We start from the raw sequence: 126,119 nt of genomic DNA on the forward strand, positions 1-126,119 counted from the left end.
GTGATCCGCTGGTGTCATTCTGGATTATCGAAGGAAACTATTATAACTATATTCCATGGAATCACGAAAAGGCAACGTTACTAAGAAACCCCGAGCTTAATTTGGGTAAGAATAATAGAATCCCAACCATGATAGAAAATTAAACAATAAATCGTTTTTATAAGGAGAGGGCTTGTAAAGGCCTGACCTGCTGCCGAATTCCTATCGTCAGAACAAGAATTCCACAGACGTGGATGTGTCGCCTGCACAGCATCATAAAAATAGTTATTTACAGTTGAAAATATTGTTAATAAATAAGTGAAGTTAAGAAGTCCCAAAATTCTTGGTAAATTTATGGATTTTGACCAGTATCGAACCCATCCAAGATCTTACTGATATAAAGCAATATACCAAATTTGGTTGGAATCGGACAATAAATACTAAAGTTATCGAGCGGAAACCATGTTTTGACGATTTTAAAGTCCCGTAACTCTTGCAAATATTGACGGATTTTGACCAGTATCAAACCCATCTAAGATCTCATTAATATAAAGCAATATCACAAATTTGGTTGAAATCGGACAATAAATACTTCAGTTATTGCACGGAAACCGTTTCCCGGACGCCGACATAGTGATACCCAAGCGTCGCCCTTGCGTTGCTGGCGACACAAAATGAGAATAAATTATTAAGACAATCATTGAGATGTGCTTCCAGACTTTAAAATTAAGGCTAATTATTTGTCCCCTTACCAACAGTACTTGAAAAGACATCAAGCTGTACATCCCAATCAGTAGCGGTGAACAAAATACGAGTGTGGGTAAGATACTATTCAATTAGAAGCAGTATTTCCTCAAATATCGAAAGAATACATCAGCATAAAAAGTACACGTAACAATGTATGACATATTTTCCAAGTTTTATTCGAATGAGATAATAAAATACGATCCTTTTTTCATTTATCAACTTGAGAATGTTTTACACCTCTGGACACGATGCTTTTACTGCTTCGCATACTTAATTCGAAACTTCAGCAAGCTTATTCGGTCTTTATTGTTCTCTTACAAGTCTTTCATTGTAAAAAGTGTACTTTTGAGATCATTACACAAGATTAACAACTAAACCAGCGGATATTTCGTTAAACAGAATCACCATTACATCGCTATACATATCATGTTGTTAACAATGAAGTATTTGATGTTACCATGTAAATAACGTGTAATAGTGCATCTTAGATGTTCCTCGAGAGTAAATCCTACCAATCCTGGCTCTGTGTGAACATTTACTCTAATCTATACATTATCTTGATGGTGCACTTTAAATCTATACTATCATAAAGAATGTTTCCAGCTCGTGCTTTCCGTATTGCCGTCATTCGTGTTTGATATCTTTAATGCGCGTTTTATATCAAACCTACTTTTCTGTAATCCGATTGTTCCCCATAGAAATATGGATATTTGTGCTTCAGTTTCCAATAAAACATATTGTCTGAAATGGCTAACTTGTTCTCGTTTTATTATATATTCAATAATTCTATACCATGCCGGTATCTACAGACTGGCTTTATCTACACTTCACTTCATGTAAAGTTAAGTTTTACAAATACATTCATGTTTATTTGATATTGGTTTGGACATTGCTTTCAATTAGTGGCCCAAAATTGAAGACGTTTCCTTCAGCCTGGTTGGGTTAAATTGCTTAACAAATCAACTTCAACAGAATGGCCATTGCTTCAATCCAAAACAAGGAAGTTTTTGTTGAATTTGTAAAATACATATGAATTTGTTTCGTTGCATTGGCCAATAGATCCATAATTATTTACCATATCAAAACGCGATATCACAGTCTATAGCAGTGATTTTATTGCTAAAGACTTCAAACATGAGTACTATTCAGACTCACGACATGTTTGCTCCAAGTTTCTGTTATAGATACCTATAATTCGAACATAATGAGTTTAGCTCTTAAGAACATGCAGACTACATAATGTGTAGACAACAGTTCAATAAGCAGACCGTTAGCAATTAAAACAGTTGAAACTTCGAACATAAAAATGTACCCGAAAAAAATTGAATTTAATAGTATTTTCTCCCTCTACGTTAATTTCCTAAGTTTCAGATGTCTTCAATGTCGCTTGCAGTGATCAACACCACTGAAGTTCTACGACCAATTTTCTTTAGTAAAACCATTACTTCATGACCTGATCGGACAAATCCTGATGGACCGTATAAGAATTGTCCTCAATTTTTATGTATTTCATTGGATATATTCCTTGTATGTTATCCCACATCGTCAACTTCACATCGAAAGTGTATCTGTCATTTCTTCTTCATTTGTTTGTACACGAATTTCTTACTGTTGTGTTTCTGTGGTTTTTGGTAGCCAAAGCCTCCTCCTCCTCCCCTATGCGATTGCATCTTTTTGCTTTTACTACCGTATACTTCTGGGCAGGAGTTAAGGGAACTTTATTTATTCTTGCACTATGATCTCATTAATAAATAAACATCTTAAAATATTTTAGTAACTGTAGCTATTAATAGAATTTAAATCCAATTTTGTAATTTAAACATAACAGGGGATGAGTTGTATTTTAACTCTTTATCTTCACTTATGAAGTTTCTACGCTAAAATGGCTTTGCAAAATGAACAAATTCGTCGTCATTCTATGAACTCAACCAACATTAAGCAACAATTGAACAGAAAGTCACAAATTAAAACTATTTAGCACTCAACTAGGGTTTTAGGCATATATGGATGTTCAAATTATCAAACATAAAATGGTTTCAATCTACAAAAAAATTCAACATTGTTCAGGTTTTTGAAAAGGATACCCAAGTCCACAAATGGTGGCACTTTGAAGCCAAAGGACAATGCCGTATTCAGCAGGTCCAGACTGTTGACATCATAGATATTCTTCAACTGATGCGAGGCGAACGCTCTCACATAGGCCTTGTAGGCTTCCTTCGCTGACTTGTTCAGGAAATAGTTCTTCTCAATGAGTTTCTCCAGCTGAAATATACAGCAGTGTTAAATTTTGTTGTTAATCATTGTTAAAAACTGTTTCAGTCATTTCATCTAAACTTTATGTATTTGGATGATCTGTTTAATCCCTTTGCTATCATCTAACTCAATGTACATTTCCAAATAGAGAATCTGTTTCAATCCCGTAGCGCAAAATCCTTAAAATTGTTCTAGCAAGATCATCTAATTTTTTGTGCTACCGTGCTCCTTTAATTTAATGTACACTTCAATTTGATTGATTGAATTCGTTTTAATCGTTTCTATTAGGTTTTATGTGAGCAACTAGTGAGATCTAGTTCTTTATTTTACACAGCACAGACATGTGAAGGACAACAATCAAGAGAAACCTAATTACCCCTTCTTTATATCCACAAGAGAAATGAGAGAAAACGTTAGTATAGCTTAATTTGTAATGTTGATTGTGATGTAAACAGGTTTTAAAAGAAGTTCTCATTAAACGTAACAAACAGAATTGAAAACAACGATCAGAGTCAGAGAGAAGCTTAAAACTGATTTATGAAGGCAGGTGCTCAATTTGAATTATCAAATAGTCAGAGAGAAGCTTAAATCTATTTAAGAAGGCAGGTGCTAAATTTGAATTATAGGGTAAAATATTTGGTAACCGCATGGATTTGATTTTTCCACACGAGGTTTTAAAATCACATTGTCAATATTGCTCCATTTGAGTTTCATGTGAAATTCACATCAATTTTATGTGAAAAATTTCACATGAATTTCATGTGAATCAGAGCAAACATCACTTGAAGCATATTGACTGTGTATTCCGATTTCAAAATATGCGATTTAAATCTCTTCACAATCATCTAGTAACAATGTCCAAGGGAAGAATTCAATCACAATTACATAGGTTTCCAATAAATCGTACTTGCAGAGCAAGTGGTAAAACTATTTCTATTTGGCCTAGCATACAGCGTGATTTATTGGCACACTAGAAGCGGCACAGCCTCAAGCCTATATTTCTGTATAAAGATCATCATTACCAAACTAGACATTAACCAACACAAGTTACTCTGCAGACAAAACGTGCAGTAATTTGCTGGAGGTATACGTTTGGCCACAATATAAGTGTATGTAATCAAGAGTAATTGACTCTGGCCATAAAAGGTTTCCTAAAATCACCATCAATCTTGGAAGAAAGTTAGCTTTGTTGTATGAAGTGGATAAACCTCGATCTACGACCAGGCGTAACAACACTGGTACCAGAGATGTGTGTCCATTAAAGTAAGCTTATAATGGGCTGCTTTGCAGAAAGAGAAAAAATAAACCATCACACTGTTCATTAAAAGGTTGAAATTGATTGAGAGGTGCGATCCACTACAAGGCCAGTCCTAATGGACAAGCTTGTAGCAACGTTGGCTTAAACAGATGCAATATTTTGCAATGTAAAAAACGACATCACGCATTCAGATCCTTTTCTGTATAAGTTTTCTGAAATTAATTTATTTCTTTTCCCATAGCTTGTTTTTAATGTTAACTTAGGTTTGTCTCTGTCATTCAACTTGAGTAAGTTTGTCTAGACCAGACAGCTTTTAACCCTCGCCTTCATCAACCTTCTCATTGAAAATTCTTCCTTAAAAGTACGTCTGCAACAGTCTGTCACTTTAGAAAACATTGCAACCTGACAAGCCGAAATTATTCAATAAAACATGCTCGACATGTTTATACAAAAACCTTAATATTGAAATCTGTGTTTGTAGCAACAAGAAATATAACATATCCTTAGAGCAGTTACAGACATAACTGTATAAAGAGTAGCAAAGTTAATTACATAAATGTCCCCATCTCCTTAAGGAATCGGGACGAGGAAGATATGACAGACATGAGAAGTGCTATGTTTCTTCCTCCCATATTTCTTGGCGCAAAGGAATCAGATTTATCAAGTAGATACTTACCTGAGGCTGTATATTGGAAATCTTGCTCCAGGAAAACTCAAACTCATTCAGTGGTACCTTGGCATGTTTGAGGTAGCGGAGGAAGCCAAGCTCTTCTGGACGCAGAATGAGAAGGGCATGGCCGATTCCACCGTCTCCTCTTGCAGTCCGCCCGACTCTGTGGATATATTCCTGCAAAACAAAAACTGAAAATGTACCCTTTGTGACTAACTACTAATGAATACTTAATGACACTAAATTCAAATGGATTACTTGGTCAACAAATGTCACCAATCACCAAATACCAGTTTCTTTGATCGAAGATATATTCTCACCATATAATACCCAGTTTCTTTGATCAAAATGAAAAATACTTGAAGAGTCTATGTGGTTTTTTCTATATGGCGAGATAATTTTCATCAGTACTAACAATTTTTTGATAATTAGCATTATGCTTTATTTAATACTGCTTGAAACTATAGTTTGTTTTATTTTATCGAATTCATTTTCAATCTTGATATTCTTTATCTAACCTTACATGAATATTTGGTTTGATTTCGATCAAAGTGAATCTAATCTATAATCGTTTTGGTTTTACATCCAACAAACATATTTTTGTCTACTAGAATAATGCATTGCATTAACAAAGTATTAGTATTAAACACACAAAAGTAATAACAGTTCTCTGTAATTGTAAAAAGTCTTTAATGGACAATAACTTCTGTAGGTTCCTGCTCATCAAAATTCTTCAATGATGGGAATACAAAGCAATGTTACACATTTACTAGCAATCACTTTGTCACTGCTTGCAAACATCAAATCCTTACAATTACCGCTAAATGTTCCAAATTAGAGTGAAGAGTGAACGAGTGCATCACTGTATTGAGCACTCCCTGATCATCAGCTAGCAACCTGAATACCACATTCGCACGAACAACCTAACACTAACAATTGCACAGATTATCTAAACAGTATTTACCCACTCTAAGGTTTTGTATGTATCATGGTGTATGATTTTCTTTGTTTTCTATTACAAAAATTCAGACACGTACAAACGTAATTACATGACAAATTCGCTCTTTTTCTGTACACCTGTTGCATAGTACCATTTCGTATCATTTTCTATTTATGAATAACTTCTTAAGCAGATTTACTATCTAAGAATGCCAATGTTTTTGAATGTATATAATGAGGAAAAATGATCATATTGACGAGGATGATGCTTTAAGAGTTCCAAACAGTAAACTCTTGTGGCAATTTCACACCATCTCCCTATGAATCAACATGAACATCTTTCTCCTTATGTTATTGATACAGTGTTATTTTATTTTTCATTTGCATCTTTGATTTATTGAAGAAATTCGCTTTCAATATCAGTAAGTGAAAAGTACTTCCGTTGTGTAATGTTTTCAACATTTTCTAATTTTTCTATTTTTCAGTAGACTAATATATAACTTTCACGTGAATTGAAGCAGACGTTTCCTTCAACATTGTTGGTGATTGATGGCTTGATGTTAAGTCAATAGGGAAGTTACCATTGTATCAGTTAACTATTATCATCAACAGCTCTCATAAATAACAGACAAATGTATATTTTCTCGCAAGAACCTGTTATCAACTGGACAAATGTTGCTTTTGTCTTCGAAGTAGTAAAATGTGGAATCCTCTAGAGAGTTGGAAACCATATTGTATGGTAAAATGTCTTGTAGATTATACTGAAACAATACACTTAACACCTAAAAATGATAATATTTTTTTATGTTTCTGTCATAAGCGATGCTTCCATAACATGAATCAAGTGAATCACACTTAACAACAGTAAAATCAAGTGAAATTCTTTGTTGGCATTTTAAAAACAAAATACTGCTTGCAAAATTTCCAAACAGCATGTGTTCCCGCTGGTGCAATAACAGCATGAAGCAGTTTCAAAACGTGTGACCATTACCGTGTCTGTTTTAAATCGAAACATATTTAAGCACCACAAATGATTGTATACTGCACTCGAGCTGGTGGCTTTTGTCAGCTGATGGTTATGGCTCTGACACTGAACACATTCCAACTCAGACCGTAAAATGGATGTTAAAATCCTCCATCACACATGAAAACTGCTCATCCACAGGAAAAAACACTTCAACTTACAGAGTGAATTCAATATGTCAGCTAATACGAGAGGCAAAGTGTAGGGACCAATACTTAAATCTCGTCCTCACTTTTTTTTCCATTTTATTTTTCAGGGACTGGATTCTGGATTGATCATATGCTCTTATGCATTGAAACGTGTAATTTTCTACACTGCATCATGAAATATCTAGATGATAAATGACAATTGAAAACAAGTTATGACTCATACTTTGGTTTGATCTTGAACATGTGATCTTGCAGGGCTTTACTAAACCTACGGATGAAAATATTACGGAAATCCACGTGCAAATATATTTCCATCAGGTCAAATTATTACCATGAATATTTGACAAGCAACAAAAAGAAGCTCCTATTTCAGCCATACATATCATTGCTATACATCCATATCAGTGACATAATCATAATTCAAATGCAACTATTGCATATTGTCTCTTATTCTTCATAAAGGATATCTGTTTGGTGTCTTTGGCATCATCTATAACAAGAAGACGCAGCAGGAACATACATGTACAGCAGGCTTCAAAAATACATGTACAAAACACAATATGCAACTCATTTCATACATGAGAAGCAGTCCTTGAATGACCCTGGCTGTTAATAAAACGTAAGTTTAGCTAACCAGCTAATGCTAAGACATCTATCAATCCTCCAAAATTGTAAATAAGGCACTCACAAGATCACTAGTTTATGTGCAAGCTTAAATTAGAGTTTGCATGTTGAGTCACTATGGCCGACCTTTCTTTATACTGTGCCATTAGCCCCAGTCTCCCATGTCCCACCATTACATCCATCACTCTCTATTAAAAGCCTGGGGAATTTCACTTCTCAGACATCAAAAAAGGACAAATTTTAAAAAGCATGAAAAATGGATCCGGGAAGTTCTGTATGAGGTAATTTGCATTTGGGACATAATCTATTGATTTTCTCCATGTTTTGGTGTCTTTATGACAAAGAATTAAGATACTGCATGACCTCCAGTTGTATAACTAGTATCCAGTAATACTTCAGTTTATATCTGAGAAATGAGAAGTTGATTGGTCGTCTTATTTATGAGCACATGAATAACTTGATCAGTTATATTCTTGACAAGTAAGACAAAATCTTTCATCTTGAATGACTTAGTTGACCCACAGACTCAATATAAACATCTAAAACTCATCTTGAAGGACTTGTATGTATTTGTTTTCCTTTTTTGGCTTTAAGCTGTCAAATCATCTCTCTGTAGAAATCTGTAGTGATGATCTTTAATCTCTCTTTTTGTTTCTGAACATGTTTTCAAATTAATCTAGCAAAATACCAACAGTCTATCTTTCATTTACCCCCTTTTGTTCACAAATATTCACATGTCTTCATATTCATTAGTATTTACTGTATGATAAGGCGAGTGGGCTCTAAATTTCAATTAACAAGCAAAAGAGAATTACACTTAGGTGTCATCTAACAGGAGATTCATTCAACATGTAATCTTAGAATCCTTCCCGGATGTTACCAAATTTCAGCATTGGAACCTTAATTATTTCAGTATAGAATGGAACATGTTCAAAAGTAACAATTAGTTCACTTCACTGTTTCATCAGTTTGACAACAATGCCCATGCAATTGTTTGAACTGAATCATTTTCACAGCTATGATTTATAGCTATAGATCAACAGAGTTTTATACTTTCCTTCATTATATTTCCAAACAAAAATCATCTGAATAAGGAGAACAGCATTTTTCACTGGAGGCGAGAGAAGAAAATCACATTATCATAGGCTTGAAAATGCATGCATGCATGCACAAAACTGTAGGATTATTTGTAAAATTAAATCAACATTATATAAAAACATTAGCATAGAATACTGGATCAAAGATTTATGAGCGTAAACTACTTCTATAGTGGAATAAACTTATAAAATTATCAAGATTTAGAAGTAAAACCTGTTGAAACTTATTGATTTTCTAAATAAAAGATGCCCTCCAGGCCACATCTGTCAATCAAAAGATTAAAAATTTAGATTCCAAACATGAAAGGTTCTAAAATTTGTATGAGACAGCTAGTTCCTGTAACCTTGTCAACAACCCTGAGAAACATCAAACCAAGGACCGATCCATGTCTGCAACTCATTTTTAATACATAACAAAATTTGATTGCTGTATCAGGTAGCATTTCAATCCTTCTAACCTTATACATGCTAAACAGTCAAAAGGAATACAAAATGAATCGAATCTTCAAAATTAAATTCTATGACAGATTGCATGACTTAATGATTCACATCATTTCTCAAGTGAAATTTCAGCAAGTTCTGGTGTGACAAATTATGTGTTAGAAACACGTCATGTATTCCGCTGTGGCATGCTTTCTAACTGTTCCTCTCACAGAGAATAAATCAGTGTTAGCTCACGACACCAGAGAGAAAACTTACAGGGCTTGGCAAAATGTACATCATTATACCGCATCAAGGATGAAATATGGAAAGACAAGATGATAACCAACTAAACATCACCTACATGAAGTCAAGTGCAGATTTATTTCATAACCATAGTTTAATAGCATGCTATATCTCACATAGCAGGAAGGATTTGTTCATATTTGAATTCAATTTGAAAATTGGAAGAAACCTCATGACTATTATATTTTAATATTAGATATATATCAGTATCATATTCATACATTGTGATGAATAGATGTCTTGGCTTAAGTTTAAGCAAGGACAAATATTTTTGCTCATAATTCTAGTTTTTTGGATTGTTTTTTTAATAATTGAAGTGCCTGGTAGTGTACTTTTTTTGAAAAATTGAAGTACAATTTTAACATTCTATACACAAATATACAAGATATTGATCCTTTTTATGACCGTGGTAAAATGTTAAGCATTAGAAGCTTTACACAATGATAGTCAACAAGCACGAGAACCACAAATCTTATCCAATATGCTGTAGTTTCAAGAAAGAAACAAAAACTCAAATGATAAAATACAACATTGCTCACATGGGACAATTCTTCAAAACCCGTATTTTTTTCCAAACAAGACATGTAGTTATATATTCTGCAGAGAATGACAACTTCGGGTGACTCATTTGCTATCAATTTTTTTTTTAAACGGACACCATGTTATTGTAATTAAAAATGTCGCAGCATGTACTTACTAAGTCATTGCAACTCATCTGCTGCAATTTGCGAATTAAGAATCAGTAGAATTTTACTGAGCACCCTTAAATGTTATCAGTTGTTTGCATTACATGATGCTTTTTTACACAAGGAGGCTTTAAGTTTCAGTAAACAATGTTCCTATATTTTTGCCTTGTATTCGTTTGTCAAAATTTTGGTTGCCATGGTAACAATGTTACTATACACAGGTTTTTGTTTGGACAACTCCTCATAAACTACTGGATCAAATTCACTGAGACTTGACAGTAATATTTGGGACCACTTGTAATGCGCATGCAGGTAATCTTTTGTGAAAATTTTGGTTGCTATGGTAACCTGATCACTAATACACAGGTTTTTTTTTTTATTTGTCCAGACAACTCCTATCACTGCATTAATTTCAATGAGACTTGGTAGATGTAGTTACCATTGTGTTACCATGGTTACCCGGTCACTTCCCTTTATACAGGTTTTAAAATATGGAAATATAATCAATGGAGTTCGGCTTGTTTTTTTTTAAATTGTACATAGATGTTGTATACAACATTATATTACTTTCAAAACAAGTCAGACACCTCTAATAAAAGGCAGTAGTTCACTCAGCTCTGTGTGGTTGTAGTTTCAATAACATTAATTTTCACACCATAAATGAAATTGAGCTAAAGCATTTCAAGTCCAATAAAACATTGTGTCAGACTAAAACACAGACTTTATCGAATTAATACATTATCTTTAACAAGTGAAGAGCTCAGTGTGAAACTGTTGTCACTTGAGAAAGGTGATAACTGAACTACAGTATATGCAGCTATGGTTTTAATAATCATTTCTGGCTCATCAGATGCAATGCAGTCTCATTGTGGTAGAAAGTTGTCAGACACTGCATTGAATTAAATCACCCCTAAAGAACATTTGAACTCTTCTATTTCAAAAACTGACGCAGTCCATTTTGAAATTTCAGGGGTGAATAATCTAGTATGCATTGGACCTAGCTACCAATTCAATCAAATGTAGCAGCTAGTAGACATATCTTGATTCATCTGTAAAACCAAAATGGTTTTTGTAATTACTGACTGGATGTTTTCACCATGCAGAGCCCTTAATGGTGAATTGAAAACATTTTGTTGATTGTTGAGTTTGTATCATGTATGTGTCAAACACGTCCTATTAACAGCCTGTGTCTGTGAACAATGTGTCAGGTAAGAGGATGTCAAACTATTGGTCATAATAGGAAAAAACTTCACATTAAATAATCAATTTTCAAATATATATTGAACCTTATCAAAACTGTATATATATAAATGTAGCACCTCTCAAACACAAGGGGAGATAACTCCAAAACAATTACATGCAATCGCACAGCACCAGTACATACAACTTTTGTAAAACAAGGCAGGCTTCTCTAATAATAATCATAGATGAACATTTGCACCCTCCACAGATAACTCGTCATGACTGGCTCTCAAAGAGAACCTCCCTTTGATTGTAATATCTCTACATAAACATAATAGCTCTACATAAACATATAAAGCTGTATGTTGGCACCAAATGCTCACCAATAACATATATCTTATAACTTGTTAACCAGTGCAATATAAGACTGACTTTGTTTTCATTTCCAGTAAAAGACCTGCTTTGTTTACTGGCTAGTTTGCCTTATTGGAAGAACATGGAGCTAGTTGCTGCAGCCAAACATGAAACAATGTACCACTAATGAAAGTGCTATGTATCATGCTCATCTCTCTACATGATTCTGCCATATTTACAGTCGACTCACACTTTCCTGATGTTCCTTAAATGAAATATCTAATACCATACAGTGATGGTGTGTTGATTACACTTATCAGTCTTTTTATGTCCCATCCTTATCTCCTAAACATTATATTTTATTTGTGTACTCATAACATTTGGAAAACAAGCTGGATGATAGGTGTTTTTGACATAACCACTTTGTCTTCATTGTTTTTTTCAAGGAATTGTTTTCAATTTTGTTTGCCCTATAAGATAATGACATGTATACTGAACACATCATTCCAAAAGTGTATAATCACACACCAACAAATGCTTCCCATTAGCATTATGGTAAATAAATTACAAATGTCAGTAATGATGAAATATATCTTCTATGTATCATCTGGATTCACATTAGAAGCCTAAGGAACAACCAATCATCAATCAGCGACCAATCCCAGTTCAGTTTAACTATTTCCTCTACAAATCAAGGAACATGCTGCTTGATGTTTAATAATCTCCCTCCTGGCCAAAGTGTTGACACTTTCCCTTACTCTCAATTCAAGGTCTGTTCGCATAAAACGTCTTCAGGAATTAGATTTTCTAAATCATTATACTTGAAGTACTTTGCAGAGAAGGACAGAAATTTAAATGATACAGGAAACTTTTTCCCCATATTGTAGTGATCAGGAATTTAATATCACAATTTTATAATATACAAGGTATTAGCATTGGCAATGGGATTGTTTACTGATCCCAATCATGTAGGGAGAAAAATCACAGAAGAATTAACTAGTACTGCAATACGATGGAAATATGACAATAAAACAAAATAATAATAGAATAGACCAACCTTTGGGTCATCTGGAGGGTCATACTGGACAATCCAGTCCACACGAGGGATGTCAAGTCCTCGGGCAGCCACGTCTGTACATAACAAGATGGACTCTGTCGCGTTACAGAACTGGAAAAAGGTCTGGGTTCGCTTCTGTTGTTTTTGCTTACCCTGTAAAAACACAAGTACAAGATAAAATCATAGAATTATCTTTGTAAACTACAACTAATCAACTTCTCATCATCATCACTTTCATCTTAATATTTCAAATGATGATCAATTGTAGTTGGTATTGTTATCTTTCCTTTTTGTCTCGATAATTAAATGGAAATTGTAATTAAAACTACAGTACTTCAAATTTTGAAATTACATTGAAAGTACTTTTCAAAAGATGGTTAAATTGGTTTTAAAAGGTCAAGGTAATTGATAGACTAGCATTACATGTCACAAATGCTTTCTGTTCCTTCCCATTTCATGATGGTGGATGTGGGATCAACAACGTTTGTAGATAGTCAGTGTTACAATCCTTAAGTAGTCATTCCTGTATCATAATATCTTACAACCTTATGGCCAAAGCTTGTTTTCAACCTCAAATATCAAAGAGAATTATTTCAAATCAATGAAAGCTTTGTCTCCAGTGAAATGTGTAGGTGTCTTTAAGAATAATGTATTTATTGGGAGGGCTATTATTCTACAAGACATAAGAGTCCTCATGACCTCACAAACACACCATTATAAGATATATCCATTTATCTTCTTAAATATAATGATCCTTCATAATGAGTGATGTACAAATATCTATGATTTTCCTGAGTAAATCAGATGTCAAAGTGATCCTTAGTGTATGTAAAAACAAAACAAATCCATTAACTGTTATAAATGATAAAACAAATCATTTTACAGGGTATCATTATTCCAGGAAAATTCCTACTTATTGAAAGAGGAAGAACAGGTCCCAGTTTTGTTTAATACATATGATTATCACTTACGTTCATAGTATGACAACCTTTACATACAATGTATTTCTGTAAGGCACATTAGATGACAGCCTGTAGTATTTTTGAGATTGGTCTCCTTGTGATAGCAGAAACTGAAGCATATAGCTGAAAACTCTACATACCATTTTGTTTCAATTGTAACTACATGAAGGCGGCATGATTGTACTGCATTTTACCAGCAATAAGTAACCCCTCCCCTCCTTGGTATTATATAAGCCCCTCCCCTCTATCAAGTATTTTAGAACTAGGGTCATATCCAGCAACAAGCCACCTACCTATTTATCTATATTATGATCAAAGACATATATCTTTCTTAATTAACATATCAGACTAGTGAGTTTGTCTATATAATTACATATACATGTAGTATTAACATTTTCTGTATATCTATGTTAAATCCCCTCAGCCAAAGTTTACTTATTATGACCTAGGGGAGAATAACTGAGGAAAAGCAGCCCTTTATCACTGACAGGGAGTCTTTACACTGGTTAATAATATAACATTAAGTTAAAACTAACTCCTAAACTTATTACAGCTGGGTTAATTAAGAACCACCATTAGGTACGTGACCTCCAACATCTATGTTCAGGTCAAGGGGATATCCATCACAACATTATACTTATAACTAAATGTACATAACATAAAAAATCTATTCAAGTTAATCCTTAAATGTACATAACATTCATAGGCCTGCATGATATCATATACCCCACTCAGGCCAATTTAATCTGAGTGATGCTTCTGCATTCAGTGTCATATTAAGGCTAGACAAAACTAACTGTCAGGTTGTTTTTACATATTTTAGGCCAAGACAAGTAAAACATATTACAAATACCTCACCAATAGGCTTTAAGACAAGTAAACCAAAGTACCACACACTCTGATATAGCCAAGGACAGACCTATGGGACAACAAGATCTATATAAATGTAAAAGGTAAAATCAGATAAAAATTCTGGCGTTTACAGGATCACAGGGGCTTGACACATGCAGTCCTATAAAAAAAAATATATTGTGTGCTTGTAAATCACAGAATCCAACACTTACCTGTTGAGATAGAGATCCTGAGGTTAAATTTCAAAGTGGGCCAGAAATGTTTTAGAATCGAAGGCATCAAATACCTTAGAAGAATGTATCAGATGTCACAATTTGCTTCGGTTTTGAATGTTGGGTTTTTTTTTAACAATTGAAACACAGCTAATTCTATCAATGTGGTTTACAGACTGTTGGGAGGTCTGAATATTTCTCCATTAGTCACACTCAATCTAAATTGTCTATTATGGGAGTCAGATCTTTATGGTTTTTTCTATACTGTTATACAGGATGGCAAACTTTGGAAAAAAAAGGATACAAGATAATTGTAACATATTCATTTATATGCTTATCATTTAGTTTACAGCAAAACTTCAAACTATGTAAAGCATCTTAAGTGATCCCCACACACCTCCACGATTAAACAAAGTCACAAATCAAATGTAGGGCGGAGAACCCGGAGGTATTCACAAACAGTTTTTTATTTATTAAGATTGCCACCTAAAGCTTAGAATCACTGAATGCATGAAAATCTATATATATAAGTAGTTTAAAATGTTTTTTGATCAAAAGGCATACTCTTATGATTTGAAGTCCCTTGGACCCCAACCTTGATTACTCTGAGAAATTTAAAAACAATTGGTTTTTTTCCAGATCAAGTTTTAGAAAATTATGCCATGATGACTGTAACACTTAACTGCAGGCAAAAATATAATGACAATATAGATTTTTTTGGTTCTTGTTTTCATTCGAATATTGCTATCCTTAAATGAACAAGTTGGCTGTAGGATGCAATAGGATGTCACACCAAATCAACCAATCTTCAAATATTTCACTAACTAATTTTAAATCTTTAAAAAGTGGTCAAGGTCGCAGCCCATCACTGAGAAAGCGAACAACCTACACATCACTTTGTTCAAACAGCATCAGATCAAGGAGTGAACAACAAAAATATTGAGTGATGACGAAGAAAACTAAAAAGTTAACATGTGAGTTTTTCTCCGGTTTTGACGCTTGAAATGCAAGGCGTAAAACTGACAAAAAGAAATTTCTTTGACTTCAAATGACTGGAATCACTTTGAGTAAACAAACATGATGGTAATGTATTTTGCAGGTAAAGGCATAGTTTTTATCCAAAACTTCACAGTGATGTTGACTGATGTTTTCCTGTAAGTATTTACAATAATGGTTTCACACTTCCAACACCTCGTTAAGAAGATTTTCAGCAAAGTCATTAAGACAAGGTGGTCACACAAAGAACACGCCCTAATAACGAGCTGCTATATATATTTGTATTTTTCAGCGCTATTTCCAGACCTAGTAGACTATAATTTTATCAGCCTTACACTAAAGAGTACAGCACCTAGTGTGAAATCCTCCCACTGTCGTAAATAGAAAATGGCTCCACTCCAGGACAATCTGTTTCAGAATGTCTTTCGTGGCCAATAAAAAAAATTAACAACAATCGACTAATGCATTCGTTAGCAGCTTTCCTGTATTTCATTATAGTTGTTAATAAAGTTAGAAACTACTGCACAATGTAAAAGCTAATCTTTATTTAGAAAGTTACAAGACCAGTACGCGCGTAGCACTGTGCAATTAAGTGATATTATATTAGCGGCAATGTTCTGATGCTAGACTAGAGCTTACACACTTATATAATCTAATTCAGAAACATACAATTACTGTAAAATTAAATTCTATATCGTGTTGGCCTGCAGCAGCCCATATCTTGTGTGGTATCTCTCAGGTTACAACTGAGCTGACATAGCATAAGTAATAAGTGCCACAGCACTCCTCAGATTTAATGTACTATAATATAATTAGAGTTTCAGCACCATTGTAAAATATATTGTATATAGTAAAAGACCTAATTAAATGATTACATACATGTTTTATTTTCTCTTAGAACTTTATCTTAAAGTGAATTAAGGCGATGAATGTTTCGGCAATGTGAAGTAAAATCTCTTAATACAGTATGTATTTTCGCTTAATAGCCTATTTGTGTGTATTTTCACAGTATAAGATTAAAGTGAACAGTCGGGCAAGGATGGCTAAAGTGCAACATCTTAAAACAATACCAGGCATCAAATAGGAGTTTGAGAAATAAATCAATGGATTTTTTTACAACAATGACTTGTAGTGATATTATGACCTTATATCTATATCATAGTTCCAGCTTCATCTTTCCATTCACTCCTTGAGTGGATAAAGTATCTTGCATTCTTCCACTAACTCTCCATCTCTAGGTTGTCAGTGATTTCTTTTAGGTACATTTGGTAATTTACTTTCCCCTAGAGAAATTTTGCTGTATTTTCCCAATTATATGTAAATATTTTCCCAAATAAAGAAATATTCTCCAAAATATACATGGTTTAAGCAAGATGAAATGTAGTGTTTTCCCAATTCAAAAGGTACGGTTACACCTGAAATTACTGAGTATGAAAATCACAGGTTGTAAGTTTGTAATTAATCACAGGTTGTAAGTTTGTAATTAATCCACATGGGGCAGCTAGTTTCCAGGTACTGACTGTAATTTGATGGCTTTTGTAAGGCCTATTAAGGTCATTTTAATTTTTCCAGCTGCAAAACCTGGCACACCCTTATAATATATTAAATGACCCTAGATATTTTTTAACTTGATAGGGCTTGATACTGGTTATAAATATTTTTGACATGCATTGGTGTTTAACATACAATGGGCTATCTACATATTTAAGGTGCTTGCTAGTACACCATGTTAAATATATAAGTAACACAATCTATATTACACACCAATGCATGTCAAAAATATAATAACTATGGGTATTATTTATATCTACATTTTAGCAGATGGAAAATGAAGTTGATTTAGATACATATATAATACTATAACTGTCGCCAGAGTGGACGACTAACACCCACTACTGCACAAATTTAGTAATGTCTCCATAAACAGGGGAAATTATTTTAGCAAAATCAGTTAAGTAGCTTAGGAGCTCGCCTTTAAAGTTATGTCTATACAGACGGACAGACGGATGAACAGACGGACAGCCTGATTTGCGGAGGTTATAAGTTTGTAGATCGTTATAATTAGTTTGTTTAAATCGAGAACATCAACCAGTTGAGGGATGTAATTTGTAATATTATAACTATGAAGTCACAGCTATAGATAACTGACGTCAGAGAAGGACCCCATTCCTGTTGTACCAAAATAAGAATTTGGGCTCAGAGGATTACAGACAAAACAAGAATTACACGTAATTATAAGTATCGCCCGTACCACATTGTTGATTTATAACATAACTATCATGGAATATTTAAAAACAGAATGAAGGAAACGTGAAATGCAACATAATTATGTCCTACTACAGCACCTGAATCCTACAGGCTGAAATGAATCCTGCAACAATACATTCCATAGTCTGATTAAAAAATTTTAAAATTGAATTTAAATACATTTTTATACAGAATATTATTTATACAGATTTCATTCATGTGTTTTTTCTGAAATGAATATAAACCTGCAATAATTAGGTGTGTTGATGTGATAATGATGACCTTTAGCTATATTCCAGGATTAGTACAGTTTAGCATCCCTAAGTTTCACAGCCTCTGCATCCCGCTGCATGAAATGAATCCTGCAACAATTAGGTGTGTTGAGGTGATAATGACATCCTTCAGCTATGTTTAAAGTTTTGTTAGGATTGCACTTAAACTTTTTGAGACACATAGCTAAACGCAAAACTTTAAAGTGAAATGTTGACGACAACGCCACCACCGGCGGAGAAGTAACACCATAGTATTGTCTTTGCGACCTATTGTCGCAGGCGATATAATGAACCAAATCAAGTTTAGAACAAACAATTCTTTGACACATTACTTTTTGTCATCAGAGGGTACGAGTTTATTTCGGTCAACGTCATATCAAAGGTTAGAGGAAAGCCAGAGTACCCTTAGAAAAATAATTGAGCTATATATAATTTGTTCTTGATAACTGCCCCACATGGGATTCAAAGTGTGACCTATAAAGGCCATTATCCACAACTACATTTAAGCATTCCAGCGCTTCATGTTGGATTTGCCTCTGTCCAGTTGTCATTCATATTGGCTATGAATGCCAACTGAAAGACGTTCAATGCTTATATGTACATTTGGCTACAATTTTATGTTGAAATACCAAAGGATTTTGCATCTACAGTGAATTGATCATTCGTTATCGTCAAGGATGGAAAAGCCATTTGAACAGCTGTTTTCCGTGACCGCTGGCACCACAATTGTGACGGTACAATGATAATGATGTCATGATAAGCGCTTGAAGTTCATTGTCTATATGACTGCCAACTGCTTTTGGTAAGGTTACATAGTGGGATTGCAGTGAAAATATAAATATTTATCAATGTAAACATAGTAATTTGCTTCATACTGTTTATTTAAATGAGTCCAGCCAGGTACAAATCTGAGAAAAACACAAACTTCGGTTTTAACTTCATATATAACTGCAGTTTAATGACAAGCTAATTCATTTCATGTAAATAATGTACATGTATGTTACTTTTCCAAGAAGCACATCCTGGCTTTTTGTAACACCATCTCACAACACATTTGTTCTTCTGTAAAGTGTTTCAGCTCATGTCTCACATTCATGCCGTGAGTTTCACACTTCTAACAACCACTACATAAAAAAGCACTGAACAGTTTAGATTAATCACATAACCAAAGACAAATGTGCCAGAACAGTCTGTATAAAAGTCTATATCTACAACACTGAAGTATTCCTTAACGTGCCAAATTCATTATAATCAATTATTTGATAATACCAAAATGCATTAGGCAAAAGATAATAGAACAAATAAGTTCAGATATCATGAAAGTAGACAGTTTGTAAAAATGTGATTGTCAATAAGAATAATTCAGTTCTCTTCAACTACAGAACAAAACCTAATGCAAGAAAGATAACTGTCCTAGATATATGCATGAAAAGCAGACATAGAGTCCAAACTTGTTAAACTTTTTGTTGTTTTTAAACTTGTTAAACTTTTTGTTGTTTTTCTATGTCCTTAATTACATATAATTGGCAAAAGTATTTTCAAGACTTGCTGTATATGTTTATGGTGAAACAAAGAAAAACTACTAATGTTACCGGACAGCTGCCCCATATGTTCTAACACAACGTAGAGAGACCCAGGCTTGTTAGTTTGATGTCAGAAACCATTTTTGCTTTCTGTAATATCCATATATCTTATCTATAAGGACTTGAAATGTTATTAAGACACACCGTATTCGACCCAATAAGCATCCCCATCCATATAAGCGCCCCTCTCCTTTTTAGACTGCAATTTCACTTACTTTGAATTAAATGCAGACTGAAAATATGAAAACTTTTCTTACCAATTTCTTTTGCAAATTAATTCATGGCTTACTTTGTGGAAAAATATTATGAAAGGAAAGTCCAAAATTGTTTCCATTAAGCGCCCCCTGAGATGCTTAAATTATTTAAGAGCCCTGGGCGCTTATATGGTCGAATACAGTAGGTGCTCCCATCACCATATATCAAAGCAAATGGGATTGATGAAATGAACAAGGATAGAATGTGACAGGACGGAACATGCGTCACATCCAAAATATTAAAATTTAGAGTTACTATTTAAGATATAAGTATGGCAGTACTTACATGTATGCACATCACCGGCAGGTCAATATAGTTGAGAAGTTCATGATGAAATTTGACAGACATACAAGAGCTTAAAAACACCATGATCTTCTTCTTCCGATTCTTCTTCAGAAATGTGAAAAGTAGTAAAAATCTTTTGTCTGAAGGACACACCACATAACCCTGGAAAAAAAATAAAGTTCATTATTATTTAGAAATAAAATGCAAGCGAAAGAGACTTTTTATATTTTACAAAGACAGATAATAAGCTCAGGCATTTCAACAGTGACAAAAGTGTTATGGTTATTGAAGGGAAACAAATTATCGGTTTGTAATATTTAAATTACAAAATATTTGTCGACAGAGTAGCACATGTTGAAAATTTAGTACTAATTAGTTTCAATGCATTTTGCATTATTCAATATATGCAGGTATACCTTCAATGAAAATATATGCAAAATAGATTCTCAAACATTAAAGTTGTATTGCTGCTAATTTCACTGTAACGATATGTAACTTAAACATTTGATATTTAAACATTGACATGTAACTTGATGATTTAGCTCCCCAAAAGCACATGTCGGCCTATAAGAGAGCCGAAATCTAGGAATCATATATTCCTGGTTTTGAATAAAGCGCCTTCAATCACCGCCATGTTCAGTGACTTCGGGTTTTGTCGGATTCCTAATTGTATCACGTGACTGACGTTCGACACGACCTGCACGTGGTGAGCCAGGTAACTAGCGTAAGCACACATGTGTTTGTTTACGTTTTCCTTCTGGCCTATATGAGCAAATCATGCTAGTATATGTCCACAGATTGAGTATTTGAAACATCCAATTTACACATTACCGTAAAATGTTGTGTGTATCAAATATTGTAATGTGCGAGCATTATTTTCTTTGTAGATAGAGTCTGGTGAGTTCGACCACATATTTTGTTTATGAAAAATTGTTGATATTTTCTCTTGGTTTCACAACTCTCGTTTTACTTTGAGATTGTCGCGACGATGTTCGGAAGAGTTCGGAATGATTCGGCATCTTTCGAGCCTATTTTTCACGTGTACACGTTAAAAAGAATCTTTACTTTCATAATTAAAGATACTTCCAGTGCTGCAACTTTATAAAAAGTGGTAAAATTAGAAAGTTTAAACCTCAGGCAGACGGAGAAAAATATGTATAACACTTAAACAGTTTTCACTATGACCAAAAGAGCGAAAGTTATAGACCATACAACTTCAATGCATACTAGCTAAAAGTTTTACGCCCATTTTCTGGGCAAAAAAATGTGTAAAGAAAGCAAACCAAGATATCATATCGTGCACAAAGAGAGACAACTCTGCTAAAAACCGTTAAGACAATTTGAAAAGTTATAAAGGGAGACAACTTTGACACACCTACCTGTTCAAGTCCTTCCACTGTGGCTTTGTCTTTGCCGTCATCTACACCCACATACAACGGCTCCTTCTTTAATGAAACTCTTGCAAGATCTTCAATTTTCCGCGTTTGTGTAGCTGAAAACAGCATTGTCTGTCTTTTTTCTGCAAATGCAATTGTATAACTAGTAGTTTACACATGAAATGAAGGTGTGGCTATATGAAGAAAGGAATTATGTAAAGAAAAGCAGTTATATTTAAACAAAATTAAGTAGGAATTTAATTACCAAGAGACACTAACTATCCAATTTCTCATTACAAGGCCGCTACTACTTGACAGAAGCTATAGAAAGATTACCTGTATACTGTAAATCAACTTTCTTTTCCAATTTACTTTCGCAAATTTCACAATCCAAGTAAATTCACAAAAGTTTAAATCCACTAATTAATATCTACATCATTTATTTTGATTGATATTTAAATGTGTGAATTTTCCTCTTCGCGAATCAAACTTGTGTTCAAATGGAAATCACACAATTTAGTAGCCACAAAAGAAAGTTGGTGTACAGTATATGTGCAGACAATCTCCATCAACACTATTGCCTGTGTCACTTAACTTGGCTAAGAATCTATCGAAACAAGGTCTAATGGGCCCCAATCCCTCACCGGTTATCTGGTGATTGAATGCTGCCATCCCTACAGACAGTAAGATATTGCACTTACTTGGTAAGAGTTTGATGATCTGTTTCATTTCTTCTTCAAACCCAATATCTAAAATTCTGTCTGCTTCATCAATAATGAGACACTGCAGATTCTTGAACATGAAGTTAGGTGTGTTCTGTGAAAGACAAGATGATCAAATGAAAAAATACATAGTTTCTGTTAGAGGATGTAGAATAAATAAGATTTGTATTGCCTAATATAAGTCTTAAGTTTCTACAACAATTATAAAATGTTCCAACTTTAGTCATAAAAAACCCATTTTCTTTTCTACATATTAATTTCAACATTACATGGAGACCAGACATGTTTTCTAAAACATCTGTTTCAAGAATGAAGAATTAATAGTAACATTTTTTAAAATTTCATTTGAGAAAGAAAATGCACATTGATACATTCATCTGTGAACTGGGGTTATAAACTTAATGAAAATACAAATTGATAAGCAAATCAGTACATTTTAATCTGTTGTTTCCTAATGTTGGGGCTTTTATATTTACCGTCATCAAACAAATTTCTAGGAAAATCCATCTACATGAAAAAGGAAAATACAAATTATCATGGCTGCTTATTGGGAATTGTCACATCACTTTTCCAATGTATGGTTTAATTACTAAACAAATTGTACTTACCTGTAAATGATCCAGAAGACGTCCTGGTGTTGCGACGATCAGGTTAACTCCCCTGGAGAGCTTTTTTGCCTCCTCCGCCCGGTTGGTCCCTCCCATGATCAAGCCGTATGTATGGAAGTGATGCTTCAGTAATTCTTTTACAACTCCAAAGCTCTGCATACACAGCTCTCGAGTAGGGGAGATAACTATACAACCTGTACCTATAAAAACAGTTCAACAAAGATAAGGAATAAAAAAAGTATCTGTACTAATATAGTCAATCAAAAGGCAGATAATTGTACAGTATATCTAAAATAAGAGATACAGGTAACTATATAGCCAGAACATCAATTTTATACCAAAATTGTACTCATACTAAAAGCAAAGCATTCACTCAACTGGAAATATACACAGACTTTATCAAAGAGTAAAGGGGAGAAAATCATACAATTGCAACTATACAAAAAGTTTGTCAAAAGCACAAAAGGGAGATAATCAATACAAATTAGAGCTTTACCCAAGAATTCAACAATGATAATAAATGAGGAGACAATCTTACAATTGCAGCTCTATATATACTATATAACTAGAAATATGTCTGTTAGACATTAAGTGCTCGCTAAATACTTCCTAACCTTAATTTCCGCTATGAAATCATCCTCTGCAATAGGTGTACGTAGCACTTTCGCTCATTATCCTTGGGACTATTGCAAGGAGATGGTTTAAGCCCTTTGTGCATTGTAATAAATACTTTCCTTTACTTCATCAGAACTTTAAATGTGAAATTACTTTGAAGTTCTTTGTTACATAAAAGTGTGTTTATTATCATATTGATATTGATACAAAACACTTGTTTCGTTGTTCAAAATAGTCGTCCGCTAGAACACCGTCCAGTCTCTGTGCAGGTGGTGACTTACATGTGTCATGCTTGAACGCCTTTCTTGGGTATATTAGTTCTAGAGCTCAGAAACTCAGACTAATATTTTATAATGATTTTTTTCATTCTGTTTCTCTTATGCAAAGCTGTGCAATTTTATAAATATTAATTAGAACTGCAGCAAATGCACTCTATGGTCACAGGGTTTAGTAAGCAATAGTGCAATATACACCTGGGACCTAGGATGATGTGAAATAAATTAAATATGTGGCCGGTACTAAAAGTTATCTGTTTCGTCACTTTCTTTTATTGACTATATAAACCTGAATTGCATTGTATTGTTCTGGAAGTTTCCAAAGTCGATCAGATGCTTAGAATATCGTGACCGATACAAGAGTTTGTATGATACGCCGCTTGAAGTTTACACAAAACAAATGCGTTTAGCACTGTGTAATGTCACCGTTGTTAATTTCTAGTAGATTATCGCTGACATGTATATCTTAATATGTGTTTTTGAAAGTTTGGTGTCACTAAATCATGGCAAAATCTATTAAAAGGTATAAGACACTGACTTCCGGTATCGCGTGTGCAGTTGGAATCTGCGCAATGTGGATGTACACAGACTCTACATCCGACAAGGAAAATAATAGTATGAGTACACTCGCACTAAAAAGAGCAGTGGTGCTAATATTTCAGCAGCAAGACATTTGCAGAGGCATTGTAAAGTTGGCCTCTTGGCTCATACCATGGTAAACCTGCTCACTATTATAGACTTATAGATGTGTAATAGGCGTACCATTTCTGGGTAGAAAGCGAAGTTTGTTGAGAAGTTCCACAGCTGGGATGAGAAAGGCTAGCGTTTTACCACTACCCGTCTTTGCTGCTCCCATTAGATCTCTGTAACATGTATAAAATAATAGCATATTATAGAATAATCTATGGCTTTTTTGTGTTGGTAGATACCAATGTGATAATAAACAGAATGAATTAAATGTCAAGTAAGCCAGGATATCTCCATACAAAAAGATTTTTTGTACTTATTCTACTGCATATATGAATTTTTGGTCAAATTTCAAGTTTATTTGTATTAAATCATGTGGAAGGAATAAAGAATTGTTATTAGAAACACGCATCCTTAGTCTTTTATTTATGTTTTTCTCCATGTTATTTTTCTGTACCTGCCCTCCAGTAAATGAGGAATGGTCTGGGCCTGTATTTCTGTCATGTGTGTAAATCCCATATCTTGTATGCCTTTCATCGTCTGCTCCGACACCTTGCCCTCTAGAGACTTGAATGATGTGTCCGACAGGATACCAGCTCCTAAACCTGACCCAGGCACTGGAAGAAGATACAGAACATGTTTTGATTTTAGGATACCTGTGTCTATTCCGGCTGGCCTGAACAGAAATACACTTATAAGAAAACAATGCAGATTGCTTGGTCTAAGACACATTTTAACTCCTCTCCTTCTAAACAGACATGGGTAATGCAATACTCCGATCCCCTAACCAATTTCAAGGTGAGTAGTTCATTAGAGTTATGTCCCTTTCTTCACATTTCGAAGTATCATACATTAGTCTCTTATAAACACCAATATGCACAATATAGAATTTATAGTTACAGATCAATTTTTTGCTTACATTTAGATTCAACATCATTTCTTATTTCTGTCTCATCTCCACCATTTTCACTTGACTGATCATCCATCTCTTCACTATCATCTACACTATTATCAGCAACATCCTCCTCGTCATCACTATCATCTTCACTGTCAGACTCTCTAGGTTCATGTTTTAATTTCTTCGCAGGAACCTCTCCAGTATCTTTAAGTTTCCGCTTCTTTTTCTTTATTTTCTTTGTTGCTTCATCTGTTATTTCTGGGTGTGTGTCTTTGCTCTCTAAAAGATTTACAAAATTCAGAGAAAATAATTAGATAATTCAAAGTTGAGTGAATTTCTAGATGATATCAATTATTCATGACAGACACACTTCATTCCTTTCTTTTCTTTCATTTTTGATTGGTTGGTTTGTTAATTGGACTTAACATCCTAGTATTAAATAGCTATGGTCATTTAAGGACAACCTCGCAGTAGGCTAAGTTTGGTGTTTGTGAATATATCAATGTTGTAAAAGACTGGTAAATTTGTGTTGTGTCCCATTGTGATACAATGAAGTGGAACTCTTGCCTTTTTTATAGTGCTATCTCTTTGAAACATGCTTTTGGTTTTATTGTTTTAACGTCCTATTAACAGTCAGGATCATGTAAGGACGTGCCAGGTTTGTTGGTGAATGAAAGTCGGAGTACCCTGAGAAAAACCACTGACTAGCGGTCAGTACCTGGCAACTGCCCCACAAGGGATTCGAACCCGCATCCCAGAGGTGAAGGGCTTGGGAATCCCATGTGGGGCATGAAATATGCTGCCAAATACATGAACACCAATTTAAAGGTATACATACTTTCTATTTTTGTTTGAAAAGTGTTCTTCTTATAAGCAGGCCAAACATTGATGCGATGGTACTTCCAATATCTTACTTATTCAGAAAATGAATGCCAGGACAGTACATAAAACAGAGCATTATAAGCATTAAAGACAAATATTTTCAGTGTACATATGCTATATACTCTAGTAAAAAAAAAATCACTTACTTCCATTTACAACTTTCACTTTCCTCCTGTTCTTCTTTTGTTTCTGTTGAACTTGAGGGATATCTTCTGTGAGGTCTCCCGTATCTCCATCAATAGAATCTGTCTCCTCAACTGAATCTGCTATTGAGGGTACTAAAAGGAAATCATATTCATATACCTACACATGCCTGGAATCAAGGCAGAGCCAAAAAGACAATTAATTAAAGATATATAATTATAAAATCTCCTATATATGCTAGGAGACTCAGTGATTTCCTGCAATAATTTCAGGGGTCTGTACCTTTTCAATTGGGAAAAATTTACATTGTATTTTCTTGAAATGTTGGGAAGATACAGCAAAATTTCTCTAGGGAAAAGGCCCCAAATTTACCTAAAAAATCACTGAGGCTAGAATTTTTTTACTGTTAATTTGGTTGTATAAATTTCTGAGAATAGATTGCATGATTTCAAAATGAAATCTAGTATAAAATGGTCTGTGTCAATTTATTCATGTATTTGAATATAATCCTACTTTTCCTTTAAAGAAGTACACATAGCTACTTTGTTATCATGTGGGTATTACATTGTAATTTTCAAGAATAACTTAATTCAAAATAAAATAAAAATAAAAAAAATATTTGAAAGTTACTTTGATTTCATATATAAATATATGTATTTAAATAATAAAACAATAATAAAAGATTTGTTTCAATGTTCAGGGCTGGAATAGATAATGAATAAAAGCAATAGAATCTGATATACCTTTTGGTGTTTTCATTTTCTTTGCTTTCAACCTTTGTTTCTTTTTCAGCATTTTCATCTTCTTCATATCTGCAAGAAAAATAACAGGAAGCAAATTTCAGTTTAAATAGAAAACATAACATATATGTAATCAACACTCCAGTTCAAATGTTTACATGGGTGTAATACTCATTAAAAGTCAATTATCCCGGCCTAAAATAGTATTAACATGTATTAATTACTACAACAACATTTGTATTACCACATGCAATGCAATTATTGTGAGCTACATCCATAAATAAATTTAAATCAAAAGAAAGTTGGTAAAATCAGACGAATTCCAGTCATGTTCATACAGGAGTCTGCATCAACTCTAACTGCTATGTAACCTTAGTATCTTCAATACTCTTGGGGTTACTATCACTGTCATTATATCTACCAATGGAATATTTCATCTGTGGTCACACGCAGGGACTTCAGTTTTGCTAAGAAATATTCCAGAAGTGTCATGGATACAACACATAATGACATTGAACTGATAGTATTGGTAAGCCCTAGAGTATAAAAGAATGTCAGATGTTTCGCCCCAAAGTCGGTTAGCTCCTAGACGTTTCAACCCACTTGTGACAGTTGGCCCCCATCCCCAGCTAATTAAAATCGATGTTTCATAGATAGTCATCCCAAAAAAAGTACAGTAAAAGCCCATTATATCGCCACCTTCTCTTTTCCTTGATTTTGGCGATATATCGAGTTTGGCGTATATCAGATTTGTCGTTAAAATCTTAATTAGGCCTAAATATAGGTAGTTCTTTGGTGCCGTACTAAAACAGACTTAAATTTCTAGTCAGTCTGTGTACTGTACGGCCACTTCCTATTTTGTAATATGAATAGTTTCAAAATTAATGTAAATTTTGATAGTAGTCTTTCAATAAATATGTCAGCTTTATGTGTGTAAAATACGAAAACTGAACTCGTTTGTGTTACCAGGTGTCTTCGTTCACAACATTTTGTATTGCTTCCAAACACTCTTGAAAAAATTTCAAGAGATATTTTTCTTTTATATTGAATATATGCATTTATCATTGACTTAAAGATCCAAGTATTTAATCATAATTCTTTCACGACAACGTGTACAAAATGTTACTGCGCAGCTCGGACCTGCCGGTTGGTGATCATGACCCAGGACCTGGCCATGCCTTGTACCTGCGTATAGTGCGCACCCCCAACTTTTCACTTGATAAATTATGAAAAAAAGTGTGCACTATGCGCGCAAAAATACGGTAGTAAGTAAAACACTTTTACGAAAGTGAGTTTTATTCACCACAACTTGCGACAACTACCTGTAAAACAATAACAAAGGTGTACCCATATTGTTAATTGATTTCACAGTGTACACACGGTCGTACACGCGGCCATAGTGTGTGTACCTGATTACCTGTCAGTCGGCAGTTGAGCACCTTACGAAAACATGTGTCCCTATTAACAGAATTTGGCGATATTAATGAGGTCATTATAGTGTTATTTTAATCATTTAATCCGCGAATGCCATGGCGGATGGCGGTAGGCGGGTTAGGCGATATATCAGGTGTATTTGTGTGAAGGTAAATCCGTTCTGAATAAATTCATGGCGATAAGCAGGTTTGGCGGTAAAATGGGTGGCGATATAACGGGGTTTTACTGTATACAATGATAACTTTCACATTTGTTGCATTTCAATTTGGTTATCGAACTCACAGGGGGCCATTAATTCCTATCTTTTAAAGATAAGCCTCGATTCAGTTCTCTTTCCCACATATTGTACAGTTTTCAGTTTATCTACATAACATACATGTAGCTGGATATGGGTCACTGGTCTGTTCAAGTCATGCAAAACGCCATCTTGTCAATCAACTAAATATTATACACTGACTGATGCTTGTGGTGAGAGCTCACTAGCCAATGAGATTTCATGGGGGAGGAGACATATGCATCAAGTGCCTGTCAATTATACCTGACAGAGTGTTAATTAACTGATCAAAGGGACAACTATGGGAGCATGTCAACTGTGTTCTAAAAACCTCAGTAATACGAGAAGAAACAAGACAAGAATCTATTCTATATATTAATTGTATATGATTTTTTATTCATCTGATCGATTTGAAGCTTATTCATTTGTGGTACTTAATATTTGGTGCAAAGCGTCAGCGTTTTTAGGGCAAATTCTCTGGGGGCGAACCAACTTCTGGGCTGACCGACTTTTGGGGCTAAAGGTTTTGTACATAGTGTTAAATACGATCTCTCTCACTCAGATGATGCATGGTCACATCGACGACCGCGGGTTCAATTACTGGTTGGGGCCTAGACAGGTATTTTCCATGTCAATCTGGGTTTGTTTGGTTTTTTTTCTATGACAGTTCACGATCTGATCATGCATATTAGATGTATAGTTAATGATCTGTACGCTAAAATGATAGTACATATAACAATCTTTTGGTTGTAATCGACTGTTTAGATATATTGCAAGCAGTGTATTGATCATTTTCAATTGAATTTTATGATTATCCTCAGGTGATTGCCTTTGTGTAAAAACGCCGTTTTTGAGAATGTGGTAATTTTGAGATCGATCTTGAATGAAAAGTTGCCTAACCCTAGAATATGATAAGGTCTATTATTCTGCTATACCGTATCTCATATCATAGACAATATCAAGGGGAAATGTAAATAAAAGCAACATGTTACACCACGTGTTGAGGTTTTTAACTTACCGGAAGCCATGTTGGATTTTGAATACCAACAAGCAAACCAAAGTCGTTAAAACATCAAATCTGTTTGAAAAAAAAAGGTAGGAGTTTCATGACTAATCAATTACTATATGAAACGATTCGATTTGTTGAAAGTTGTTTCGTAACATATACTGTACAAATCTAATTTAGAAAAAAGGCTTTGCGACAATTAAACTTATCGCATGGACGCTTGACTATTACCTCCTTACAGTACACAACCAAACATTTTAAAGATCATGTACATTCCAACTGAAACATGGCCGACACAGGTTCGTTTCTAATGACGCTTCATCATTTCACTTATTTTGTTGTGCTATTGTTCTCTAAACTTTGGAAAATAATGTTTCCAAATATTCCGTTGCATTACAAATTTTAACATGTTTTTATTTGGAAGCTTTTTATTTCGATTTATTGTCATAAAAAGAAAAACCCATTGTTCAGTTATCAGCTTTCTGTTCTCCACAGTTCAGTTACAGACATGTGCGTGCATGTGGCTAATTATTAACGAATCTTACTAAACAACAGGATCACTAACAATATTTTTTCATGCATCTGATGTTGGCTTTAATTGACAATGCACGCATACCCATGTGTACATGTAACTGTATATCTTCACAGTCACATATTATCATGACATTATACATGTTTCATTGGCATTTTTTTTTCTATTTCAACACATACCCAATCGAATTAAAATAAGACTTGTAATTCCACTCCACTGCAAGTATTGAAGCCTAACGTAGAGCATCGTAATGGAATTGAATTACAACCTAAATTTGATCAGTGTCACCCTATGATAATTTTAATGTACATATATACCTATGTACGTCATGACTATAGATCAATATTAATGTAGAAGCAGATAATCAAATTCTGTCTGGTTTCCTTTCAGATGATGTTCCTCCATTGGAGGATATGTCAGAAATGCTACAACAAGTTGAGAGACTGAGAGAACAAACACAAAAGAAAAAAGTTCAACAGAATGGAACATCAGACCATAATAAACAGGTTCAGTATCAGTATTTGTCCTTGTTTGATTAAATCTATCGCTTAGAAATTAGTTCCATGTACCATATTTGACCCAATAAGCGCCCAGGGCATTTAAAAAATTGAAAACATAAAAAGATGCTGAACAAGATGAAATTATTGCAAACCTATACAGTTTTGATAGTTTTGGTCTGATGCCCTGGCAATTGAAATGAGGCATCAAAAAAAGGAGGGGCGCTTAATAGCCGCTTATAGGGATATGAGCGCTAATTGGCTCGAATACAGTACATATTTTTTATATGGATGAAAAATTCATTCTCTGTGACTGAAGTGGCTAAATTATTAAGGTGTTCCACCATTTTACCACTAGCTCTCCAGCTCTGAGTCACAATTCCACATTAAACCATGTAACGCAGTCACTATGTACTAATCATGGCTCAGTTATTTTCCTTGGCATACACCGACTCCTTCAACACTGCTAGTTTAAAGGAAATTAAGCAAAAAATACTTCTAAATAATAAACTCCCATTCTTTTGTTCATGTTGCTGTCCAAACATTATTTATTTTACACTCACGCAATGCATGGAATGAGGTTGTTCCTAGCAGATATTTTTTTTGTGACAGTTTTTGATACCTTTTACCCTCTATGATAGTTGCTTTTTATTAAACAAAAATTGTAATCAGCATTCTTGTTATCACAAATGATGCAAACTTTTTTCAACAGAACGGATCAATGGAAAAGGTATCAGAAAGTCACACAAAAACACACAGCAACAAAACAACAGCAGAGGTGAAAAAGAAGGAAGAAGTAGTCAAGCCCACACCCAAATCAGGGGGAGATAATAAAGGTGGATTCGGAGGAATGAAGAAAGGTTTTCTATTTGGAGGAAGTTCATCTAAGACAACAAAGACAAAGAGTGCAATTGCTAAAAAGGAAACAAAAACAGACTCTGATGATTTAACATTTATAAAAAAGAATGAAGAGGAGTCATCATCGCAGTTCAAGTTTTCTGAGGTAGAGAAAGCCATGAGTCAAACATCTAGTTTACTAGAAAACAAAGGTAAAAGATCTGATATACAAAGACAAAGATAGATTGTTTGTAGTTTTTTATTAGTGTTCACATATGTCTATTATTTTAGTTGTAAATGAAAATTGATGAAAGGATAATATATAGTCTTTTATATTCTGAATTACATACTAAACTTTGGTTATAACTTTATCGTACAATCCTGAAACTTTACACATATTTTCTTGAAATTGAAAAAGACGTCTACATATACACTGTATGTGCATGTAGTTCCTACTTTTAGATATGATACACAAACTTTCTTTAGATCCACATTGAATGTTAGCTAATCAATCTATTAAAACTGCCAATGGTTATAAATACAATGTCCATCACAATAGTCCTGAAGTAATTATGATGTCACAATGCTATGTATCCATAACGTCACAACTGTTACCAATTTGAACCACAAATGTGTACTTCAGGGTAGATAAAATTTGTAAAAGTCCTCCTGATGATGGCCGCCTAGCGGTCTAAACTTGTCGACCACATCAATATTCTGACCAAAATAAAGAAAAAAGAACACTTCTTGGATGTTGAGGATCCTTTATTTCTTGATTATATGTAATCCTGAAACTTAGAATAAAAGGAAAATAAACATGTTTGAAGTGAATGAATGAAATCACAAATAAAAAGAAAAATGAATGAAAGATAATCAGTGTAAAGGATAGAAAACAGGTATATACAGTGATTTTATTACTTGAATTTTATTAAAAAAAAAAAAAAAATCTTAAATAATATCCTGAATTAACTTAAAAACTATGTAGATGACAAATGAAATTATTAATGAAAGTATAATGTTTGCAGCCGGATATTCTATACAAGTCAAAGTGTATTAAAATCTGACGTTTTTCCTCCACAGACTGGGTTACAGATGAGTTGTTGGATAATGTACAGAAAAATGAACGTCTCACACGTTGACTTCAGGACCCCACATTTGCCCGGGCCCTGGCAGAATTTCAGACAAACCCTCAAGCTGCTGCTCTGAAATACCAGAACAATCCCGAATTTCAAGAGACTTTCAAAGACTTTTGTGGAATTATGGGTATGTAGATGTTGATCTGCATTTTCTTATTTTTACGTTTTTCCATTTTATAACTATGAGTTCATATAAAACTCTATATCAAATGCAAGGAACATACTTATCTAAAGACATCTTAGAGTTTCTAGTAACAGGGTGATGAGGGAGGGGCAGATCTGTAGGAATTTGTTGTGTCCAGAAGTCATTCCATCATCTGTGCATTGTTATTTTTCTAGTGTCAATCTTCTAATGTTCTTTGTTGGACCAAATTTGACTAGGCAGGATATTGTATACCAAAGGCAAGTCACTATCACCTTTATCAACAAAAACACTTGAAACCTCATTCTTAGTATATGGGTCCTAGCGGGATGCAGTATCTTTATTACAAAGTCAGGTCTCTGTGACCTATATTTTGATATTTGATGTATATGTACTATCGTGAAAAAACTTGTCTGGGCTTACTTCTTTACAACAAGGTGCTCAAACATGATGACTTTTAGTATGATCATATGAGTCCATCCTTAGAGGGAAATAAAATCTCAAGGTACATACATACAAGAAATAAAGACTTAATTACTAAAAAATGTTATTTACAGTTGCTATATTTGTGTTATTAATTTCAGGTGATCATTTTAATAAAATCAGTGAAGCATCACCCAGCACGCCAAACCCACCACCTAAGGTCCAGGAGGTTCATACCAAAGCCGCAGGGGGTGGGGCTGACCTGTCGGTCAGGAGTTCCACAAACCCCAACCAACCCACCGCTGAGGATGAAAGGAGAATGCAGGACATATTATCAAACCCTGAGACACGAGAGATTCTAATGGACCCTTGGATACAAAAGTTGTTTGAGAAAATGAGGAAAGATCCAATGGATGGACAAAGGTATTGTTTCATTTTGCATTTATGAAATTGCATCCTTCTTTGTTATTGTAAGATTATTTGAAGAGCATGCTTTAAAACCTTTTTGGCAGGAGAGAATGCAGGACATAATGTACCTAGCATGTTGGTGTTTGTTGTGTACTGACCATAACTCAATATGTTTTCTCCAGCTGAATGTTAAATGATCTTTTTCTGTTAATAATTCATAGGCAAAGCACACACAACCAAACCAGACTTTCCCATGCATCTGTTGTACTTAACTATGTGCTACAAATGACCATTATTTTTGTGACTCTTTGACGGGTATGAGATTGCTTCTGAGAAAATGAAGCTGATGACCAACGATGAGTTCAACGACAAGATTCTTTACACAGTATCATCAGTGACAGGGGTAGGGGAGGTGGTTCTAACATCAAAACCATAAGACAAGATCCTAACCTTTGTATCTCACTGTTTGTTGTCATATATAACTGACTATAAGAGAAAGAGATCAGGAATTGAAATTCTTACTTTCCTTATAAAGTTTCCAGAAGTTTTGATCATCACTTTCCATCTTTGTCACCATAAAGCTATAATGCTTGTTGAAATACATAGTTACTTAAATCAAATAAATGACACAACCATACATGTACAGGAGACTAACATATATGTAGTCTAGATGAAGGGAAGGGGAGACAAATGTGGCTATGTATGCTTAGGTTCTGGGGATGGAGCCTGATTGCATGATCCTCAGCAGAGTCAGGGTTGATTTGTCATCTGATCAGCATATATTGAGGCTGTAATTAAAGTTCAGGTATGTGCAGTATCCAACTGTATATTTTAAAACGTGTGACAAACTGTATACCACTCATCAGGGCTTGGGAAGGTTTCTTATTAGGGAATATTAAGAACAACATCTAGATACAGCGTGCTATAGCTATAACCGATTATATTTTGTGAAAATGACTTGCTGCAATCTACAGCCCTATTTCTACCGTCACTGTGGTTCCCACTTCTACTAATAGATATTACCAAACATAAGGATGTGCTGTATTCCAGTGAATGATGTGGAAAATAACAAATTACAGGGCCGTTTGTAAGAAAATGTAAGAAATGCTGAAAACATGTCCTCAAGTACATCTGTAGAAATTGTTCATATTGACTAGATTGGAACTACATTATATACCGATAGAATGGGTTGTTTTGACTCAGGGTATGTTGTACTGATTGTTATACTTTAACACAGTCTTTATCAGGTAATTGTGATTAGTTCTTTGTATTGTCACATGCAGGTACAATTTTTGTATATAGTCACGTGACAATAGGATAGAAATGCACACAAGTGGTCACTTCATCTCGTCTCTGTTCAAAGACGTCCATGGTTGACAGCAATAAGTTATTTTACCTAGAAAAAGACTCCTTCTGATGTTAGGATTATAATATGTGATAAGTTGTGACACATGCGACTGCAATGTTCATGGATCACGAGAAGTTAGATCTAGCTAGATGCTATTTCAGTCTGATATTTAGTAGTAGTCTATCTGTTCTCCTGTCATAGTCGTTGTGGTGTTCACACTAAATATTCATATATAGATCGCAACACATTGTTTTGCAATTGATATGTGCCATCTGAAATAATGGCAATGTCTAAGATTTATCACGCATATATACGTGAACAATGCTTCATATCTTGCTGGTGTGACTTGTGTTTCTTTTCTTGGCTTGGGGATGAAGCATATTTTGCAATTTTGGTGGCACTTGAATTTGTGGAAAAAACTTACACTCCGACTCGACTTTACTTTATGCATACCCCCTTCTTAGTTGCAATGTGGCTTGGGGATGAAGCATATTTTGCAATTTTGGTGGCACTTGAATTTGTGGAAAAAACTTACACTCCGACTCGACTTTACTTTATGCATACCCCCTTCTTAGTTGCAACTGTCAGGACTGTGCGATGCATTGAGATATACTACTTTCTCTGAGTTATCGGTATCTCCAATTAGGTTTCTCATATGATTCTTCATCATTGCCCCAGTATACATGTATCTAGTACAGGTTCCTCATTTGTCCATTTTTTCGGTGTTTCCTTGGTGGTACAAAGATTCTATGGCAGCCATTTAACCATCAATTGGCATCCATCTATTCTGGATATATACAATGATTGGTTGTATGTCGTGATGGCCGTTTGATATACAAGTTGGAATATTAATTGTAAACTAAATTTTGTTGATGAATCAAATGGTCCGATATGTCCGCTTGGTAAACAAGTTTACATTAATTAAAGTTGCCCTTTATTTCATTGACCATGACCCGACAAAAAATGTGGAGCTGTCTTTCGTCCTGTATAAACTTACCTACCATACATTGTATTGTTATATTGTATTATATGTATATGAAATTAAAAAAAAAGCTGCTGACAGATACTGAAACTGTTGCCTTCCTTCTAAGTGCATGTAGTTCATGTGGTTTATTGGAAACTAGTAACAATGACACAGTGGCTGATTTACCTGCGAGAGACCTGAATGCACTCGATGTAATATCTTACTGTGAAATCATTGAACATGAAAGTTAACATGTTCATTAGCATGAACTATAAGAAGAACTATGCAACTCCACATATATCGATCTCTAACGTTACCATCACAGCTTACTTGTAAACAATGTGGTTTTGATCTCTTAGCTTTTTGAAAAGTTAAACATTATGGTCGATGTCTATATGGCGATGCCTCGTCTTAAGATGTCTCTGGTTGTTAAGATGTCTCTGGTCGTTGGGGGATCTTTGATAACTCTCCTCGTATGACCCTAGCTGTTGGCGTCCCTGAACCCTGCTATCATATGACCTTGTTGTAGGACACTATATCGATATCTCTATAACGAATCAAGCGAAAATATGACATGGAGATTATTGGATTTTATATTGCACGTATCCGTGTAGTAAACAAGAATATCTCACCTGAGTGATATACATATATGTGTAGTCAGTTTTGTCAACAGGATATTTATGAAAGCTTGAAGTTTCTTTATTTACGAATTAGCTAAAGACTCTTAAACAACTACTCGTTTTATTAATGTTTTTTATCTCGGATGTTCCAGGGTATTCTCGTTAAATTGACGACGTTATAATTTGTGATTTGGATTGCGTAACTTTAAAATTAATTATTTTGGCTGGTTTTTTTTACAAATTTTACAAAGAAGCATTAGTTATGACACCTCACAGCTGTCTATCTCCATAACCACACGTGTTCGTGTTAATTTTCTTTAGCAAGCATGGGATAATACTGTAAAGTTTGAAAGACATTTGAGATTGCCTACAAAATACATTATGATTGATTATGTCAGAATTAAACAAGACTTTATGTCGAATTTTTCAGGTTTCTCCAGAAAGCCGATCACGACAAGCAGAAGAAAATCCAGAAGCTTGTTGATGCAGGGCTGCTTCAGTTCCAGAGATGATGAAGTAGGGATGATGACTGTGTAATTTGATTGCTGACGTTGACCAGTCATACATGTACTGATAATACGTATACTGGACCACAAACCTCCAGATATCAGTGTCGACAGAACCTCCCAATAACTCCCAATGGTAAACACGCATTGTTATAAACAGTAGCAATGTGTCGTGCCATCCATTATGTCGCTGTATTTCCCCAGATAGACCGCTAATGGATCGCTTATCGACAATACAATTACAATAACTACAAAACACACTGATCAAACTCTGTCTAGTTTCCTAGATATCCATTTCATACTATTTTTTATTTCCATAAATAATTAATCGTTTGCGATTTGAGTAAACAATATAATGTTTGTACATATTTACATTTTATGTTTAAATAATCATCATTTTCCAGTTTTCTAGACAATGAACTTCATATATATATTAATACATCAGATGTTTTAAATTTATCATTTTTGTTTTGTAAATTATTTATTCTAATTAATTCTCCCATGTACAGTTTATATTGGCAATTGTCTTGTCACGTCACGTTGACGAAAAATTCTATTTAGGAATTGAAAATGGCGGAGCAAAACAGATACCCCTCTTTTTCACATTTACACTTTAAATGTGACAAAGGTCTATTTTTCTTAATTACGTATTAAATCATTTCAAAAATGTATAGGAGTTCTGGAACCTGTGTCAACGTTTCCGATTTTTTAAGTCATGGTTTGCAAAATTGTTACTACATGTAAATTCGTTTATTAAATCTCAAATGAAATCAGCATTCATTTTAGATCCTATTTGTTGATTACAATAATCAATCGATAATTTCTTCCGTTTTGTGTAAAATGTTGTTATATACATGTATGTGAATTGTTTTACCAAAGGATTTACCAAATGATGTTTTATGTTATAATGTCGATTAAATCTGAAATATTTTCAGACAAAGTTTTATTGTTATCATTGTAAATGATATATACTGGTGTTCTATAACTATCAGCCGGATTAACATCACACTAGTACTACTGGACTGTGTAACATTACCAACAATATATTAACAATGTAATTAGACCACACGAAAGCTTGTAATTTACTCTATAGTCATATAATAAAGCAAGGATACCGCTGATGTTCAAGGGATTCATATAGCGCACGGGTAAATATATACGTCAAGTACAATCATAGCATTTGACCATTAAAATGTTTGATCCCTATATTTGTCCTTCCCTTCGCATGGTGCTGTCATAAAGAGAAAAATGTGTATCTATAAAGTGACTAAAACCTAGCACAATGAAATGACGCAAAACAGACAAATAACAACTACGCATGGAAAACCATTTCAAATCTACAATAAAAAAATAAGATTTGCTGATATAGATACATATTTTGGCTGTGATAAAATGTATACCATCTATTTTAGCTTTTCTGGCAATGTGTGGGCATAAAATGTCACTAGTACCCCAATCCAATTAAAAAACACTTTCAATTTTGCTCCACTACGATGCATTACAATACGCTCCAATAGAAGTATTGGAGCGAATTGCTCGTACAATGTACACGAACAAAACGCAATCACTATAAGATGAAGCTGAAAAGAAATTAAGGAATCGATCAAAACTCGTTGATTAATCATTATACGTGAGTATAGGTAATTTGAAAATACTGATTGATGAATGTCTATACACTTTAATTATATATACAGTCTTAAGAGTAGCATATCGCCTATTATTTTAACACTGTAATAATCTAAAGGAAGGCAATAAAAGAACAAAGAAAACAAGACATTATGACTACAACGTGGCACTACTCTGATTGGATATGATTCGTTGACCTGCGCATTGCAACATATCTTTGTTTCGCGAGTGGAATTAGGTAACAAAAACAAAAGTCAATAAAAACAACGACAGTGACCACAAAATATAACTGCAATACGACGATAAACTAGGTGGCAATGTGAGAACTTGTTATCGTCCACTTCTGATGGCGAACTATCGTTAGTATATATATGTATATGTATGGCACGCCCAGCATTGTCACTCTATATAACAGTTCTTCGTTTCATTATACCCATATGTCCTATTTAGTCCCCTATTTGCATTGTCCGCTGTGTAACGTTTCACATTGCGTCATTAAGCCGCTTTTGGTAGGAAGTGTTATTGACGTGTTTCGCTCAGCAATTGTTGATGCATTCTGTTAACCGACTTTCTTTCGCGACTATTCAATTTCGCGATTTTCCATTTCGAAACAAGTTTGCGATACAAGCATCGTGGATTTAGAAATTGTCCACAAATTACTATCAGACTCATTAATGTTCAAGTTAATTCACGGAGGTAAGCTTCCTCAACCTACTTGGATCGCGAAATTCGCAAAAGTAAATCGCACACGAAGGAAAGTAAATACGGACTATAAATAGTTTTAACCGAATTCTATCATCTAATATCGGTCACACAATTGTTTCTTTCAATGTCTTATCTTTCATCGTTTTTCCATTAATTTCGGCTTTGGGAATCGAATATCATTCTCCTTAGAAGAAATGACGAGTCTTGGTCTGTGTCTCCTCTTTTTAAAACGCCCATTATCAATAGAAAAACATCCGTCGGTCATTATACATTGTGTTCAACTAAATGGTTTATTTAATAGATGCATATTTCTTATGGCGTGTGTGTCAATTAAAGATGTTTTCTCGCCTGTTACTCCGGCTTTCTTCCACCTTATAAATATGACAGGTGCTAAATTATCATGGCTGGTTAAAACCTTTAACCACTGAAACCAATTCAAAATTTGATTCCTAAAACACCCTGTGGAAAAGGATGTTATAAAAAAGTTTTTAAAAAAAATGTTTTTAGGTATGTCGTTTATTATACGGTTCATTACCAAAAGGACCTAATTTAGTAAGTAAAAATTAATATCTGATGTTTAGAATGTTTACATTAAATTTTGATTTAATTCTCAAATCAGGAATCAGAACGACTACAACATCTATTAACCTGCAATATTTTGATTAGGCTTTGACTTAGTCGAGCTATGCTCATACAAGATTGAGAACACTGCAATATTGAAAATGACTTAATTAATCTCAAAGCTGTTTTTGTTCCTTTCAAATGCTGTTTAAACTTTGTTTGCGTTTAGTTTCATTTAAGTTTTGGTGGAAATTTTTGTTAATAACCCATTATTCTGATCCTAAGTATTTTGTCGAACTTTTAATATACGTCTGCTGCTGATATGACATCAAAAATGAGGGTGTTCTCAGATTTTTGCTCTACCGTAGCCATTGCAATGTTAATTTCACAGTAATAATCTTTATTTCTATGACCTATAGATTATCTGAGAAAAGTCAATTATTATCCGGACTCAATCTTACCCAGGGATTTTTTAAAATTGGGTGGCTGTTCCCTTTAGAGTTCGTACATGATCAATCCAAAACCTCTTACGTGTGTGTGTGTGCAAACGTTCTCATAATTTGATGTTAACAGCTACAAACAAATTGTATTTAATATACATCAAATGACTTCATGAAATTCCAAACGGCGAAGTTGTCGTCTGCGTCAGCCGTGTTTCATTCAAAAGCTCGTTTGTACAAAACAGAAGGAAGCTCGTTTCTGTGCAATTTGATGAGACGCCGTGAAACCTAGTTTGAAATAATGAAATTGTACCAGCATTCATTCATTTGACTGTTTTTGGTCACGATTTTTAACGGTTACAACAGAGTTCAATTAGAGAAAGAAAAACCGTACGGTCGTGACCGGATGTGATGGAACTGACTCTGTCTGATGTTGTTTCCAGCAACTTTATCCCTCTTAAGTATGAAGGATCGAGATGTCAGCTTCATTCGCCCAGGTAAAAATCACAGGTGATTCTTTCACCTGAGCATATAGAGCACCAATCAGTCTCCACCTATCACAAAAGCCTCTTCACTTCAATAACAGGTATGGCCAAGTAGAACCACACAGGTCTCGATCGATACTGATGCTATCACTTCACGTTTTCATACCGAAGGACATAGCTGAGTATTAAAGGGGATCTTTTCTACAAAATTTACATCGACAAGTCAGTTGACGTAACGCAGTTATAAAGGTATGTATTTGTACAAAAGTATCATTGCTTAACGATTTTACACTAATTAATCATACATGGACGTGTTCGAGAAAATCAATATTCATAAAATTACAATAGGAATTTATAGCGAAGTCTGTCTTATACTGGAAGACTGCTTTTTGTTTAAGATTACAAAATATGCTCTAAATTCGGCAACGCTTTAATTTTTATAACGACCATGATACTTAATCTTATCTGTGTGTTAGCAAACTGTTTCTTTCAAATACATAGTATACCGGTAGTGTGTTAAAGTTTGCCATTTCTATTTCATTTATAGGACGTCTACACCATATCTGTTTATTGGGAGCATTTAGTCTGTTTTGTTTCTACACATATACCTAAGTCAGTGGTCAATTTTTCTATCGATTTTACATTTTACTTTCGTATCAAAATATCAATTCTTTACTTATATACTGCAAACTAATTTATTTTCGATTTATTTGCACTATTTAGAGTTATATCGTGTAACTTTACTTAAAAGTGGTTTGAATGGTTTCGCAGTGATTCATTTCGTGGTTTCTTAACGAACTCAAAAATATAACCATCTCGAAAACAGCAGTGTTATAAAATAGCATTCAGTTGGAACACATTCTAAAAGCTACATATTTATTTGAATCTTTAAGAAATAATATCAGCTTTCCATCTTAATTAAGTGAAAATTGCGTTCTGTGATTCTAGATTTATATGTGATCATGTATAAATCTTTGTATGACTGTAAGGTAATTTATAATATTATGTATATTAAAATAGAAAAGGACGCGGTGTGACGAATTTTAAGATACAGATATCAATCTACATCGGTTATATATTCTGAATTTCCTAGGAACTTTGGTCAACCCGACAAAATCGAGTCAGTTGGCACTACTAAACACATTATCTGCAGCTTACTGTAAATAGGTGTATGCGACCAGTCGGGACGTGTAGTTTATGTTATCAGTATTCTTTATAAAAATGAAATACCTGTAACTGTCACTTGATAATAAGGTACACTGGTCAAAATATAGAGCGTATTCATCAAAAAACTTTAGGTAACCTATAGTCGTACGGGATGCTGGGTAATTCTTAAATTGGATATTGGCATTGAAATATCCGCAAGCAATGATAAAGAGATCTATACAATCATTCCTATTTAGTGAGCGTTTTTTTGACCGTCATCCCAACAGACATGAAGTTCATTCATCTTTAAATAACTTAATTTTGTTTGTAATGGCTTAAACATCGTCTTATCAGTTATCACACCATAGCGTAAACATGACGTTGTCTTTGTAACATCGCATCTGATTGGCTGAAACACTAGCTTATGTACATGTATATACAGGGTGTCCCAAAAAACATGTCCCGTCTTTGACAGGTAATATCTTTTGCAATACTAAACCGTTTTTGAAAATTCAAAATGCTTTTGAGAGTATAGTTATCATGATTTAACTTAATTTGGTACAAATAAACTGATTGCATCATTACTACTTGTGATGACGTCATAAATAGAAATTATGGTGTCATCTATGTTGTCACGATTCAGTAACTTTTCATCAGCATGAAGATTCAGGCTGAAATTATTGCACTCTACCATGCAACCAAAAAACCACCAACTTTAGTGAATATAATCATACAAAACAAACACATTCTTTGACTGAAAGTTTTCAATTTTCTGAAGAAATCGCTAATCAACACAAGTATTAAGAAAAATACATTTTGCCAGGTTGTTATATATCATTGTACAAAACAGATCGTACCTTTCTCATGGTAGAAACACTTTTTATAAAGCGTCAAACTCGGGACATGTTTTTTGGGGCGCCATGTTTATAGTGATATCTTAGAAAAAAAGGTCCCTGCATTGTATTGGAATTTTACTTTTACTTGATAAGTGAGATAGAATTATAAGGATTAACTTGAGCATATTTTATGATACATGTATAATACAAACCCGATTCAGCATAGTACATGTACATGTATACTGTCAACATAAACCTTTCTTTAGAGTGCTCTCTCGTTGTTTTGTTATATATCCATAACATAAAAATCTATTCAAGTTAATCCTTAATGGTATTCACTAAGGCACGTCAACAACATTTCTCTATTTAATAGAAATGAGTAAGCTTTAATAGGAAATTAAGTTGATTGAATAGGGAATAGATCTGTTGCGCTAGAACTTAATGTTCCACAATTGTCGCTGGATTCTATTCTAGTTTTGTGCATGTAAACAATTAATGTTAACGTCCTTATGTATTATTCATGGTATTACATCATTAATCAGCAAAACATGTGGCTGATCACTGTTTTTGTTATCAACAACGCGGAACGGTTTATTTTTGTAGAGTGGGAAAGCAAAACCAATGTGTAGCAGACGATAAGAGGTTGTTATTAAAATAACTCATTTTAATCCTGAAGTTCAACGCTTTATTTTTGGTACTGACCATTTGAGAGAATGCATCTATTTTCTGAAACCTCTGGGTTATTGTTCCTGACCATATGGTGTATCAATTACCGTCAAACTTCTTGGGTCCACAAAATGAACATCAATAATATGAAATGGTATTACAGAATGAAAACAATGTCATCTGGAGCCATTATAAAAAAGTCAATAATGATTATCTAGGTTGGGTAATACTTTTACACTGTACTTATGCTTATTGATTGTTAAGTAAGTGTTCGTGTCGTGCGCATTGTGGCTAACACATTCCAATGGTAAATGATATAAACACGTTATCGCGAAATGACGTCACTGCTTTTAGAAGTCAGATTTGTGTAGGCTAGCGCTGCAAAATGTTTTATAAGAAAACAACTCGGAAAATGTAAATCTTATTACTAATATACCTCTACAATTATGTAGAATATAAATATATCACTGTGACATGTTATAAGGTACAGTATTTAGATTGAGGTCAGGATGCGTTTTTATCGTTATTAAGCAATCACATGTACAGTTATGATACCATTTTTCTCTAATTTGATTTTGTACCTAACTGGATTTCCATACATTTAAACTTAGATCACAAACAATATTTGTTTGGTTACTTCAACATTTATTATATGAATTTATATACTATAAACCAATCTTCTTTCGCACCGGCTATTATATTTTGCGATATCTGTTTCAAAACAATTTCGCGAAGATAAACATTCGTGGATTTAAAAATTGTGCTATCAGACTCATTGTAAAACAGAAATCATAGCAAACAAAGTCAGTGTCGGCGATATTAACCACATCCCTGCCTGCGGAATCAATAGTAATAATGACTGTTTTATATAGATATCCAATAACGTGATATTTGTTGATGTCGTCTGCTCATTACGCATTGCATTACAGGTTACTATGTAGGGCAACCAACGTATAACACAATGTATGATAACGGATGAGGTAACAACTGCATAATCATACCTTTTTCAATAATAAGTCTGGGTCGGTTTCCAGACAGCTTGGCATATTTTCTATTACTTTGGTAATCCATGTGGTACTGGTACTTATTTTCACGTGCGAATTAATTTCCAAAAATTCTAGAACTGAGAGAAATCGCAAAAAAATAATCACCACTATCTTCCCAACAAATATAAACAATTTATTTTCAAAACGTTAATTCGAACCAAAGTATTCCCAGTACGTCAGAATTCTGGAAATGAAATCAAACCGACGTGAATATTATGTACATAATAAAAGCGCGAAAATATGGTTTGAAAATAGGTTTGTGTAGTATACTGTCTAGCGATCACTGAGACATTCCAGGAGAATATTCAAAAAGTAATGTTGGACGTGACGAACGATATATTATTGATTTGTATATACCTTTTCAAGACAGTGACATCTGCAAAGTCATGATCGACACGCTGTAAATAAATACCTGATAATTAGAAGAATACTGTCATTCCTACCTGCTAAAATGACCGTGATAACTGCAATTATCACCCTTTTGTGTTAGCATCCACTAGTACACGAGAAAGTAATTATAATTACAGCATATGCCAATTTTTTGTATTGGGATAGTCAAACAAGAGTTCACCACAATGCTTATCCTTTTGATATAAAAAGCACTGAATAAATCACAATAAACATCCACCTAATATCAGTTTAGTTTATCAATCATTTCCCCAAACCATTTCAAACTACAGTCGATACACACCATAAACTCCCCAGACTCCTGTATCTGTCAAATATTGCATAAAGGGCATGTTCACGTTTTAATGTTTCTATTGGGGCTATAAGACAAAAAAACTAAATTGGATTACGTCATGAAATTAATTCCTCCAAATGGATCATGGTTTTAAAGAATTCCCGATATATTGTTACCAGCACCCCACCTCTGGGTCGCGAGTTCGCATCCTATTTGGTACAAATACCAGGTACTGACCGTATGTCGGTGGTTTTTCTCAAGGAACTTTGACTTCCTTTCACTTGGCACGTCCTTAAGTGAGTTGATAAGACGTAAGACAAATCCAACCAAACCAATAACGTATCCAACAAGCCTTTCCAGTAATATAAATCGCATTTTGTTGTCTAGGAAAGGAATTATTTTAAAATAGATAATTATGACTAAAGGCAATCCCGAAGGCAATGAATAGAAAAAGATTACCTTTGTATGGTGCATCAATTCACAGAACTTAAGTTCACCAATACAGAATTATCTATAGGGGTAACACGATGAATGAACAAAGATAGTTATTTTCATATCATACATCCATGCTTTATTTATTATTTTCCGTTTTCATTTCTCTCAGAAAGTAACTTAAAACCAGGGATAGAATCTGAACCTTTTATTGTGTATTTTGCAAAGAAAACCGTCACTGTTTCTATGGTAACCATGAATGGTGATACTGCTCGTTTTCGTGTTAAATCAGCTTTGACTTTTCGTATTTACCTGAATGTAATCAGAACTAAAAAAAAACATTTTGTATAATTCTAAGCACCGATTAAATTTTGTTAATTCAATTTACACAATATATATTTATGGGTGTATTTTGATATTTGTACCGATGAAATTAGAACATAAAAAGTGGGTCTTAGCGTATTTAATAACAAGCTTAGTTAAGGAGTAGCCAATTAACTTACATTTCCGATATAGATATTTCATTAATTATTACAGTAAGGTAAACTGTATGACATAAATAAATAAATAAATTGAAAATACGGAAATCTAATTAAACTGCAACTTGAAAAATATAACATAAACAATGCGACACAATTAAATTGAAATTTATACTCTTACTATTAGTAATAAAATGAATATTAAAGAGAAATCACTTCATGTCTGTTGTTATGACTTATTTGCCCTCAATGAAAAGCTTATAAATGACATAATCTTTACTGCTATCGAAGTGTTGCGCGCAAGTATTTTAATCGGTAAACAGCTTACAACGCGACGGCACATCTATAGAGGTCTTAATAAGTGTAAAATGTTGTACTTACGTTCACAGATCGTTCTACAGCAATTTAAGTTCTGTAGTATTATTTCTGAAAATGACCAAAACTAGCGATGATAACAGAACTAAGAAAATAACTTTTATTAACAGTCATTTTTCTCTTTTCTGAAATATGTATACCAGGTACTCCAACAAACTCTTTTGTGTTTTTCAGTGAGCCCAAAAGACGTTTCCTTCACGCGCCCAATGGGTGAAGAAGTGTTTCCGATCTCCTTCTCTGTTACACTAACGTTGTTGATAGCAGCACAGTTTCTACTGGGACTTATACTTAACCTCGGAATAAGGATCAATTCTGTATCACAGCAAATTTTCCAGGTGAAGAGAGGTAATTTGTTTGTGAGGACTCTGGGCTGGATTGACACTGTAATATGCCTGACACTTATGCCTTGTACATTCGCGATCCTCATCATGTTCCCAAAAGTCAACATCATGCTCTGTGCCTTTCACGAGGGTGTTATTTCCATGTCGATTTCAGCAACAACAACATGTGTGTTATTCATATCTCTGGATCGTTATGGTGCCATTGTTACGCCTACAGTTCAGCGACTGACACATAAAAACTTTCATTTCGTGAACCTGTTGATTGGCGTGATGTCTATATTAGGATTCCTGTTACCTGTTATTTGCCTCTGTTTTGTCACTCCTACCGATTCTTTGACACAAATAATACCTTCTGGTGTGTTTTGTCGTGATCTTCTATTACGCGCAAGTTCTTTCTACATTTACGAAGTTTATTTTGTTGTCTTAGCTTCAATTTCTACAATTACAACTACAATAGCGTACGTGAAAATATACAACATTGCTAAAAGAAGGATGAAGGCAAGAGCATCAAATGTCAACAATAACGATAGCAGTAATACAAGCAACGCAAGACTTGTCAATAAAATTCAAGAAAGGAAAACAACATGGCTTACACTTGCGATAGTAAGCACGTTTTTCCTTTCCTGGGGGCCTTATATTCTTATTGCCATTATACAATTACTTGTTCACACCACTCTGCCGTTAGAGATGTCCAAAATGTGTCTTCTTTCTCTTGGGATGAGTTCAACTGTGTTGCATCCAATATTTTATACATTTCTCAATAAAAAGGAAAGTCGCCATGATCAGCTGAGAAGAATAATGATAGAAGCAGGTAGAAACAGATTACGCGAGCAGCAAGCGAAGGAGACAACTTCATCGGTTCACAATCTTGTACAAAGGTCCATTTCACAAAGTATCTCTATTGGGGTCGGTAATAAACATGACCTGGAAATCTTTACCACGTACCAGGAGCACAAAAAGAACAGTTCAAGGGACAATGAGACAGATGATGTGTTTAAAGAGAACCAGATTCATATAACTCCAAAACTTGTTTCTGGTCGAAATCGAGGCGACAGGCGGTCAATCAATCGTAATGATGGTGAAGCGTCTTTACCGGAAACGATTTCCACACGAATCTCGTTATCATCTCGTTCCTCCGTGACTCACGATTACACGGACTTACAGAGTTTTCCGAGTATTGACAATCAGTTACCATTATCTCGTACAAGATCACTGGACACAAATAAATGGTCTTCACGTATAACGGATTCGTTTACTGTGGAGTCTAATAAAGGAAATGCCTTACTGACTAGGAATAGCAGTCTAGGACACTATACAAACGCTGCATTTGAAAATTGAGTACAATCTAGTTATCAAAAAATATAATTCATCTTTTACTATTAAATCGATCCTGTTAATGATGAGACTATATATTGTTATGGTATGAGGATTATATCCACAAGTGGATCGGATCGAGTAGAATGGTATGAAATGTTAAGTTTATTATTTTAAATCAATCATGTACAAATCAACACCCATTATACTTAATATTCAAATGAATTCTTGAAAAATGTAGGAGGAGCATTTCAGGTAATCATTATTATACAATATGATTTTACGATTATTGCTTATATCTTATGGAATAATTCAGTAAAATATATTTTTGTATAAATGAACTTCACTGTTGCTTTCAACAATCTAATTTTGTATGCATGGGTAATGTGTAAAAGCTCATTTATGACTTTGATCAATAGATCTAATCCGTAAATACAATACAAACACACAATTTATTCACGTTGCTTACATATAATGTAATTCATAGTTTTACACATATTTAATAAAAAACAAAATTTTAAATGAAATTCGATTAAGCTTTTTTGCTATTATTTTGTTCAAATTACAAATATACCTTCGACAGGTTTTTATCTGACAATGCCGTCCTCTTACTGGGCAATAAAAGACAGATCACTGCACAGTAAATCCTTATTATTCCAAGGTTTGATTCATTATATATAGCGATAGAGTTCGACCTTTGACGAAGACAACTTGAACATCAGATACATTTAAGAGAAGTAGTTGGATGGAACATATTGGGGAGTATAAGGATAGACGTCATAACTTTATAAGATGATATATCCTTCCCGATGCAAGGTCAATGCTGTTCAGTGATTATTATGTGATATTTTTTTACTGAATTGTCACTTAAATTTCCTTTTCCAATGACGCAAAAACGCCTACTTGTCAGGAGCACCTAATTGCGTTTTACTGGCAACTTTTGTGGCGGCTTAAAACATTTTCTGCTTCATTTTGTGCCATCGAAACGATATCAATATGTAGAGAACGACATCATTTATTGCAGGGTTATCTGCCCTAGCGGGTAGGTATTGGTTGGGACGTCATGCGTTTGTGAGCATAACGCGATACTTCTTACATCTTGTAAGTTTTCTTATGTATCGTTTTCCTGTAAACTAATCTAGATTTACTTGTAAGTAGTCACGATTTGAATACGACGTCCACCGTTTTAAAAATAAATACAGGGACACAATGTATTAAGTAATCGCCATGACGTAATATTCTTTGACCCGAGGTCAACAGACGGCCAGTTTGTAAGCCGTTGATACATATGTAGAGGTGATTGCGGGGACCGCAATGAACCCTGGGAGAGATTGGAAAACGACGTAAGTTGTGCTCCCAAAATAATGACGTAACAATCGAAAGCTACCCGCAAGGGAGCTAACTATGTAATATGCAAAGACGGAGTAGGTAAGTTTAAGTTGTTTTTATTAAGGTTACGAAAGTTGAAAGTATTTTTATCATAATTTTTTAAATTGGTAGTTTCATTTTGTTTACATTGACTGTCTGCTAGCTTGATTCTAGATTGCTAGGTGACGTTAATAGAAAGGTGAAAGTGACCTCCCTGAGCTTCAATGTACAAACAGTAATATAATTTTAGGTAAATCTTTTACCAAATATAAATATATACTTGTTATGAATGCAGTTTAAAGGATTTCGAATTGTGAAAGAGCTATCTCCCCTGACCCGGCGATTGAACTCTTATCGATGTCATGTGTTTTGTTCTTATTGCTTATTGTGTGCATTGATTTACTGTACTGCAAAAATTAAAGCCTAACTGAATTACTGGCATAATATTGAGTTTATAACAAGAAAAACAATATTTGGTATAAAATACTTCGTTTCCGGTTTGCGAGAAAGTTTGTCAATTCTACATACATGTTTATATATGATTTACATAGATTAACGTTACCGAGACATCTCTATCACAAGAGTTCGATTCGTGAACGGGCCTTCAGTCTTCAGCCCGTTCGAGCTGCGCTCTCTACAATACTGTAAACATACTTATTTTGGAGCGGTACTTCAGGATGTACTCCTCTGAGAAGTCAAAATTTTCTTGCATTAAACTTTTTTTTCTCGTATAGATTTTTGGAAATAGGAGTTCATACCATTTAAATATTTATTATTTTTCATTATTTTAGAGTAAAAAATAAAAGTGCTCAAATTACTATTAAATGTAAAAATAAAGTGACAAAAGCGTATAATTTCACGCATTAATGCTCAATATTTTAATTACCACGAACCTAGTAAAGATTTACCGCAAAAATTAGCTCGATACCGCTAAAAATACTGGCGCAGTGATGATTTAAGTAAAAGCAATTTAAGCAAAAAATGGTAAAACTTTGACTCTATAATCAAAGCGACAAAAGGCACATTTTCAAAATGGCCGCTAAATGGGCCATTTCTTATAATCCCTGTATAAAAGAAATCTACTAAAAATATAAATATAATTTTGCATCTGGCAACTTGCTACAGATATTGATAAATTGTATTTGAAAATATCATAACTTCTTTAATCTTTGTCGAAACGAGACTTCAACGGGACTGAAACCTCAGAAGAATACATCCTTCAAGCTAAAATTTATCTTAACAGGAAGAGCGATGATAAATTCGTAACAGTTGATATGCATTTTCTTACAAAACATATTTAAGCGCCAAATCTCGGGCATGAAATTCGCTTAAATATCATTACGGTAGGCTGAGATATGAACATTTACAGTTGATATACTAGAAAAAGACGTATAACACAATACGATTCTCTTTCGTGTGTCTTGGGACGCATTTATGGCAACAAAATCTCAAATATCACAGGGATATAAAATGTTTTAGATCATCTAAAAAGTACATGTAAAAACAATTATCAATCTGGTGCGATTGAACTAAAAGCAAGCTGCACGTTGATGTATAGAAATAATACCTGGTTAAAATACATGACACATTCCAACACAATTGTCCAATATACATATATGTATAGCATTGGAGAAATAATGATTATATTAACATTATAATCAAATCTATAAACTGAACTGTATTGATAAATAGTAACAAATAGCATGTTAAGTCATCATATAGTAAAGTGTCAGTTAAGAAAATCAGTTACCTTAATGAATTATTTGATGAAGTGTGTAATGGAAATAACAGCCTTTAAAGTATCTCTAGCATACATTCAAAACATCTTATTTAATTCTAAAACAGTATAGCATGATATCGATCTGAATAACTATACAGATTTGTATTCTCTAGCTTAAATGTTACATTTTCCTTCTGTTATCACAAATTGACATTAATGATGAACGCAAAATGAGATGTCACCATTATACGTAGCGGTGCTGACTATTTTGTATTTTGTTCTAGAATTCCACTAACGTCATAACTTCAATCACGTTCTATTGTAATGGTGGGAATATCTGGTTCTTTTTGAGTAATTATATGTAATTGGGTATTTCAATACCTGAAACAGTAATACCTGTACAGTATGCATACGGGTGCATCCATTCATTTCCAAAATTTAGCTTAGACTGTCTCAAATGACAGCAATTGGTCGTATTCACCGGAAAATCATACTAATGTCAAACCTTAGAATGACATATAATTACAAATGGCAGCCATTTACACATCATATGTCATGTAGTCATATAATAACAATGCGCTGTAAACGTGGGCATTTTCGCGTGGGTTTATCAAAGTCTCATGCCTTTACTTCAGACAAACAAGAACAAGAATATATTTTGCAGTTCCAATACTTAATTACCACTGTGCATATTCGCAGAATATTGTAATGATTGACATCAACAGATTTTCCCATATTATGGAGATATAACGCCAAATCCGAGTGTACCCTAAATAAACAGCGAATCGGTTTATGATGAGAGTACACTAAGATATTTGTGTTATATCTCCATAACATTAAAAAATCTTTTCAAATAAATCCTTATAATTCTATTTACTGAAGTCATTGTCTTCAAAATTCAAAATTCCTATTTTGGAACTCTTCTTTCTATGAAATCATTAAGACGTTATCTCAGAAAATCAGAAGCGACGTTACAAATGGCGACATCATATATTTCCTTTATAGGCTGACAACGTAAATGTTTAAGCTTTTGATAGGTAGTCAAATTTTGCTTTCGTGTCAAAACAGGTGTTGATTGTTACGCTAAGTCAGCTTTCAAACTATTCGCAGCAAAAAGATGTTCAAGTTATACATCTTAAATAACGAAGTTATTTGTACATATTACGAAGTTATTTATACATCTTAAATAACGAAGTTATTGATACATCTTAAATAACGAAGTTATTCATAAGTAAAATTAATGTTTGCACTAGTTAAACATTTTATAGAATTGGAATATGTGAAAATGTCCATGCCGTGAATAATTCTACTTTAATAGTATCGCCAGTAGCCTTCTGATTCATACTATACATGGTGTACAATAGAAAAACCAAGAATTAAAGCATGACTTCCACTGATCTTAATACATGTATTTAAATACTGTGATATCAAAGAAAATACTTGACTAGACAATGAAATACTGTGCATTTTTATGATTACATAAGTATCAAAACGTGAGAAGATATGCTAACATTTCATATTTACTTAAAGGACTCGCTCACAATCAGACTCCTCCCACCATTTCTCCTTATACTGAGTATCCACCATATGCTATGTTCTGAGTTTATGCTTAAGTTCCCAATTTGATCATTCTATGAGATTAACAAAACAATTTTATCATTCTGTAAGATAAACAAACGTGGTAATGCTGGTGGAACAAGTAATATTTTCCACAAGATCTTATACATGTAATAAGCTTTATCTAAAAGTAAATTAACCTTAAAGTAAATCACTGCGAAAATCTCATTACAATAAGGCCAAAAAAATATGTCTGTTTAGGGTTACCCGACTGACCCTAAGTTTTTAACGCCGACCCTGTTTTTCCCCCCACTATTCTACAAAAAAAAACAAAAGTCGGGATTTCGATCTCAGACTCCGGTTCCGGCCATTATTTTAGAGTGAAAGACAAAATCCTCCCGACCTACCGATCCTATTTTTTCTGCCAATGTAACCCTAAACAGACATTTCTTGGACCTAAGTGATACCAGACTATCAGGAACTGGATTTATACTAAAAAAGGTTTAAAAACATTATTTAGGAGGCGGTTTGGTTGTTCTCTTTCCCACAGACCTAGAGGCGGGAAGTGCCTTTGCTCGCCCTCTTGCTCGCTCCGCTTTTTGCTAAACACAAACAATGATGGAATTTCATTTAAGTAAACAGCTAAGATAGCTGTTCAGAAGACAAAATGACATTCTAACACCGAAAATAAGACTCTATCTATCTATATATATATGCAGCTCTTTTATCATTCTTGGATTCGTCAGTTAGATTATGAAGAATAAGTGTTAATAATAACAAAGCAACAATGGAGAACGGAAAAGACTTATTCTCCTGTTTATGTATTTAAATCTAGTGAACTTTCGAATTATTTTAATGTATTTCAGTCAATATTGGCTATATAAAATAACATATAATATAAAGTATCTCATATCAAATGTAATATAAACATCTCGTAATTTGTTTCTTCTCCTCCAAAATTTGAGACAGAACTTACCCTTTCTTGATATCTTCGTTCAAAGTAGTCCATATCAGTTTCCCCTGGACGTCTCATGGCCGACATACGCTCGGCCAGATCAGCGTCCGTCTCGTCTGAACCTCCTGCCGCACCTCCTGAGTAACAAACCATGTTAACAACATGATGACAGATATCTCTTGTGTTGTCATTAACAGTCAAATATCATTATCTCGAAGTCGGTAAATCTTTGCAAAACTTATAATTATCCCGGTATCATTCAAATTAAGTAAGATAATTGTAAAGTTTGTTTGACACTAAAGAAATACTTCGACTAAAGCAAGGTTCGAGTTGTAGGAATTCGAATAGCCGAGTGTCCGTTATTTCTTATCTGTACCACTAACTAGATCAATCATCAAGTTAGTAAAATTGATTATACATTACCTGCTAGCGCTCTTTGCTTCATCTGATGATGTTTGATAGATTGGACATTTCCTCGTAAGAAGGGATGATCCGCTGCTGTTATAGGCTGGTCAAGGAACTCTAATGGTGGAGCACCTGTTTAAGCAAAAATAAACACAATACATCCAGCACAATATAAAGATTGAGTCAGATGTGGAGCAACCTCCTTAAGGTACCTTTACTCACAATGATTCTCATGAGTGTTTTATTGCTGGCTAAGTGGATGTGAGGTAAGTCGTTATCTATTTGTTCTTACCACTACCAGTAACCTTGGATGCTTAGTTCTGCTATCGATGTGACAGTTCCATTAGGATGCTGCAAAGTCTGGGCATCAAACTTATTTTAATGGAATACTAACTTAAAATACCTACAAGTAATATTGAGTAAGGATTGTCATCAACTCTAACTGAAACTTTACTCCATTCGATCATTCCTTTGTATATCCTTTCTATTCTCCGTTTCAGCTTTACGACAACAGTACCAGACGTTTCGTCTACTTTCATTATGGAAAAGAAAAAATCAGGTATATAGCAATGAATTATAAGAAACATATTGCAAAAACACACTAACGGTTCTAAAATGGTTCATTATTTTGTATTGAAGAAAACACTTTCGGATGGCCAACGCTATGTTGAAATTGGGTAAACCTTCAAAGAAACGTTTGTCATAACTATTAGAACGTTAACGAACCCTGTGTTTATCAACACGGGTTTGTTTCCATATGAAGCGACGTAAGTTGAAGAGAATATTGGAATAGGTATGTGGCGTAACATAGACAATTGAGTGCTTCAATTTCACCTACCATAATAGAGGGACAAATTAAGACCCCAACATTTAAATATCACGATGTTACTATTTTTAGAGCTACAAACTGAACATTCTAAATCATAAGTTTTCGATGCAAAGATTTCCATGTTTAAAAAAAGAGGACATCCCTTGTTTTGAAATGGCTAATAGGGTGTTAAAATTAAACAGCGTTGGAAAGATGGATTTTCTAGAGTAGTGAGAAGCATAGTGAAAAGTTATTAAAAGTATCAAATCATCAAAATTCCTGAATTTTTGTCTGTCGGAAACTGCGAAATCGAAATCATTTATTTACGTTGAATTAAGATTTCCCTCGACATACGGTACAGATTATGTCACCAATAGAAGGCTATTATAACACTTGACCTGTAATCACTTTGTAGTTTTTATTTCTATTGAGAATCTCAACACTTTCCAAATTGAATGAAAGTAATTTAACATTCTATACGAATGGTTTTGAACCAAGAAGTGCTTGTGTTATTGTTCCTTTGTCCTTGAAGATAAGATCTACATAATACAACGGGTAAAAATCTATGATCTGCATTAAAATATAGCTGCACTCTATTTAAAATTCCTTAATAGAATATCGACCCAAACAGGATAGTATTTGTAAATCGATTATTTAAAGAATGGGAATCAATAGTAATACCAAGGTGAACAACTCAGACCAGCAATGGAAAAAAGGGTTGTTTTTTTCAATAGTGTTTCAACATGAGAACTTCATCAACAAAACCAAACATAACAGAGTTTAAGGCTCGAGTGAACTGTCATTCACCCAATATGATATTAACATGACTAATATGTTTTTGGAATCTAAGCCATATAACTTTCACAATAACATGTTCCGGCCTCAGAAATAGAAGAGTTTATCAGCGGTTTAGGGATTTATGGGTAAACTGGTATAACATGAAATTACGACTGTGTATTTATTAACGTTAATGTTCTGATTTTTTTGTGATTGCACTAATGTGGTAACCATGACAATAATACCGAGAATGCACAATTTTGCACCAAAATCAGGAAAGATGTATATGACCTGCGCCTCTATGCATTCAGTTACCAATCTTTATATACCGGTGATTGATATTTGCAGAGCGCTGGACAGCACAAAACACTTTACAATCAGCTTTTCATACATATATATGTTTAATGATAATTTTTTTAATCCATGCAGTAATGTTCTTTGCATAGAACTGAAGTATACCAGATTTAACAATACTTCAAAAACATACATCTGCAATGATGGGAGTCACAAAATCTAATGCATGAAATCTTTATAATATAATGCAACTGTAGAATGTTTAGCAATAACACTCAAACCTTATCAATAACAGAAGGCAAGATCATCGTAAAACGTAATGCTATCCGAGAATTGAAGTTTAATGAACTCAAATGGAGTGAAAGTTGAAGTTGACAAAATAATTTAAATGAACCAGATATTTGAGTTACCTGAATAAAATTTTCAGTTTACAAGGTTAAAATGTACAAAAAGGCAGAACTTTCATATATTAAAACTGAATTACCTATATCTGAACTTGTGAATTTGACTCTTTGTAAATTTAAAACAATTTAAAAATAGTTAAAATGTACATGAAGACTGACCTGTCCCACTTGGGTCCAGTCTCATGTAGCCGTCCATTAGGGATGAGAAACCGGTCAGTCCACCCATGGCCTGGTAGGGGACACCATCCTGACCAACAGGATGACCTCTGGCTACTCTCTCTTCTTTGGTTTCTACTATCATGTGATGGGCATTGTATGGTTCTCCACAACCACAGGTGTAGGAACTTTTAAAGCCTGTACATTTACAGCCACCTACAATAACACCACAGTACATTAATAGCCACATACAATTTTACAAAACATATTTACAGCCACATACAGTAACACAACAACACTTTTATGCAAATATCATAACAAAACATATTTACAGCAATATAAAAAATACAACACATTTACAGCCATCTCCGCAATAATACAACACATTTACAGCCACAATATCACAAAACATTTACAGATACATAAAATTACACAACATGTTGACAGCAACATACAATAACACAACACATTGACAGCAACATATAATAACACAACACATTGACAGCCACATACAATAACACAACACATTTACAGTCACATTCATTACCACAACACATTTACAGCCACATTCATTACAACTACACATTTACAGTCACATACATTACCACAACACATTAACAGTCACTTTCATTACCACAACATATTTACTGCCACATTCAAAACCACAATACATTTACAGGCACATAAAATAACACAACACATTTACAGCACCATAAAATAACACAACACATTGACAGCCACGTACATTCCCACAACACATTTACAGTCACATACATTACCACAACACATTAACAGCAACTTACATAACCACAACATATTTAGAGCCACATTCAAAACCACAACATATTTACTTTCACATTCAAACAGCCACATACAACAACACAACACATTTACAGCACCATAAAATAACACAACACATTAACAGCCACCTTCAAAACCACAAAACATTTACAGTCACTTTCAAAACCACAGTTAACACATTTATAGCCCCTTACAATAACACAACACATTTACAGCCACCTTCAAGAACAACAAAACATTTACAGCCACATATTTATCACAACACATTTAGAGTCATCTTCAAAACCACAAAACATTTAAAGTTTTACAGCCACATACATTACCATAACACATCTATATCCACATACAGTAACACAACAACAAGCATACCAGAATAACAAATATGGGAGCAGTTTTTCATAAAATTACTGTACAGAATAAGCCATATATCAATTTGCAAAAAACATCAATAAAGAAAAATACACAGTTTTCATATTTGCAGTCTACATTTAATTTTTTGTAAGTTCCTAGAAATGGGGGCGTGCTTATAGAGATGGGAACGGTTATTGGGTTGAAATCAAATAAACCTATCAAGGTTTTAATATTTACAAACTATCCTCCCCTTCTTTTCCATCCCATAATTTTTGTATGAAGGTAGTTTGTAGCTTGCCTCACCTGTTTTACACTTGTACCTGTTTTTATACCTGATTAAGTGTTTTGTAGCTTGCCTCACCTGTTTTACACTTGTACAGGTGTTTTGCAGCATACTTCACCCATTTTATACATATGTGACTGTTTTGTAGCTTGTCACACCTGTTTTACACCTGTGCAAGTGTTTTGTAGCTTGTAATACCTGTTTTACACCTGTACAAGTGTTTTGTAGCTTGCCTCACCTGTTATTATACCTGATTAAGTGTTTTGTAGCTTGCCTCACCTGATTTACACTTGTACGGGTGTTTTGCAGCATCCTTCACCCATTTCATACATATGTGACTGTTTTGTAGCTTGTAACACCTGTTTTACACCTGTGCAAGTGTTTTAAAGCTTGTCTCACCTGTTTTACTCCTGTATGAGTGTTTTGTGGTTTGCCTCAAATGTTTTACACTTGTACGGGTGTTTTGCAGCATGCTTCACCCATTTTATACATATGTGACTGTTTTGTAGCTTGTAACACCTGTTTTACACCTGTGCAAATGTTTTAAAGCTTGTCTCACCTGTTTTACTCCTGTATGAGTGTTTTGTGGCTTGCCTCACCTGTTTTACACTTGTATGGATGTTTTGTAGCTTGTCACACCTGTTTTACACCTGTGCAAGTGTTTTGTAGCTTGCCTCATCTGTTTTACACTTGAATGGGTGTTTTGTAGCTTGTCTCACCTGTTTTACTCCTGTATGAGTGTTTTGTAGCTTGCCTCAACTGTTTTACTCCTGTATGAGTGTTTTGTGGCATGCCTAATCTGTTTTACACTTGTATGGGTGTTTTGTAGCTTGTCTCACCTGTTTTACTCTTGAATGAGTGTTTTGTGGCATGCCTCACCTGTTCTACACTTGTACAGGTGTTTTGCAGCTTGTCACACCTGTTTTACACATGTACAAGTGTTTTGTAGCTTGCCTCACCTGTTTTACTCCTGTATAAGTGTTTTGTGGCATACCTCATCTGTTTTACACTTGTACAGGTGTTTTGTAGCTTGTCTCACCTGTTTTACACCTGATTAAGTGTTTTGTAGCTTGCCTCACCTGTTTTACACTTGTACGGGTGTTTTGCAGCATCCTTCACCCATTTTATACATATGTGACTGTTTTGTAGCTTGTAACACCTGTTTTACACCTGTGCAAGTGTTTTAAAGCTTGTCTCACCTGTTTTACTCCTGTATGAGTGTTTTCTGGCTTGCCTCAAATGTTTTACACTTGTACGGGTGTTTTTCAGCATGCTTCACCCATTTTATACATATGTGACTGTTTTGTAGCTTGTTATACCTGTTTTACACCTGTGCAAATGTTTTAAAACTTGTCTCATCTGTTTTACTCCTGTATGAGTGTTTTGTGGCTTGCCTCAGCTGTTTAACACTTGTATGGATGTTTTGTAGCTTGTCACACCTGTTTTACACCTGTGCAAGTGTTTTGTAGCTTGCCTCATCTGTTTTACACTTGAATGGGTGTTTTGTAGCTTGTCTCACCTGTTTTACTCCTGTATGAGTGTTTTGTAGCTTGCCTCAACTGTTTTACTCCTGTATGAGTGTTTTGTGGCATGCCTAATCTGTTTTACACTTGTATGGGTGTTTTGTAGCTTGTCTCACCTGTTTTACTCTTGAATGAGTGTTTTGTGGCATGCCTCACCTGTTCTACACTTGTACAGGTGTTTTGCAGCTTGTCACACCTGTTTTACACATGTACAAGTGTTTTGTAGCTTGCCTCACCTGTTTTACTCCTGTATGAGTGTTTTGTGGCATACCTCATCTGTTTTACACTTGTACAGGTGTTTTGTAGCTTGCCTCACCTGTTTTACTCCTGTATGAGTGTTTTGTGGCATACCTCATCTGTTTTACACTTGTACAGGTGTTTTGTAGCTTGTCTCACCTGTTTTACACCTGTACAAGTGTTTTGTAGCTTGCCTCACCTGTTTTTACTCCTGTATGAGTGTTTTGTGACATGCTTCACCTGTTTTACACTTGTACAGGTGCTTTGTAGCTTGTCTCACCTGTTTTACACTTGTATGGGTGTTTTGTAGCATGATCATCTGAGAAGTGTTTACAGGTACACCTAAGAGCCATACTGCCATTGCGAGGCACATAATGGTAGGAAACACAGCCACATCCCTTCACCTTACAGGGCAACAGTATTGGCCGATCATCTGGTATCTTCTCAAAATCTGTCTTGTGACTAGAGTATCTAAAAACAAAAGTTGAAATTTTAAAATTTTATTATCTATCTATTATATATGAGTTCCATTTCTTAAAATTGCATTTAATTCACACATATGAATCATCAAACAGTATATTTTCAAAACTGAATTTTCTTTGATTGACAATGAAAGGTATTTTATTAAAAATATGATATTTTGACTTACTTATGTGTACAAAAACAACTTGTTTCTGGTCCCACCAGTTTACAGTCCATCCCACTGGGTGCAGCCCATGCTGTGAATATTCTGTTCTTTAACCGCTGTAAAGACAACAAATCAGAAATTATAATAGCATAACAGAAAAATATAGATAGATTAATTCAATTGAAAAATATCATTCAGCTAAGGCATAAAATGAGGTGATTTTAGTAAAAATAAATCTTGTACTCAATATACAAATTTTACTGTTACTTTATCCTTACCATTGGCAGAACTTTTTTCTTGTAAGCTTCATACTGATCTGGTGTAAACATAACACCACCGTCATCATCTCCGACAATCCTGGAATGTGGTAAAGCAATTTTAAGCTAATATTTTATACAACTCTGTAGTAATAACATTGTAACAGGAACGAGACTGGCCCAGTTTGTTAATAACTACAAACTACACCCAGCTCCCTACCTGTGTGTTTCAACCCAGGTTCGTAGGGTTTTGCTTGATTTTTGCCGGTGAAGGAAAACGAGACAAATACTTTTAACATGTAACAATATTTGATTTATAACGACATATTACATATTACATATTAATCAATGTATTACACAAGACGTAGGGCCCAACAAAGACGAGACTTACACATATATTTACAAAATATCCCCTGACAACCCCTCCATACCCCACCTACAACCCTACCATCCTAAACCTATAACCCACCTCTATTTAAAACCTGTTTGGTCCAGGAACTCAATCCTTCATTACACCGCAATGAAATGGACAGAACACCTCTATATATACCCGACTATAACAATACATGCACGATCAACCAATACGAAGACGGAACACAACACACGCACTCTTACAGCTAGCACAGGACCATGACACGATATATATTCCCATGAAACACAAACTATTTACAAGCCCTGCTACAACATGTAAACAGTGTAGACTAGCTACATACATGTAAGTATTTTGTACATGTATACATTGTACAGTGTATATGTAGCTACAATGTACACAGTAGATGTATTCTACATTGTATATGTCTATGTTTATTTTATTTTATTTACAGGACATCAACCTTAATATGTGGTAAAACGTACAGTAATAGAAAAGGATATAATAAATCGGTACAGTGTTTGTACATGTAAAATATTAGGTACAGATTGTGTACTCTACTACCACAGTACATGTACAATTAACAGCAAATTTTACTCAACCGTACCGTTTATATTCCAGGTAAGCATCAACTGAAGCTCCAGCATTTCCTCCGAATTTCAAATGATACTGTCTGTCTGCCATCTCTGATTGTTCAATGTGGCAAAGTAAAGTTATAGATGAAATAGGTCCGTCACTTGGCGTCAGTCTGTCAGTGCCAGTGTTAACGTTACATGTGTATCACGAAATGAAAGAAAATGTGCAACAAAGATCTTTCATTTTGTTCTGTGTTGTGATGATATAAGTTATGGCTAAGCTCACACAAAGAAACACTTATTCGCCAATGGAAAAAAAAATACCACTGTCACCACAGAACACTTTCTTAGATTGACGATCCCGCTTGCACAGCAGAGCTAGCAACATGTAAACAGGAAATGTAAGGGGGGCAACTCTAATTTCACTTAGCGGCGCGCAGATGGTTTGTTACTTCCTGGACTTTTTTATTATCTAAAAACCATCTTAATAACAAATGAATAAATGACTGGGCTGATTAAATTTATTTTTTTTTATCTGAGTTTATAATATTGTTTTATCTTATCCAGAGATTCAAAAGCAAATCTCTGTCTTATCTTATTAATAAATTTTATTACTACCATCCTCTGGACATTAATTAATATTTTAACATGAAAACATTAAAACAAACGTGAACGATTTCATAAACGGTAAACTATAGCTTTGTTAGCAGTAATAATAACTGTAAAAGAAGTCATGTGATATCCATGCACAAATTAAAAAACTAAACTACAATGTAAGTGCGTAAGCATCATGTATAAATATATGAAATAAAAAAAATGGCTAGAATATCATTATTCCTTTTATTAATAATACGGCCCAAAATGAGATACAATAGATCAATATATTGCTTGCATGATTTGGACGCAAATCATTTACTCAGAGCGGTGTATGAAATTGTTTGAAACGTTTTTGTTGCGTCAATCCAAATATGAAAAATTTGCTGAAAATTACCATTTTTGAGCTTAAAATCTTGTTTTTTTTCATTTCTTAGGTACAAATCGCAACATACATGTATATTGGATTATTTGGTCCTGATATGTATTTGCTGTTCTATTGTGGTCATTATAATGAAACCTCATTTGTCTACTTCAGTTGAAAAATGTCAATGTCATGACTATTTTTCATTTTTTAGTGAAATTCGAGATGGTGGTCATTTCGATGACGTCATAATTAACCGGAACTTATACAATGTTAACATTGTTGTTTTTGTTGTTATTTAAGGAATGATTTTTATTTTTTGTTGTTTACTGGTGTGTAAACTGCATTTTTTGGACAGATATTTTAAATGACGCGCGTCAGCGCGTCATGTTGAAATATTTGTACAAAAAATGCAGTTTACACACCAGTAAACAACAAAAAATTAAAAACATTCCTTATATTTACATTTCGACCGACCATTTCATTTAAATTTAGTGTTCCGGTGAAATAAAGTTTCGTTTTTTCAACGTTATACGATTGATGGAACAGCTGAGTAATTGATGGAATCGCGAAACAGCTGGCTCCAATTTGGCGGGAAAATGTGTCAAGCTCCGGGAGTAAATAAAATATAGTTCCACAATAACTTTATCGTTTTAAATCTATTTATTCCATATGATTTCATTTTTTTATATTTTTTTAATATTAACACAATGCTTTCCATTGCATTCAAACTGATGTTGATATCGAACCTATGGCATGGCATATATTTAGGCCTAACCGGATGCGCATTCACATAAGGTCGGAAGTCAGTGTTTCGGTTTGTGTTCTTGCGCAGCAGCTCCTCTGCGTTTACGCAAGTGTAAACGATTGCTCGGTTAGTAAGGTTATATAGGAAAGTGAAAACGGAAATACATTGTTGTTTTTGTTGTTATTGTTGTTTAAACTGATTTATAAGTGGACGAAAAGCTGATTAGAAATAATAATTTGCCGTTGGAAAACATTTTTGCTGCGTCAAGCAAAACATGAAAAAGTTACTAAAAAAATACCATTTTTGAGCTTAAAATCCCATTTTTTCATTTCCTGCGTAAAAATCACTACATATATTGGATAATTTGGTCCTGGTATGTATTTGTTGGTCTATTGTGGTCATTTTGATACCTCATTTGTGTACTCGGTTAAAAAATGTCAATGTTAGGACTATTTTTCATTTTTTAGTGAAATTCGCGATGGCGGCCATCTTGATGACGTCATAACCGGAAGTTCATCCAAACTTATGCAGAGAGTGGTTGGATAATATCAGGAATGAATTATTTAGGTTAGGGCTAGGATATTTATGGAAAGCTGTTCATATTGACTCTTTTAATGAGAGTACTGAACATAATTAAAATTCGAATGGTTGATAATTTTTGACTTTATTGTTTCGAATTTATCAATTCGTCACCTAAGTGTTCTTTATACAAATAGATCTAATAGTTTTTTAGAAAAAAAAAAATAGCGGTCTTGCACGTGTTGGGTGTATCTGTACTATGTATATGTGTCTAGATCTGTGTGCTAAATATCCATGTTATTGTATAACATAGATTTGTTGCACTGTATATATTCATGCACCTTTTCTGATGAACCAAGAGGTTCAAAGAAGATGCAATGTCTTTCGTGGTTTCTGCGTTCACAACTGATTCTGGCTAACCGTTCCAGACATTACCAATCACATTCATCTTCCCTGTTTTGGTGGATATTGGTGTCTTATTTTATCATCTTTACATTTGCTATAACTGCTGATTTATATTTCATTAGATTTAGACTTCTGTGTGATGTTGCATAAATTTGTATTGTAGATGAAATGTTTTTTGGTATATGATATACAATTAATGAATAATTATTCTTATACATGTATCTCGTCGATACTTTTTTCTCTTGAAACAGTTTATAATACATGTAAAGCAAGGTTTTAAGTTAACTCTCCATATTAGGTCAATGCTTGTTTGACTTTAAAACGATGGCACATTATAATATTTTCTTGCATTTACAAATGATGTATGGACAGTTAACTTAAAGTGTAATTAAAGCCGTCTACACCCGGCTTGATTGGCCTTCCCGTGTATTTGCCCTGACGCAGATGTATATTTACGTACGTTTGTCTGTTTCCTTCGTTGGTGGGTAGATCGGCGGTCCCTAATATGGCTAGATGACCTCTCATAGGATACACCCACCAGCGATTGTTTCCTTGAGGACCCCTTTTTGATGTGGTATGAGTGATTAGTCGGTGACGAGTTTGAGAAATGATGGATGATGCTGAATCGGTGAGTGAACTGGAGAGAGGGGAGTAATGGAATGGAATGGACCAGAGAGAGAGAGAATGTCTGATGATGAGAGTTAAAATAGATAGAGAAGGAATAGAAAAAGCAGTCGCACGATGTGTCATGCGTAGACTATTTAAAAAAAATATCGCTGTATATATCATCACTGTTGCTGGATATTGTACAACATGTACTTGTGTTATGATCATTTATTTCATTACAAATGGTTATGCTAAGACACGATGTAAATTATCCGCCTAAAAATTGTACAAAATAACTGTATTTCACAACTGCTGATATAGCTAACCGATATCAACTTTATCTTATTATATCTAAAAGGTTGTTTTTTTTTTTTTTTTTTTTACAGTACAAATATTTTATTCCCCCCAGCTAAGTATGATGTGTATATACATTTGTGGCATTGTAACAAATGTATATACACATCGGTAATTTGGTGAGAGCTGCCAGGGTTGGGGTGCCCTGGGGTCAACTCCCCGAACAATAATGTCCTCGCACAGGAGGGCTCTCGCACAGCATGCATCAATTCATCAATTTAAACAATAAATATAATTTTAGAGCCATTATAGTTAAAGGGAAAAAAGGAAAAAACTTTTTAAGAAAATTACTTGTGTATTGAGTATTCTGTTCACATTAAGATGTGGAATTTAATTGTTTTGGGTGGAGTGAATAAAACATTTGTATATACAAACAAAATCTAGCACAAAAAGACACACATACACACACACACATATATAAAGAATTATAGACAATACACAAACAAAACAAAAAAGATTCAAATCATACATATTTAAGTACTACAACATAAAAACATCATACAAACATAGATTGGCATATTTCAAGAACTATTCAAAAATATATTTCCAATTGATCCATATTTGATCAAATTTCTCAATACATCCATTTTTAATTGACAGCTTTTTTTCAACATCATATTTTGTTAACAAAAACTCACTCAAACCTTGCATATTTATGTTTTGTTTTTTTCTTGATACAGAAAAAATATAAAACTTCATATAAAGAATAATAAAATTGAGAGGTATTGAAAAAAATTCAGTCTCACCAAACAGAATTGTTTCTAATTTAAATTCCACCACATTATTAGTTTTTTCATATATTTTTCTTTTCATACCTTGCCATATTTCAAAAGATTTTTGACAATACCAAAAAACATGTTCTATGGTTTCAACTTCTGTATTACAGATATTACATATATTATTTTCAGAAATATTTATAATTTTTAAGTAATTATTCAAAGGGAGTATACGGTGCTGTAATCTATACTGGAACCATTGTATTGATGTATCTTTGGTAATTAGAAAAAGTATTTTATATTTGTTTTTCCAGTGTATGTTTCTAAAGACAGCTTGTTGCTTCCATTTCTGCTCTGATGTTATCAAACCTTTATTTTTTTCAATTAAACAAAGATACATGTCTTTACATCCCTTAATACTTTTAAATAAAATATGAATATGGCTAGGTATGAATGGTCTATCTAGTTTATTTAACATACTAAGGTTTAAATTTAGATTCTTACATATTTTCTTGATACAACTGCATATACTTCGATAAAGCAAAAAAATTTCTGATTCTATACCGAATCTTTGTTTGAAATCATTAAAAGAAAGAAAATTATTCTCTTGGTCTAATAAATCACAAACATTTCGAACACTCTTATCAAACCATTTTTTGTTAAAAAAGGATTTATTATCAATGCAAAAATAGGGTTGTACCATAAAGGAAGTCTTAAAAATTCTGAAGAAGTTTTCACCTGTACTGCTTCAGATACCCTAACCCATGCCTGGAAAACATGCATCCAAAATGTATTATTTGTTTTATGGTTTTTGATAAAATCAGTTCCTAAATCAGATACATATGATATTGGGAAGTGTTGCGATTGTTTCCTTGAGGACCCCTTTTTGATGTGGTATGAGTGATTAGTCGGTGACGAGTTTGAGAAATGATGGATGATGCTGAATCGGTGAGTGAACTGGAGAGAGGGGAGTAATGGAATGGAATGGACCAGAGTGAGAGAGAGAGAATGTCTGATGATGAGAGTTAAAATAGATAGAGAAGGAATAGAAAAAGCAGTCGCACGATGTGTCATGCGTAGACTATTTAAAAAAAAATATCGCTGTATAAATCATCACTGTTGCTGGATATTGTACAACATGTACTTGTGTTATGATCATTTATTTCATTACAAATGGTTATGCTAAGACACGATGTAAATTATCCGCCTAAAAATTGTACAAAATAACTGTATTTCACAACTGCTGATATAGCTAACCGATATCAACTTTATCTTATTATATCTAAAAGTTGATTTGTATTACAATAGAGATATTGGAAACAAATTAACATTAATAGTCTAGTACTTACCTACAAAACGATTTACTTATAAAGAGTAAACATATATATGATAACAGGGACCTTGAATACTAAATATTAATAACCTAGATGTACTAACAATATTGATAACGCGTAGATAGATAATCTGGTGGATAATATTTATATTTGGTATAGGTCATTGTATGTAATATTTATCTGTCAGCATACCAGCGAGACAACTCAGGTAGCCTTCAGTGACATTGATCTGTTTGACCTGTCTGATAATTATTTTATCGGTCTGATAGATACCTTATCGCCGGAGATTTCCGCTGATATATTTTTCTTTATTTTGTCCCAAAACGAGAGATATTTTTTGGCGATTTTAACAATGTCATGCGAAATCAAAAACACAGCGAGTGTTCAAGCATAGTTATCATAATTACTCTACGTAAACTGAGGAGGGACGATACTGAATGCCGATATATACATATCATCGCCCGTGTACTTGTATGATCACAGACGAATTTTCAGACAGTTTTTGTGGAAATCAGCATTGAAGTATGCGCTGGCAGAAATTGGTCAGCATCCAAGGCAGTCAGCGAAGCAGAGAGCCGATTGCGACACAAAGACATCGTGGGGACAATCGCTGTAGGGAGACAGGGCCTTGGAGCAGCTAAAACCACTCTCTGGAAGAAAGCAGATGTCGCAGAGAGGCAAACATTGGAACAGAAGGAGATAAGAAGTGGTGAAAAAGACAGACTAAAGCAGTGGAACTGGGCGTTCAGGGGGCCTGGACAAGGTGGGACACAGAACCACGTGTACTGTCATGGACAGAAATCTGGGAGTATCCGCAATTCCAACTGCAATTTCTCCTCCGTTCTGTGTATAATGTACTATCAACACCAGCAAATCTCCATAGATGGGACCTTGCAGAAACACCAGACTGCACTCTGTGTGGACAGAGAGGAACTCTGCAACATATCCTCACCTCCTGTAATGTGGTCTTAGCACAGGGAATATATACATGGCGCCACAACGAAGTCCTAAGGGAGCTGGCAGATATTTTAGAGAAAGAACGCAAGAACACTAGGTCCAATCAACCAAGGCCCATTCATACACAGATTAGGTTTGTGAGGGAGGGGAAAAGAAGAACGTCAAGATCAGAGAAATCAACCTGAATCATCAGCCAGCCAGGGGACTGGAGATTGGCTGTAGATCTCAACCAAAGTTTCCGGATGTTGTTCCCACCAACCTCAGACCGGATATGGTTCTTTGGTCACCAGGATCATTGAGCTTACAGTCCCATGGGAGGAAAGGTGTAGTGAAGCACACGAAAGAAAGAGGACAAAGTATGAGGCACTGCTGCTGAAACGTAGGGAACGGGGCTGGCAGACATAAAGCTACCATGTCGAGGTTGATTGCAGAGGCTTCCCTGCACAGTCTGTGTGGAGAATACTATCTGCACTAGGGTGGGCGGGTAGGACTAGAAGGGCAGCAGTGCAGAGGATGGCCAAGACAGCAGAACGAGCTTCATGCTGGGTGTGGATGAGGAAAGACACCAGTAGCTGGACACCCACCACCGACGCGCAGTGACTGATCACCACTGTGGACCCACCATCCTGAGAGTGTACCGAGTAAGGGGTCGAAACACTCGATAAGGGATGGCCTCGACTGTGTATAGGTAATTGACCTACTTACTCATTTTAGTGAAGACATATTTACAGGTTTTGCAGCAAATGATACATTTCACATTCAATTTATTAAGCTGATCATCCTTTAAAAAATTGTATCACCCAAACAAGTGAACAATAACAATAAATGTACACAGAGTCATAGTGTAAGCCAATTTATTTTCACGTCGATTTAATTCCACGATAGGAACCTCTTTGGTTCCACTTACAATTGTACCTTGTATTTGAAATCTTTTCACGACAATTTAATTTCACGATAGGAATCTTTTGGTTCCACTTTACCTTGTATTTGAAACATTTTCACGACGATTTATTTGCGCGTCGATTTATTTTCACTATAGGACCTCTCTTTGGTTCCACTTTACCTTGTATTTGAAACCGTTTTGCATCGATTTATTTTCGTGATATCTTATATCGCCCGTGAAATACGGCGATTTTCACGGCGATTATCCAAATGTCTATACTTCTACATAACATCAGCTATATCCATTTGAAACATTTTCGCAGATAATTATTTTTCAGCATTGCCCGCGGAATACGTGAACATTAATCGTATGTGAAAATAAGTGGGTCTACATTATTGTGCTCTTCGATCTAAGTTTATTCCTCAGTGCATCTTGATCTTGCTAAAATCAACCAATATGACGATATTTCTTGAAATTTTACCTTAAAAAGTCAAAAGTTATAGAAAATATGACAGTAACAAAAACAATGCAACAAATTTATTACCAACGTGATACATGATATGTCATATCACTAAATTATCACAATCAAAATAAAAATGAAACGCGAATAGATCGACTGAATTGCAAAAAATTATTACCTAAACTAATAACAGCAGGTTGCACTGTTTTTTACATATAATTCATGCTGTTAACATTTTGATGATTATACAGCTGACAATATTATCTCATATATTTTATCTTATCAATTATTATGGTAACATCAAGGGTTTTGGGCAATCCGACCTTATACCAAACACTGTGAAGCATTGTCGTAGCATTAAAATAACTATTATCAACTAATTAAATTTAGATAATCAAAAAATAATTGAAAGGGGTAAATGATATGACTATTTGGAAACTAAAGATGAGCAATAGTGTCAGTTACCATACACCAGGGAAGAATCGACCGTGGTAGTTGAATGGAATCGTGGTTGGTAGGTAAGCTTTGTTGATCAATGTCATTGTTTTTGGATCCACGACTCCAATATAAGACAACCCACGATCACCGTCCAGAATTACCATCAGAAGCACGCCATCATCTTCCTCTTTTGCCACTTCCGGTGGCGCAGGCACAAAAAACGCTTCCGTCGGGTAATGGTGCGGGATCTGAAACATCTTTGTCTCAGTTTTCCCACAGACGTCCTTCTTTACGATTCCGGTGTGACTAAAACCTTTCCCATTCCAGTTGAATACGACGCCATATACATAACAGTAAGGTTTGGATCTGTAGTTTTCATTGAATGTTGGAATCTCCATATTCAGGGCATCAGGGAAATCGTAGTGCGTGATATTTTTTGTATTCATGTCTATGGTGTACCGTCTTAATTTTGAAACCAAGGACATGTTCATTCTTTCTGTCGCATTGAGTATGGATTGAAAGTCGAATTTTTTGAAAAAGTATGGATCTGGTTGAACAGGTATGTCGACTGTAAGTATGTTGTTTACTTCATACGCATTGGCGTGGTGTAGAGCGAAAACTGTTTCCGTCTCAAAGGTTTCCATTTTTCCCGTTGGAATGTTTACAACGAAAACTTTGGCTTTCTCGTCATTGTTCCATTCCACGCCAGCCGCGGCATATCCGTTTTTCGCCATGGTCATAAAATTTTGGTAATAAGGATGAGCGATGAAAACAACATGGTTTTCTGTTACAGCAAAGGAATGCATGTAAGGAACGGAGTCCAAACGCCATTCAGCTATGACTTCGTGGTCCTCGGCGCCCTTCGTGCGGATCACTGTTATTTTATCTTTGATGACCCCAGGAATCATCCCAGTTCCTGCAAGGTAGTCGATGTACGCCCCTGGATTACCGTATTCCGGGATTGGATGAGCAGACGACAACAAACTTACGACGTCATCTGTTTTTGGATGGTTCCCTGTAGGAATCTTGGGGTCGATTAATCTAACCGTATCAAGGGTTGGAAGGTCGATTTGATAAGACTTCCATAAGTCTGTCACGGCAACAAAGGTGTTGGAATAGTTGTAAAAGTTCACATTCATGTTATCCATGGCATTGAACATGGCCGCCACTTTCTGTTCGTCATCATAAGGAGGCACGGTGACTCCAAAATTCAGGTATGGAGCGATGTCGTTTATCTCCACTGATGTTTTGTAGAAGGAAGACTGGATAAACTTTGTGGTAAATAGACACGAGCCATCACCGGGGAATTTCCAGCTCATTAGCTTGGCGTAACCGTCCAGCGCCTGTGTGAATTTCCTGTTCCCCATCTCAAACTGTCCGGGACCGTTCCGTACCTAAAAGCAGAATTATTTCATTATCTATACATTTAAGTTAAAAAAAAAAAAAAAAAAAAAAGGATCCCCAACAACTTCAATGTATCAACATTAATGCATATGCTATGAAGAATAATCCGATAAAAATTTTCCGCTTTTTATTCTTCAAGAATGAAAGTAATTATGGCGTCAAGTATTTATCTTCTGTCATGGAATGAACTTTGCGGTGTAATGCATAGCTAATATTTCTGCTTATCAATGATATATATTGCTGCATCAGTCTTTGCTATATCTATCAAACATTAGCAAGTGTATTGACTCTTGAGAGACATAACGAGAATCAGTGTTGGTACATAAATTGAGAGTAACTACAGAGTAAATTTCAATGCTTTACAGTATTTGATTTGTAGTGACGTAAAACGAATGTGCATAGTTGATAATGAACAAAGGAGGGAGGGAGAGAGCACAGCGTTCATGCAGAGCAAGCGTCGCTTTCGCTACCAGCTATATTGATCTACGGGAAACATAAACCGTTTAATTTCCACGGCTCAACTTTAAATGGTTGATTTACAAGTTACAAAGTAAGTTAAATAAAATTAAGGCATTATTTGCATTTTGATGAACAAATCATAATCACAAAAATTAAAGAAAAAAAAAGTTAAAAAATCATATCACAAACGTAATATACCATGTCTACACTGTCATACAAATGGCCTTGGATAATTTAGTTTATATATCTTTCTGTTTGATGACGATAAAATTGCTGCATAAACATTATTAGTAATAATGTATGTTTTGATAGCCTAAACCATATACTGGTTATCATTTCGTCATAACAGATAGTAGTTTATCAAAATTATTAAATCGTGGACACTAGAGACTGAAACACGTGAGAGTAATCTGAAATGAGATCACGTGTAGTTTTTGACATTTGTTATCTTAAACAAGTAGGCGTTTTAACCCCGTATTTGGATATCTGATAATTAGAGGATGTACCAGACTTTGGTTTTGAAGGAACACATATTGTGTCATTGTGTCAGTATTAAGTACATTAATTATCTTTCTAACGTGTAGAACATTTAGTAATGAAATTAAGAACATTAGAAATAGATACTTTATGAATTAATGAATGTGTACTTCGATATAAAATACAAGGAAGTAATAGATGAAATTTTATTGAGAAAACAAAATGTAACAAAAACGACATAAATATTGCATGTTTTGTATTTTCCTATAGCTGACAATAACTAAAGTATGCCAAAATCTTACACAGCAAAGCCGGAAATCCTCTTTGTTGTTGTTTCATGTCGTAAGTAAATGTATCGATCGAAATGTAAAACTTAGGATTTTGTTAGGTTTTTTTTAAATGTCTGAATACCACATCCTACCGAAATTGAACTATTAACATGGATATAAATACTCATATAAATCTGATATATGTCGTGGAATATCAATATCAATGTCTAGTTAAATGACAGAAATAGCTACAAAAAATCATGCACCCTCACACTTCGCATGTCGTTACACATGGATTTCCAAATATATCTATTAATCATAATAAAATATTTCATTATTTACCCAGTTTTAGTTTAGATTTTATTTTTGCTTAATGGTATTATTCTAAATATAGCACCATACCAGTTCTGCTTGTACATGTAATATACTTTTTAAAACAAGAGAAGAATATTTTAAAATTTCAAACAACTTTTTTTTTTCGTGGCGACTTAATATCGCATTTTTACACATAACGACTATTCCAAGACGATGAATTTCGTGATCGAGACCTCTTTTGTCTCCACTTTATATGTAATTGAAATTTCTTATCGCTTGTGAAATACGCGAAAGTTAATCGTAGACGAAAGAAGGAAGGATAACAGTAGATAAATACCCGTTTTATATGTTTGGTTTGTTTCAGCTCTTTGCCATGGCTTCACATAAAAGTATATATGGCGCGTTAAAAATATTGCGTTTTTTTTTTAAATTATTCTAATTCAAGTCATATTATGTTTTTTAATATTTATATAACAGCACATATATAGTATATATATATAGAAAAAAATCACTTATATACAGAAATATCAAATGATTTGAAGATAATATATACTCTAATAGAAAATACAAAACTTAATCAGGCTTGCAATTATGACAGGAAAATACCCGGGAATTTCCTATCCAACTGTAAATATATAGTAATCGGCTGCAATATATACTCCTCAAATACTGAAAATACTAAAGAAAATAAAAGTTAATCAGGCTTGCAATTATGACAGGAAAATACCCGGGAATTTCCTATCAAATGTTGCAACTGATATAGTATATATACTCTAATAGAAAATACAAAAGTTAATCAGGCGTGCAATTATGACAGGAAAATACCCGGGAATTTCCTATCAAATGTTGCAACTGATATAGTATATATACTCTAATAGAAAATACAAAAGTTAATCAGGCGTGCAATTATGACAGGAAAATACCCGGGAATTTCCTATCAAAATGTTGCAAATACGTATATAGCAAGTCACACTTTTACAAGGATATTTAAGACTAACGATATTAAAAAAAACTTTTTAAATGCATTGCAATTTATCAATTGAGGTTCGTTGTGTGAAAATGGAAAGTGAGTTACGGGTGAAAAGTTAATATATAATAATACAAATTTTATTAATTTAATTTATACATTGATATATAAATATTTGTATATAATATATATACAAATATTTCTTCTGGCGACACCTACAATGCACAGAAAACATTCAGTAAGTACACGCCCCCGTTTCAGGGGCGTCTGAGAGTATTCTCTACTTATCGATGCTGTCGCTTTTTTGTAGTTTATGCAAACTAATGTCTGTTAAATGTCGTCATAATGAATTATATAATTCTAAATAAAACACTTTTAGTTTGAAAATTAAAATCTGTTGATGATGATGAACATTGTTGAACATCGAATGACTCGACCATGTTCTAAATTTTCCCCTTGCTGTCAGATTCACTTTGTTATCAGGGATCTCCATTCACATATGATACTTCCAGATAAGCAAATTTACGAGTCCTATTTTTATACATTTTGAAATATGCATTTTTAAAACTGTGTAGATTCTATAAGGTGCAATGATAGAACGTTCGTTTAGGCTCTTAAAACATAACGGAACTTTAAATGGTTATATCTTTAATGTCAGCTATCAAATATGCTTTTCATTCATATTGATATAATTTAACAAATTGCGCTCAATGAAATATGGATAAAACATATAATATTTTCATAACCTAAGGTAAAAATGAATCAACATAAATTGAATGAACTTAATATAAATATTTTATTTTCATAGTTTGTAATCTGAGGTGAATATTTTATTTCAATATCCTGTGTTTTAAGACTCTTTCATACGTGGATATGAAGGATAGGGATATTCTACCCGAGGGTCATAAAATGTTGTAAAACCCAAGGCTTGAGGGTTTTACAACATTTTGTGACCCTCGGGTAGAATATCCCTATCCTTCATATCCACGTATGAAAGAGTAGTTTTCTCTCATACCTCGAAGTTTTATTACTTATTTTTACTTCAGTACATGTACTTTGATTTTCCGACATTTTGAAATCAATTCGGAAAAAACGCGACGACAAGTCAATTCTCCATACATGAAAATTGCAGGATATTTTTCAACGCAAATCCCATGGTTAGTATCTTTAAAGTAAATCCCGTATTGTTTCTGAAAAAAATGTTAAAATTCTACCTTAAAAATAGTGATTTTGTTGACGCTGTGACGTTACGAGGCTTTATTGCATGGGTAGCCATGCAATACTGCCTCAGGCAACATGAGTCTATCATGTAGATAGAATACAGTGAATCTATTACAATCAGAATCACTCAACAAGATTATTTCATAGAAAATTAATTTATACCTTTTTGTACTCTACTTTTCTTTCATTACAACGTAGGTGTTTTAGTAGAAAAAATAGACGCGAGTACTGAAACCCTCGTTTTGAAGATGGTCAGGATATATATTTTGTCAATTAAACACCAACTAACAAGGGACGAGGTGTTATTCACACATATTCTTTATCGATCAAATTATATTTTAAGTAGATGTAAAAGGTGAAAAAAATCATATGAGCATATTATATAATCAGTACATTAATACATATGACTTATTTACCAGAGTTCCATATATCCAGTTGGGTAGCGGTTTTTCAAATTTGATTGGATAATCTTCATAGGTGTCCTTATTTGTTGTCCACCAATGTTGGAAACCAGGAGCATCATCATCATCACCAGGAGCACTGCTAGCTGTCTGTACTGTCGCCAGCATCAGCAGCAGAAAGGATAGAGACATCATCTTTTTATTTGCTTGTCACGGTAAGTATGCTACATCAGTTGGTATCACACGATCTTACGTAATGATGACATTATATAGGTATTTTAACCCATGTGCATGCGCAGATAATGTATTAATCATTCTGTATTGTCGTGATCCTAAATCAACTAAAAGAAGTTGAACAAGTGACAAAGCTATATTTAGATATTGATTCACAATCATTGTCCTTATATTGGGTCATCGTGAAATGTAATTTGTTTTATTGTTTATAATGCCCTGAAAGTTATGTTCAGATTGAGATATTATGGATACTATGTCCTATATCCATCCCCTCCAAATTTCTATTGGAGGTTAAATGTTCTTCTAGGGTTTTGGACCAAAGAGTTTTATTCCCCTTTTCCAAATAATTGATTTTATGAATCCAAACACCATTTATGTGATAAATTTAAGATGATTCTCAATTTCGTAGCAACTTGATCAAATGATCAATTATCATTTTCTTCTTTTGTGATACGGAATTAAACTTTTGTGCTTAAATGTTTATTGTGTGTCCATTGTTATCACCCTATATCTTTTATGTGATTGTCTATAGTTTAAACCTTTATCCGTCTGACAGGACAACTTTCAGTGATAAAACAAAGATAGCTAATTATTCCGGATAAACTGGTTATGTTCTTGCAGTACCTTTTACATGAATTTCCAAACTAAAATAAAAAATTATATATACCCGCAAATAAAACAGCAAACTCTTATCTATGATTAAGTTAAAACCACATAACGTACTGTTAGAAATTGATAAAATCTGCGAATATTTTCCCCGCCAAATTAGTTTCAATTAATGATGAAGTTTGCTGCACGCACAAATAAATATATGTACATCTTTGGTGGAATGATGCAATATATTATTCTCCAAAAAATGTGTTCTATATTTAATGACGAAGACAGAAATGATTGTATGGAGTAACTATTGTACGCTTATACCACTTGTACTCTGTATTTGTATATTACGGAGTTATCTGCTCTTACGGATAGGCACTGACTGTTACATCATTTTATGGGTGCATCGTCATATTTTGTTTGAGAGAAAACGAGATAATTTATGTTCAAAAGTAATGACGTCACAATTGATACCTTCCCACAAGTGTGATCACACTGTAATGTGAAGTTTTGAACCGCATCTTAAAGTAATTACACTAGTTTGTAATGTTTTAAATGCTTTGTAAACACCGACATTTGTATATGTCATGAACTATATGTACGAAAGAAATATACCAAGATATCATCCGTTTAAACTTGGACTTATGACCGTCACATCAAAACGTTATCATTACAGTGACGTCACTCTGACCTGGACCTCTTTATTGGTCAGCAGCCGGTCAATGAGTCGACAACATTTTATTATCACATTGCTCGTAATTGTTTAAACGAATTTACTGATAATGCTTAACATACATATATTAATCGCCATGTAAATAGGCATGACGACGGCAAAATAAAGATAAAAATACGAAACGCTATCGACTGCTGTCACATCGCGTCTTGACTGCAATACAATGATTGTTTAAATCTTTGCATTGTTTTAAATGAAGTAATCGTTATTACAATATAAGACAGACTTGGTTCCATTGAAGTATTCGTTACGCTATTTAACAATTTTAACTATAACTCGTTTCATACATTTAAATGACTTTGTCTCCTGGATAATTAACCAGGAAATTTATTATTTGATGCAACTAGTATCTAAAGAGATACCAAAAGTTCCTTATCGGAGGAAACATGGTATTTGTTACATGAGGTATAATGTAGATATCAGCCCTTATCATAGAAAGCACAATTTCGTTTCAAAACGAAACCAATGAGCAGCAACATGCTGTAGACCGGTGATTTTCTTCAGTATACATTCTTCTATCTATACTCGATCGAGACTTCAAATCAAATCGAACATAAAATTTAATTTAAATAACAGAGTTTAACTTAATTTAAAACAGAGCTATGGCCACTTCTTTGTAAATCAGAACGGTTCAATAAATGTCTTATGTGTTTTCACATGGTTTTTATTTACTACAATTTAAAAAATAGCAATTTTGTAATAACATCTCATTACAAAAAAAAACAAAAAAAAACAAAAAATAGACTGGCGAGGGAAAGAAGATAATTCATTTGATATAATAGAGTAAAATGCTATAACGCATTTGACTAAAATACAAAGGATGATTTCCTATGAAATACATAAGTAATACACATTTATTTTCTTTCAGTGATATATAGGCGAGGATCAAAACTTTGCACATAAACCCACATACATTTAGATATAAATACACTTTTCCAAATCTACACTTTTCCATAATCTCAGTGTAATTTGCAGATCAACATTTGTAATTTGCAGTTTACCACAAACCAGGGAAAAATCGACCGTGGTAGTTGAATGGAATCGTGGTTGGAAGGTAAGCTTTGTTTATCAGTGTCATTGATTTTGGATCCACGACTCCAATATAAGACAACCCACGATCACCGTCCAGAATTACCATCAGAAGCACGCCATCGTCTTCTTCTTTTGCCACTTCCGGTGGCGCAGGCACAAACCACGCTTCCGTCGGGTAATGGTGCGGGATCTGAAACATCTTTGTCTCAGTTTTCCCACAGACGTCCTTCTTTACGATTCCTGTGTGACTAAAACCTTTTCCATTCCAGTTGAATACGACGCCATATACATAACAGTAAGGTTTGGATCTGTAGTTTTCATTGAATGTTGGAAGCTCCATATTCCGGGCATCTGGAAAATCATAGTGCATGATATTTTTAGCATTCATGTCTATTGTGTAACGTCTTAATTTAGAAATCAGTGTCATGTTCATCCTTTCTGTAGCGTTGAGTACAGAGGGAAAGTTTAATTTTTTGAAAAAGTATGGATCTGGTTGAACAGGTATGTCGACTGTAAGTATGTTGTTTACTTCATACGCATTGGCATGGTGTAGAGCGAAAACTGTTTCAGTCTCAAAGGTTTCAATTTTACCAGTAGGAATATTGACAACGTAAACCTTTGCCTTCTCCTCTTCTCTCCATTCCATTCCTGCTGCAGCGTATCCGTTTTTCGCCATGGTCATAAAATTTTGGTAATAAGGATGAGCGATGAAAACAACGTGGTTTTCTGTTACAGCAAAAGTATGCATGTAAGGGGCGGAGTCCAAACGCCATTCAGCTATGACTTCGTGGTCCTCGGCGCCCTTCGTACGAATCACTGTTATTTTATCCTGAATAACACCTGGAACCATTCCAGCACCTCCAAGGTAATCGATATATGCTCCCGTATTGCCATATTCCTGAATTGGATGAGCAGATGACATCAGACTTATGACGTCATCTGTTTTTGAATGGTTCCCTGTAGGAATCTTAGGATTGATTAACCTAATCGTATCAAGGGTTGGAAGGTCGATTTGATAAGACTTCCATAAGTCTGTTACGGCAACAAAAGTGTTGGAATAGTTGTAAAAGTTCACATTCATGTTGTCCATGGCATTGAACATGGCCGCCACTTTCTGTTCGTCATCATAAGGAGGCACGGTGACTCCAAAATTCAGGTATGGAGCGATGTCGTTTGTCTCCACTGATGTTTTGTAGAAGGAAGACTGGATAAACTTTGTGGTAAATAGACACGAGCCATCACCGGGAAACTTCCAGCTCATTAGCTTGGCGTAACCGTCCAGCGCCTGTGTGAAGTTTCTGTTCCCCATCTCAAACTGTCCGGGACCATTTTTGACCTGAGAAAAAATGTTTCTTGTCAGATATCATTTTTAAGTGAAAATCATCCTACATAAAATTATATGATGTAGCCATTTAACCCTGACGATGAAATTGTACCGAACTCTAATCCATGGCAAATGATGGGTAAAATTTGATTTTCATATTTGAAGGTTAAATTACAAGATGTTTGACCTGCTATTACGAGATTATGAGTATACTCTACTTGAGTATATATTATATTATAGTTATTTTTCTAATTACAGATTTATGTAATCATCCCATTAAATATGAAATGACTTTGTCGTTTGTAATCTTGTGTTTTACAACGACTGCAATATTTCTTCGAAAAGTTCCTCTGGTAATTTGAAATTTCAAGAAAGTACATTTTATACCTTGAATTTTAAAACTATCTTATATAATTGTCTTAAATATAGAATATATTTTTAGTTTACTATATACACATTTAAGAGATATTCTGATTATATCCCACAAATAATAAATAAACCCGTCGGTTTAGACAAAACATCTTCAATAATTAAAATACTTTGTTGGGTTGCCATTGGCCTTTCCTGGTTTTTCATGAAATTAATTGAATTTTACCCTGTAAAAAGTCGACGACCAAAAGGGTATAGCTAGATTGTGTTATCAATTATGGTTTCGAATAAGAGGGAATTTTAATATTCATTGATTTATTTTACTGACAAAAAATGGTTATCAAGATATTTTGAATTTAAATACTTTTTTACTAGTTGGACACAATTTTAGGTGTTTAAGAGCTCCAAATGCAAATAATAGTTCATCAGAATGTAAGCGACAGAATCACATACATAACGTGATACAAACAGAAACACAATTCTGTATCAGACAGATATAGAACAATGAAATACGTGTCATCTGATAACATACCTTTAATCATGTCAATAGATATATACACATCAATAGCCGTATCCTTAACATTGATTATACCAAGGTTATTAGGTCAGATTTGAATATTAACCGTACCGCAGGTCATTTTCGCGGCACATAAGGGACCTGTTACAGCTGTCATTGAAGTTTGCCCACAAACCAATTAAACAAAACCTATGTGCATGTTGTAGTACTATGACAGAGAACCTGTAAGATACCTTTAAAATATTCAAAAGACCACAGGGGCCTGTTCTAGGTAGGATTTAATGCTGCCCTCCCAAGGTGTACATCAGGGTTCCTTTTTAAAAAAAGATAAAACTGTTTGAAGTTGTATTTTCAGAATCTTCAAGCATATTATACAATTTTGCATATTATACAATTTTGCTCGGAATTTGTAATTAAATAGAAAACCAATATTATTTATTTTCAAACATATCCATGATTACATCACTGAAGTTCATCTAATGTTCAAAACAATTTGTATTGATAGATACAGTGAAATAGCAGCATATGGGTGCTTCAATCAGAAAATGTAAGGGAATTATGTGGGGGATTTTCCGAATTTTTATCCCAAGTGCTCCCCCACTTCCGGTTAATGCACATCTTCACTTTTTTGAATTATGAAAACTACACTATAGTACGTAACATAGTGAAAGTTTCGAAAATATCGCAAGCCGGGAAGTTTGTCATTTCAAGGTCAAAAATTTTTTTTGGTCAATTTCTACAAATGATCAATATTGTTTATGATAAAAACAGAACAATCAACTTGGGAATATATCTATGTATCTTTTTTTATTCGTTTTGGGGATCAATTAAGGAAAATTTAAGACTAGAATTTATAGAAAATGATTAGATATTAATTACCATAGACGGTTGATTTTTAGTATAAAGAGATATACATTTTGAGTTTTTAATTGAACACTCATTTCGGGTTCATGAACTATCCTTTTTACGCAATTAGGCATTTAGACATGCAATTTTAGCTGTTAATTATTTTTTCAAAAAATAGTGGAAGAATGGTAGATACATTCACCTCTTAGCTACCAAGGAAGAGCATCGGAAAAGACTGTTGTGAAATTCATCGACAGAAGATACTGTAAACCAACTTTTTTTCGCGTACGTTTTACTTTAGCGAATTTCACGATCTAAGTAAACTCGCGAAAATTTATCTCCGCGAATCGATATCTTCATCATTATATATTAATAATAATATTCATTTAAGTTTTAAATTCTTAAATTTTATTCTTCGCGAATTTGAAATGGAAATCGGGAAACTTAATAGTCGCGAAAGAAAGTTTTTTGCAGTAAGTCTTTATTTCTGATTTAAAGTAACACTTTTAAATAATGTTTCTCCGTACCAAATACTGAGCACATTTCAAATGTCATAGATGACACTGTTATCGCTGTCTGATAGTACACGACTGTGAGTCTACAGATTGATATCTCAAAAGAATTACACCACCAAATCAAATTGTGAGTACAGTTATGAAAAAGTTTTAAAGATGCTACACCGCCGACAGAGCATAAACGATACTCATCATGAACAATAATTGGTGTCTAATCGTGCATATACATGTGTAATTAACACAAAAATTGTATAAAATAATTGATTTTGCTTTTGTTGCATACGCAATCAGTACTTCATTCCATATAGGACATAGTGCCACGGATTTTTTTCGGGACGCAGTTTTAATATTTTAATCTTGAAGTAAAACTAGAAGCTCAAACTGTCAAATGGTGGTAATATATGCAAAGTAACTTTTGCAACTAAAGAAAAATACTAGTTCGTCTGCTTTTATTTTTGACAGAAAAAAAATTACCACTTATCAGTGGTGTATAATCTTCAAGGAAATTAATTTGCCACGCTTAAACTAATAATGTTTGTTTCGATGAACGCTTGAACAGTCATCCTTCAAAAGTGCTTTGCCAATTAATGTTTTTATTTTTAAGAGTTTTCCAAAAGATGTCATCAAATGTGTCAAATTAATTTAATGTTCTTTATTTAAATACATTAGCTTTAGGAAATAAATATATGCAAATGAAATTTCTGAGAGGAAATAACCAGCTGAATATATTTCTTAATTTCTATGAAAATATACAAACTAAAAACAAAATTAACAATTTATCATCCATTTATCATTATACTTAGTTCTATTTCATAACGCACACAGATATAATATATTTATTCAAATTTCATACTTCCGTAGACTAACTTTTATGGAAATCTACATATCAAATTCGTTCAAATAAGTGTTTCATATCAAACGCTTGTTTCGTTGAAAACAAGAAAGCAATTTGAAAATTAAAAATAAAATTTAAAATCTTTACCAGTGTTCCGTAAATCCAAGACGGCAAGGGCTTTTCAAATTTTATTGGATAATCTTCATAAATCTCCTTATTTGTAGTCCACCAATGTTCAAATCCCGGGGCATCGTCATCACCTGGAGCTCCGCTGGCCAGCAGGACTGCCCCCAGCATCAGCATGAGAGAGGAGGAACCCAACATCTTTGGTCTGTGGTCACAATATTTACTGCAAGATGAGCGTTCGCGACGGGCTATTTTTATTATCTTTAGAAGAGCTCGTCACATGCGCACTCACCGCAATTTGTGATTTATCATTGAAGTAAATGCTATAAATACCGTTAGACGTATACGTGCAGATATGATAAAATCGAAGATCTTGTATGTAACATAGGTTTAACTATAGCGTTGTATTGAGAATCTAACAAATAGTAGCCCTTTGGTGTTTTTTTATCTATTACAGAAAATCTTAACATATCTCACGTGCTCGATAATAAGATCTTTTCGAAAATAAAACACACACACACACACACACACACACAAAACCCACAAAAACACACACACACACACACACACACAAAACCCACAAAAATAGTGATCATGTATTTGTTACTTTATTAGGAAGAGTATTTCGAAAATACTCGAATAACAAACGACAATAAAGAATTTGGGACCAGACAGTGAAAATATTTAAATAAGTCTCTTTACATGTACAGTACTTGAAGCGAAGTAAATGATTTGCATTTTATATTGTGAATATAGTCCATAAATAAGTTTTTTCCTCTTTATTACAACAAACTTCCTATTTTTATCCATTGTGATGCTGCAACACTTATACAACTATTGTGTTTGTAGCATATGGATGTAAAAAGATTTTCGATAGCCATTCAATCACACTAAAGCAAAACATTAATAAAGATGTGATTCTTCATATCACTTCAACTGTCCTAGGAGAGGACTTATATATGCTTTGCATGTTGCCCAATCCTATTGATAATTATCAATAAAGTCATTGAAATGAAATTTCTTTAATTAAGTGAAATAATGAATAACCGATTTTCGCAGGGAATATGTTTTCGCGATTTCGCGAGACATGCTTTGATCGAGATTTGTTTCGTGAAGTTTTATAAAATGGTTGATTAATATATACCTTTAGAGTCAGATCGCAAAAACATAAAACCGATAAAATTTCATTTTTTGCGTTTTTAATTCAAATTGCGCCAAATTTGAGCCATGAAAACAATCGGCTAGATCTATATGGTATTTTTCGCTTGAAAACTCACCACCATTTTGTGAAAACAAAGAGTAGTTTAGTATTCAGGACATCATGAAAACAATCGGCTAGATTGATATGGTATTTTTTGTTTGAAACTCAATACCATTTTGTGAAAACAAAGACTCGTATAGTATTTAGGACATTTAAAATTTTATTTTGATTTCATATGAATTTTGGAACTTACTGTAAGCATACTTATTTTTTACAACATCAATGCAGATTTTAACGATACGTTCAATATCGAACTGAATTAAGCTGTCGCAAAATATATATAAATACATAAAAGAATATATTGTATAATATTATGTTTATTTGCCTTTGTTATGTAGTCATTGAAGTTATTATTTTATTCTTCTTTCAATCAATGTCTAATATTCAGCCGTGTCTCTATTCAAATACAATGTCAATATCGTATCCGGCCAGTCTGTCTTTGTAGACACGGTCAAACAGTTCACTTTGTGCAGGGGTGAACCATCGCTTCCAGTCACCTATTTCACCTGAATTTGTAAATTAAAACATCAATGTGCTTAATGAATCATGCCAACACAAAAAAATAAACCTTATCTAGACCTTGGATTGATATATGATACACAGGTTATCAAAACTTACAAATACTGATACTAAAATTAAATTTTTATCAAGATACAAAATTCGGTTAACGGCCAAACAACATGTGATGAATGCTTAGAAAATAAACTTTAAAATGTATGTCTCTCACAATAATAACGAAGTCATTAGTATCATTTTCTAATTTCTTTCTTGGGTGGAAATATGTAAGGATGAAGACCAAGACCTATGGGTAAAGCCCACGTCATCACTGCATACTGCAGAGTTGCTTATATTCGCGTGTCCTTTTTTTTCTTGAAATTGAATACCTCAAAAAATGATCAAAATCAGTATATAGTTTCGGGAATCGAACAGTTGTCTTCTTTGTGAAAGGCAAACATTATCACTACTCGAAGCCCTGCGTCAAATTATTTATTTCGCACATCATCTCGAATCATCGTATTACCATTGCTAGTCAACCTTATACGCATGTCAAAGGTATATATATATTGCATATTTGAACTGAGCGCATCTAGTGTTGTCATGCTATTCCTCATCCTCAATACTCCAGTGGTTACTTTTACTGTCGTTATATATTCATTTCTGGTCTATCTCAGAATAAACTGAATACAGTTAAGAAGAAAAAAACTGTCCAACCACATGCTTGCATAGACTTCTTTTGAAGGAGAGCTATTCCAAAGCCGCGTAGTCAACCACAGTACCATTATTTAATTATTTCGATACAGCAAAGGACCAAATTACATGTATCTTCTGTTGCCTTCACCTTTATGTGGCTATGCCATATTCCACGGGTGTTTCATACCGACAGTGATAGTAGCCCTTGGAGTATCTATGATCACTGTACCACATTCCTTAAAAACATATGTCGTCAGTACAAGCCAATTTTCACACCATGAGGATAATTCTTGGTATGTATTTTTCACCGTTAAATATTCATCATCTGTTTTATCTATCGTACCTTGAACTCTTGATTGTTTAACTGTACATATCTGTATGCTTAGTTTTTTTATTCAAGATGTTGACCGCATTTATGCTATTTCGTATCACATCACATGTACCAACTTACCTTTTCTGTAGATCGGCAAGATACCATCTTTGACGATATCCTTATATAATCCAATAGGCTTTGATTCTGTTTCGTGGCGCATTTTCATTGTACTGAACCTCATATTAGCCATAACAGTTTTGCAGAACTTCTCATCTCTAGGAACTTCAAGAAACTGAACGAGTCTTTCCAGGGTTGGAAGGGTGTTCTACAAAAAGGAAATTTATCATTTATTAAAATTCTCTAAATTTCGTTTCATATTTTATAGTTGCCTCGTGCTCGTATTTGGATTTCAAAAGCTGATTGTATGAAATATAAAACAAATACTTTAAACCTTTAGAAAGTTACTAGGAAGAGTTTCATCGGACAATAACATAATCGCAAAAATGTCACTCATATCAAAATAGTAATTTAATATACTTATGTATACTTTAATAATGATAATTTTTCGCGATGAAAGGGAAAATCGCGATTTTTATAAACGCAAAAATTATCTGCTACGCGATATTTTATTAGATTTTTTATGCATATTCGTTCAAGATAAATAACTGGATTCTTAAAAAAATTCAACAACTGAACTTACTCGTTTTAAATCTTCATAGAAAAGTGTGTGACTTTTCATCATGGGGTATATCCTCTTAATATCTAGCCACTGTTTGATTGCTCCGAACCAGTTCCCAAAGAAAACTACAACATAAGCGCAAGATGGTACATGTGAGAAAGCTTGTTATAAATCTATATTAATTTCATGTTATAATTCGTGTGCGGATTACGATTGATATTTACAAAAAATGAGACAAACGACTACAAGAGGGGCGGGCCCAATAGGTGAAATAGAGGTAATTCCTATAAATCGCTACTTGTCCTAGAGTTTTGCATGGATTGTAACCAAATTTGGCCACAAAACATCCTTGGGAGAAGGGGAACAGAACTTGTATAAATTTTGCCTCTAACCCGCTGGGTGCAGGAGAGGCGGGACCCAATAGGGAAATTAGAGGTAAATATTAAAATTCCTTCAGAAAAGAACCAGTGAACCTGTATTTAGAACATTACTTGGCATTACAAACCAGGTGAGCGATACAGGCCCTATGGGCCTCTTGTTACAATTTCGGAAAGTTTTAACCCCCCCCCCCCTTCTTTTTTATCTTTATTTTTCTCTATTTGAAAAGAGAACAGCTATGTTTATTGGAATGGTCATTTTTAGAGTCCCCAGTTACAATGTATATGTTAATTGAATATGGAGTACTAATTATTATGATGTTATGACCATTCCATTATTTTGTATGTGTTAATTGATAACTTTCATGTGATTTTTACACCTATAACATGGTTTAGTTTTAATAAACCGTCATCTTATATAAGATGTTATCATCTCTATAAGATGGCCATTTTCAATTCACACATTTGTGTCGAGTTTTATGTTGAGCATGCATAAAATAAAATATATATCGCTCGGGGCCTCAAGTTCGGGAAGGCACGAAATTCGTGATGTTACATAGTCACATACAGTGTGGTAACACAGCTCATGCATCAATGCTTTTGCGTCGCAATTATAGCTATCTGTTGACAACCAAAGTCAAGGTCGCTTGTTGAAGAGTGATCCCAGACCTATGTTATCATAAAATATGTTTGAGTTTTCCATGATTGTTACATGATTTTTCTAAAAGCTGTCAATGAACAGTAAGTGTTTTTTCATATACAATGTACATGTATGATTTATGTTCAAATGTATCTCAAATGGCAGGCATTAGTGCCATAAAAAGCTCTAAATAAATTGTGATTTTAGTAAATTATGCCGATTTTATTTAAATACTATATTGTTTCATCTAAATCCATCCGATGTCGGGTTTCAAAAGCTTAATGACGTCATCTTCCGGGTTCACGAACTTGAAGCTGTGTCAAGGCCGACATTTTGTTTCTTAGTAAACATATCGTCTGCTCTCAGAAGAAAACAAAGATGTCAACTAACAGTTCACACAATTTTAAAATGTGTAAAGAGCACATCGGACATATATAATGTTTTCTACGTTTCTGAAGTATTAAAATCGCCTTTTATAACTGTTATATACACGACTTCCGGGGCCCGATGATATATTGTTAGCAAACACGCTTACAACAAGCTGACATAGAGAACCAATCAGTTTTGTATATAGCTATTTAGTTTTGTTGTAATTTTATACAGATGGTGTTAAGACTCCACTTTTTGTCTGTACATTATTTTAATATATTTAAACGATAGATCATGTTGGGATTATAGTCCATGATATTTCACGTGATTTAAATCAAGTAACAAAATAGAAATACAAATGTATATAATAAGGTACTTTTGTATGTTCACTTACATTCCTCCTTCAAGTAAAAGCGTAGAAAGCCATCAAAACTTCCTGTGAATCCAACGTTTTTCATTACACTCAGATAACAATAGTAAGAAACAGCGACGTCTTTCGGATTCCGGACTATGTTCACAACCATACCAACGCCATTTTTGATGTCTTTCGGGAACATATCTACGGGGAGATGAGTTGCCAATAGTCTTGGAGATGGCAAATTATTTATCACATCCATGTCGCTATATGCCAGATGTGTTGTTGTTCCAGCATATGTGAAATCCCCGGTTATAAGCATGTGTAGTATATTGTGCAGCCAATGCGTTCCTGGTAGAGGATATTTTAAAACAATAAACCAATATTAATGAGATGATGCCGATAATGAATTTCAATTAAGAATATTACCATCAACAACTAAAACTAATAACAAAGTTCTAAAAATGTCAATAACAATAAAAATTGCGTGAATGTATATAAAAACAATTGATCAATTATAAACTTCATAATTAAAGATAAAAATAGACTTTTAAGGTAAAATAATAGTGTTAGGTTTGTAATATATGATACTATATTAAACTATACACAATTATACACACATTTGTTTAAATTCTACCGTAATTACATTTTGTTGGAGATATAGTAATATTAATTTTAGCAAAACAAAGACTTTTTGAAATACTTAATGAAAATACCATGTAATAATATGGGACTCTGACATACCATTGGAATCATCGGAACTGATGACATGAAAATAGTAACTTCAAAAGATTAGATCCCCCTGAAGACATACCTATTTGTGATATGACGGTAGTATGTCAAATCAATATATAAATAAAAACATGCGGGTCATACCAGATTTTGGGTAGGTATACAATAACACATCATTCTGTCGACATTTCAGCTTGGCACAGTTGGCTACCAGATCGCGGGGGTTGCCCACAACATGGGGAGGAAACGAGCAGCCATTGTACAGAGAGTACTGCAAACAGTTGCCTTCTTCGTCTTTTATTTCAACCTTCTCAACTACATCCATTGTTTCCGTTTTAATAACCTGAAGACATAGAAAACTGCGCTTCTAAGTTTTTCGTGTGGAAGATAATTTTGAAGTTGAATCTACAGAGTTATGACTATTTCATCTAGATCAAAAACGTTCAAAAATCACTATTAACTGATTGACAAATCTTTCTTATTTGTTTTTTTGGCATTTGATGTCATTAGTATTGACGTATGTCGGCAAAAATGACAACAATTATAAATTGAAAGTATATATCGATAAAGTTGGAAATTGAAAATATTATAAATTTAAATGCTATTGATAGTTCATTTGTCCTCGAGGACAGATCATTGTGTTCCTTGTTTATATATAGCAATTAATATTAAAGGGAATTTTTCATGATTGTCATGCGGTAATGTAGTCTCATAAACGTTAATCGTCTTAAAATGCATATATTAAAGTGCAAAAATAGTTTGTACAAGAAAAGCAAAGTTTTGGGTATCCAAAAGGAATGGAATCTTACACTCCACATCGCGTCAGATTTTGATCAACAAATATTATCATTCAAATGAAATCATTTAATGTCTAATAATTACCTGTTGGAATTAGTAGTCTTCATAAATCCAAAACGGGCTTTCCGGGAGATTCATATAAACACCCTTTCACTATGAACGCATTTTTGGTTGAAACGACATATAATGTTAAGATATGAGAGAGAATGTTATCGAATTTCGAGTGACATACTTGAAGTTGGGCAATGGAGTGGGAAATGGGCTTTGAGGTCAAAAGTTCAACTACAAAAGTACCTTTATCAAATATGACCAATTTCATTGATACTGCTTATACATGTCAAGCATAAAAAAGTTTGAGTATCGGGCTATCGGGTTCAGATCACTGTCAGACCTGCTTCAATCAAAAATCATAGTCAGCACTCTGACTGTTTCATTGTGTTAAGGATGCTGTTAATTTTGAAAGGTCTGATTTCGAAGCTGTGAGACCAATATCCTTTATCCTCTGATGTATATGATTAACTTATAGTATCTGAATAGCTTGGTAATTCCAGCAGTGGCCACGTTTTGCTTCAGTGATACTATGTATGCCTATTCTTTGTTCAATATTTCTCTATCGTCTATCGTCCTTTTATTTATAAGCCTTTAGCCGATGAACATCAGAAGTCTACCCGACCATATATAAACCGAGGGAAAAAGTGATCTGTGCACAGATCGGCATTCAAACTATGTTCATAAAAATGATAAATTCATTTTTATACATATAACACATGTCTCTTCATTGGAAAGGTATCAAAAGGTGATTTATTATATTTCTATGTTCAGTTTTTAATTATATATCAATAGCACTGTTATGTACATTTTCTGATATATAAAATTATCTGATGAAAGAAAATAATATGTATGTAAAGACCTTCTTCCAAATCACATCCGTGCTGGGGTCGCTAATCATTTCCGGAGTTTAAACAGGAAAGGATATCTATATAACTAGACAATAGAGGGACGGAATAGTCTGGATCAATTTGGTCCTCAAAGCAGATTTCCCCACCTTATTATTGCCTGGTCATTTACACCGTATTTGGACTACTGAACTCAGAAGAAATGAGTGCATTTACATATAAAGCAAGAAGTTGATTGTGTGAGTGTAGAATAATGTCTAATTTACATTGTTATCGTTCGTACGCTTTTCGTTTTATTTAAAACAATATGAACCATCAAACGATAGTCAGATGTAACTGTATTAGACAAGCAAATTGAAAGCAACGATTTGATATATTTAACCTTATCGGTGATGGCTGTCCAATTTTCAGAGTTAAGACACTCATGCGTGAAGTGAATAATAAGAAAAAGATATCGTTACGAATGATTGCACTCGCTAGGGGTAGCAGGGTTAGAGCAATGATTTATAAATCTTTAAACTGAAGACAAAATATTTGTGACCATTTTTTCATTCTGTTAGTACATGTATTAATTTCAAACTAATTAAATTGTTTTGTAACCATTAGAAATATATCATGTATTTTTCACAAACAGTTTGAAGCACAAGAAAGTAGATTTAAAATAGTTCACCTTTCTCTTGTTCATCGTTTGATCGAATATTTAACATGTACATGTGCTTGTCATAAGCATGTCGGTAAGAAGAAATGGGAAGCATCAGAACTCAACGTGGTTTTGACGACAAGCATTGGCTTTGTGAAATGACATCAACGAAAGTTAATCGGTCATCATAGACTAGTACAGTTTCCACATGCTCTCCATCTCTGGATCGCGAGTTCAAATTCCAAGTGTGACAGTAACCAGTTACTAAACGCTAGTCGGTGATTTTCTCATGGTACTCCGGCTTTCCTCTCATTTAAATATGGCACATCCTTAAATGACCATGGCTTTAAACTAAACTAAGCGAATCAAATAATAAACTTATTTGATTAAAATAATAATTGTTTATATGTCATTGATGTTATCATTTCAGAAGAATGTGAATTTGATATCAAGATTTTCAAGTGTTAATTACATAACATCACATTATTTGAGCTTCTGACCAAAATATATAAGGATTTTCATAGACATTCAGATAGATACTTAATGTAATAATGTTCAAATATTACATATTTCATCGACATTATACAAATTGTTTGAATCATTTTAAACATTGTAATAAAATTCAAACACGAATATATGAAGTTATTATCATTTTACTTTTATAACATTTGATTTTGGAAATTAGGAATTTTAAAAAAACTTTTTTTATCATTATTATTTATTTAGGATTAGTATTATTGTTTATTAACGTATTCTAGTGTTGTTTCATTCGTAAACTAAATCCAGGTCATATTTAGCGAGTCTTTCTTTGTAGACACGGTCAAACAGTTCGCTTTGTGCTGGGGTGAACCATCGTTTCCAGTCGCCTATTTCCCCTGTAGATAACAAATAAGACACAGCATAGCCTTGGATTGCAAATGTTTGCCAAATCGTTGTTATTTGATAACTAATAGCAATCTACAAGAGTATACAAACTTATAATGGATTATTATCAAATGTAAAAAGAAATATATATAAATAAAAATTTTGTACAAAGCATCTTGAAATAGCACAATAATGATTGAACTATGTGTTCCGGAAGGAATAGTATGTGGGATCCTTATTATGCATTACGACTGATAAAGGTCAGACGATAAAAGTTAAAGGGTCAAAAGACAAATAAACTGGGACATTGATAGCATCCATGATCTTGCTGCATCATTATAAATTTAGGTCGTAAGGTTATATAGTTGGGTGATAAAAACTGTGACCCATTAACACTTAACCATGCCACTTTTATCCGTCCAAAACGAATTTCAAAATATAAAACCCTATCATCACATCTATAACGAACATGATTACAACGAATCCATAGTATTTATTAGGGATTTAAAATATTTGTATAACGAACTATGTTTAGATACTAGTAATTTCATTGTTCCTCAAATGTTTTGTTATAAACAAGCGTGTCTAAGTGTGTCCCATATCTGACATCATAGACACGTATTAGTGTGTCCCATATCTGACATCATGGACACGTCTTAGTGTGTCCTATATCTGACACAATAGACACGTCTTAGTATGTCCTATATCTGACACCATGGACGGGTCTTAGTTCGTCCTATATCTGACTTCATGGACAGGTCTTAATGTGTCCCATATCTGACACCATGGACAGGTCTTAGTGTATCATATATCTGACATCATGGACAGGTCTCAGCGTGTCCCATATCTGTAACCATGGATATGTCATAATCGGTCCCATATCTGACACCATGGACACGTCATAATGGGTCCCATATCTGACACCATGGATACGTCTTAGGGGGGGCCATATATGGCAAAATGAATACGCCTTAGTGTGTCCCATATCGGACACAATGGATACGTCTTAGTGTGTCTTATATCTGACACTGCGGACACGTGAATACATCTTATTCATACTATTTATCCTAACATTTATATGTAAACCAACCTTTCCTATAGATAGGAAGGACGCCATCTTTGACAACATCTTTAAATTGTTCGTTGTGTTTTGATTCGGTTTCGTGATGACGTTTCATTGTAGCGAAGCCCGTATTGTCGATAACAGATTTGCAGAAATCCTCATCTCTTGGAATTTCAAGAAAGTTGACAACCCTTTTCAGGTTTGGTAGTGTATTCTATGATTAAAAATTAAAAACAAAAGGCTACAATAGCAAGTTCCTCATTAAAAGTGTAGGCAGAAACATTGTGCTATCTTATACAGTAAAACCTGCCTTATCGACCAACTCTGTATGAAGACCATGGCATTTCTAGCGTATCTAACGACCAATTTCAACACAAATCAATCTGTGTATAAGACCAACTGACTATAACGACCATTTTCCTCTATCCTTTAGGTAATCTTAATAGACAGGTTTGAGTGTATTTGGAATATTTTGGTTTGACACCATCATTTTTAATCCAATCAAGAGTGATTATAGGCGAACGAAGTATTTAAGAAAAAGTCTTTTTAATACAAAATTGTTTGCATTTTCAGGATGCTTATGATATTTTCTAGTATGATTTGCTTCAAAATTAGAACATTGGTTGATTAAAAAAACATTGGTAAATAGCAACTAATACATACTCTTTTAAGGTCTTCATAATACAGAGTAAATATTTTCATCTTTGGGTAGGTCTTTCCAATATCTAACCACTGTTTCAAGGCTCCATACCAATTACCGAAGAAAACTGGAAGATAAATCATGAAATTTACAGTTTGCACTCTCATGGGCTCGATAACCATGCTTTCTAGTTTTATCATTATGAGTGTATAATGATAGTACAACACGTATGCTGATTCTATTGTTACGGGAATAGTCGCTGACGTAGCATTGTGGGACTTTTGTTGGAAATATGTGAATGACTTGATTGCAATCAGATGTTCAATCGAATTCATTGACAAATACGGGAGAGAAACAATATGGAAACATGTATTTTAATTTAAAAAAACTGTCGCTAGAAAAAAATATTCATTTACGTGAAAAACTGTAAATATAAGTGCTCTATTATCATTATACCCTCATAACCTCAACAAAATACAAACATATTCCTTAAAGATGCTCCACCGCCGACATATCCTAAATAATACTCATCATTTGAACAACAAGTGGTGTTTAATCGTGTATACATATGTCTAATTAACACAAAAATTATATAAGCTAATTCCTTTTGCTTTTGGTGCATGCGCAGTCAGATAATCATTCTATATAGAACATAGTGCCATTGAATTGTTTCGGGATGCAATTATTTTTTCTAATATTTTTATCTTGAAGTAAAATTAGAAGCTCAAACTTTTCAATGGTGGTATTAAATGGTGTAAAGTAAGTAACTTTTGTAACTGAAGAAACACACCAAATCGTCTGCTCCTGTTTTTGATAGTGAAAAAATACCATTCGTCAGAGGTAGAGCATCTTTAATCATACGTTGACGTAATGCATTCTTTCCTATATAACTAATTTTTGCAATTTTGTATCTAAACTTTCAACTTATTCGAAGCACTTCAATATTATAACCTATGATTATAAACAAAAATGTTGTAATACCACAAATAATCACCTAATCAATATATAATATGTACCATGGTTCATTTGTCATATGCATGGTATTTATTCAATAGTCACCGAGAGGTGGAATATCCACATTAAATCTTTAGAGCAAGATCTTTACAAAGTCTACAGTTTCATGTAAGTTAAACGTAATCATTTATTTTATCAGTTTAAGAATACAATGTTATTTGCATATTTCAATTGTATCCACCCCCATCTATATACGCCATTATAAAGACAATTAGCATATAATGATCGGCATATCACAAAAAAAGATTGATAAATAAGGGAAATATTTGTTATTTACACTCTTCCTTCAAGTAAAAGCGTAGAAAGCTGTCGAATGTTCCGGTGAAGCCGACGCCTTTCATACTGCTTAGAAAACAGTAGTAAGAAACGGCGACGTCTTTCGGATTCCGGACTATGTTAACAACCTTTCCAATACCGTTCTTTATGTCATCAGGGAACAGATCTACTTCGAGATGTGTTGCAATAAGTCTTGGGGACGGCATGTTGTCAATCACGTCTATTTTGGCGAATTCCAGATACGAAGCTGTACCGGCGTATGCGAAGTTCCCGGTGATAAACATGTTGAGTATATTGTGCATCCAATGTGTTCCTGAAAATTTTAAACCGACATAACGACAAAGCTTAAAAGTAAGGTGATCTTAACTAAGCCGTTAAAGTTGTATTACGTTTATAGTCTCATTCCCGCTTGCGGGTTACAGTCTGACCTTCTAGGTGGGTTTCGATAGATTCCACATTATTTTGTGATCGAAACTTATGTGGTTTTCTCTTAAAAGCATGGCGTTATGCTCACAAATTTATGAAATCACAATGGATATGTAGTTACCTTAAAAGGTAGATAACTGTATTATGCAAACACATGCATTACATAGACATAAATGATTGAAAGATGCGTAAAACATTACAAAAAACTCATTGATAAACTTTTAAAAGCATACCTTTTATGAATTGTTCACAAACTATTCAGAAAAACTCAATTTCCTGACAATAAAACGTTGTACCTTATATCTAAAAATAATCAAGATTTTGTCTAGGAAACGGAATATTATATGAATTAGAGGTTTTATAATCTTGTATGGAATTCATTCGATAAATATAAAAATGTCGCATCATTGCTCGTCATCTTTAAAGACATATCTTTAAAAAAAATATAGCACGTAATGTCCAATAAGTGACAGAAACAAAACATTTTTGTTGTGTTTTGAATTGGCAGAAAATTTGTCCTTGATGATTCAAGTAAAAATTTGTTTTTGTTTTCAAAGTCGTCACAAAAGTAAATCCATCAAGTTGTGAAAAATTTTAATAAGCTTTTATAAGACTATGTTATGCATTCGAATTCATACATTTTATAAACACGAATAATTAGCCATAGTCAGAAGCTTTCAAAAAGAAAAAAAATATAAACAAATAATCATCATAAGAACATGAGGGTCATACCGGATTTGGGGTAGGTGTACAACAATACATCATCCTGTCGACATTTCAGCTTGGCACAGTTGGCTACCAGATCCCGGACGTTGCCCACCACATGGGGAGGAAAAGAGCAGCCTTTGTAGAGTGAATAATCCATGGTGTTACCTTCCTCATCTCTTATATCTACCTTCTCAATTACGTCCATTGTTGTCGATAATCTGAAGAGACGAGATTACCTTATCCAGTTATTGTTAGATATACTTAAGTAATTGAAAAATGGTAGAAAAAGAAAAGGGCTGCGTATATATCTCTTAACATTCTTAGACACATTAGATAAGTATTCTTGTGTTCTTCTGAATTGGGTATCTAACTCTAACTGTTGTGTTAATCAAACGGCTGCTTTAAAAACTATACACTCATACCGTTTCATTAACTATAACGCTTTAACATATATCGTTATTAAGATCATTCGAAAATCTGACCACAAAGTAATGAGAGCATTTCAATCTCTGACACTTTCATTGGTAAGTTTGTTGTATAATTTGTCTTTTTTAACATCGTGTGTATAATGTGTATAATTGATTGAGACATTCGCCAGTATATGATGTTTGAAAGTTCACAATTTACTTGATGATATGCATTATCAGTGTTTTACCACCAATAGAATTGATTAATATATGCCAAATGTTATGATGAAGCAATATGGTGAAACAAGAGACCCAAAGGCTTTAACAGTCAAATGAGTTCTGATACACAATATCAACAATTGATACTCAAAAAAATCTGTTCTTCCTTTATTAACCATTATATAGTAAACTTGACCCAAGCGGAAAATCTCGAACACATCAGAGGCATAAAACCCACAATTGTCCTAAAGGGCCTTAAGACTATTAAAGGGACAGTTCAGTCTAAGAGTACATTAAAACTTATTAACACATATTTCGGAAACAAACCAGTTCTAATGGAAATTAGATAAGTTGGTTTTACTGTGATATGCCAGAAAAGCCCACTGTAGTCAATTGTATGTGAAATGTTCAATCGCCATTACACATAGCCTTGTATGCCGAACCCTGACCCTTGCCTGTGTAATAAAGAATTTTTTGTCTAGAACTACTCAAAACGCTCTTACAGTTGTGTTAACATTATTAGATGCATGTTCTTGTCTAAAAATAATTTCATCAACTCCTCAGTGGCTATGTATTGCATTTGTTTAACGTGCGTGACTTTGACTCGGGTAAGGGTACAGCGTACATGTTGTACCTGCTTAATCGTATTGATCAACGATTTGGAATTTCAATGGTATTAATCAAAATACTTAACAATGTTGTGGAATTTGTCACTATTTCTTGTCATATGTTTCATAAGGAATGTAGAACAATACATTTATGTCATATTTTGCTTCGTGGTTATGTAACGAATTAGCCTCACTGAATTGTCCCTTCAAATTGTTCAAAAAGACTTTTGATTCAACCACATCTGTGAAATGATACGAAGAGTTTTGACTACTTTGCCCCATTTTGGCGCTGCCCTTTTTTTCCTTGGTGTTCTTTCAGGAAAAATGTTTAAATTCTAACAACGTTCCACTTATTTCCTGTGGAAATCAAACAAATTATGTTCAAAAACTTGTTTCCTTTACATAAACTATAGTAACCCTTATCCTTCTCCCCAGAGAAGCGTCTGAAACTGTAGGAATTATGAAAAGCATTTTCGTAAAGAGTCTGTGGACTGGTTTTTTCCGCCACATCTGTGAGTTGAGAAGAGTTTAATACTTTCGCATAAGAAATCGAGAAAATGTGAATTGGTGAGAGTAGGATCATCCTCGATACTCCAGGGTTTACTAAAACTGACGTTATATCCACACATGGACTATAGCTATCACATAGTAAAACTGAAGGCAGCTCATGAGAAAAAAAATCTGAACCAATCACAGGCCCGCAATTAGTTCCCATGAAGACTACAGAGAGAGAGAGAGACGCCCAATTTCTAAGCCACACATTCAACCACAATATACTGTTATACGGTTCTTTTAATATACATCAAAGGACTAGATTACCTCCAGTTGTACTATGAGAACGTCAGTTATGATAACCCCTGGAGTAGGATATATTAATGGAAAAGTTCGATCTCTAGCGTTACACTGATGACGTCATAAATGTTCAGCAATCCTCAAAAAACTACATTCAAATACTTTCTTAACTGAAATATAAATACTTTCACCCTAGCTATTCATTTTACATATTTTCGTCCAAAAATCTATGTTAAATCAGACTAATACAATATTTCAGACTAATACAATGTTATCTTGTTATAATAGTAGACGTTACGCCATTGATCATGACAAATATTTGTTTGGCGTTGACATTTGATAACATGCCATGACTTACCAGTCCTTGACTGACCCGGGCCCGATATTACTGACGCGTGACCTTGGTCAAATATAGCCTTATTGTTCTTCTGACCGCTAACGACCTATGTCCACTCCAAGTTACAGCAGTGACGTACACTTAATCGGATTCGGAGCACGAACACCGCACGCAAGAAATGTGTTGTTGAAATGAATCTGCTGATTATCTCCGTGCATACAAAATGGCGATGCATCATACCCCCTCGCGTGATATTTTTAACCTATACCTTACGTACCAAGATAAGAATGAGTAGATAGAGAGAGAAAATCAATATATGTGTTGTCGTAAAAATGCCTTTTTACGGGGTCAAGACACATCATAAGAAAAATTACACATTGGCTTTATACCAATCCGAATAAAATCGAAATGAAAAATATCCCATCAATGTTGCTTGGAGATAACGGTGTAGAAAGAAAATAAACAATATAACATTTTGTTATATCCCTATAAAATAGTTTCTATATAAACTCTATTGACAAAAATGCCAATAAATGAACTGTTCTGTCGAGCGGTCCAAAGAACTGTTAAAATCGACTGTTCAAATGTGCTGTTGGACCGAGGTGATGTCACAATGGGGTATAACAAAACAGTTGTCAACTGAGTTTTCGGGCAACAGATGATTTGTTGGACCCTCACACAAACTGTTGCCCTCGGCCTTCGGCCTTGGGCAACAGTTTGTCTTCGGGTCCAACAAATCATCTGTTGCCCTCAACCCCAGTCAACAACTGTATAGTAGTAAGTGTTAATGATAAAATATAAGGAGAGCAGACAATATCTACGTTCGATAAGTAATTTTTGACTGAATAAATATTAGGATTTTTAATTCTTATTTTTAAAAAAAGTAAATTTCAAAACATTTTCATCTATTCCGTGTTATTTGATAATACAATAATTAGATAATAGAATTGACCCCAGGGACATGTATATGAAAGATCATGAGCTATCACAAACACTTTACCCACGTGAAAGTATATAACTTCATAGAATTAGAAATTCAGAAGCAACACAAAAAGGAAGAACGTTTCCCCAGCCACATATGATACAAGGAAAATGAAGTCGGCTGTAGATGTTTAAGTTTAAAGTTAAATACTTCTAAGATCTGGAGCATTTTATTGAGTGAGATATTTAACATTGTTCATCGCATTAAGTAAATATGGCTTCGCTATTTGTAACGGTTAGATACTGATTTATTGGCTGATATAGCTACGGATAACATAGTTAAAGTTGTCCCTCGAGATTCAGTTACCACGGATTAGATTGACATTATTACGATAAAGAAAAGAGTGTTGAATTTCATGCAAAAATCAAACAGTGCTCTCATCATTAACTGCTTTACGTTTTATTACAAATTAATTTAGAGTTTTTTGCTATATCTCCATACCATAAATGTCTATAAATGGACTAATGTAACACTTCTAGTATACAATTGTTTTTGTAAAAGAATTCATATATTTTAAAGATGCAATTGACAAAATTTCGAATTAAAATTATTTTCTTTTTTATTTGATTGTTTCAACATTAATGATATTTTGGTTTTGTTTCAGAGAAAATTATATAAAATACAATGTTCTTTCAATAATTTATTTTTGTTCTAAACAATAATTAATAGGGACAAAATAAAAAAAAAAACATTTAAAACCTTAATGATAAAAATCACAAATAACAAACAAACAAACAAAAAAGCTTTATATGGAGACAAATCCAATACGGGAAAAAGAAATACCTTACATGATATAAAATCAATCTGACTAAGCGTTATACTAAAAATAATAGCTGATACTACCTTCATGTAAGTGGATAAAATGTATGACCTGACACGGCCTACATACATAGACAGTGCAGGACTGTATACCTAACCGAGAGTGTCCTTGGCCCATGTTGGCCTATCTTATGTTATCTCATGCTACTATGAACTCACTGCACTGTAAATAACAATGGATATTGTTACAGTGGCCGATGACGAGGGGAATACCTTGGAATACAAGAAATACAAGGAACATGTTTTTCCGAAACTTGTTAGAGGAAATGTGCAAGACCAGCTGGCTCAAGTAGCACAACTCCAATGCAGAGCAGACGACATTTTACTATGCACATATCCAAAGACAGGTACAGTCGGTAAACATGGGTATGTCCAAGTAGATAACATACCGTGTAGATGGCCATTTTTGTGGGAAGAAATGTTCGCGGGACATATACGGTTGCGAAAATATTATCGGATAAGTGTTGACAAACTGGTGAAATATATGTACTGTGCCTTTAAAGGCAGATCGGGAAGTTTAAAAAGCGCTAAACACTAATTTATTTTTACCCGTAAAAGTAATCGGTGATACGTTTTAACAAGATAAGTTATCTTGACTGTAATAACATTATCTAACGCAATGTGATCCTTCTGATAATATTCCAGAGCAGCGAGTTGACTGAAGGCGTGACCAGTATCTCTTTGTAGAGATAACCATACATATATCAGAAATGAAATGAACTATTGAACTTCAACGTGATCATCGTTATCAAAACAGTCGTCTGCCCCAATATTTTTTTTTTTTTTTTTTTTAATAAACAATCATTTACGTTATCATTATAGATCGTTTTAAATTGTAAATTCTTATTTGTCTGTCATGTTCTGTCAATAATTTTAGCAAAACTAGAGGAGGGGGATTGGAGGATGTTGTTTTGTTGGTATGGGTAAAATCAACATGTGGCCAGTACTGTGGTGCAACTGCCGACAAAATGCTGATTTTTTTTCAGACAATATTGTTTTATTTTAAATGTTCAAATAAAGGTAATTTTAACATCGATCGCCAGGGGTTACTATCACTTCTGTTACACGGCCGACATTGATAGTAAATCCTGGAATCTTCTATTTCACTTCTTTCTAACTGACTGTTGAGCATTGCGATGTGTTGTTAAGTGTCCTTGGCGACATGCATCAGTGAGGTAGCACTATAACATTGACAAGAGTCCCATTTTTACTGAGAGACACAACGCGAATATACCACTGTCTCGTTAGGTCCAATCAACCAACCAACATCCTATCTTCCTGTTACTATCTCGTTAGGTCCAATCAACCAACCAACATCCTATCTTCCTGTTACTATCTCGTTAGGTCCAATCAACCAACCAACATCCTATCTTCCTGTTACTATCTCGTTAGGTCCAATCAACCAACCAACATCCTATCTTCCTGTTATACCACTGTCTCGTTAGGTCTAATCAACCAACCAACATCCTATCTTCCTGTTTATACCACTGTCTCGTTAGGTCCAATCAACCAACAAACATCCTATCTTCCTGTTTTACCACTGTCTCGTTAGGTCCAATCAACCAACCAACATCCTATCTTCCTGTTATACCACTGTCTCGTTAGGTCTAATCAACCAACCAACATCCTATCTTCCTGTTATACCACTGTCTCGTTAGGTCCAATCAACCAACCAACATCCTATCTTCCTGTTATACCACTGTCTCGTTAGGTCTAATCAACCAACCAACATCCTATCTTCCTGTTATACCACTGTCTCGTTAGGTCTAATCAACCAACCAACATCCTATCTTCCTCTTATACCACTGTCTCGTTAGGTCTAATCAACCAACCAACATCGTTAGGTCCAATCAACCAACCAACATCCTATCTTCCTGTTATACCACTGTCTCGTTAGGTCTAATCAACCAACCAACATCCTATCTTCCTGTTATACCACTGTCTCGTTAGGTCTAATCAACCAACCAACATCCTATCTTCCTGTTATACCACTGTCTCGTTAGGTCTAATCAACCAACCAACATCGTTAGGTCCAATCAACCAACCAACATCCTATCTTCCTGTTTATACCACTGTCTCGTTAGGTCTAATCAACCAACCAACATCCTATCTTCCTGTTATACCACTGTCTCGTTAGGTCCAATCAACCAACCAACATCCTATCTTCCTGTTATACCACTGTCTCGTTAGGTCTAATCAACCAACCAACATCCTATCTTCCTGTTATACCACTGTCTCGTTAGGTCTAATCAACCAACCAACATCCTATCTTCCTGTTATACCACTGTCTCGTTAGGTCCAATCAACCAACCAACATCCTATCTTCCTGTTACTATCTCGTTAGGTCCAATCAACCAACCAACATCCTATCTTCCTGTTACTATCTCGTTAGGTCCAATCAACCAACCAACATCCTATCTTCCTGTTACTATCTCGTTAGGTCCAATCAACCAACCAACATCCTATCTTCCTGTTTACCACTGTCTCGTTAGGTCTAATCAACCAACCAACATCCTATCTTCCTGTTATACCACTGTCTCGTTAGGTCCAATTAACCAACCAACATCCTATCTTCCTGTTTTACCACTGTCTCGTTAGGTCCAATCAACCAACCCACATCCTATCTTCCTGTTATACCACTGTCTCGTTAGGTCTAATCAACCAACCAACATCCTATCTTCCTGTTATACCACTGTCTCGTTAGGTCCAATCAACCAACCAACATCCTATCTTCCTGTTATACCACTGTCTCGTTAGGTCTAATCAACCAACCAACATCCTATCTTCCTGTTATACCACTGTCTCGTTAGGTCTAATCAACCAACCAACATCGTTAGGTCCAATCAACCAACCAACATCCTATCTTCCTGTTATACCACTGTCTCGTTAGGTCTAATCAACCAACCAACATCCTATCTTCCTGTTATACCACTGTCTCGTTAGGTCTAATCAACCAACCAACATCCTATCTTCCTGTTACTATCTCGTTAGGTCCAATCAACCAACCAACATCCTATCTTCCTGTTACTATCTCGTTAGGTCCAATCAACCAACCAACATCCTATCTTCCTGTTACTATCTCGTTAGGTCCAATCAACCAACCAACATCCTATCTTCCTGTTTACCACTGTCTCGTTAGGTCTAATCAACCAACCAACATCCTATCTTCCTGTTATACCACTGTCTCGTTAGGTCCAATCAACCAACCAACATCCTATCTTCCTGTTACTATCTCGTTAGGTCCAATCAACCAACCAACATCCTATCTTCCTGTTACTATCTCGTTAGGTCCAATCAACCAACCAACATCCTATCTTCCTGTTACTATCTCTTTAGGTCCAATCAACCAACCAACATCCTATCTTCCTGTTACTACATAATTGATTCTGGTAATTACACTACGTATCGTAAATCCTTTCCAAAGTTACAACGACATAGTACTAGTTTTTGTTATGCCGAAATATTTACATCATCGTGTAAGAAAGCATGAAATGATAAACATTTATCTATCAAAATGCCAACAATGTCTTTCAATCCAATGGCGGTGTATCTGTAAGGTTTTGAATTCGGAATGGAGACGCTTCAATTCCTAATAATGTATACATTTTAATAGTTCTAATGTTGAAGTCATTTCTTCAACAATTACAATATAATAGTCTTTTTTAAAATAATTTCGTATTGTCCAATATATGGCTGTGTTCGGCCACATTTAATCTTTTCTCTGCAGGGTTACACTGGACTTATAACATCGTCCACATGTTAGTATCTGGATCAGCTACCTACCTGGGCAGTCCAAGATACCTAGAATTTGATGACATCGCCAACATCGACAGTATGCCACCACGGAGGGTGTTCGCCACGCATTTCGAGGTGTGCCACTTACCAGAAGCTATGAAGTGTGGAACAGGAAAGATAATTAATGTCCTCCGTAACCCCAAAGATGTCGCTGTCTCCTACTTCTGTTTCTTGACGTCACTGAACAGTCCTGTATACTCTGGCAATTTCAACGGATTTCTAAAGTTCTTCCTCAATGAAGATTGTGAGTTCAAAATAATGTCAGCAATTAAATGATTTCGGGAAGATTTTTCTGCTGCAATGGTGATTTCTATGGACTTCATTTCTATATAGCAAACATTAAGAGTTAAAAAGCATTAAAATCAAGAGTTTTGAATGACTATCAATTATTGGAAGACGTGCTTCGTGATTAATATAATTATCATCAAAAGGTTATCTTTAATTATTATCTAGACAGAAAAATTCATTTACAGTGCTTGCCTCTAATTATCAAAAGCAAAAATATATTAAAAGGACTCTAGGATGGAACAGCCGATAATTGCGGTCTAAATGTTATCTTAATTTCAAGGTATTTAATTATATTATTCGTGTTTTGGTACAATTCTATCCTATGATATTTCTTTTTCATTTTCTTATAATGCCTATTTGTTTGTATCTCGATAGTTCTCTTTGGAAATTGGTTCGGTGCGCTAAAACAATGGCTGGATATAAGGAAGACATACCCAGATATGAAGACACTTACTCTACACTATGAGGATATGAAAAGAGCAAGTAACTACAAACCCACACACACCCCTATTTTACACTAGACACAGGCAAAGTATGTAGCCAAGGACACTCGTGCATTACCTTCAGTTTGATATTACTATATGGTAGATACAAACGCCCTGCAATAAATTACAGCACTTGGTCATTGTTTTTAAATATCAGTGAAAACATACAGAAGCACAAAGAAAACTATTGGACTAATGAACTGCCAGTCATTAAATTAAGGTAAAACACACACAATATCCCTGAAGAAATCTTAAACACGAAGTTACTAATTATAAAAGATCTTGCAACAGGCACATACTTTGCCAATAAAATAAACTGATTGCTCCAAAAACAAATTATTTAAACATTGGTGATTACCAAGAGTGACTTAATTCCTTACCATAAACAGTTCGACAAACTTAAACTGTGTAGTCCTTATTTGGATGCCAGCTTGCAATTTAATTTATCGCTCATAAATGTCTTATAATATATTAATTTACCATATTATTGTCTTTCAGAACAAGCTGCAAAATATCTACACATTAGCAAATTTCCTCGAAATTCCTACAGGTGAAGACTTTCTTCGACAAGTGGAACTCAATGTTGAATTTTCGAAAATGAAAATCGACCACGAACATGGACCTGCGGGATCCGACACATTTGTGAACATTTCCAATCGTGGAGTACTCCCAATCTATCGTAAAGGTTTGTACATATTCAACACGATATCCATCGACTGATAATGGCAAATGATAAAATTTTACATCAAGATCGTAAAATATGTTGATCCACTCTTATTGCTAAAGAAATAAAGTGCTGATAATGGGAAGCAGTTTATATTTTGTAATAATAAAAACAATCATATATGAGATATGCAAATCATAATTGATTTAATCGGCGGACAATGTTGTTTATATTCTCAATTGAATAGTACATTTGACAAAACGTTCCATATATATACATGTATATGATATTATAAGTTGACAAATGACGTTTAACAATATTGTATTATGAAAACACACGTGCTTATTGTACTGTTCCATTATAATGTTTACGTTTTTACTGAGACTTGTGTGTTTTAATGGACTGATTTATTCTATAATTGATCTATTAATTGATACACATGTGTTTGAATTGGTTTTCCATCACCAGGAGATATTGGAGATTGGAAGAATTGGTTCACTCAAGCCCAAAGTGAGGAATTTGATCGCGTGTATCAGCAAAGAATGGCTGGCTATGACATAGATTTTATATACGAATAGATGTGCATCATATAAGCAACTGCAGTGTCAATTATATAAGCAACTGCAGTGTCACAATTCCTTGTAAATATCTAACTGGTTGAAAGTTGCTACAAGAGAATTAATTCGCTGTCGTATGAAGGAAGAAGGATAACTCTTACATCGTGTTGCTGTTCCTTTATATCGCGTTTGAGGACTATAGAGTATCTATAAAATTTCATCTTGTTTCTTGTACTAATTATTTTCTGATACATTTACATTCCCAATCACTTAACTATGCAGTATATCCAATTCTTAATTCTTAGAAATCTATAAATTGACATATTTATGTAAATGATATAAAATAACCCCTTCAATATATTTCAAAACTTGTTTCCTTTTTATTTGTACCATATACAGATGTAAATATCGCCTAAAAGGTTTATTATTTTGTCAACGACCACACATATGGAATTTTTTCGCATGAACATAAGTACATGTGACGGACAATGTGTGTGTAACGATACCAGAGTCAAGTGATTATATATATACAGCAAACATCAGGACATCCTCAAAGTAATACACATGATGTCATGCACGTGAGTATTACATAATGATTACACGTCGTTGATGGTGTAATCAAATGTTTTGTGGTCGAGTCATTGACACTGTATGTACTGTATGTTTTAAACTATAGGAATATCTTTAACAGGTGTTGTACCTACCTTGCATAAGTAATGGGCGTAAGACAAATGCTGGAATGGAGTTTTTAGACAGAGAATTAATGGTTAAGGTATTCATTGCCACACAATAAATACATTTATCAGGAAACAAAAAGTCTTCCTTGTCATGTTTGCATTAAATTATCTAATGTTTACGTTTCATAATGAATCCCTGTAACTTCATAAATGATTAAATGTTTAATACAGATGTATTCTATGAAGTGGGGAATAATTTACAGATTTCCGTTTTGTGGTAAAGATATGAAACGTTTCATAGTGACCAACGATACTCGTTATATTGCAGGAGAAAAAGATTAATTTAATTTCATTTCAAAATATTTTATTAAATCATTCAATTTAATAGGGATTTCATTTAAATTTTGCAATTCCACATATAGATAAAAAGTGCACCATAGAACTTAAATGACAACAATGATAACAAACAGATAACTCATTGCATTCTACTTGTAAACAATATATCTTTTCAGTCAAAATACCTTAACGTTTAGCCCTGCAGGTAGGACGTTAGAATTGTATCTGCTGCCCCTATTGCATGATCGTAAAAGGCGACTAGATTTTTAAAAATATTTTCTTTCTTCCCGACTTACTTTCTCCTTCCTAACGTCTCCCCTTACGCGTCTCACTTTTGGTTTTCAGTTGAGCGTTCGCCCTTGTGAGGAAAGCTTTGGGTTCTGTCCTCTGGCCGAGACACACCATAGTTTATAAAAGTGGTAGTTTCTGCTCCTGCTTAGCGCTCAGCATACAGAGTGGGGCGACAGGTTGACCCGTTGTCAGTATAATGTGACCGGTTGGGGTGTGTTGTTTGGTGTCTTCGGCAGCATGCTTCAGTGATATAGCACTATTAAAAAGGCAACAGTATTCCATTATGCAAGAAGACACAACACGAACATACCGCAGTCTCCCAAAACACGCACCTCGCACTACATACACGCTACACACCGCATACATGCATATGTAAGGACGGCCTTACATGACCCTGGCTGTTAATAGGACGTTTATTAATCAAATAAACAAACAAAAAAACCTTTATAACATTTATATTTAATTTTTAACTTAAGTCAAAATATTTTACCTCACACAACTGCCAACGTCATTTTAAGTTTCAATAGTGGCGTCATAGACAGTAGTGTATAACAATATAATGTTAGATATATTTACATTTACAAATGGAATAAAAGAGATATGCGTGACGGACGCTTTTCACGCACGATACCTCTGAGGTTAGACCTTAGAAAGACAAATAAATAAAAGTATGCACAAAACATTAAGCAATAGCTTGGCTATTCTTCATATATCATGTACCACACAATGGTTTATCACAGATAGAAGCAGGAGGGAATGCAAACAAATTATGGAATTCAAAGAAACAAAAAAAAATCTGATAAACTGTATGACAAACACAAGCATTCATGAAAAACATAAAATACATACACACATACATATATCGAAGTCTCCTCACATACACATACACGTATGTCCACAAACTCGTGGGTGTATCGTCATACGTTCTTGACAATTTCTTCTCAATACATATACGTCAGCCTAGTGTTGTCTATTAGGTTTCACATTACACACATATACTGTATACATATATAAGTATAATCAAGTGACAAGTACAGCCGCACTTCTAGATCAACGTCTAAGGCAAAAAGTCAATGAATGGTTGACATTTAAAGCGACAATATACATTATATTTAAGGTTTAATTTGAATAGATTTTTATGGGATAAAAATATAACACAAACATCTGAGTAGTGGTTATGTGATGAGAATGCACTCAGAATTTTGAGTTATTTCTCAATAGCATAAAACACATATTCAAATGATTCCTTATAATTCAATTTACTAAAGATTATCTCTTTAAAATTCAAAATTCATTTTTGAAATTTTTTTTCTATGGAACACGTTGTCATCTCAGCCTGTCAGAAGCGATGATTCAAACGGCAACGCCATTTCTTTTCCTTTACGGGCTAATAAAGTTTTTAAGCCAATGACAAGGAAAGTTATATTATTATGTGATTTCTAATATAAAAATCATTTTATTTTTTTTACTATTAAAATCGGGTATTAAAAGAGTGTGATTACGGAAGTAAGTAATATTTTCTCATCTTTCGTCCTTTACTTATTTTTGCCACACAAAACATTTTTTTTTTTGACCTAGGCCAATTGATCGTAGAACAAACCTGACATCATTTCAGCTCTTTCATCGATGCTAGAGAAAACTATTATTATAATCAACACAGGCAGGCGTCTGGGAAAAACATAAATGCACTGATAAATAATCGAATCGGTAAATCTGGCAGAAAACACACAGAATGTTGCTGTTTTTACACCACATACCACGTCACAGGATCAAAAATATGCGCTCAGCCGCGAAAGAGTGTTTAATAATTTTAGAAAAGGGATATAACGTTATGTTTCGTGAATCGACTTGGTCTCGTGTTAAAACTGAAATTCGTGATCTAATCTCCAGTATGATTCATGAAAATGGACATTGTATCCCATAACTGTATCTTGATATTCCATCTTATATAACTTATAGACTACAAATATATAACACACACACACACACACACACACACAAATGTACTGCAGATCAACTTATTTTCGCGTTCAATTTCATGTGGCTCTCCGGGAAGTATAAGTCGCGAAAACTAATCACCACGATAATATTTCACAGCCGTGAAAAAGGCAGTAGACATAAAAATGTAAAAGTCACCACAGAGAAAATAAGCTGGTTTTATCATCGTACACCACAGGCCCATCGTGATTTAATTAAAACCTGAGAGGTCCTTATCCGATATCTCCACATCATCACATGATATTACTTGGCAAGCACTACTCCCAAAGAGAATATCACATCTTCCTGTGTCGACGATTTCTTTAGAAAATGTGAGAACTTGTGCTTTAAGAAACACAAGTCGGTTGTATGCGTGAACCATGAATTCATTCATATCCAATTGTTTTGCCAGATCGTGAGCGAGGTCAGCACATTCGAATGCCTTTGTCATGTTCTCTGACCGGAAATAATAGTCCGAGCTAGCTAGGTGATAGTGCATGTTTAAAACTTTCCTAGATGTAACATCGGAACCGGCTACCTGCAGCAAGTACTTCCCCGATGATTCTATTTCACTTGGATCTGGCCGCAAGATATCCATAGCAAGTCCGTTTTCGCCGCATTGTAAGAGTAAAATAATCAACCGGCACATAGTGTACATGTAACCAACAGGACCGTATTCACTTTTATCTTTCTGAAAATTAGCAAGTGCCTTCTCGAAACTAACTTTGGCTCTTTTATGTAAAAGATGATGCGCCCCGGCAAAATTAACTCTTGTCGGATTGAGTAAATCAATTTGAGACGCCATCAAACGGCCTTCTTGTACATGAAGCCAGCCGGCTGCGCGTCCACTGGCTGCTACTATGTCGGTTTCTATTAGCATTCTTGCATCATCAACAACCTCTTGTAGCTTTTCAAACTTCTTTTGATAAAGTAGCATACGGGCTTTTGTTCCAAGTAATTCGAGCGTAAAGTAGCGAGGGTTGGTTGTTTTATGACAAATTGTTATTGCAGACTCGATTTGTTGTTTCGCGCCATCAAAATTGGATTTGTGCAGCTCCAGATTTGCCTGAAGATAACCAAGCACACATCTCATATCGAAATCAATTTTACATTGACGACGGAGACGATTATTCAAGCTGTTAAACTCGTCGAATAATCCTCTGTTCATCAAAGTTACGAGAGTATTGAAAGCAACATCTAAGCGCTTATTGGGCAAATTGTCGGGTTTCGATGATCCAGGTGAAATCAGAATGTGGCCAGTAATAATTGTAGATACAATTTGGTCTTCTTTTGAACAGGTTCTAGGTCTTGCCAACCTTTTTGGTGAAGGACAGTCGTCAGTTGATGATCCAGTTGGAAACCCTCGACGTCTTTTCACATATTGTTTTCTCTCCTTCCTCACATCACAACTTGTGACAACGTGTTCTTTCTCTATTTCAGCATTACGACTGTCCGAATGACGTTTCTTTATTACATTTAACGATAATTGGTGTAACGTATTTTCAGGAATGTCATCCTTGAATGATGTAAAGGAGTCAACCTCGTTTTGTAAAGTCGATATTCTAGCGAGTACATCATTTTCTCTAAGACGTGAGGATTGTACATGTATCGAATCTACTTCTGTGCATGATTTTGCACGTAATGAATCCTTTTCGATCTCATCAACGATATATTGATACTTATTTTGTAGTGACAACTTTAGTAGTTCAATAAGCGAGTCCTTTTTACATTTGGACAATTCTTCAAGATACAAAGCACACCTCTCTTTTCGTGTCACTTTCGTCTTAATTCTCTCACATTCATCTTCGCTGAAAAGTTCCTCTTGATAATTGTACGGGAGTAAGTCTTTTGGTTCAACATTCTGCAAAATAAGGCAACAGTGTTGTTTTATGACAGCGCCGAACTCTAGATTCGAAAATCGTTCAGGAAAATAAGGTGAGCACATTTCACAAACGCCATTTGATTTGAATATTTCCTCATTTTTTCTGCTTGCAATCGCAACATTAGTTGGTGTATCGGCTCTTATCAGATCTGCAATATGACTATATCCAGCGTTTTGGATTGCACCGAAGAATGACTTAAAAGCACGGGGACCCCTTTTCATCAAAACAGAAATTAAATCCTGGCATCTCTCTTTCCGTGTTTTGTCGGTATTCGTCGCCAGTTCACAATCATTTTCGGTAAGTACTCCGTCCTCATACAAATCATCCACGATATGCTTCGGCTCCAAGTCGTTCACAAGCTGTACGTAGTTCCGTTTTAGCTTAGCCTTGTGAATAGGATCCATAATAAACTAGATTTCTGTAATGAAAATGATAAAACTAATATGACATATTATAGCAGTGATCCATTCTGTGTTTATCACACACAAACGAATCCGCTTTACCAGTATTCGATTTCACAGCATTAAGCTTCTTGGATATGTAAATGTAACTATTTATTCTTATCAAATATTGTTTTTGGAAGGATTTTATTAATTAATCCAACAAATATGCACATTTTTGTCTTTAATATGGTATTTTTCTTTTCTTTTTTTATGCAGATTTTCATATTGAAATAACAGAGGTGACATCACATACCAACTAATTAAAGTAAGCGAAATTGGTGTTTTTCGTTATTCAGATATTGGTACTTTTAATGATTATAAACGCATATTATATAAATCAGTATTACACATCAACGTTCATTTCAACATAGGCGAAATTCATATAGAAACAAAAAAATATTCTACAGAGATCACTGTATATAAAAGAAACAATGGGACAGATAACTTTCAAAAGAGTAAGGATCTCTGCTTCATGTCAGGTTAATTTAGGGGCAGCTTTAGCCTGCTTCTTGTCTCTATTTGCACCTGTCCTAAATAAAACTTCCCATTTATATTCAGATGTCGATCTTTCTCTAAGAATGAAAGCGAGACAAAATCATACGCACCATATGACATTAGCAGACATGGAACTTTATTACATGCGTATCCTATATCAGGAATGTAGGGGCTTATTATTATGCAGACAAAACGAAAACAAAGACAAAGGTTACATTAAACATGTTAGGAACAGATTCAAAACTTTCCTACCACTTCACTACGTATAGTAAGTGTCAGGCCAAACGATGTGTAATATTTTGGGCTGTATAGCGAGACAATTGTATTAAGATTCCGCCACTTACGCCTATATCCTCCTATATATACACACATATATCACAATGCATCATATATCCCAAGCGTGTGAAGACACAGACTACACATTTACGTCGATGTCTACATATTAACAGTCGTCGTTACTGCATGTTACAGTTAGTAGAGATTGAATTCGGCTTATGACATTATTCCGTCTGTTGATGTTAACATGTTTCATCGTTTCATACAATAACTCCTTACACTATTGTAAACTTAGAGGAAGCATCACTTACCTACAGAACGTAGTTGTGAGTTAATATATGCTCCATCCATACTCCTCACACACATCCCCTTCATGTCACGGCCGTTACGTCATGCTGGTATTGTGTTGTGGCTGTATCATGTAAAAGACTACTTCCAGTTCAAAGTTGAACTCTTCATTGATTCTATGATGGGTACAGTACACATGCATTGTAGGCGTGAGTGTCTGTCAGTGTGTGTAGCACAACCACACATAGAGATCATATGTGTAAGGTCACTGTTACAGGAAGTATCAAAAGTATCAAATGTGACATCCCATATGGTAAAAGAATGGCCATTTAGGCAATGATATTTGTAAACGTTTCAGTGGATTCATGACTCTCTCTAAGCAAACACGATTTTTTTTATTTTTAAATAAAGGGTTTTACAGGGATAGCTATGAACTATCTTTTCTTTTTAGTAAGGACTTTGTTTAAATTCGCAGAACTTTTCTTTTCAGACCAAATAGTTATTTATAGTTTCAAAAATAGCAAATCTTCAAAAGAAATGTTCGTTATATGACAATTTAGAAATAGCAATGGAATGGATTTTCTATATCATGACTTTGCATTCTTCAGAATCACAGATATCCTGTACATCTAAATTGTCACGGCGTTCAGATTACAAACATTACAAAGATACCAAAGGTGAGCTAACATTGGAAATGCAACAATTTTAACACTGTAAGGGTAAGGCAAAAGAGCATAAATTGTACTATAAAATATCACCAAGCTATTTTGTTTATTCAGCTGTTAATTTGTGTCTTGCCAATCGTCAGTGTTGGTGTATTTCTGTTTCGTGAAAAATGGTACATAATTTGAAATATCGAGTCATGTAGCAAGCTAAACTTTTAAATTTATGAAAACAATTTATAAAACTTGCTGAAAGTTACATTTGTATGTTGATAATGATTTCAGACTAATTTCATTAACACGGCTTAAATGTGTTGGTATATTAGTTTTGAAAGAGAAATAACTCCTCCAATCTTATCGACTTAAAACAGAGGTGGATATGTAAAACTCTATTTCTATATATAACGTCTACGTCTACGCTATTAGATCAGGGGTTGAGATGGGGGAATGGCTAAAGTGTCACACATCTTACCAATAACTCTCCAACTCTGGATCGTGCGAAGGACAGTTGTCATATATTAATTGTAGGTAGGTGGCGTTTCTCCAGGTATTCCAGCTTTCTTAATATATCACGTCAATAAATGATCATGGTAGTTAAGGGGCGTAAAATAAACTAAATGCAACTACTTTATTGAAACAACAACTTAAAGATGCTCCATCGCCGACAGAGCATAAATGATATTCATCCTTAGAACAGTAATTGGTGATTAATCGTGTATATATATATCTAAATAATACAAAAAATATTATAAGATAATTTATTTTGCCTTTGGTGCACGCACAATCAGTTCTTAATTCCATATAGGATATAATGCCACCAAATATTTTCGGGATGCAATTATTTATTTTTCACATTTTTAAATTAAAGTAAAATGAGAAGCTCAAAATTTTCAATGGTGGTAATGGTGTAAAGTAAGTAACTTTTGTAACTGAAGAAAAATACTAAATCATCTGGTCCTGTTTTTGATAGTGAAAAAATACCATTTCTCAGCGGTGAAGCATCTTTAAATGATATGAACTAACCTCACACAAAATATTGCAAGCCATTTATTAAATCGGATCTTTGTTAACATTCAATACCTCAAAATTACTCATGGATGGAAGACAAAAACAAATTCCACATTTGGGAAAGAATGTAAAAAATATCATGATTTCTTTAAACCTCTCAAGGTCACCAATTTAAATTATGTAACGATATTCTATTTAGAACACGCATGAAAATATACACAAACTATTTAACATGTGTGCGCCATTGTCCATTGAACAATTGGTCGGTAATTGAGCAGAACCACAATGTTTGTAATACACCGTAATAATTTTAACGAGAACTCGATACACGTTATCAATAATAAGTACGTACATGTATATATATTCATGCCTGGTTCTATTTTTAATTCAATACAATGTAGCGTCTCTTTCATGTCCTTACAAAATGCATATTATCTACTTTAAATTAATTACGAAGAATACATTTATTTTAAAAATCTGCCTCATACATACACAGTCGTTGAGTGGTTACAAAACAATGAGAACTCTATTCATTCCTGGTTGTTGACACATGCCATGACCAATTTTTAAGTCAGGTATTTTACCAAAAGATCTTCGGCACCTTTAAAAGCATCTTCACATCAACAAGATAAAATAAGTCTTACCGCGTTATGTACTCAATGCTGTCATACGCTTTACTTACACGATGCTTTTCCCAATGTTTAATGTATGGATATAATGAATGGTAAATACTCTCAATTTTAACCACGTCACAATTAGCCTCATTTTTCATTTCTCTCAATAGTATTCAATACATCATCAGATAATATCCCGTCAATACCTCATATGATCATCAAATCACTTGTGTATGATGCATCTTAGTCTACAAACGAGTCGTGTGTAAGATGACAACTCTTAATAAAGGACACCTGTTGCATCTGTATATCATTAAACATGTTATCAGCTAAGACATTTTAAAATGTATATACCGTACCCAATTGACGACTAATATTGTTATGATTATGCAACTGAATAACATTACATACATTGAAAGATGTAATGCAGCTTTACAAAGTTCGAAACACTACCTTTTGTATATTTGGATGTATTGTGTATTGTTTACTATTTATCTAAGATCATGCAGCCAACCTGACTCATAAGAACACCAACTGTAGATATTGACACCAATGGAGGACTTCGTTTATGACACCAATTATTAATAGGAACAACTAAAATATATGTGTTAATTATTTGAGATCGGATATTCCAGTAATGCCAAAAACATATCTACCGTTGCATTTAACCTATTTATATATTTCAATAGCTTCGGGTGTTCCTATAGGTATACTGTACCATATCTTACTCTTGAAAAGACTTTGATTTCAGGTATTGGTTCTTGAATACTTTTGGGGAAAAAAAAAGGATAACATAAAAATTTACCGGTAAGAATGTTTATGTAAAGATTATTTCTTATGAAAAAAATCCTATGTTCAAACATTATTAACTGTAAAATATCCTCATTTCGTAGGATGAATTACAAAATTCAAAATGAATTAGATTAAATTTAGTGATCATAGAGTTACTTATTTCAGTTCCCTTTTTATGATTGAACTTATTTTCTTGTATTTACCGGTTATTATTCAACTGCCTGCACTAATTTGTTTTGTTTATTCTCTTTTCAAGCTATGCGTAATTCTTGTAATGTATTAAGTTGCTATGCCTTATTTATTCCTTAAATATTTGTATACTTAAATATTTTTTTAATTTTTATCCTGTTTGTGAAGCATGCATTTTCTCTTAAAATGTGTATATATATAATTTACCTTTTTACAGGTACATAGTTACCTAGCGCGACATGTAACATCCGAAGAAATAATTTCATTGCTGGTGATTGTTCATACCGTTCGTACTTCGCTGACTGGAATTTGGCCAGCTTTAATACCAATATGGAGTGTGAACAGAAAAAAGAGGATAGGATTAATATCCGCAGGAGGAGACGGAGATGTTGTTTTAGGTGGCTGTTGGGACTGATTTCTCAAATGCCATTCTGGTTTAGGTTATGCTCCAATGATAATGATACCAACTTTTCTGCGAAGGAGCTTCAGTACTTTAATACCAAAGCTAACCAATATAACACTTTGACGAAAGACAATCGTGCGAGAAATGATCACGAATGTATGGTGCATTATTTTCAAGCACATTCATTCATCTTACAAGGAGATGTGGAAGCGGGAGAAAAGCATGTGCAATATGGACTTAAAGCCGCAAACCTATCGGGAAAACCTGTATTATTCATTCTGCTATTTGCTTCAGCTCGAGCAAGAATACTTTTCATGAAAGATAACATCAACAAACTTCGAAATTTCCTAGATTTGTGTTTTCAAATGATAGATAGAGTAGGAAGGTCATTTCCAACTTTTGTCCTCGGCTGGCTTTTCTACAATAAAGCGAGGATACAAACCGATGCTGAAGATGTTATTCGTTATTATAATCACGCGATACACATGTTTAATGAAAGTGAGACATTAGACAAAACATTTGGAATGGGTCATGCACTTTGCCAACTAAATATTATTATTCTTCGTTGCGGCGACAGAGCCCATACTGTAGACAGTACTGATCCACCTACTCCATCCAATATGAAAGAAGCCGAAAGAAACTTTGGTATCTTAAAAACATCGGTCACTGTAAGGTGATCAGAATTCTATATTTTATGGCAATGTCTGACTACTACTTTCGCACTGGTGAACTGGAGGATGCATTCAACTCAGCTGAGGAGGCTCATGACCTGGCGTTGGAATATAATTGTATGGAATATGAAGAAGTGACAAGGAAACGGAAAGAACTCTACGACGCCAGACCTACAAGTAATTACTATAATGACATGTCTTGTATACTGACAATAAAATATATTGAACTCAAGTGTTTATTCCAATGATCATGCATGGTTTTGAATTCAATAGCATGAAGCTATATTCGCATTTATTATCCAATGACATCCTTCTAACTTTTCGATATTACTATTATACCATTTAACTGGTTATATCCGAGTGAATACTGTTTTTACGATTTCGCAGGACATTGCTATGATCGCGAAAATTTGAAAATCTTCAAAATTTAGTATAAGCGTTTTTAGATTTATCGCGTACACAACAGCTATACGATATAAAATGTAACGAAATACAATAAGTTCAGTATTTTACATTACAGGGAACATGCACTTGAGAAATCAGCAAAAGGTTGTCGACAACATCAAACATTCTGAAAAGGTACACACTGGTTATGTTAACCAAATCACACATCAACATTCTTCCTATAACGGCCAGACGGTTTAATTTAGCCCATTCTAAATCAGGGGATATTTTCGGAGACCAGATATTTCTTCTTGTTTTTCAGTTTGATGACTTTGTATATTTAGTGTCGATGTTCAGTTATTAAAGTTTAAAAAATGATACTTTTTGATATATGATAGAACAGATAACTGTAACTCTGCTACAAAAATGATAATGGCGTGAAAGATGATAATCATATCATTTCGCAAAAAAAAGTATCTGGTGTTTAATTAAACTGCAAATAAATTAAAGCTTTCTGAAATCCCTTGCACTGGCTCAGAACATACATAGAATAGCAGCTTATGGCTTTCGTTATATTATTTTACAATTATTTGTACATAAATGTATATTACTCGATCAGTTGGGTATTTTCCCTATATCACTTGTTTATTTACTTTTTTTATTTAAAATCTGGCATCATTATGTCACAGATCGATATCAAATCCAACTGGTTTCTAATGTGGCGTTCTCATATGAAAGAAATTTTGTTTGCAAACCGTGTGAATCGTAGCGGATTCTCACCAAAAATTGCAAACAAAGTTTATTTGATTACCCGATTAAGTAAAACCATAGTTACATCAATGCTTATAATAAATTTTTCAGACTACTTGATAACATAAAATATGTTTAAACATACGATTCCATTGACTTTCCAATTGATATATTTTTTAAATCAATACGCAACATCGACGTCTCTACTATTGTGACGTCATGTAACGTCGGGTTTTCGCGCCATTCTCGGATTATTTTCTTAATACATGTAGTATATCCTACTTATGAAGAAAAGGTATATCGGCCAATCAGAAAGTCGGATTTAGTATGAAAACAAATAAAAATTAATTATTAGTCATAGACAATTTGGCGGGCTTTTCACTATATTTAGTTTACAATACCGTCATTGCCAGGTAAGTTAAGAACTAGGTAATGCATGGGTTTTGAAGTTGTAACCAATAAATGACCTTGACTTTCAGCCCTGAATAAAAGTGTTTTAGTGAAGATCTGCATGAAGTTTGATCAGCCGAAGAGAACTCTCATCTTAATCCAATTCATATTTCCAAATTCGTTCGAGCAAATGATAACGAGATCGAATGCGCCTTAACGTCATCTTGGATTTTGTCATTTGAAGTTTCTTATCGCTATTTCTCAGAAAGTACTAAAGGGATCTTTCTGAAATTTCATGTGTAGGTTCCCCTTGGTCCCTAGTTATGCATATTGCATTTTGGGACCAATCGGAAAACAACATGGCCGACAGGTGGAGGAAGCAGGGAAAGAAGGAAAAGCAGAGAAAAGATCAGTCTTACAAAGATCCAATAAAGTTCACTCAATGGTGGGCGCCAAGATCCCTCTGGGATCTCTTGTTATAACAAGTTATTATTAGAAAGAAAAACATTACCCTGTAGATTATCTTCAAATAACATAATTGCATGAAAGCTGAAAAACCAACGATAAGTTAGTTATGACCATTTAAACAATTTATTTATGATATGTGTATTTGACCCCTGTGAACTTGAATATGGGTCAAGGTCATTCCTAGTATCTGACTTTATAGCCCATCCCCTGGACATCTTATATATGAAATATGAAGATCCTAGACCTTACAGAAGTTCATGAGAAAAGTTTTCAAGTTTATTGTTAAAAACAGGACCTTTAACATTTGACCCTTACCGAAAACCGGAAGTTGCCATTTTTTGTAATAACATGTAGAGAGAAAAAGTTTACGCTTAAGATTATCTGCAAAAAATATTATTGGATGAAATCTGTAAAAAGACCTGTTAGTAAGTTATAAGCATTTTTTAATTTTAAGATATGACGTCATAGCGGCCATTTTGTTTTTTTGATGAAGATGAAAATCATATCAAACGTTAGAGAACATTAGAGGGGTCTTTTCTATAGCAATTGCAGACTATATAAGTCATTCAGTTCGACAATATATAATGTTAAACATTTTGGCGGGAATTTAGCAAAGATCAAAGGATTGTTCAAAATGGCATACAGCATTAACCGGAAGTGCTACCGAAAAATAAAAGACACCAAATTCATCAGAATGACATTCTGCATCGATATGTAAAAAGAAATTTCGCAAAATCAAAAAAATAAAAATTCGTGAACTTTGACCCCATAGCGAACTTTTTTGTTTGACCTTTGACCTAATTGCTGTAATTGAATAAAAGTTAGTCTTTTATACGATCTACATTAAACATCAAAAACATTTGCTGTATCTTAAACGGTGTTTGAGTTATGGCTGTTTTAAACTTTTTAGGTATGACGTCATCTTGGATTCTTGACCTACTTAAAAATGTTGCGGTCACCCCTTCAACTCATGCCATACAATATAACAATAAGGCCATTGGGCATACCTCTTACCATTTTGAAGATCTTTTGGACACAAAAAAGTGTAGAATAATAATAATAATAATAATAAACAGAACAAAAACAATAGGTCTTTTCACCACATGAAAACAAATAAAAATTAATTATTAGTATATACATGTAAAATCGATTAGTTGGTATTTTCCATATATCACCTGCTTATTTACTTTTGTATTTAAAATCTGACATCGTTATGATAGAGGTCGTTATCAAATCAAACTGGTTTATAATGTGGCGTTGTCCTTATTGGTTCTTAATGATGGTTACTATACAAATTGTATACCTTGGTAAAGGAAGTGACTGTAGGGCATACGTAGAAAATTACAATTTAGATATACTTACCATCCCATCGCGCGTTACTGCAGATCTCTTTGTATATAAAGTTAATGCGTGTTATGGCGTACATATGTATGGAATTTATTGTGAATAAATATTATTGATATCATTCTCAGTCTACTTGATTTTATTTCAATACACTTAACATGATAGTGAAAAAACGGAAAGTGGATTATTAGTTTAATTGATAATACTTGAATGTAACCTAGAAATGACTACATACACTAAAATGACTTTGGCTGATCCCGTTAACTTTTTTTCCGTCAAGAAATTTAGAAGTAGCAATTTGACCAGCCAATCCAAAAGATAATCAGAACCCTAAATGGTATGTTGTCAGATCCTTTATAACGGAGTGAGATTAAGGATGTGTTTTAATCAGATGCCTAACTACATTTCATCACACACGAAAACTAAGTTGTTTGCAAAGAAAGTGTAAAAATTGACATTATTTATGTCCGAAAAAAACCAAGTTGACTCAGCTGCGGGTCCTTTACGATAGGTTTGGACTATGGATATTTGGAGCATGGCCCCGATATGACCTAGATTGACCTTGCAGGTGATGTCAATGAAACATAGATGGTACTGCCTTTATCTCTGGAGATTCTACACCGTTTATGCCTTAAAGCTCTCTTCCCATATTTCAATATATATTCTACACCTTTTAGGCCTTAAAGCAAGGTTACCGTTGATGAATGGTATCATATAATTCAATCTCGCTTGTAACGAATATGCTGAAATATCCACGGAGAAGAAAAAAGTTGCCGTTTGTAACGTAGATTCTGGTCGGCTGAAACAACTGTGAAATGCTTTTGTAGATAACAAGTATGACATTGAAATTGGAAATGAAGCAATGGTTTATGTTAGATTAAATTTAAAGGATTTATTTGAATTTGTTTTTCATCTTATGAACACAAAAACCTGTGTGTACTCTCGTCATACTCGCTTCACGATTTAGGTAGCAGACCAGAGAAGAACAGCCTTTCTCCGGATTTTTATTAAGTGGGGAGCCCCTGTTTTGAACCATGCATAAAAAATTAAAAATCAAATAGATTGTGAAATTGGTACATCCAATATGGAGGGTTTGATTTCAGTTTCATTTTTTTGAAATATACAATTCTGGGCTCCTCCGGAAGTGTGTCTTGACCGGAAATGCTAGCTTTACTTGAAGGAAAATCCATTTGAAAAATCCAACAACATTGACCTATGAAATAATTAGCTTATTTTGCCATTATGATAAAAGTTCTCAATTCAAGGCAGGTCTTAAGAAAATAAATTGTGTACAATTTTCTGCAATTTTGGGCTAAAAATCATAATATTTTGCAATTTTAAGGTATTTTTTGTTATTAGCGCAGAATATGGGCAAATCTTTTTCAAAATATCAAATTGTGATTGCAAAAGTTGTGCAGATTAATTATATAAAATATATACTTCAGTACAGATAATTTTTACAGCTTTAAAATGACTATATACATTTGTATCTATATTTCTAAGGCATGCGCCTGATTTTCATAGATTGTCCAAATCTACTGTTTTCTGCTACCTTATCTAGAGTGCATTTAGTTTGTATTTATCTCCATAACACAAAATAGTCTTCTCAAGTTAAACCGTGGAAATTTCTATTTAAATGTATTTTTATTGATTACGTGATACACGAGCTCGAAGATTGGCACCAAATGGAAAATTACCATTGAAGAATGGCTCACGTACGCCTACTTAATAACAGTTACGGTATTGAAGGTTGCATTTCGTCTGAAAATAACACAATAGGGTACAAATATCGCGATGCAATACTTATTATTTTAGAGTCATAATTGGTCGGTCGCTAGACGTTATATATTCACGCCTCGAGCTCGTGATTTCAATAATGTAACGTCATTGTATTAAAAAATATTCTTTGTTTTAAATCCGAATGGGTACATTTTATTTATTATTTATTAATTTCAAATACTTAATTGGTGCCAATAGTTACGTTTTCCTTATATTTTTTTCAAAATTCAAAGGATATGTGTTAAATACATTGACTCTATGCAGAAGTAAGATAATACATATCCATTATACTTGTGGAAATTTCCACGGTACCGCATGTCTCCATTCCTGTCTTTTTATGCTGATCAATATCTAATTACGTCATTGTTAATTTGTTTATTGAAATTAAGCACCATAGTTTCAATCTGAACCAGGATTTGAACCCGCTATTGTGTCATGCATAACCATGACTGATTTGTAGTTTGGGTTCATTTGTCGGATTTGGAGCAGGGCCATATTTGTCTGTTTCTAATTTTAGTTCTCACAATGGACTGTGGATTTACAGTATAGGTAAATGTCTTATATATTAACGAATGTCTAAAAAATATGTTTTTCGTTATGTTACCTCTTACATGTACAGTCGACAGGTGGTTCTAAAGATAGTCATAGGAGTAAATTGACTTATTCATCCTTTTTGTATAATTTCCTGTCAAAATTTTAGAGGAAAATGGAAATTTTACTGAATTTGTGAATGCATGTATTGTTATTAAGATAATTTTTGTGGATTAAAACCGTTGGTTAGAAATCTTATTGGTGACGTTGAATATCAAGAGAAGATATATCGACATCCTGGTGGAGGTAAGTGTTTACGTTGATTGTTTACCGGGTGTATTTCAGCTGCCTTATTAAGGGATGGTAGATGGATAAGTATAAGTATATAATGTATTATCTCAAACTGTCATTATGATCAAGCGCTTTTATAAATTATCACAAATTAGTTATTTTTAGTCGCTTGAATAAAGGTCAAGGTCATTGATTTGAACAAAACCTGGAAGCCCTTCATTCCAGCATGCTACAGGCCAAATATCAGTACCCTGGGCCTTTTCGGTCATTGAGAAGAAGTCGTATGAATGAAAAGTTTACGCACGGCGCAAGACGACGGATGGTGCATGATGACAATAGGTCATCTGCCCTAACTCTGTTAACAGTGCGTAGATTAGTAATAAAATTCTAGAAAATAGATCAACTTCTTTTAGCTGTAGAAAAAGTAAACTTTCTCGAAAGAACTGAAAGATATATTTTCCACTTTTTATCAGATTCCAACATTAGTCTGCTGCATTTGAGGATCTGAACGCCCTTTCAATAGCAAGATGACGACAATATCTCTTTTGAAGTCGGACACGAGTGAAACCGACAATACGGTTGGAGATTTAAGAAAAGTCTTCATCGAACAATCTAAACGAGGATATGAAAATCGCTGTCCGAACGAGAGAAATTTTTCTTCAACCAGGCAGCTAATTTGTACAATCTAGCTCAGAGCGATAAACTGTCAGCACTGTGCTGCATTCTGGAATGTAAAGAAGACATCAGCTTAGTATGTTTAGCCCTGTATTTCCAGGCCAATCAAGCTATCTTGAGACGTGACTTAGAACAGGCAAAGGACTGTATAGCCAAGGGATTGCATAGGGCGAAGGAGTCCAACAAGTATGAACTGCTTACCATGATGTTAGCCTCACCATTGGCTAGAGTGTACAGGATGGAAGGTCAGAGGGAAGAGCTTCAGAACTTTCTTAGTGAATGTTTCATGATGTTCGAACTGAAAGGAAAGGTGGTTTCCGGTCGTTTCCTGGGATGGTTGTTCTACAGCCAGGCACAAGAACGACTCATGCGTGGTATCGCGTTGGATCTATCTAATCCATCCTGCATGTCCGAGTATATAAAATATTCCAATACGGCAGTAGCATTTCTGGAATATGCCCTTGACGTTTTCAATGAGGATGAAACCGAAGATAAACTATTTGGACAGGCCTACTGTCTGTGCCGCCTTGTCATTGGCCTTCTCGGGTGTGGTGAAGATGGATCCACTATAGACCTTGTTGATACACCGTACCCGGGTGAATTCCGATCTGCTCGTAAATACCTTGACCAGTTAGACAAGTCTCCAACACGGCATTGCGCAGTGATAAAAATTATGCACGAGATGGCAAAATCGGACTATTTCTACAGGACGAAACACTTCCAGGGCGCGTTTGAATCCGCAGCGAAAGCTGCCGAGTTATGTAAGCGCTATGGATGTAGGGAGTTTATGGATGCAACAAGACGACGGGAAGAGATTTACATGATTAAATTTGAAAAGGACAATAACTCTTAAATGACTTTTTTGATTTTATGTTGAATTTATCGCTGTTAAAACTGCAGTTTCCTAACTATATGTATTTTTCTAATCCAAAACTTATATGCAGGTAATGCATTGTGTTGTTTATTGGCTATTGGTTCTACACCCCCAACTCCCTCCCTATCAAAAAACATCTCCCCTACCCCCATTTCCTATCCTTCAACCCCCACACATCCCATGGTAGCAACATTACAGACAGTTTAAAATGTTGAAGTGTGGATATTAATGGAATTCTGTTTCTGTATTCATCCCCCTGCATTATTTCTCTATTTTCTACCTAGATTTTTTTTCTCTGAATTTTCAAAAGTGTGACTATTATTCAAATATTTTTCTAACTCTGATGCATATAAGATGCCTAATAAAGACTTTTTTATTTATGTGTTGATGTAGTTTTATCTAAGTGCGGAAATCGTTAATCAGTGGTTATCAGAAAGGGTAATACGCTCAAAGTTGCTGTGTGATTGTTAATATTCGCGGGGTTTTAACTTCGCTGAATTTGAGGAGTCATCCAAATTCGAAAAAAAATTAATATCTCGCGAAATTTATCAAAATAATATTTTGACATATTAGAGCCTGTCATGTTAATAACAATTTAAAATGCTATAAAAAAAAATTTGCAAAAAAAATCCTTTTGAAAAAGTTTCAAATAGTAAATTGCGAAATTTTACACCAACGCATTTAAAAACTATAGATTCAATTTGTTAACTCCCATTTTGCAGCCCTGGTCATTATCATATCAATTTGCAATAGTGAAAACAAACAATAAGATTTGTGTTTAATGAAATACATGTACAGTGAAATCTCGTTAATGCTTAGTAAATGTAATCAAGTTCGAGTTAATGAAGAAAAACCTTATATCATATCATTGACCAATAAAAAGGATTTACGTAATGTTACCTGTGAGAGCATCTTCACTTAAACTTAAATTGAATTTAAGTTGAAGATGCTCCACCACTGACGAATGTTATTTGTTCACTATCGAAAACAAGAGCGGACGATTTAGTATTTTTTAGAGTTGGAAAAGTTACTTGGTTTACACCATTACCACCATTGAAAAGTTTGAGCTTCTTATTTCACTTCACGATTAAAATATCAAAAATAATTAATTGCATCCCGAAACAAATCCTTGGCACTATGTCTTATATGGAATGCAGTATTTATTGCACAAGTACCAAAAACAAAATTAATTATTTTATATATTTTTGTGTTAATAAGACATATATATACAGGGTTAAACATCAGTTATTGTTCAAATGATGAGTATCGTTTATGCTTTGTCGGCGATGGAGCATCTTTAAACGTTTTTCAGTCTGCATCATTGCTGA

The 126,119-nt window shown here is 34.2% G+C and overlaps 9 protein-coding genes, 1 long non-coding RNA gene and 1 pseudogene across 12 annotated transcripts; 4 read left to right on the plus strand and 7 right to left on the minus strand.

Annotated features, from left to right (window-relative positions):
* Window positions 1-881: 881 nt before the first annotated feature.
* On the minus strand, window positions 882-30,115 carry LOC138327608 (uncharacterized). The gene is made up of 14 exons (XM_069273830.1): window positions 30,083-30,115; window positions 27,360-27,428; window positions 26,619-26,750; window positions 25,612-25,869; window positions 25,150-25,309; window positions 24,768-24,868; window positions 23,116-23,315; window positions 22,487-22,601; window positions 21,789-21,928; window positions 20,410-20,571; window positions 12,746-12,898; window positions 4,914-5,084; window positions 2,811-2,988; window positions 882-2,422 (listed from the first exon to the last, which is right to left on the minus strand). The coding sequence occupies exons 1-14, from the start codon at window positions 30,090-30,092 to the stop codon at window positions 2,298-2,300; spliced, it is 1,974 nt and encodes a 657-aa protein (XP_069129931.1). The 5' UTR covers window positions 30,093-30,115; the 3' UTR covers window positions 882-2,297.
* A 157-nt stretch (window positions 30,116-30,272) lies between these two features.
* Window positions 30,273-38,392, plus strand: LOC138327609 (uncharacterized; annotated as a pseudogene).
* Window positions 38,393-47,045: 8,653 nt separating this feature from the next.
* LOC138310448 (G-protein coupled receptor 22-like) lies at window positions 47,046-48,656 on the plus strand. The gene has a single exon (XM_069251674.1). It carries the CDS (start codon window positions 47,169-47,171, stop codon window positions 48,639-48,641), a length of 1,473 nt encoding a protein of 490 aa, XP_069107775.1. The 5' UTR covers window positions 47,046-47,168; the 3' UTR covers window positions 48,642-48,656.
* A 2,734-nt stretch (window positions 48,657-51,390) lies between these two features.
* LOC138327612 (protein FAM221A-like) lies at window positions 51,391-62,474 on the minus strand. The gene is made up of 8 exons (XM_069273861.1): window positions 62,119-62,474; window positions 61,163-61,241; window positions 60,906-61,000; window positions 60,537-60,727; window positions 57,065-57,277; window positions 54,641-54,754; window positions 54,239-54,354; window positions 51,391-53,864 (listed from the first exon to the last, which is right to left on the minus strand). The coding sequence occupies exons 1-8, from the start codon at window positions 62,193-62,195 to the stop codon at window positions 53,775-53,777; spliced, it is 975 nt and encodes a 324-aa protein (XP_069129962.1). The 5' UTR covers window positions 62,196-62,474; the 3' UTR covers window positions 51,391-53,774.
* Window positions 62,475-70,088: 7,614 nt separating this feature from the next.
* On the minus strand, window positions 70,089-76,834 carry LOC138310455 (beta,beta-carotene 15,15'-dioxygenase-like). The gene is made up of 2 exons (XM_069251686.1): window positions 75,993-76,834; window positions 70,089-71,858 (listed from the first exon to the last, which is right to left on the minus strand). Exons 1-2 carry the CDS (start codon window positions 76,170-76,172, stop codon window positions 70,488-70,490), a joined length of 1,551 nt encoding a protein of 516 aa, XP_069107787.1. The 5' UTR covers window positions 76,173-76,834; the 3' UTR covers window positions 70,089-70,487.
* Window positions 76,835-78,377: 1,543 nt separating this feature from the next.
* LOC138327618 (beta,beta-carotene 15,15'-dioxygenase-like) lies at window positions 78,378-83,363 on the minus strand. The gene is made up of 2 exons (XM_069273873.1): window positions 83,127-83,363; window positions 78,378-79,909 (listed from the first exon to the last, which is right to left on the minus strand). The coding sequence occupies exons 1-2, from the start codon at window positions 83,301-83,303 to the stop codon at window positions 78,539-78,541; spliced, it is 1,548 nt and encodes a 515-aa protein (XP_069129974.1). The 5' UTR covers window positions 83,304-83,363; the 3' UTR covers window positions 78,378-78,538.
* Window positions 83,364-83,860: 497 nt separating this feature from the next.
* LOC138310464 (sulfotransferase 1B1-like) lies at window positions 83,861-88,626 on the minus strand. Its single transcript, XM_069251697.1, has 4 exons — window positions 88,330-88,626; window positions 86,571-86,674; window positions 86,009-86,195; window positions 83,861-84,872 (listed from the first exon to the last, which is right to left on the minus strand). Exons 1-4 carry the CDS (start codon window positions 88,610-88,612, stop codon window positions 84,763-84,765), a joined length of 684 nt encoding a protein of 227 aa, XP_069107798.1. The 5' UTR covers window positions 88,613-88,626; the 3' UTR covers window positions 83,861-84,762.
* Window positions 88,627-91,052: 2,426 nt separating this feature from the next.
* Window positions 91,053-113,090, minus strand: LOC138327639 (sulfotransferase 1A1-like). Of its 2 annotated transcripts, none has more exons than XM_069273906.1 (6): window positions 112,990-113,090; window positions 96,372-96,565; window positions 95,215-95,526; window positions 93,947-94,050; window positions 93,311-93,497; window positions 91,053-92,231 (listed from the first exon to the last, which is right to left on the minus strand). In XM_069273906.1, the coding sequence occupies exons 2-6, from the start codon at window positions 96,550-96,552 to the stop codon at window positions 92,122-92,124; spliced, it is 894 nt and encodes a 297-aa protein (XP_069130007.1). In that variant the 5' UTR covers window positions 96,553-96,565; window positions 112,990-113,090; the 3' UTR covers window positions 91,053-92,121. The 2 variants fall into 2 exon arrangements, with proteins under 2 accessions (XP_069130007.1, XP_069130015.1); XM_069273914.1 differs by lacking the exon at window positions 112,990-113,090 and adding an exon at window positions 98,732-98,917.
* On the plus strand, window positions 100,676-106,345 carry LOC138327648 (sulfotransferase 1C2-like). Its single transcript, XM_069273927.1, has 5 exons — window positions 100,676-100,858; window positions 104,239-104,550; window positions 104,970-105,073; window positions 105,578-105,764; window positions 106,212-106,345. Exons 1-5 carry the CDS (start codon window positions 100,687-100,689, stop codon window positions 106,319-106,321), a joined length of 885 nt encoding a protein of 294 aa, XP_069130028.1. The 5' UTR covers window positions 100,676-100,686; the 3' UTR covers window positions 106,322-106,345.
* On the minus strand, window positions 108,660-113,104 carry LOC138327624 (uncharacterized). Of its 2 annotated transcripts, none has more exons than XM_069273895.1 (2): window positions 112,994-113,104; window positions 108,660-111,882 (listed from the first exon to the last, which is right to left on the minus strand). In XM_069273895.1, exon 2 carries the CDS (start codon window positions 111,866-111,868, stop codon window positions 109,793-109,795), a length of 2,076 nt encoding a protein of 691 aa, XP_069129996.1. In that variant the 5' UTR covers window positions 111,869-111,882; window positions 112,994-113,104; the 3' UTR covers window positions 108,660-109,792. The 2 variants fall into 2 exon arrangements, with proteins under 2 accessions (XP_069129996.1, XP_069129988.1); XM_069273887.1 differs by lacking the exon at window positions 112,994-113,104 and adding an exon at window positions 112,747-112,983.
* A 2,502-nt stretch (window positions 113,105-115,606) lies between these two features.
* LOC138327656 (uncharacterized) lies at window positions 115,607-118,780 on the plus strand. The gene is made up of 3 exons (XR_011209082.1): window positions 115,607-116,057; window positions 116,449-117,482; window positions 117,826-118,780. It is a non-coding gene; the product is annotated as an uncharacterized lncRNA (long non-coding RNA).
* Window positions 118,781-126,119: the final 7,339 nt, after the last annotated feature.

Source organism: Argopecten irradians, chromosome 1 (genome assembly GCF_041381155.1).
Source record: "Argopecten irradians isolate NY chromosome 1, Ai_NY, whole genome shotgun sequence".
In the NCBI taxonomy this organism is placed as follows: domain Eukaryota; kingdom Metazoa; phylum Mollusca; class Bivalvia; order Pectinida; family Pectinidae; genus Argopecten; species Argopecten irradians.

Coding starts and splice junctions, on each gene's coding strand:
- LOC138327608 (XM_069273830.1), bottom strand. Junction 5,085..12,745: donor ACCCTCCAGATGACCCAAAG/GTTGGTCTATTC, acceptor TTTGTTTTGCAG/GAATATATCCACAGAGTCGG. Junction 2,423..2,810: donor GCCACCATTTGTGGACTTGG/GTATCCTTTTCA, acceptor ACTCCTGCCCAG/AAGTATACGGTAGTAAAAGC.
- LOC138310448 (XM_069251674.1), top strand. CDS start 47,169: ATGGGTGAAGAAGTGTTTCCGATCTCCTTCTCTGTTACACTAACGTTG.
- LOC138327612 (XM_069273861.1), bottom strand. CDS start 62,195: ATGGCAGACAGACAGTATCATTTGAAATTCGGAGGAAATGCTGGAGCT. Junction 54,355..54,640: donor GAAGCAAAGAGCGCTAGCAG/GTAATGTATAAT, acceptor TTTGTTACTCAG/GAGGTGCGGCAGGAGGTTCA. Junction 53,865..54,238: donor AACGAAGATATCAAGAAAGG/GTAAGTTCTGTC, acceptor GTTTGTGTTTAG/CAAAAAGCGGAGCGAGCAAG.
- LOC138310455 (XM_069251686.1), bottom strand. CDS start 76,172: ATGATGTCTCTATCCTTTCTGCTGCTGATGCTGGCGACAGTACAGACA. Junction 71,859..75,992: donor ACTGGATATATGGAACTCTG/GTAAATAAGTCA, acceptor TTCTGCTTTTAG/GTACGGAACGGTCCCGGACA.
- LOC138327618 (XM_069273873.1), bottom strand. CDS start 83,303: ATGTTGGGTTCCTCCTCTCTCATGCTGATGCTGGGGGCAGTCCTGCTG. Junction 79,910..83,126: donor CTTGGATTTACGGAACACTG/GTAAAGATTTTA, acceptor ATTTTTTCTCAG/GTCAAAAATGGTCCCGGACA.
- LOC138310464 (XM_069251697.1), bottom strand. CDS start 88,612: ATGCTTATAACCGGGGATTTCACATATGCTGGAACAACAACACATCTG. Junction 86,675..88,329: donor CTTTTACTTGAAGGAGGAAT/GTAAGTGAACAT, acceptor CTTATGTTGTAG/TTTTCTTTGGGAACTGGTTC. Junction 86,196..86,570: donor TCTATGAAGATTTAAAACGA/GTAAGTTCAGTT, acceptor TCCTTTTTGTAG/AACACCCTTCCAACCCTGGA.
- LOC138327639 (XM_069273906.1), bottom strand. CDS start 96,552: ATGGACGTAATTGAGAAGGTAGATATAAGAGATGAGGAAGGTAACACC. Junction 95,527..96,371: donor GTACACCTACCCCAAATCCG/GTATGACCCTCA, acceptor TAAAATTTTCAG/GAACACATTGGATGCACAAT. Junction 93,498..93,946: donor ATTATGAAGACCTTAAAAGA/GTATGTATTAGT, acceptor TTTTAATCATAG/AATACACTACCAAACCTGAA.
- LOC138327648 (XM_069273927.1), top strand. CDS start 100,687: ATGGATATTGTTACAGTGGCCGATGACGAGGGGAATACCTTGGAATAC. Junction 105,074..105,577: donor ACTATGAGGATATGAAAAGA/GCAAGTAACTAC, acceptor ATTGTCTTTCAG/AACAAGCTGCAAAATATCTA. Junction 105,765..106,211: donor ACTCCCAATCTATCGTAAAG/GTTTGTACATAT, acceptor TTCCATCACCAG/GAGATATTGGAGATTGGAAG.
- LOC138327624 (XM_069273895.1), bottom strand. CDS start 111,868: ATGGATCCTATTCACAAGGCTAAGCTAAAACGGAACTACGTACAGCTT.